Source organism: Pinus tabuliformis, chromosome J (assembly GCF_031772625.1).
Source record: "Pinus tabuliformis cultivar Carrire ecotype Pingquan chromosome J, CPIR1, whole genome shotgun sequence".
Lineage (NCBI taxonomy): Eukaryota > Viridiplantae > Streptophyta > Pinopsida > Pinales > Pinaceae > Pinus > Pinus tabuliformis.
The window spans coordinates 899969125-900113303 of NC_142295.1; the positions used below are offsets into that span (position 1 = coordinate 899969125).

Genomic DNA, 144179 nt, shown 5'->3' on the forward strand with positions numbered 1-144179 from the left:
CTCCTACCAAGCTTGCACCCTCTAAAGTGTTATCAACTACCAGCGATCAAGGAAAACCATATTGTGATGAGGGCAAACTAGATCACAAGGTTTATGGTGTTTTATCATCTCACACTAAAAGGAAGGAAAAACATGACTATAGATGAATTTCTCCATTAAGGGGGATACTTGGAATAATGGAGAAATGTAGAATTCTACAGATTATTTTATTATTATCTACTGGTTGTGATTAGGTAGATTAGATCCTATTTTGAGGAATTTGTGCAATTTCCTCAACATATTTCTAATCTTATTTATGTGCAAATTATTTAGTGAATGATATGAAGTTCTGTGCTGGCACTCTTCAGGATGAGCTCAGATCACCTGAGAGTTGCTCATTTCCTCCATATTTTGCCTCTCTCTTAAATTTATCTATGTGTTGTAAATATATTGAGAAATAAATTGTAATTGAAAAACAATATGAACTAAAGAAGAAGAGAAATTCATAACTCATGGAGAAAAAGACATGTCGTACATAGCACACAATTATGAATTGCATTCAAATATGAAATATATAGTTAAATTATTGCATTTTGAAAAAATTATTGATTTCATAAGAGTTTCGAAGGCTTATAATAACAAAGCATTCAGTGTGTTTTTCCTTCTTTCTCAATGTAAAGAGTACACAATCTTGAGTTTTTTCATAACATTTAAAAGAGAATAAAGGTGACATGCCTAAATCTGCTAAGGATTTGACACACTGATATCAGTGGTTGCCTTGAATAATGTTAAACCATGAAATTTACATGAATTTTGCAAGCATTTATTCAAATGATGTCATGACCATCCATTGATCCAACCACAAGAAATAATGATGGTCAACATTGGTCCACAATTCATCCTTCCACATCCCTTCTACAATGTTCTAAATGTAGGGCTACTATGTTACAAAGAATGTTGATGCTTGGGTCATTTCCTCTAATGAGGATGTTGATATGGCTCATATTTTAATTCTATAGACTCAAAGTTGGGTACAACATTACTTTCGCCATGAATGACATTAGTAGCCATGTCATCAACTTTCTTATCATAATTGCTAGGAGCATGTTCTTCCAATACCTTAGTCTGAATTCCTTTTGACAAAAAACAACACCTCTCTTGTCTCAAGGGAGCTAGATATAGGTAATGAAGGAACAACAAGATTAAATCCAAATCCTGCTCTTGATGTCCACACTATAGAGTTAATAGGAACAATGATGCCTTGTCCACTCTTTCAAAGTCCTCCTCCAGTATGTTTCATTTTGCTTAGCAATAGAGATCCAATACCAATGGTGTATTTTTCAAAGCTATGTGAAACAAAAGGCACCATTATCAACATTATAAAGTGACCATGATAAGTCAATAATAATATTCTCCTTCTCATCATTTTGAAGGAAACTGACTTCCAAGTCAAGGTGCTACTTGCACTCTTGCAAGTATTGATTGACCTCATCTTTTCCAATCAGTTATTGTGACAAGGCATCATAATCTTATTTATGAGTTTGAAATTTATCCAACAATCTATTGTTCTCTACTTAAAGAGGTCTTGCTTCTTCACAAAGAAATTGCATTGAGGACTCCATATTGCAAAATTGCTTCTTTAAATTGCATTTCCTTAGTCAAATGATGACTCAACCTCCTGCAAATCATTGAGGAGATCAATATTTTCCTTAAACTTGTTTGCGAGGAGTAACTCCATGAATTTAATTGTTTTTTTGCATTAAGATATATCATGGATATATACAAGGAATGAGAGACTATTTGGTTTCATCTCCTAATGTCTCTTCATCTTCCAACTTCTTTTATTTTTCTATTTACAACATTTACATAGGTTTTCCTAATCCCAAAGGTTAGGTGTCAACATCCACCCCCCCCCACCCCCAATCTGAAGGGATGTTGGTGAATCCAAGAACTCATTTTGAATCTTTTAAACTCTCCCATTCTAAGTGCTTTGATAAGATGTCTGCAATCTGCTCTTGTTGAACAATGTCGTAGGTGGATTATTTTGGCCTCAACGTGATCTTGAATCACATGGTATTTTGTATTCATGTGCTTCGTTTGATCATGGAATTTTGGGTTCTTGGCCAACTTTATTACATAAATCTTGTCAATCAAGAGAGGAGTTGAATGCACTTGTTTCTCCTAGAAATCTTCTAGAATTTTACTGAGCCACACAATTTCCTTCTTTACTTCAACTACTACCACAAATTCTGCCTCAGTTGTGGAATCTGCTGGAACTAATTGTTTGCATGACCTCCATGAGATAGCTTCCGATCCAATACTTATAATAAATTTGAAGTAGAAACTCCAATTTCATTATCTCCATCAAAATCTGAATCAGAGTATCCAATCAAGCTGAAGTCACCCACCTTTGTATACTTGAGTCCAAAGTCTTGAGTTCCCTTCAGCTACTTTAAAAATCTTTTTGCAGTAAACCAATGACCCTTACAAGGCTTTTTCATAAACCTAGAGAGGATTCTAATAGTAAATGAATGTCTAGCCTAGTAGTAGTTAGGTAGTTGAGATTTGTTTTCTATACTTTGTTGCATCCTCCAATTCTTTTCCTTCGATGGATGGTGGGCATTAAATTCTGTGCCATTGGAGTAGTCAAAGGATTACACTCATCCATGCCAAACCTATTCAACAAATCTCCAATTTAATTCTTCTGAGAGACGAATATAAACTTTGGATGTTGGGTTACTTCAATACCAAGATAGTAGTGAACATAGCCCAAATTTGTCATTTCAAATCCTTTCATCAGTTCTTTATTTGTGGATGCAATGTAGTTCTTATTGTTTTGTGTCATTAGAAGATCATCTACATACACCACAAGATATACAACTATTTTTCCAACTTCCTTGACAAACAAAGTTACATCATCAAGATCATAATGTTTGAAATTGAATTTCAGAAGATGCTCAGTTAACTTCTCATACCAGGCTCATGATGCTTACTTGAGGCCATACAAGGATTTTACAAGCCTACATACTTTGTGTTCTTGACCCTTCATAACAAATCCATCTAGTTGGGATATAAAAGAATTATCTTTCATATCTCCATTCAAGAAAGTAATTTTTACATCCATTTGATAGACTTTCCAACCGTTCTGAGCCGCTAAGGAAAAGAGTGTCCCAATGGTAAACCATTTTACTATGGGGGAATCAGTCTCCTCATAATCAACCCCTTCCTTCTGTGCAAAACCTTTTTCCATAACCCTGGCTTTGTGCTTGTCATGTGAGCCACCTACTTTATACTTATTCTCGAAAACCCACTTGCAGCGTATTGGTTTGGTATGAAATGGAGGATTAACCAAATTCTAGGTGCCACTCTTTATCAAAGCATCATATTCTTTTTGCATCTCTTATTTCCATTCATCATGAGAAGCGACTTCTTTGAAGGAAGTTGGTTCAAAATATGTAGACAAATTTAGTTCACAATCATATGAGGCATCCATTTCAATAGGTGAATCAAGATTATCTACATCACATCCATTTTTTCTAACAGATCTCCTTGTTCTTGTCCTTCCAACCTCATCAGGACAAACACTTTCAAGGTTTTTTGTCAGCCATTTTGGAGGACCTTTGTGAGATGACCTGGGCTACTCAATTGACTACGATGGGGATGAATCTAGATTTAGCCTCCCAATTATGTCAATCACATCACTGAAAGTGTCATCTTGATAAGTGGATGGAGCTTCATGTGGGGGAGAGAGTACTTTAGAAGGAGATTCCATAGATTGATCCAGTATAGGGATCCCTATTTCAAGATGTGGAATCTCATTATCAAACTATTGAAAAGATTTTTCATGTCTGAATTTATCTAAGTGATAAAACTATCGCTCAACAACATTGTTAGTCTTGGAATGTTCAAGAAAGATCACATCTCTAGATATTATAAACTTCTTATTAACTTCATTATAGAGACAATATGATTTGGAGGTATTTGAGTACCCCAAGAAGATACATTTTCGACTTCTTGCTCTGAGTTTGTTTCTTTGTTCCTTAGGTATCAAGACATAGCAGGTGGAACCAAAACCCCTAAGATGCCTCACCAAAGAAATGTTCCCATACCACATTTCATAGGGAGTCTTGTTGTTTATATCATGAGATGGGCACTTATTCTATATATAAACAACACATATAACCACACCATCCCAAAACATCAGCTTAACATTCTAGAAAAACATCATTGAATGTACCATATTTAAGACTGTCTTGTTCATTCTTTCAACTACTTCATTATGTTGGGGATTATAAGGCATAATTGTTTGATGTCTGATCCCATGCTGGAAAAGATAGTTTTCAAATTCATTTGAAGTATATTCTTTTCCATTATTAGTACAAATACAGACGATATGAGATTGTGCATCATTTTCAATACATATATGAATGTTCTTGTATGTTTCAAAAGCTTCAGATTTGTTCTTCAATAAATAAACCCAACACATTATTTTGTAGTCATCAATAAATGTCATCATATATTTACTACCATTTGCAGAAGAAATGGGAATTGGGCCTCCTAAATCAGAATGAATGAGTTCAAGATTTCTATGTGCTCTAGAATGAGAATCATGAAAAGAAGTTTGTTGTGCTTTGCTAAGATACAAGCATCACATTGCTTGAGTTTCCTAGGAATTGTAGGCAAACTAGTAACACCATTTTTCTTCAACAAACGAAGGTTGTCATAGTTCAAATGTCCAAATCAAGCATGCCACAAAAGACTTGATGGAAGTGTACCTTGATGATGATGAGAATTGTATGAAAAGTTTTGTGCATGAGCAGAGGTTCCTTGTAGCTTCAGTAGTATTTTTTCTTCTATCCCAGTCATGAAAAGTGAGTGATCTAATGTTTTTCTGACCTCAACCTTGCCATCAAATGATCCGATGCTAAAGAGATAAGATGTTCATCAGGCGAGAATACCAAGGAACACCAGATTGAAACAGAAGATCAAAGATCAAGATTGCATGAATGCTCCATCTGATTCACAACCCTTTGCAGGGCAGATATCAAGAAAAAATCATATCTCTCATGAAGATGAATTATTTTCACATCTTGTTGTAGCGGCTACAACCACCCTCCAAAATTTTTCCTTAGCTTCGTTTTGGAGCCTCCCTACTGACCATCCTCAGAAGCACGTCTTGCACTATTAAGCACATCAACTTCAGTTGTTTCATAGTCTTGTCAAATTGTGCATGCAATTTTGTTACACCTCCTTCACAGGCTGATTTTTAGATTTAGTGTCAGTTGCTGGTTGATCATGTCCCTCTAGAAATTGTATAATTCTGGAGGGGAATCAACCTTCCCTCCAAAAAATTGCCTAAACCTAGTGAAACACCCAGTTGGGCTCCAAAATTGCACAATTCTTCCTGACAATATTCCTCTAAAAAATTGCGCAATTCTTCCCAAGACAACTGCTTAGCCCAAAGATTGCGCAATTCTGGGTAGCACTCACCCACTGCTCCTAGAAATTGCACAATGAATCTGGTACAACCAGCCCAACAACTAGCAAAAATTGCACAAATCAACTAGGAAACTTGCTTGGTTCAAAAATTGTGCAATGTAGTCAGATAGGCTTCCTTGAGAAAATTGTGTAATCTGACCCAAGAAACTTTCTCAACCTAGAAATTACGCACTCCTGGGGGATGGTCACCTGTTCCTCTGAGAAATTGCGCAATCCCTTTCGGACAACCATCTTCTCTCAACCCAGAAACTCCACAAATCCCTCTCCTAGGATCGCAAACCGATGGATGTGCCTTTAGGTTGACCGGTTCCCTCTTGGACTGAGCAAAATTGATTTGCATGTACAGATTGATTTCCCCAACGTAGCATGCAAAGGCATCCCCAGATTTAGGGATTTATTTTAGCAACTGGAGGTTACATGCATGGATCAATTTAGAAAGCTCCCACCAATTGTTGCTTTTCCTAGATTTGTGGCATACACGTCATAACCTCGATTTGATCAAAACTCATTTCTTGGATATTGCAGAGCTCATTCCTCGAATCGATATCACAACTCTAACTTCCCACATCGCATTTAGGAGTCGTCGGCACATTCAACTCAATTGTTTCGCGGTAAGCCCGCTTCGCATATCTTACGTTGAGTTTCTATTGCTTTTTGTATTTCGGCTTGTGTGTGTGTTGTCTGCTTGATTTTTGTGAACGCTTGATGTCGTTTGCGTGCATGTTAGCTTATACAAGCCTCATTTCAGTTTTCATTCTCATATCACTGTTGTTGCATGCATGACATTGTTTTTTCACCAACGGTTGTCCTCGTGGTGACCCGCTTCACACACATGCATGCATCCCATTTTTTGAATCCTTCACTTACTGTTTGCATGAATAATAATTCACTCTTGTTTGCACTCATCTCATCATGCATTCAGATTTCTCATGTTTTCAGTCGCCTATCGGCTTGCCTGGGTTGCCTTGGCCCGAACCGTCCCTTGCTCGGCTAGCACTGCACATTTCCAGAAGTGAAGGCTCTACCTTCCCTCCATAGATTGCACAAGTATAGCGTAGCACTAACCTCCCGGCTTGCATTACGCGAGTCTTGGAGGCAGTGTCCTGCTGGCCCCAGAAATTTCATAATGCAGTTTGCTGGTTGCATGTCACTACTAACTGAAATTGCACATTGTGTAGTTTTAGTCCTTAGAAGACCAAGCTGAACAATCAATCACACAAGTATGTTGCATGTCAGTCCTCCAGTTTATTTTGGTTTTCAACTGACATATTTCTTGCCATGAGTGTTGCTATGCCTCCAAGTATCACATGTGTCATCCACCTCCTAGGAGCACAGGTACAATGGCTTCTAGGAGAGCAAAGTCAAAGACACCGCTAAGAGCACAACTAGTGATGCAGTCGATCAAGTGTCTATGGACTTGCCTATCCAGGAAGACATCAAGTTTTTCATGGACAAGGATATCAAGATGAATAGAAACATCATCAAAGCGAGCAACACCATCAGCAACAGTAGAAGGTAGCACACTTGCACATGACGAATGCAATAGGAAGGTTGTTGACAGCATAGAGGCGGAGAAATGCTACAAGTTCAAAGTAGATCCACTCATGATGAAAGAATCTTTTGAGATTGAAGCTATGAGGTGACAGCATGACACGTAGATCGCACGAAGGTAGAGAGAGAAATAAAGAAGGAGTTACATGTGCCGAAGCAACAACTCATGGAAGAACATGAGTTGCACAAACAAGAGAATTAGTTATAGCATGAACAGGTATACCAGGGGGTGCAACATGCACAAACGGATGAAACTGCACCCATACAAGTTATAGATCCATCCCAGTAGCTGGCACAGAGCAGACAATGTGAGAAATTTTGTTGATTGCATGCAAGGAAATTCAGCATCATGCATGTCATTATGCACATGCATGTGATCCCACCCATTTGGCACACTCACTGGGGTGAAGACAAGAAGCAAGTCTGACTGGAGCTGAATATGTACTTCGACAAGTTGATGTGCATGGTCACCAGCACACACTTGGAGATCAGCATAAACATTATGTATCAATATGTTTCTGGTCCAACCACACTCAAGACAATGATGCACATGCTATTAAACAAGTTGGACAGAGGGGCCATATCATTGTACCCAGATGAAATGGAGGCAACAGTTCGCTTTCAGCAGGATTTCACCATTGAGCGCACGAACACCATCATGAATGACCAAGCTTGGCATCAGTTCACCATCGTCGATCATCGCAAGGATGTCGAAGAGTTGGTATTACCACAATGGTCCGAGTGTTAGTGATGTCTTGCATGGCTTTCTCAAGCCTATTTTGTCTCACATGGGTACATGTGCAGATTTTATGTAACATCTTGTCAAGTGGAAGTTTAAGTGTCGATAACTGAATTTAACAAAAATAGAGTAGTTGAAGAGTCATGAGGGTAGGTGAACAATCACAAAGGGGAATGTCAAAGGCCACCCCACCCTTTGCTATATATAATCCCTCATAACTCATTTTATAGGCTTTTTGTTAGCAAAGCTTCCAATAGGAGTATCTTAGAGAAAGCTTGGATAGTAGTGTAACAATCCTTGGCTTCTCCATTGTGTAGAGCTAGTATATCTCTTTGGAAAAGCATGCAGTAGTGACTATAACACTCAGCAGTTGGAACTAGTGGTTGGTCATGGTTTTATTGTATGACTATAACTTTCACTTCTTATTATAACAAAGCCAACACATTTCATGAATATGTTGTTATTGTATTTCATCTAACTTGTCTACTATAATAATATATGTATCTATTTTCTTATGTATGCATGTATGGCTTTCCTGTATAAGTATGTATGAATCTTACTGAAATGTGTTGTTGGTTTAACCATCACTTTGGATTGCTAGCTCACTTTCTTTCCAATTTGTGATGCATCTTTGCTCGTGTGTTCCCTTCTTAACTATGTGCTTTCACAGGTTTCCAAGGGGCGCAATAACCTCATCCCCCCTGTGTTAGAACTGCTCATGCACCTTCCTTGACTAACTACATATGTCACACCCTTTCTACCAACAGGGAAATCTTACTTGCCTCTGCGCACCATCACAGTCAAGGCGATACCGTACGACCCACTGTTGGGAATCCTACACCAAACAGTTTGAGGTCTAGTCGGGAATTCTTACAAGGGAGATCCCCTGACATGTTGGTGGGTCCAACACCGTCAACTTTTTGGTGCTCGAAGGAGGGCCAGATGACAAGCTGAGTCCTCATAATCTGTTTTAGATCTCTGCATATCTATCATGACTAACTACATAGTTTCTCTTCTGGAGTGTATGTCTTATGGAAACGACTTCAAAATCTCAGAAGAGATCTTCGATAACTTGTCACATAAAACATATGATGGTGGAGGCTATGTAGCCTTGGTTGGGATGCGGTCAGCATTGTAGGCTCATGCGAAAGACATGGAATCTTTGAAGAATACATGACCTGCACATTGTTCGTCTACACGCTTCAAGGGAACCCATTTCACTTGTGTGCTACACTGCCTGAAAAATATATTCATTCTCTTGCTCATCTGGTCACAGAGATAGACCATGCTTTCAATCACTTTAATCGTAAATCACTCAACAAAGAAATTGTGGAATTACGAAAAGCACCCGTTGAATCCATTCAACAGTTTCACACACACTTTTGTAATATTTCATACTGATTTCCCGAAGATGAAATTGATTGGGAATTTCTCAATGGAATATTTGAGTATCTTCTTCACATATCCGAAAATCCACAATTATTGAAACCATCCAAACCCCACTCAGCACACTTCGGTGATGGAGCTGTGCAATCACAGGAAGACAAAATTCCTGTCATAAGTGGTTGTCTACCTTCACCTCATCAAACAGTTCCACCACTGCAGAGTGATGTGGGAGATTATACACACACATCTGTTGAACTATCACATCCTCCCATGCCACCTGCTCTTGATATCTGCATAGATTTGGATTGCAAACCTGTTTTTTATCACATGGATTCATTCCCTCAACCTCTGTCCATGCATTCTGTTGATCCTCCAAATTGTATTGTCTTGTGTTCTTCCATTCCGGACTCCTCACCTATTGTGAATGAGGATCAAGTTGTCGATGGAGTTGGTACTATGCAACCAACCCGCGCCATCATTCATGATGAATGTATGTGGGAATCTAAAGAAGAACATGCGGCGAAGGATGACTCCCTTCCAGCCACGCTTCATCTGCTTTATCCTAACATCCCTTGTGATTCTGCAACTACTAATTTCCCCTGTGAAAACTCATTTACGGATGTTTCTACTTTCGATCATTCATAGGACACATCGGATGTCAGTCTCTCATTACATTGCAGAGAGGACACATCTTCCTCTAAAAATCCTTCTAATCTATCATCTAACATTTCTTAAAGTACAAAGGGTGAACATCCTTGCTTCTCATCTACCCCTTTGCACGATTCATCAAATCATGAGGATGCTGACAAACATCATAGATTTTCTAATCTTGGTTGTCGTGATCTCTCTACTTCTTTATATGATCACGATGTTGATTCACTCATTGTTAATTCGTCTAAGCCACTGGTCTACAATGATCTATATGTCGATCAAGTCGAAACCCTGTAGAATGTTGAGGCGCTTCAACTCGAGCTGATGGTTATGTTAGGCCCTCACTGTCCTGAGGTTGGTTCCACTTCTGATTAGGAAGTTGATCAAACATGCAAGGATCCTCATCACTCATATGTATACATTGAAGATCAATCTAACAGTCAGATTTCACTTCCTCCACTCAAACTACACGATCCCATCGCCCATGCATTGGAGGAATCTTACACAGCAAGCACACTTGCACAATGTAAGTGGTCTACCCTTCTCACATTTGCTTGCATGTCACAGTTAAGAGAATGCATACACTCAACATCTGCACGTAGTGTAGCACAACACCATGGCAATTCCACTGGGTGCATGTCATGCGCTTTGAGTCATTTTTGTTTTGTGGACGCTTGTAAGCTCGGAGTGTGTCTCTCTTCATCGTTATATGTTTCATGATTATTGGTTTGCGCAACTGCGATGTTCATAAACCATGCCTTTACCAACATGGGTCGACCAATGTGCCGATGGCTACATTGGAAGTATCACTTCATGTGAGATGACCCATGCACTATTAGCTTAGAAGTAGGTGTAGTGTTTGCTTTTGAGTTGTTTGCTTGCATGCATGTTTACTTCTTTCTTTGTGTGTTTGCTTGCTTGCTTGTTTGTTTGCTTACTCTCTTTGCATACGAATTTGCTTCTTCTTCTTGCTTTTATTTTTGGTTTGTTTTCTTGTTTATGTCTCTATGTTAGTTTCGCATGGATCGTGTCTGACTCTTGAAACAAGCTGGGCGAAGTACAAGAGGACTTGTATAACTATCAATACTTGGTTATCCATTGTCCTACTTCTTATGTAAGAACTTGTTGTCTTCAGTCCATGATACATCATTGGAGCATACGTACTCGTTGAAGTGAAGTTTGGTGAAAACACAAAGCTTGCGTGTGAACTAGTATCACCTACTCTAGTCAGTTGTTTTTGGGTCAATCCTTGTCATCTCAGTCAAGTAGAGTAAGATGAGGGGAAAAACCTTAACAAGCACATTAGAGGTATATACAAACTACTTCTGTGAATGAACAACCTCTTCTGCTCTCAATAAGTCAAGATCCATCTTCCGCCTCTGAAATGAATAAGTGCTATGCATAGTTATGAAAAATGAAAATGAACAGGGCAAAAGAAGAGAAAGGGTTCCTGTGTAGAGAGGTGATGCAAGTAACTCCACCGGGGTACTGACCAGGCTCGCTAGCAAGGGAGCGATGCTTGTGTTCTTGCGTGACTCCGTCGGGGTATTGTCTAGGCCTGTTGGCAGTGGAGCAACACCAGAGATGAAACTAAAACTCTAATGATCATATGACTTGTGCACCAATATACCCCTCATCCCCAATTGAAACAACTGTGTTGGCTTGGCTTGGAATGTGTGTCGACTGACCAAGAGCCTCGTAGATGATACATCTCAAAATCAACCAAGTGTGGAAACCAAGACGAACAGAGAACTGAACAATACTTCTAAAGGTGTTAGACTTGACTTTCAAGAACAAGGTCCATTCAGAGAGCTGGAGTTCTACTAGTGGTTCGCTAAGTGTTGTAGCAGCTACAACCACCCTCCAACATTTTATCTTAGCTTTGATTTGGAGCCTTCCTACCAACCATCCTCAACAACATGTTTTGCACTGTCAAGCACATCAGCTTCAGCTATTTCATAGTCTTGTCAGCCTATGCATGGAAGTTTGTTCCACCTCCTTCACAAGCTAATTTCTGGGCTTAGTGTCAGTTGCTGGTTGAGCATCTCCCTCTGGGAATTATGCAATTCTTAAGGGGAAAGAGCCTTCCCTCCAAAAATTGTGCAAACCCAGCTGGACACTTAGCTGGGCTCCAAAATTGCGCAATTCTTCCTGACAGTCTTCCTCTCAAAAATTGTGCGATTCATCGCAGGGTAGTTGCTCAGCCCATATATTGTGAAATTATGGGCAGCAGTCACCTGCTGCTCCCTGAAATTGCGTAATCCATCTAGACAGCTAGCCCAGCAGCTAGCAGAAATTGTGCAAATCAGCTAGGTAGCCTGCTGGGTTCAAAAATTGCGCAATGCAGTGAGACAAACTTCCTTGATAAAATTGCGCAGTCTGACACAAGACAGCTGCTCAACCCATAAATTACATAATCCTACGAGAAAGTCACCTGTTCCTCCCAGAAATTGCACAATCCCTCTGGGACAACCATATCTGATCAACCTAGAAACTCCTCAAATCCTTCTCACAGGATCGCAGACTAATGCATGTGCCTTTAGGATGACAGGTTCACTCCAGGACTGAGAAAAATTGATTTCATGCATGGATTACTTTTCCCAAGGCAGCATGCAAGGGCATCCCTAGATTTAGGGATCTATTTTTAGCCGCTGGAGGTTACATGCATGGATCACTTTAGAAACCTCCCGCCAAGTGTCGCTTTTCCTAGATTTGTGGCATGCACGTCATAACCTCGATTTTATCAAAAATCATTTTCCAGATGTTGCAGAGCTCATTCCTCGCATCAATCTTGTAGCTCTAACATCCCACATCGCATCTAAGAGTCGTCAGCACATTCAACTCAGTTGTTTCAGGTTAAGCCTACTTCGCATATCTTGCGTTGCATTTTGTCACTTTTTTTGTTTAGGCTTGTGTGAGTGTTGTTTTCTTTATTTTTGTGAATACTTTCTATCATTTGCATGCATGTTAGCTTGTATAATCGTTGTTTCAGTTTTCGTTTGTATCTCACTATTGTCACATGCATGACATTTTTTTTTCATCGATGGCCGTTGTTGCGACGATTCGCTTCACGCACATGCATGAATCCCATTTTCTGAATCTTGCACTTACTATTTGCATGCATAATCCTTCACTCTTGTTTGCACTCATCTCATCATGCATTTAGACTTCTCATGTTTTTAGTCGCCTATCGGCCGGTCTGGGCTGCGTTGGCTCAGACCGTTCCTTGCTCGGCTAACACTGTGCATCTCCAGAAGCGAAGGCTCTATCTTCCCTCCATAATTTGGACAAGTCTAGCCCATCACTGACCTCTAGGCTTGCATTGTGTAAGCCTTGGAGGCAGTGTCCTGCTGGCCCCAAAAATTGTGCAATGCAGTTTGCTAGTTGCATGTCACTGCTAACTGAAATTGAGCATTGTACAGTTTCAGTCCTGAACAGGCTAGGTTGGACTATGCATTGCACAATTCCAGTAGTTATTCAACCTCTTGAAAGCCCAGACTGTGCCTTGCGTAGTTTTGGCAGTCAGTCTCCCGACCTCCTGCCAGAAATTGCACAACCTTCATGATCAATCACACAGGTATGTTGCATGCCAGTCCTCCAGTTTGTTTTTGTTTTCAACTAATAGATTGCTTTCCATGAGTGTTGCTATGCCTCTAGGTATCACATGTGTCATCCACCTCCCAGCAACATAGGTACAATGGCTTCCAAGAGAGTAGAGTCAAAGACACCGCTAAGAGTGAAATTTGGGATGTAGTCGATCAAGTTTCTATGGACTTTCCTATCCACGAAGACATCAAGTTGTTCATGGACAAGGATATCAAGATGAATGGCAAGGACATCATAGCGAGCAGCACCATCAACAGTAGCAGAAGGCAACACACCTGTACGCAACGAATGCAAGAGGAAGGTTTTTGATAGCATAGAGGTAGAACAAAGCTGCAAATTCAAGGCAGATCCACTCATGACTAAAGAAGCTTTGGAGATTGAGGTTATGAGGTGACAAGTTATAGATACATCCCAGCAGCTGGCATAGAGTAGTCGAAGAGTCATGAGGGTAGGTGAACAGTCACAAAAGGGAATGTCAAGGGTCACCCCACCCTTTGTTATATATAGTCCCTCATAACTCATTGTATAGGATTTTGGCAGCCAAGCTTCCAATAGGAGTATCTTAGAGAAAGCTTGGACAATATTGTAACAAGCCTTAGCTTCACCTCTGTGCAAAGCTAGTATATCTCTTTAGAGGAGCAGGTGACAATGACTGTAACATTCTGTTGTCAGAACTAGTGGTTGTTCATGGTTGTATTGTATGACTGGAACTTTCACTTCTTAATAACAGAGCCAACACGTTTCGTGCATATTTTGTTATTGTATTTTAGCTAGCTTGTATACGCTAATAATATATGTATATGTTTGCTTACGCATGCATGTATGGCTTTCCTATATAGGTATGTATGAATCTCACTAAAATGTGTTGTTGGTTTAACCATCACTTTGGGTTGCTAGCTCGCTTTCTTTCCAGTTTGTGATGCATCTTTGCTCCTGTGTTCCCTTCTTAACTCCGTGCTTTCACAGGTTTCCAAGGGGCACACTCACCTCACCCCCCATGTGTTAGAACTGCTCAAGCACCTTCCTTGACTTAATGCTTATGTCACACCCTTGCTACCAACAGGGACATCTTACTTGCCTCTACACACCATCATGGTCAAGGCGATACCGTATGACCCATTGTTGGCACTCCTACACCAAATGGTCTGAGGTCTAGTTGGGACTTCATACCAGGGAGATCCCCTGACATGTTGGCGGGTCCAACACCATCAACACATCTCTTATTGAAGACACAGTAGTAGTAAAGAGTTGTTTGACTTTTCCATGTCATCAGTGTCATGTCATGTCACGAATCATCATGTGCCACATCATTTCTGGATTATGTAAATTCTATATTGGAAAATGTAATGTAAAATGGAAGTCCAAAAGTCATCTATGTAATGTGAAAAGTCATGTGGGAGTTGAAAGGTCATAGAGAAGTCAAACAGTGATGAGGGTAGTCCAAGAGTTACATGGGAGGTGAATGATCACCCCATTCGTTATATATACACCCACATTGTACATGCAAAGGGATTTTCACCTTGGCTCCTCCTAACAAGCATTAAAGAGGAAGATATTTATTTTGGAGGAGAAAGTGACTTCTATAATGCTCCACTATTAGGGCTAGTGGTGTTCGTTGTTTCAACGTATCTCAGAAATTTTACTTAATTTAGAAACTCGTTGATATGACACACTTTCATGCATATGTCATGAATATTGTAAGATTGTTCTTTGAGTGTTTGTGATGGATGTTGTTTCTCATATATACTAAATAAATTGAACTATTTCGGTGGCTTTGGTACTTATCTTGTTTAAAATGTGTTGTATTTGCTTTAATAATCATTGCTTCCTTGCGAAATATTTTTCTAGTTCATCAATGATTCGTTCTTATGTATGTGCTTATGTGCCTTTTCTATATTTGTATTATTACTTGTCTTTAAAGGTCCCACTTTTCTCTCCCCTTTCGGTACAAGGACCTTGATACTTTCCACAGTTGAACTTCACAAGGCATACTCACTTGCTAAGATACTTGTGTATTGCTCTCTTGTGTTGAACTTTCTGGCCAAGGAAAATCTACAACATACATGGTAGTGAGGTCAATAATCCAAAAGGGGCTTCTACTCCATATAGTGTGAGGTCTAGTTGGGACTTCACATTAGCGAGACCCCCTTAGTTGATGGATTTCTAGCACTGACAATAGATTTTAATTAAAAAAAAATCAATGGAATTTCATCACAGGTCGCATGAAAAATATAACTTCAAGCTACTCTCATCACAAATAAACTTTATAAAGAATAAGCTACTCTCATCACATAATGTATTGACACTAATATATTAATTTTATTTGAAGATGGTGTGGTTCCATTCATAAAATTCCACGTTGGAAATGTAACAAACATGTTCATTGCAATGTTTGCAATTCACCATTGCAAGACCAACGTAGTCAAGTATTCTTTGTTCGGGTTTGTTCTGTCTAGCTTCTTATACTTGGCATAAATCTAAATAAAAAGGTTTTGACAATGCAGCTGATGTTTTTTAATTTTAATAAAATGCATTTCCAGAAATCATCTCGACTTCCTTGATACTCATCATGGGTGGTGTATTGCTATATAATTGTGCAGGCTATTTCTGGAATCAATTTGTATTTTTATGATAGTTGTCTCATCCTACCCTTATGTTTCAATGGTCTATGCCATAAAGTGAAGCAATTGTATCTATGTTACACCTCTCTAAAGTTAACAACTTCATCGTGATGGTAGTAACATATGGTGCATAAGAACACCCTGTAATATGGTCAAAGCCATGGACTTGATAATGTCACATACAATGCCCTTCTTGATGGGATTTGTAAAGATGGTAGAGTACAATTCAACATATATATAAGTTTTGGAATGGCATATGCCATAAACTAAAGTAGTTGCATGTACATTACAACTATCTAAAATTAACAACTTCATCATGATGGTAACTTATGGTTCAGAAGAACACAATAGAATATGGGAAAACCTGTGGATACTATCACACACAATACCCTTATTGATGGCCTTTGTAAATATGGTAGCGTAGATTTTAAGATGCATATAAGTATTGGAAAGGCAGGGTTTTGATCTTGTCTTTAATGTTATGACTCCCTATTTGAAATTCCTATTTCTACTATAGATTTTGAAATATTTTATAAATATGAATACTTCAAAAATATAATGAATAAAACAAAAATTATTATAGTTTATACCCATAAATGACTCACAAACAACCTCTAAATAAGATACCCATGGTGTGAGTGCAAATAAAGTCGTAATACCATCACCTAGGCTCTTTGTGATGCAAAGTTTGGACAAAGGTCAAAAGTATAATATCATCATCGAGGTTCTCTGTAATGTAAACATGTTTGGATGGAGGACATGAGAAATTATATTGCAAGTATTAAAGTTTTTAAACCATGGGAGATTGACTATTGTATTGCCAATATGGAAAGTTTTTTAATAATGCAAAATGGAGTTCATATCACATGTCTTTAAATTACATGTGATTGTTTTAATGTATTGCAAAGGTTTACATATGTATATAGTGTGGAAAGGCTTAAATCTCCTTGTAAAATATGTTATGGGAATTATCAGTAGGATAGTAGGATATAAAGTGTTAAAAAATGCAAAAATTTTGAGGCGGTAGAATAAAATAAGAATCAAGCAGAGACCTTCGCAATTAGTGCTTCACAAACCCCAACCCCATATAAAGCCCTAACCCTAAAGATTTGAAATTTAAAGAATTGAGTCGAATTTTAAAAATTAGGCAAGGTTAGCCATGTAAATTAGGCGAGGTTAGCTTTTTTCTTGCTTGAACACATTATTCTCAAATCAAATTAAACAATATTTAATAAATTACTTGTTCAACCTTAAAATCATAGCCATAACTCAGCACAGATAACCCTAAAATGAGAGCTATAACCCTAAAATGAGAGCTATAATAGGCATAACAAATCCATAACAATAATTTACCCTGCACAAAACCGAAACCAAAATTAAACCAAAATTAGAGCCATAAACCCTAAAATCAGAGCCATAACATCAATTTACTTCCACAAAACCAAAAAAACAAAGCCATAACACTTAGACTACAATTTCTAGCAAGAAAGATTATGTTAAAAAAAACAAAAATTGTGAGTCATGCCCACACACCATTGCAACAATGATGAAGACTCGAGCACCCGAACAAATTTTACTTACAACAAACTCCTGTAACTAAAAAAATACAGTGGTGTTACACTATAAGAAAACCCAAGAGAAATCCATGTAAAAACAATTGTAGAATTTGAAGGGTTACCTTCATGAAATAGGACTCAAGAATGAAACCTCCATATCAACCATTTGACCTATTGGAATTTGCAATAAGTTTGCGTCGGGACAAATTTACCACGATTTGATGCACCACACACAACTTACAACAACCCGCCAAGGGATAAATAGCGTGCAACATCCCCATAAATGGAAAATCCCCCACAATCTCATCGAAACAACCTCACACAAAGAAAATGACAATCTTAAGAGGCAAGGAAATGAAGGCTTCTATCATCGGATTCTAGGCAGCAGAACGCCCACACATCAGGCCTAAGCAACATAAGCGAGGGCATAATACCACCTCCTACGTTTGAGTAAGAACAAACCCTAAACAACCCCGAAAATGACTGTGAGCAATGCCAAAAGGTTGGCGACACCTCATAACTTCCATGTATGACACCTATTGTACAGTCCATGTGAATGAATGCATGCACTTTGATGACATGGAATTGAGGGCACGCAACAACTCGTGTCCCCTATGGCTCCTCACAATTTTTTAAGCCAAAAACACATGACTTCTCGCATAGTGATGGTTCCATCTCACCTTGGCTTTGGCCTGCTTCTTAATTCTCCTTGTTCTCTGTGTTTTCAAATGCTTTCAAGGAGTTTTATGCAACTTGGCATTGTGATACCACGATAAAGATTGCAAAGGTTGAAAACATGAAACTAGAAATGGAGTGAACTAGCTCTAGCTCTTTTCATCATTGAGTAACATCAAAATAAATTACATAAGAGAGAAGGGAACAATAACAATAATTCAATCAAATAAGACTCAACTAAAGCAAACTAAGACAAAAATGAGAGTGAGAGATTAATGCTGTCAACAATATAATTTAACTAAGTAAATTGACTTCAAACTGAGTATTACACGCGATAGACAAAAATGAGAGTGGGGATTAATCCGCGATAGACAAAAATGAGAGTGGGGATTAATCCTCTCAACAATATTTTGAATTGAAAGAAATTTTTTACGTAATTGTACAAATACATTGATCTATCTAACTTGTTACTTTGAATTGAAAGTCCATTCCATTTTTACGTTGTACATTAAAACCTTGCTGGCCAATACGTTTGGAAAATGAAATTTTCAAAAAGACATTGAAAAAACCTTTGCCTTATTAAATTATTCAACAACTTCATCGACTAGTACTATTAGATGTATCTATCTAATTGAAAGAAAAATTTACCAGTTTGTAAAAATTTCGAGGGTTCCTATCATCGCGTCCGTTTCTGAACAGCGCACCACTAATTTGAAAATTGTTCAGCAATTCTCGTTTCTTCCGTAGTCTATTGACAATTGAATGCAGGAAGTTTTATATTGACTTATCTGCATCCATCATATGCCAACGAAAACAAATTTCGGCCTCTCAAATCTTTGGAGTGTAGTGTTGTGGAGAGGAGATCTATTTTCAACGAGGCTAAGAAACTTCATGTAAGTAGACAAAATATTTGTAATATATTTTTTGAATGCAAATATATTTGTAATATTTCGATACTTAAATGAAGGAATACAAATATTTATGTTGTCAATTTTATAGTAAAATATAGTCATAGGTTTAAAGAGAAAGAAGTAGACTAAATTTTATATTACTAAATATTATTTTATATCAAATGAGTCATAATAAACAATAAAAAGATTTGAATTATATATATATATATATATATATATATATATATAATAATTGTTTAGTTTAATTAAATAGTTGAGTGATGAATCTATGTATGTATTTAAAATTGTAATTTAATAGCAAGAAATCACAATCTTAATTGAAATTATATTTTCAAATTACTAAAAAAATTATTTCATCAATTCATTATATTGCAACATTAATAATATTTATATATAATTTTCTTCTCAGATTTTATACTTCTGTGAGTCATGATATAATGTTTATATTTCCCGGAGAAATCACATAGACCCTTTATTCTCTATGTGATTTCTCCTGAAAATATAAACAAAATATTTTTCTTATTAAAAATCCACTCACTTTTTATACATTAATATTTATATACTAATATATTTTAAAAGTAATATGTATTTATATAATAAAATATAAATTTGTAATAATAATAAATATTACATTTAAATTATTTTAAATTAAATATAAAATATTATTAATACAAATTTAAAATTATATATATATATATATATATAATTTAAATTTGTATTACCTCAAAACATCAAAATATAACTACAGATTGTCCATGTTATTTCTTAGATTATTATAGGTGGTTTCAATTTCCCATAAAAGAAATAAGAGGAGAATGTCATACTAAGACAAAAACATTTACTATAAGGAAAATTGTCTATAATTATAAAACCATAAAGAGAAATGTCGTTGAGGTACATAGTAGAAAATCAAGTGTCCCAAGAAGTCACTAGAGAATGATCTTTACTATAAGGAAAAATGTTTATCAACTATGAAACTGTAAAGAGAAATGTCATTGAGGTACATAGTAGAAAATCAAGTGTCCCAGTAAGTCACTAGAGAAGGGTCTTTAGCACTGGAGCCTAGAGATGGAAGTTTTATCTCGCACAAGAGATGGGTCTCCAAGTCAATTATGAGCATTCAAAGTCTCTAAGCATGAGCGTTGGAATTGCTAGGGACAATTGATATCATTCAAGGTAGAAAATATGCCATACTCCTCCTCTTGGTTCTCCTTCATAACTACTAATGAAGAGTAATAGAGTTGAGTAACCTTGTTAGGCCCCTATACTACTAGTGTAACCCCTTATTGTTATTAGTACAACCCACTTATTATATTGATGTACCATGTAGTGCCCATATTGTTACTATTGTGCCCCATAGAAGCCCACTATTGTTATTATTGTACCCTTACATTATTATTGTTATGTCGGCTCTGATTATGTTATGACCCCTTAGACTCCTATATATAGAAAGGGGGTCTTTTCATTTGTATCATCCAAGAATTGTTCATTTATGTAATGTAAAGGAGGTTGCCCCCTCGAAGAGGCTGAATTCTAAGGCGTTGATCTATCTTTTCTATCTTTTCTTGAGCTGGTTCCATAACATTTGGTATCAGAGCTTTGGATTCTAGGGTTTCGTTGCTCCAAACAGGTCATCGTGGCATTTTCGCTATAACTTTTTTTTTCTGTGACGTTTTAGAAGTCGCAAAAAAAACCCATTTGAGAAGAAATAGCGCTGAACCTTGGGTCTGAATTTCAGATCTTTTCGCACGATATTTGCGGAGATATGATCTGAGGAAGTTGGTCATTTTTCAGACTCCTGAATTACATTCAAAACAGGTGACTTGGGGAAAATCGTCATAACTTCCTCTCTGGGGATCGGATTGAAATTTCGTAAGAAGGTATAGAAAGAGGACGGACTGTAGTTTCTTGTATGCATGTTTCAGATCCAAAGGTTGAAACAGTGACTCGTGGCACGTCGTACAAGTTCGCTCTACTGAATTAGTCTAGAAGCAAGTCACTGTGGGAGATTTCACATAACTCTTCCTTGGAGAATCCAATTTGGGTCAGACTTGTGGCATTGAAAAGAGGACATAGAAGGCTACTACAGGTTGCATTTTCAGAACTGGATGATCCAAAATTACAGAGATACATCAGATTCAATATTAGGCTTCTACAAAGTGAAAAAATGTGTGTAGTTTTATTTTTTATTTTTGTGTAAGCTTGGTTTAACGGAATTAAAAGGGCATAGTAAAGCATTATTATCGGTAACTGATGCCCCGAGGAAAGAAAATGCAAACACCTAGTAAGGAACCTGAAAGCTCTAGCATGACTCATGAAGAAGAGGAAGAAATGCTACATGATATATCAAAATTACAAGAACAAGTGCAACAGATGTCACGCTCACAAAAGCTAACAGAAGCTAAGATAAAGGGCATGGAAGCTAAGATAGATGATTCGAAGACAGATTTAAAGAGAGACATGGCAGATTTGAAGACAGATTTGACAAATTTTCTACAAGAAATAATTACTAATGGTGAAAAGGTTGTAAAGGAAACTCATGATGTGAACAAAAGTAATGTTAGTCATGATTCCATAGACTCTAATGTTGGATCGAAGACCCACCATATTCCAAAAATCGATATGAGTAAGTTTGATGGCAAGGATCCCGCCACATGGATATTACAGATGGAGCAGTTCTTCGATCTCAATAATGTGAAAAACGCACAAAAGGTACGTATGGCAGCTGTATATTTGGAACCAAATCAGTTTGTATGGTATCAATGGCTTTGCTCTCGTAAACAATTTATCACTTGGGCAATTTTTATGGAAGAATTGATAGCACATTATGAAGATACAAAAAGCAACACTTTTTTTAGCCAATTGATAAGTCTCAAACAAAAGGGTTCAATAATGGAGCACATTGAGGAGTTCCAAAAATTGAACATAAGGGTAAAAGATATTCCAGAGGAGCATAGGATCGATGTGTTCATAGGGTCTTTAAAGGATAATATCCAACATGATGTTCACCTCTGGGAACCTGACTCATTAGAGATATCCAACATGATGTTCGCCTCTGGGAACCTGACTCATTAGAGAAGGCATTCAAGTTAGCAAGAAAAATGGAAAGCAAAATTATGGCAACCAGGAAGCATACCACTCACAACTATAAAGACGGAAGTGTTGTTGCCCCTAGTCTTCCACAACCTATAAGGTTGACACCACAACAATTGGAAGAAAAAAGAGCAAAAGGGCTTTGTTACAGTTGTGATAGCAAATACAATAAAGTTCATAAGTGTCCTGAGAAGAAATTATTCTACATAGATTGTGAAGAGGAAGAAGAAAAGGAGCAAGAAAGGTCAAAAGAAGAAGATATACTCCAGGGACAAAGCCTAGATGAAGAACAAATAAATCCGACCATATCTTGTAATGCATTGGCGGGAATTACCACTCCTCAAACCATCAAGATAGAAGGACAAATCAAGAAGAAAAAGGTAATAGTGTTGATTGATTCAGGAAGCAGCCACAATTTTATTCATTGTAGGGTAGCAAAAGAATTGAATTGCTTCCTATATCCAACACCAGAGTGTCAAGTGATGATTGCAAATGGAGGAACAATAAATTGCTCTGGAAGGTGCCATAATATCAAGCTATCCATGGGAGAATATGTATTGACTAGCACAATGCTTTCCATTCCAATGGGAGGTGCTGATGTTGTACTAGGAGTCCAATGGCTACAATCCTTGGGTACAATAGCTTTTAATTTTCAAGAACTTTTCATCAAATTTTCTACGGAAGGAAAGGAAGTTGAATTAAGGGGTATTGGAGGGAAACCAGGAAAGATAAACAGCTCTAATGGTATGACAAAGCTTCTAAAAAAGGAGAAAAGAGGTGTAATTGCACAATTATGTTCGCTAGATGTATCCACATCGGAATCATCTATTTCTCCAGATCTCCAAAAAGCCTTGAACAATCATTACAAGGTATTTGAGACTCCCCAAGGTCTCCCACCTATGCGTGATCATGATCATGTTATTCATCTGATTCTAGGAAGTGTTCCTCCAAACATTAGGCCATACAGATATCCCTATGTCCAAAAAAGTGAAATTGAACGTATGGTTGCAGAAATGCTAGAGGCTGGTATAATTCAACCAAGTTAAAGTTCTTTCTCTACTCCAGTAGTATTGGTGCACAAGAAGGATGGATCATGGCGCATGTGTCCGGATTATAGGGAGCTCAACAAGCTCACTATTAAAGATAAGTTCCCCATTCCTGTCATTGATGAATTACTAGATGAATTGCATGGATCAATTTACTTCACCGAGTTGGATCTTCATTCGAGATATCATCAAATTAGAATGAAGATTGAAGACATTCCAAAAACGGCATTTAGAACTCATGAGGGTCATTATGAATTTTTGGTCATGCCGTTTGGCCTTACCAATGCACCTTCAACATTTCAAGGTTTGATGAATTCAATTTTCGAACCATTCCTTAGAAAATTTGTGTTAGTATTTTTTGATGATATACTAATCTACAACAAGTCTTGGAAGGATCATGTTGAACATGTTGACAGGGTGCTTCAACTATTGGAGGAGAAACAATTATATGCAAAAAGATCCAAATGTTTTTTTGGAGTCCAGGAGGTGGAATATTTGGGTCATATTGTATCTCATGAAGGAGTTAAGGTAGACCCTAGCAAAATTAAAGCCATTAAGGAATGGAAAATCCCCACATCCATAAAGCATCTGCGAGGATTTCATGGGTTGACAGGGTATTATCGCAAGTTTGTTAAGAATTATGGGAGAATAGCAGCACCTCTAACAACATTATTGAAGAAAGATGCATTTTCATGGACTCCAGAAGCAACAAAGTCCTTTGAAGATCTTAAAGAGGCAATGTGCCAAGCACCGGTCTTAGCTACATCGGACTTCACAAAAACCTTTATTGTGGAATGTGATGCTTCAGGAAATGGAATTGGTGCTGTTCTAATGCAAGATGAAAGGCCCATTGCTTTTGAATGTCGTCCAATCAAGGGAAAGTTTTTAAGCAAAGCTATTTATGAGAAGGAAATGTTGGCAATACTCCATGCACTTAAGAAATGGTGACCCTACCTAATGGGAAGACACTTCAAGGTAAAAACGGATCATGATAGCCTTAAATACTTTTTAGAACAAAGATTATCCTCTGAAGAGCAACAAAAGTGGGTCACAAAGATGTTGGGTTATGACTTTGAAATCATCTACAAAAAAGGGAAGCAAAATGTGGTGGCAGATGCACTCTCAAGAAAGGATGAGGATGTGGAAGCATTTTTGTGCTATTTCTATTATCCAACCGGATTGGGTAAACAAAGCAAGGGATGAATGGAAGAAGGACGAAGAGGTATGGCCACTTATTCAAAAGTTGCAAAAGATCCCAATTCAAACAATATTGCCAGAAATTGAAGAGGAAGGAAAAAATCATATTGGAACCTGGGGCAGTCACAGAAACAAGAACCCGACAACTATGAAATCAATCAGTTTCAGAGTATCTCATCAAGTGGAAGAACTTACCGACTAAAGATTCCACATGGGGAGGACAAGAATTTTATACAGAAGCATCAAGAACTACTCAAGCGGTTGAGGACAACGCTTTTTGAAGGAGAGGGGCATGTTAGGCCCCTATACTACTAGTGTAACCCCTTATTGTTATTAGTACAACCCACTTATTATATTGATGTACCCATATTGTTACTATTGTGCCCCATAGAAGCCCACTATTGTTATTATTGTGCCCTTACATTATTATTGTTATGTCGGCTCTGATTATGTTATGACCCCTTAGACTCCTATATATAGAAAGGAGGTCTTTTCATTTGTATCATCCAAGAATTGTTCATTTATGTAATGTAAAGGAGGTTACCCCCTCGAAGAGGCTGAATTCTAAGGCGTTGATCTATCTTTTCTATCTTTTCTTGAGCTGGTTTCATAACAAACCTTTTTGACCTTCCTCCAATGTCACCAGGGTGAGGAACTTGATGGGATACCTCCTCAAGGATGTTAGAGTTAGATAAATTTTGAAAATCATCAATAAAAATGGAATTAATATGAGGGATCTCACAGCAGACATCAGAGGGGACAAGATTGGTAGATGGTTGCATCCTCTTGAGCCTATTTATGGGCTTAATTTCTACCCCTTAGGTCCATGGCACCCCTCTGTCTCCCCACCATCCCTCCCCACCATCTCCTTGGTGGTTATGCATGTGCTTCCGAGGCATGCACCTTGAAAAAAAGGAATGCCATGTGAAAAGATTAGGGATCATAATTCCAAGAGAAGAGAAGCAAAGGTAGAGGATATCCAGCAAAATGCAATGGCAAGAATAGGAAGGAGGCTTGAATAGAAAGAGAAGGGAAAGAGGAAAGAGAGGAAAGGGAGCAGGAAGAGGACATCTAACATGACAATAAATTGAACCACATCCCACCATAATTCTCAAATCCAAAATCCAACAACTATAGAATACCACTTTGAGCTACAACCAACAAAGATATGGGCAAAGGAAAAATGGACAAAGCTAAGAGTCAAAGTGAGTATCCCAAATAGCACAACTCGCGATGACCCAACCTTCAAATGGTGGATGATGAAATATGGTGCAGAATCTACAACTAGAGGAAAACCTAGCTGCAAAGGAAGCCACAATGTTTTAAACAAAAATTCAACAACACAACCACTCGTGCCTAATAAATTACCATTACACTCTCTCCTTAATTGCTCAGTTGAGCAATGGTAATTTCCTAATGCAAATTGTAGATAGATCCAAACCACTACAGCTCAATTGTCTCGAGCATACATGTCCAATTCTAGAAAAAATACAAGGAAATTCTCAGAGAAGGAAAGTGAACTAGTGTATAAAAGCCCCTTGATGCCACAAGGTTGTAGAGGAAATCCCACCTGCACCAGGGTAGGGACTAATTTACAACATATAACTCACATTAGGAGTGTTATGTATTTGGAGCTAACTTCAAAATAAAGTCTTGATATATGCATAACTTGAATAAGAAGAGTTCACATCAATCTGTATGTGGGAGGATGGCCACTCCACCCCTCATAAATTTTATGTGAGATGGTTGAGTGGTGAGCTTGCCCCAACATTGTTCATCACCCTAATCAGGAAAAATATAAATGTATGTTAGTATCTTGTGCTAGAAGAGGAGAGAAAATGTATGTTTGTATCTTGTGCTAGAAGAGGAGAGAAAATGTATAACTCGTACTATATTTACCTTCTTACATGTCCAACAGATCTTATAAGGTCTCACAAAGCACATTGATTTTTAATTTTTGTCTTGTTTCACTATTGGCTTTGGACAGAAACGTTGTTTATAATGAGAAAGCAAGGTTGAATCAGATTGCTTGCAATGCCCTTATCTCGAATTTATGCCGTAAAATTTATGCCTTACGATGTTTCCTTTGCAACATCTAGTGCAATTGCTAGTTTATTTAATGCTAACATATTGTATATAGGTGGTGGATGGTTAATTCATATATTAATTCTTTTTATAATAATAAAAAAGGACACTATAGTGTAATTAATTTTGATGATTTTATTAAATCTTAGAAATGTGAAATATGTTATGAAATAAGTGTTTTGATATTTATAATTAATCATGATTGCTATAAGAAAGCATGTGTTTGAGGATATAAGTTATAGACATATACCAACCATTTAATTTATATGACTACAATAATAAAATAAGTAATTTAGCGGTTATGTTTACCAACTAAATTTCTAGTGGGTTTTTCTGGTCTAATTTCTTTAAAATTTGGCAGGAATTTATTGAAATCACAAGTTTGATGGGTAACAGATGCACAATAAAAGTGCCCTAGGGGTTTTTGAGGCTACTAAATCCATATATATAGTCACAAAGCTAATTTAAATAACACAAATCAAACTTTCACCTCACATTTTTCCTCTGGATTCCTAAATAGAAAATCCAAAAAATCACACTAATAACAACTATTCTTTTAAAATGAAAATTTCATTAACTTGGAACTTTTATGGTAAAGAAAGACTCATTAAAAAGAGAACCCTTAATCGTGAACATTAAAAGAGAACCCTTCATCGTCAACCTTAAAAGAAAACCACATGCACCTTGTTACTTTGACCTTCGTTACGTTGTCGTTTAGCAGAGGAATAAAAAAAATGACCGATGCACGTTTATAAAATCGCTTTTGTATAAAATGACTGCCAGAGGTTGTATGCGCTCTTTCCGCTGACGAGGTACGTCAGTTCCAATTTTTTCAACAAGGTTTTCACACTTTTTCCAAGTCATGGACTCGGCTTTTTTCACACCCTCAAAGTGACTCACTTTTTCTTTCCAAGATTTTAAGGATAAGTTGTTGTGACATTTTTTCTGTCAAGTTCTTTGGTCTCTCACTTCTGATGACACGTTGCTATCTTAGAGGAAGTATCAACTATAAATTTATTTAAATTTAAATGGATTATAACATAAAAAATTATAAATAATAAAATTAAATATAATGACAACTAACCTACAACACACAAGCAAGTGAAACTACTACACACATACAAGTGAAACTACTGCACATTAATTCCAAATACTTACTCAAGAGCACAAGGTAATTCAGTGACGTGAAGGTGTACTGGTTATGAATTATAAAGAACAAAAAAGAGAATCCAGTGAAAGCGGCGGGGCATCGGAAGTGGACAAAAAATTTGGAATCGTAGGGGGCAGTCGGGACCAATTTAAGCCGAGGATAATCGAGGCGTAGCATAGATTGATTGATAAGCATTCAAATTAGTAAGAGATTAGGGATAGTTTTTTTTAGAAAGAAAATCTTGATATTATATTGAGGAGATATACAGACAAAAGTTCAGGTGGACCTGAAACCTTATAGCTCAAAACAGCTTATAGTTCTAGTAAGCAGCATCTGGAAAAACCATGTGTCAGATAACCATCATATGACATGAACCTATTAACAGAATTTGAGAAGAATATCAAACCCCATGTTCAGCAGATCGGGGTGTACAGAGCAGAGACTGATTGCAGGACAAATTTAGCAGAAAGAGGAGAGTCTTCAAAAATTATCAGATTCCGCCACCTCCAGAGAGACCAGAGGGTGATGGGCAGAATGGGGCGAAGGGAATTTTGGCGCCCCCACCAGTCAAAAGCTGCATCCACAGAGATGAAGCTTAGATGTTGAAAAGAGAAGAAATTTGCAAGGTCATACCAGATTTGTTGGGCAGCCGAGCACTTGAAGAAGAGATGAAAATTTGTTTCCTCGTCCATCTTGCAGAGAGCACATCTGCTGGGGCCGTGCCATGACCGCCGCCTCAAGGAGTCCCAGGTTAAGTTCTTGTTGAAAAGCACCAACCAGGAGAACAAAATAATCTTAAGGGGGCAGCGAAGCTTCCACCAGAAGACTGGAAAGCGTCTATTTGCAGGTGCATTAACAGAGATGAGATCAGAGTATATATCCTTTACAATTGCATGAGGAGCAGAGAAAGGGAGAGACCAGGTCAGATGGTCTGCAACGGTGGAACGCAGAAGGGATAGTTGCCCTCTGAGGAAAGCATTGAATTGGGGATCATGGTGTTACGTATTCATGGCTGGTGGGCTTCGTCTGTTTCGTTCTGGCCATGATTCTGCTTCAGCTCTACAGAATAGTGGACAGTCGAGGCTACAATTTGCCTCCCGGTTCCAGAGGGTGGCCATTGATTGGAGAATCCTTGGGCTTCAAGCGAGCGATTAATTCGTGTTCACAACCACGCCGATTCATTCAAGATCGAGAGCTAAGGTACTGTGTTAAGTTTAACGTTAAACATCTAGAGCTAAGGTACTGTGCTAATTTTAACATTGGAGCGTATTTTATCAAATATCAAATACAAGATGTGAATTATATATGTCAAGGAGAATTACGCAGGTATGGCGAGATATTCAGATCAAATTTGTTCGGAAGATCTCGAATGATTGTGTCTGTGGATCCAATATTCAACAAACATATTCTGCAAAATGGAGGCAGGCTGTTTCAATCCAATTATCCGAGACCTTTTCGAAATCTCATCGGCAAATTCGCTTTGCTTTCGGTGCACGGAGATCTCCAGAAGAAGCTCCACGGAACGGCCGTAAATTTCCTGGGGTTCGAGAAGCTGCGTGTGCACTTCATGGACGACATACAGAACCTTATGCACACCACCTTCGCCCAGTGGCAAGCCAAGAGGGATATCCATCTTCACGAGGAGTGCCATCAGGTAAGCACCATCAGGAGTGCCATCAGGTAAGTACCATCAAGAAACCCATTGCAAAAATCTTTATATTACAGAAAAGCTATGCATTAATTAAAAATTCTTTAATGACCTATTTGAGTGACTCAAGGGAAAGGTTAATATCTTAATAACACAATTAATAGTAAAATTAAGGATTGGATCGCATCATCTTATATGTTAAAAACGTAGTTGAGTAGTTTCCAATGAAGAGTGAAAAGAAAGAATTGTTTTTTTTAATGATTAAGGAATTGTTGAAACTTAATGTTTTTTTAAGGAGTAAGGAGTTGTTGAAACTTAATGGCACTTTATCATGGAATTCCCTGCCTATAAAGATACAGGAAGTTGGGTAATTCCCAAGAAAGAATGGGAAGAAAGAATTTATGTTTTTTGTGAGAAAAATTGCAGGAAAAAAGAATTTATGTTTTTTTGGGAAAAAAGCAATTGAAACTTCATAGCATTTTATCACGGAGTGTCTTGCCTATAAAGGCATTTGTAGTGAGTTAGAAGACTTGAAAATAGATAGATAGTCTGTTACCTATTTGTGAAAAAAAAAAATTTACAAAACCAATCTTTTTAAACCATTATTCACACCCAAAAAAACTATTTTGGTGTCATTCGCCTCATTAACATTCTTCAATTCAATTCATTAAATTTTCGAGAAGCTATGCACTGTTTAAGCATTCTTTATGGATTTTATTAAGCGTTTATCGAAATCAAACAAAATTGAACTACGAAACCTGCCTTCTAATACTGGTATCATCATAATGGTGGTGAACTAACTGTTTTCCATTTAGATTGGTCGATTTGTCTGATCACATGTGATATCTGTTACAGCTTGTTCTGAATTTGATGGCAAAACAATTGCTGGATTTATCTCCGTTCAAGGAGACGGAAGAGATCGGTAAGGCATTCGCCGCTTTTTCTAAAGCTTTCCTTGCCGTTCCCATTAGAATCCCGGGTACCTCGTACGCCAGAGGAATTAAGGTGCGCAAGAGCCGCAATGCTTTGCTCCTTTATTTTACTGATTACTAATTTGATTGGTTCTTACGGGATGAGTAATGCCTAGCATCGCTGCAGGGCAGAGAGTTTCTGATAAAAAAGGTTAATGAGGGTATAAAGCACAGAAGGCAGCATCCAGATGAAACTGTCCACAATGATTTCTTAGGAGAACTCTTGAAAGAAGACTTGCATTCAGAAGAAGTTATAGCAGATTTAGTATTATTCCTGCTCTTCGCTGGTCACGAGACCTCATTCTCAGCGATGGTATTTTCTATCAAATTTCTCACGGACTGTCCCCGGGCACTTCACGATTTGAAGGTGTGTACTCAGTGTGTAGGTACATGCTGCAAATCTCTATTCTAAATAAAAGCTCACTTGGGATGACTACCGGTCAATGAAATTCACCGAATGTGTATGTAATTAATTAATTAATTACTGCTTTGTTGACCAACCAAACGATTTCTGTTTGGGGACGGGCAGGCATCCTTATCGGGCAATCAGATGGACATGGTTATGTAGGTCTGATGGCTGAATATTTGGTGAATAAGCAATCTAGATAAGCTCAAGATTTCTATTTGATCTAGTTGATTCGCCGAATATTAGGCAATGAGATTGACATGGTCCATGTCTGTCTGATTGCAGGCGAATCAGTATTTTAGATAAGCTCGGGTGATAGGCTAATAACATTATTTTATTTTTTTAATTACAAGTTTTGTAACATATGTTTATATACATAAATGAATTGTAGATCATTTAAAAATCTGTAGTAGCTTTTACCTATTTGTGTTGTTGGATGTAAACTAGCTTCATGATTTATCACATTAGATTTAGGCTTTGCTGTTTAGAATTTCGTTGTGTAGTTCATTCTCTTTCTTCAAAATGAACTAGCAAATTTTAAATTTGGAAATTCTAAGAAGTGGAAATCTTAAATCTAATATGATAGATGTTGAAGCTACTTTACATATCACAGAAGCTTAAACTTTGAAATTTATATTGTTTAAGGTGTATTTTTTGATCCCTTTAAACTGAAAAGAGTAAAGTAAAATGACGAGTAGTTACTCTAAACTTTGATAAAAAATAATTATATAGTGTCGAGATGATTGATCATGTATGTATTTGTTCAATTCTCAGGTCATATATGAAACACTTCGTCTCGCCAACGTAGCTTCAACGCTTTAACTTTTTACCTTCACCTTGCATCCTGTCCCTGTTGATATACAGCCAGACCTGGTCACCAACTTGGAAACTATGCTCCATCCAATGCTTGTCATGCATTGCCTTGTATTTGGCTTAGCTCTTTTCCAGCTGTTCCTATACTGCCTGGTGGATCTCCTGGATTTGTTCAATGAACTTGTTGCCTTGTCCACATCACAGTGTCCATCAACTGTAGTATCTTTACCAAAGACAAAATCCAAAGGAGACCTTGGTGTGAAACCAAAACAGGACTCAAAAGGAGATCTTTGTGTAGAAGAATGTTTTGCTCTGTTGTAAGCATGCTCCACATAACACAAATGTTCATTCCAAAGCTTACGATGTTTGCTGGAATATCCTCTGAGTAACTGGATCACGATCCTGTTAACTACTTATGTCTGGCCATCAGTTTGTGGATGTAAATCTATGCTCTTCTTTAGTTTGGTTTCCATCAGTTCCCACAGACTTGACCAAAACTTCCCCACAAATCGGGTGTCTCAATCAGATACAATGCAAGTGGGTAATCCAAAATGAACCCATACATGTTCAAAGAACAATTTTGCAGTTTTTCCAGCCATAATCTATTTATTACAAGGTATCAAAATACACATTTTGCTGAACCTATCCACAACAACATATAGATAATCATGACCTTTCCTAGATTTAGGCATTCCTCCAACGAAATCCATGGAAACACTTTCCCAAGGGTGACAAGGAATTGGTAATGGAGTGTACAAGCCTAGTTTCCTATTGCTGGGCTTGCTTTTAGCACACATAGTACACCCTCTTACATATCTAGAAACTGTCTCATTCATCTTTGGCCAATAACAAAATCTTTGCAGCTGTGCAACAGTTTTACTTACCCCAAAGTGACCTAATATCAAAGAAGTGTGTGCCTCTCTAATTATCTTTACTCTCTCAGTTTGTGGAATGCAGAGTTTCCCACAATGGTATAAGAGTCAGTCCTTTAATGATAATCCAATTCTTCTACTCTTTTGCCTTGACTTAAAGTTGCATATACATCTTTGAAATCTATATCTTGAGCATATTGTTCAATGTAGCTCTCATGTAGCACAGAATTATGCTTAAGTATAGTAGATGTATTTATAATGGGTCTATATAACATGTCTGCAAATTTATTATGTATCCCCTTTTTATATCTAATGACTAGATGAAACTATTGTAGAAAACCCATCCACCTATAGTGCCTTGATTGCTGCAACTTAGTTTGGGAGTGTATATATTGAAGTGGATGGTGATCAGTATGTATTACTATCTCTTTGCCCATTAAGTAATGTTTCCACTTTTTCACACTCTGAACTAATGCATACAATTCTTTATCATGAGTGTGATAGTTAACTACTGCAGGATTAAAAGTCTGAGAATGATAACATATGGGTGTACCGTGCTGTGTCAACACTGCTCCCATGGCATAGTCACTGGCATCTGTTTGGATCTCAAATGACCTTTGCAGATCAGGAAATGCTAGTACATGTGCCAGTTTACAATCACTGCCACTTTAGAGGGATCTATTTTCAATTCACCACCCCCTACTATATGACCCAAATATTTTAGAGATGTTTTGCCAAATTCACATTTTGAGAGTTTAACATGAAGTTTTTCTCTTTTCAAAACATCTAATGTCTTCTTAAAATGCTTTAAGTGTTCTTCCCACGTTTTACTAAAAATCAGAATGTCATCCAGATACACAATAACAAAATCATCAAGAAAAGGTCTGAGTACATCATTCATTAATCTCATGAAAGTAGCAGGAGCATTGGTCAGGCTAAAAGGCATAACTAGCTACTCATACAATCCCTGCTTTGTTTTGAAAGTAGGCTTCCATGCATCTTGCTCTGCAACTCTGACCTAATGGTATCCGCTGTGCAAATCCAGCTTGGTGAAATAAACAGCTTCCTTCAATTGATCTAAAAGATCGTCTATGCGAGGAAGGGGATAACAATTTTTTATTGTTATCTTATTCAGTGCTCAATAATCAATGCACATTCTCCACGAGCCATCTTTCTTCCTCACCAAAACAATTGGTGACCCACATGGTGATGTGCCAGGCCTGATGAACCCTTTCTCAAGCAACTCCTGCACCTGCTTCTTGATTTCAGCATTCTTTAATGAAGACAACCTATACATTCCAATGTTAGGCAATGGAGCATCTTGCTGCAAAATAATATCATGTACCATTTCCTTTTTGGGTGGCAAACCTTTAGGTTCTTGAAACAAGGTATCATACTCTAAAACAACCTTTTCTATATCAGCTTGTTGTTTAGCATTACAGCCCTCAAGTACATTGGTTTTATCAGGCTTCTTTTCCTTTACAACCATCAGTAAGAATTGTTTGCATGAATTTATCATTCTTTTCATCTGCCCTGAGTTTATGATAGTATAATTATTCTTGAGCTTATGAGCTCTTACAAAGTATTCGATTCCATCTTTAATAAGCAAATACTTGTTCTCAGCTCTATAGGAAATAACTTTTCTATTATACAAGTAAGGACTTTTTAAAACAATTCCACATATATCCAAAGGAATTATGTCTAACTCAACCTCATCTACAAATGCTGGCCCAAAAGAAAACTTAAGTTTGCACTGTCTAGTCATTTGTAGTTGTGCTTTATCATTCAACTATCCTAATGGGTATGGTTTCTTATGAGGTGTAGTTGCTAATCCCAATTTCTTTACAATTGCTTTAGAATTAAATTTACTTGTGAGCCACTATCAAACAAAGTATCAATCTTTTAATATTTGGAAACAACTCAAATATGGAAATGCTCATGCCCTTTTCTCACATTTTCTTCATCAGTAATAGATTGTGCAGAATTACTAGTAGATGCTTCAGAATTCTTACCTTTTATACTTGTGGCTGCAATGGTTGTTTCATCTCCCCAGTCTGACCCCAGATCTTTCTGAATAGCTGCAGCAGTTTTCTTCTTCTTGCCCTTGGACTTCTTAGGTCTCAGCTCTGGATGCAGAATCCAACAATGCTCATCATCATGCCCATCCTTTTTACAGTAAGTGCATGAAGCTTTGCTTTTCTATGCAATGTTAGCCTTCCTTTCTTTCCACTTCTGCTTTCTTTTCTCCTTACTCTTGCTTGCAGTGGGTTGGAATGGTCCCCCAACTTCTGGATTTCCATTCTTTCCTCTAGCTTCTAGATGAGTAGCTTGTATAGATACCTCATCTATACTAGTGGGATTAAACATGAGGATGGTATGCCTCATGTAGCTGTGTAGACCACCAATGTACTTCAAAAGAGTCTCTAGTGAGTCTAATGAGATTCCTAGAATCAATGCCCTCTTTCTAAATTCTTGAGTGTATCCTTGCACACTTTGACCTTTCAACTGCCGAAGATTTTGCCAACTCATCATGGCTTGTTGCATGTAGGCCAATGGATAGAACTGCTTTTTGATTGCAGAAACAAATTCACTCGAGACAGAGATAGTCTTACCATGTCTTTTCATGTCAGCTTGGGTTCTGCCTTCCCACAAAACCAAGGCAGTGCCTCCTAGGCATAGGCTTGCCATTTGAATCTTGCTCTTGTCTGAGTCGATATTCTACACTCTGCAATACACGTCAATTTGTCTAATCCAATTGTCCAACTTTTCTGCATTTAGCTCTCCATCATATATAGGCAAATCAAATTTAACATCTAGTTTGATCAAAGATGCTTTCTTTTTATTCACAGGGCTATTAGGAGGTGTGAGAAAGCTTTCCTCTTTCCCTTTTCCTTTGGAGTGGTCATGGAAGTGAGACTCATCTTCTTCTTTGTCTTGTTTAGAGCCTGATGAATCTTCACCCTTATGTTTTCTAAAGTCCCTATACATTTCTTCTACCATGGACTTTATGGCCATGAAACTTTCTATGAATTGAGGGTCTAGCCCCACAGAACCTTCCTCTATCATTGTATTACGAGGATAGACTCTCCCAATTTCAGGATTAGTTTCGACCAATTCTCCTTCTCCTAATTTGAGCTTTGATCTAGTGAGCATTCAACAACTAAACCAACACAAGCTTGTCTAACCTTAACAGCCTAAAGCTCTGATACCACTTGATCTGAAAATCACCTAATCTTAGTTAAATATTTATTGAATGAAGGTATTACCAACTCATGTGCTGGTGTGTTGTGTTTCTATGTTATTTCAGGCAACGGATCGATCAGATTGCAAAATACACAGACACTAGAAAATGGAAAAAAGTAGAGAAACACAGTAAGCAAATACAAGAACACAACAAATTAATAAGGAGTTCACCCTATCCTCTAGGGATACGTCTCCGGTCTAGATTTAAGTGGTGGCCTTCTTTTATTGTGTCTCAAAGTAGAGAGTTATAATGAAGGAGCTCAATATGAGTATCCTGAAATAGAATTTTCTTGGCAGGGTGGTTCTTGGATTCCCCAAGCCACTAGAGTGCACAGACTCATTTCCTTACCAACTCTGGAACATTCTAGTCTGTAATGGAAGGAGCCCAATATGGTACTCAACTCCCGACAGTTCCCCTCAGGGGTGGCTTAAACCTCTCAAGCTCTCTGGTGCTCGACGCAGTTGGTGGTTAGCTCGGCCCTCTGTCTTTCTACTTTTGCTTCATTGTCTTCTTCGCTTTTGCTCTCTTTGTCTTTGTTTTCTTCTTTTCTCTGTTCTTCCTCTCAATGTCTTCTGCTTTGTCTGTTCATGGCTTTAAAGCCATTCAATCTTATGGCTATTCAGTTTCCCATCCACCTTCATCGGATCACCTGCTGCAGCTTTGCTTGGAGTTCCCTATCTCAGCGTCGTCATCAGGCTCATAGGGAGTGGCCACTTGTCTTCCAACGAATTGCGCCACCTTGGCGATCAAATCAGATGTCAAAAATCTCTCTGTCGCAGCTTAATCCCCTGTCAATTCCAGCTGTCCCATCGAGCGCGATCTCAGCAGTTAGATTTGGAGCCCCCAGATCCGATGCCATTCGCTCATTTCGCACGGTTGACTTGCTCGACCATTAGCACGCGATGAGTGGCAGTTTTCTCTCTCCTCCGCTTGCCACCCGTCGGGCACTGAGTGGAATCGCTAGGTTTCGGCCAAATCTGCTTACCACCCAAGGGTGCCCCCGATCAATACCAATGGTTTTGGAGCGCGGGTCCCGCCTGTAGCCTTTAGCGCTTTTCCCCCACAGTTCTCCTGGCTTCCATGCGACCAAGCACTTCGGGGCTTTCCTTCTCGAGGAGTTTTGCCCACTGACACGCAATTAGCACTAAGCACTAATCGTGCATCAGAAACTGCCTCCTTTTCCCGATCCAGGCTTCCCAGGTGCTAGTTTCGCCTCCTGTGCGGTCTCCATGGGACTCGGTTAGCACGCTTTGATCGAGGTCCTCATCGTTCCACGCTGGCTGCCAACTGCCACTATTCAGAGGTTTTTTTGATCACTCTGTGCTCTTTGAATTCGAAGTTTTTCTCGATCTGATACAATCATGGTTCTTTTATCTTTCTTCATGGATCCAATTCGGATCAATCTTGGTGAAAACACAACGCTTGCACGTGAACTAGTATCACATACTCTAGTCAATTGTTTTTGGCTCAATCCTTGTCATCTCAGTCAAGTAGAGTAAGATGAGGGGAAAAACATTAACAAGCATATCAGAGGTATATACAAACTACTTTTGTGAAGGAACAACCTCTTCTGCTCTTAATAAGTCGGGATCCCTCTTCCGCCTCTGAAATGAATAAGTCTTATGCACAGTTATGAAAAATCAAAATATGAAAATTAAAACTAAAAATGAACAAGTCGATAGAAGAGAAAGGGCTCCTGCGCAGAGAGGTGATGTAGGTAACTCCACCAGGGTACTGATCAGGCTTGCTGGCAGTGGAGCGATGCTTGTGTTCTTGCGTGACTTTGTTGGGGTATTGTCAAGGCCGGCTGGTAGCAGAGCAACACCAGAGATGAAACTAAAAATCTCACGATCATATGACTTGTGAACCAATCTACCCCTCATCCCCAATCAAAACAACTATGTTGGCTTGACTTGGAATGTGTGTCGACTGACCAAGAGCCTGGCAGATAGTACATCTTACAATCAAGCAAGTGTGGAAACCAAGACGAACAAAGAACTGAACAATACTTCCGAAGGTGTTACACTTGCTTTTCACAAACAAGGTCCATTCAGAGAGCTCGAGTTCTACCAGTGTGTCACCAAGTGTTGTAGCGGCTACAACCACCATCCAACATTTTTCCTTAGCTCCATTTTGGAGCCTTCCTACCAACCATCCTCAACAACATGTTTTGCACTGTCAAGCACGTCAGCTTTAATTATTTCATAGTCTTGTTAACCTATGCATGCAAGCTTGTTCCACCCCCTTCACAGGCTGATTTTTGGACTTAGTGTTAGTTGCTGGTTGAGCATCTCCCTCTGGGAATTGTGAAATTCTGGAGGGGAACGATCCTTCCCTCCAGAAATTGCGCAAACCTAGCTAGACACCCAGCCGGGCTCCAAAATTGCACAATTCTTCCTGACAGTCTTCCTCTCAAAAATTGCGCAATTGATCCCAGGGCAGTTGCTCAACCTAGAGATTGCAAAATTCTGGGCAGAAGTCACCTGCTACTCCCAGAAATTGCACAATCCATTTGGGATAGCCAGCCCAACAGCTAGCAGAAATTGCACAAATCAGCTAGGTAGCTTTCTAGGTTTAGAAATTGTGCAATGCAATCAGATAGACTTCCTTGAGAAAATTGTGCAGTTTGATCCAAGATAGCTCCTCAGACCAGAAATTGCGTAAGCCTGGGAAACAGTCACCTATTCCTCCTAGAAATTACGCAATCCCTCTGGGAAAACTATCTCTGCTCAACCTATAAATTGCGCAAATCCCTCTCCCAGGCTTGCAGACCAATGCATGTTCCTTCAAGTTCACAGGTTCCCTCCGGGACCAAGAAAAACTTATTTTCATGCATGGGCTACTTTTCCCATGGCAGCATGTAAAGGCATCCGTATATTTAGGGATCTATTTTTAGTAGTTGGAGGTTACATGCATGGATCACTTTAGAAACCCCCCGCCAAGTGTCACTTTTCCTAGATTTGTGGCATGCACATCATAACCTCGATTTTATCAAAACTTATTTTCCAGACGCTGCAAATCTCATTCCTCGCATCAATGTTGCAGCTCTGACATCCCACATCGCATCTAGGAGTTGTCAGCACATTCAACTCAGCTGTTTTGGGTTAAGCCCGCTTCGCATATCATGTGCTGCATTTTGTCGCTTTTTGTGTTTCAGCTTATGTGAGTGTTGTTTGCTTGATTTCTGTGAACGTTTGGTGTCGTTTGCATGAATGTTAGCTTATGCTAAAGGCCGTCCTCACGACAACCCACTTCACACACATGTATGCGTCCCATTTTCTGAATGCTACACTTACTGTTTGCATGCATAATCATTCACTCTTGTTTGCACTCATCTCATCATGCATTTAGACTTCTCATGTTTTCAGTCGCCTATGGGCCGGTTTGGGCTACCTTGGCTTGGACCGTGCCTTGCCCGGCTAGCACTGCGCATCTCCAGAAGTGAAGACTCTGCCTTCCCTCTAGAAATTGTGCAAGTGTAGCCCAATACTAACCTCCAGGCTTGCATTGGGAAAGTCTTGGAGGCAGTGTCCTACTGGCCCCATAAACTGCACAATGTAGTTTGCTGGTTGCATGTCACAGCTGACTGAAATTGAGCATGGCACAGTTTCTGTCCTTAGCAGGCCAGGCTAGGCTGTGCATTGCATAGTTCTAGCTGTCATTCAACCTCCTGAGAACTCGAACTGTGCCTTGTGTAGTTTTGTCAGTCAGTCACTCGACCTCCCTTCGAAAATTGCACAACCATGATGATAAATCACACAGGTATGTTGCATGTCAGTCCTTTAGTTTGTTTTGGTTTTCAACTAACATATTTCTTACCATGGGTGTTGCTATGCCTTTAGGTATCACAGGTGTCATCCACCTCGCAGCAGCACAGGTACAATGGCTTCCAGGAGAGCAGAGTCAAAGACACCGCTAAGAGCACAACTGGGGATGCAGTCAATCAAGTGTCTATGGACTTGCCTATACATGAAGACATCAAGTTGTTCATGGACAATGATATCAAGATGAATGGAAACGACATCAAAATGAGTAACACCATCACCAGCAACAGAAGGCAGCAGACCTACACGTGACAAATGGAAGAGGAAGGTTGTTGACATCATAGACATGGAACAAAGCTGCAAGTTCAAAACAAATCCACTCATGATGAAAGAAGCTTTGGAGATTGAGGCTATGAGGTGATGGCGTGACACAAATATCGCGTGAATGCAGAGAGATAAACATAGAAGGAGCTGCATGTGCTGAAGTAACAACTCAAGGAAGAACAAGAGCTACACAAACGGTAGAATGAGTTACAGTAGGAACATGTATAGCAGGGGGCGCAACATGCACAAATGGATGAAACTGTGCCCGTACAAGTTATAGATCCATCCCAGTAGCTGGCGTGAAGTAGACAAGGTGAGCAGTGATGTTGATCACATGCAATGGAATTCAACAGCATTCATGTCATTATGTGCACTCATGCGATCCCACCCATATGGCACACTCAGTGAGGCGAAGACAAGAAGCAAATCCTACTAGAGCTGAACATGTACGTTGACAAGTTGATGCACATGGTCACCAGCACACACTATGCATCAGTATGTTGCTGGTCTAGCCACACTCAAGATGATGATGCGCATGTTATCAAATGAGTTGGATAGAGGTGCCATATCAATGTACCCAGATGCAATGGAGGCAAGAGTTCTCTTTCAGCAGGATGTCACCATTGAGCGCACAGACACCATCACGAACGACCAAGCTTGGCATAAGTTCTCCACTATCAATTATCGCAAGGGTTTCGAAGAGTTGGTCTTACCGCAATGGTCCAAGTGTTAATGATGTCTTGCATGGGTTGCTCAAGCCTGTTTTGTCTCACATTGGTACATGTGCAGATTGTATGTAACATCATGTCAAGTGGAAGTTCAAGTGTCGATAGTTGAGTGTAACAATCATAGAGTAGTTGAAGAGTCACGAGGATAGGTGAACAGTCACAAAGGGGAATGTCAAGGGCCACCCCACCCTTTGTTATATATAGTCCCTCATAACTCATTGTATAGGCTTTTGGTCAGCCAAGCTTCTAATAGGAGTATCTTAGAGAAAGATTAGACAATATTGTAAGGAGCCTTAGCTTCTCCACTATGCAGAGCTAGTATATCTCTTTGGAGGAGTAGGAAGCAATGGATGTAACATTCTGCTGTCGAAACTAGTGGTTAGTCATGGTTGTATTGCATGACTGGAACTTTCACTTCTTAATATAACAGAGCCAGTACGTTTCATGCATATTTTGTTACTGTATTTCAAATAAATTGTATACTCTAATAATATATGTATCTGTTTGCTTACGCACGGATGTATGGCTTTTCTATATAAGTATGTATGAATCTTACTGAAATGTGTTGTTGGTTTAACCATCACTTTGGATTGCTAGCTCACTTTCTTTCCTGTTTGTGATGCATCTTTTCTCGTGTGTTCCCTTCTTAACTCTATTCTTTCACAGGTTTCCAAGGGGCGTACTCACCTCACCGCCCATTTGTTAGAACTGCTCATGCACCTTCCTTGCCTTACTGCATATGTCACACCCTTGCTACCAACAGGGACATCTTACTTGCCTTTGCACACCATCTCGGTCAAGGCGATACTGTACGACCGACTGCTAGGACTCCTACACCAAATGGTTTTAGGTCTAGTTGGGACTTCTTACGGGGGAGATCCCGTGACATGTTGGTGGATTCAACACCGTCAACACATCTCTTATTGAAGACAAAGTAGTAATAAAGAGTGGTTTGACTTTTCCATGTCATCAGTGTCATGTTATGTCATGAATCATCATGTGTGACATCATTTGTGGATTATGTAAATTCTATATTGGAAAATGTAATGTAAAATGGAAGTCCAAAAGTCATCAATGTAATGTGAAAAGTCATGTGGGAGTTGAAAGGTCATAGATAAGTCAAACAGTCACGAGGGTAGTCCAAGAGTTTCATGGGAGGTGAATGATCACCCCATTTGTTATATATATAGCCACATTGTACATGCAAAGGGATTTTCACCTTGGCTCCTCCTACCATGCATTAAAGAGGAAGACAATTATTCTGGAGGAGAAAGTGACTTCTATAATGCTCCACTATTGGGTCCAGTGGTGTTCGTTATTTTGATGTATCTTGGAACTTTTACATAATTCAAAAGCTCGTTGAGATGACACACTTTCATGCATATGTCATGAATATTGTAAGATTGTTCTTTGAGTGTTTGCGATGGATGTTGTTTCTCATATGTATTAAGGAAATTTAAATATTTGGGTGGCTTTGGTACTTATCTTGTTAAAAGTATGTTGTATTTTCTTTAATAATATTTGCTTCCTTGTGAACTATTTTTCTAGTTGATCAATGATCCATTCTTATGTATGTGCTTGTGTTCCTTTTCTATATTTTTATTATTACGTGTCTTTAAAGGTCCCACTTTTCTCTCCCCTTTCAATAGAAGGACCTTGATACTTTCCGTAGTTGAACATTTCACAAGGCATACTCACTTGCTAAGATACCTATTTATTTCTCTCTTGTGCTTAAACTTTCTAGCCAAGGAAAATCTACAACATACATGGTAGTGAGTTCGATACTCCAGATGGGGATCCTACTCCATATAGTGTGAGGTATAATTGGGACTTCACATCAGGGACACCCCCTTAGTTTACAGATTTCCACCACTGACAACATATTGTAATTAAAAAAAATCCCTGGAATTTCATCATAAATCGCATGAAAAATATAACTTGAAGCTACTCTCATCACAAATAAACTTTATAAAGAATAAGCTACTCTCATCACATTATTTATTAACACTAACATATTAATTTTATTTGAAGATGGTGTGGTTCCATTCATAAACTTCCACATTTGGAAATGTAACAAACATGTTCATTGCAATGTTTTCAATTCACCATTGCAAGACCAATGTAGTCAAGTATTCCCTGTTCATGTCTATTCTGTCTAGCTTCTTATACTTGGCATAACTCTAAATAAAAAAGGTTTGACAATGCAACTGATGTTTTTTAATTTTAATAAAATGCATTTCCAAAAATCATCTCAACTTCCTTGATACTCACCATGGGTGGTGTATTGCTTTATAATTTTGCAGGTTGTTGTTGGAATCAATTTGTATTTTTATGATAGATGTCTCATCCTACCCCTATGTTTCAATGGTCTATTCCATAAGTGAAGCAATTGTATCTACGTAAACCTCTCTAAAGTTAACAACTTCGTCATGATGCTAGTAACATATGGTGCATAAGAACACCCTGGAATATGGTAAAAGCCATGGACTTGATAATGTCACACACAGTACCATTCTTCATGGGCTTTGTAAAGATGGTAGAGTACAATTCAAGATGTATATAAGTTTTGGAATGGCATATGCCATAAACTAAAGCAGTTGCATATACATTACAACTATCTAAAGTTAACAACTTCGTCATGATGGTAACTTATGGTTCATAAGAACACCATAGAATATGGGAAAACCTGTGGATACTATCACACACAATACCCTTATTGATGGCCTTTGTAAATATGGTAGCGTAGATTTTAAGATGCATATAAGTATTGGAAAGGGGTTTTGATATTGTTTTTAATGTTATGACTCCCTATTTGAAATTCCTATTTCTATTGTAGATTTTGAAATATTTTATAAATATGAATACTTAAAAAAATATAATGAAGATATTAAGTGGTGGTTTTTTTCCTAAACCTTGATCTGCGCGAGCCTGAGACTGCTGCGTGAGCCTGAAGCTGCCTGCGATCGCGCCTCAGCATGGATCCTCCGGATCCACCTCGTGGGGATCCGGATCTGCAACGGGCCTTTTCCAACCTGGTAAAATCTCTCCCCCCGCAGCGACCCCGACCAGCAGCAACAAAGTTTGTAAAGAAACTTGATATATTACAGGAAGTTCAACTGCCGCCTGCTATCCCACGCATGGCAGCCCTTTCCCTAGCAGAGAAAGGATTAATTGGGCAATTTACAGGACTTTGGCCATCGCCCAGAACAGTGCAAAGGTGGATCGAACGAAACTGGTCGGACAAGATTCAGGGTAAAATTTCTATCAGATTCTGTGGCAGAGGATATTTTACATTCCATTTCGAGACAAAGGAGGACAAAGATCTAATATTCAGGAACGGACCATATTTTATGGACTCCAGGGGCCTCTACCTCAACAAATGGACCCCGGATTTCGACCCAGAACTAGATATCCCGAATGCTGTTCCAGTTTGGGTACGGCTGCCACATCTCCCTCTTCACTGTTGGGGGGATGATTCAGTTAAAGCTATAGGAAATGCGGTGGGAAAATACATAGATCGCAGTGAACCCAAAGACAACATGCAGGCATGCGCAAGGATCTGTGTGGAAGTCGATCTAGGCCGAGGATTGTCGGAGGCGATCAAGCTGAAAGTGGATGACTGGAGCCATATCCAGCAATTGGACTACGAGCAGATACCCTTTAAATGCAAGGTATGCCACGAATACGGACACTTTGCAAATAGATGCACAAAAATTGTTAATGTAGATAATGATGAACAAGATGGCCACTAGGAATCTGTTAAAAAGAAAAAATCATCGCCTCCTCACAAATCTCCTATGGATTCTGATGTCCCTGGAACCTCCAATCAGCGCCCTTCTTCCCCTCCCCCTTTGAAACCTGATCCACCTCTCCCTCCTTCTTCCAATACCTTTTCGATCCTTTCTGAGGCTGAATCGGGACCTGACATCCCCTCCATTGATCCCCCTCCTCATCAATCTCCTCCCCCCTCCATGCAGCCCCCACCTGACCCTCCCTCTTCGAGAATTACCAGGAGCTCCTCAAAGGATCATGGAGCGCCCAGTGATGTTCCAAAAAAGCAAGGACCTGGAAGAAAATCAGCTAAACAACAAAGGGACGAAAGCGCACAAAAAGACATAGCATTGGGCACTTAAACACCAATAGAGACTTTTATTCTTGGGCATCTGGAAAAAGAAAACAACAATAAAGGCCATGAGAGGCGAGCACCTCTCCATATATCTAGTATCTCATGATGAAAATCCTATCTTGGAACAGCAGGGGATTAGGGCACCCCTCCAAGCTAGCAGCCCTCAAGGATCTAATCCACAACAAGAACCCCGAAATCATGCTTATACAAGAAACAAAGCAAGATCAAAGTGAAATGAATAGAGTAATTAGTCAGCAGAAACATTTCCGTGGAAGCATAAGTGAGGCAAGAGGAGCCTCAGGCGGCATAGTAACCTTATGGGATAGCAACAAATGGATGTGCAGCTCTACCAATGTTCAACAAAACTGGATCCGAACCACACTTGAAAGCAGAACCGGAGGCCAATCAGTAACGGTGTATAATGTGTATGCTCCAAATCAGTATAGAGAAAAAGAGATATGCTGGGACACTCTGAAAGCAAACATAGAAATGGATCAGAATACCAATCTCATTGTAGTAGGAGATTTTAATCTAGTGCTGCACGCTAATGAAAAAAGAGGAGGTAATTTCACTCCTGATCCTTCCAGAAGTCGCTTAGAGACCATAATACAGGATCATGATCTAGTTGATGTCAGGCCCAAAAACCGTAGGTATACCTGGAGTAACAGAAGAATTGGTGCCAGCAACATCATGGAACGGCTCGATAGATTCCTTATCAGCATAGCATACCTTTCCACTTTCTCAACAGGCTATTCGAATATCCTCAACATGTCGGCTTCTGATCACTATCCGATAACTCTAACTCTCCAAAGCCACTGCCCTCTAGGGCCCATACCCTTCAAATATAGCTCAATATGGAACCGGATACCAGCTGCAAAAGAAGTGGTGCAAACGACATGGATCCATCATGTAGAGGGGTCTCCAAGTTATATCTAGGAGACAAAACTTAAAAGAGTAAGGCAGGCTTTAAAGAACTGGGCAAGAAGCAATTATCAGGAGCCCGAATTGAATAAAAAGAAAATCAAGCAGGATCTAGAGGATGTGCAACAGAGAATCAAAAGGCAAGGGCTATCTCAGCAGAATAAAGAACAAGAAGGTAAATTATATTCACAGCTGAACCAAATCCTCAGGGATGAAGAAATAAAGTGGAGATTGAAATCAAGGCAACTTTGGTTGCAGGAAGGAGACAAAAACACAGCTTACTTTCATAAACAAGCCACTGTGCGAAAGCTCAGAAACACAGTGAGCACAATAATGGACAATGAAGGGAACCGATATAGTACCCAGGATTCTATAAAGGAAGCAGCCACCAGGCATTTTTGTAAACTTCTGACTGAAGACAAAGGCGCAGAAGATTACTCAAACATGCTCCAGTATCTGCCTAAAGGGGTCACACAAGAAATGAACAGCAATCTTAAGAAAGAAGTAGAAGAAGAGGAAATCAAAGCAGCTATTTGGAGTTTGCATCCTGACAAAGCACCAGGACCGGATGGATTCCCCATTAGCTTCTATCGGGAATACTGGTCAATGATAAAAAAAGATCTCTTAAAGATGATTCGTTGGGTGATGAAAAAAGGTAAAATGGGGGGATTCACCAATTCCACTTATCTTGCTTTGATACCAAAAGAAAATCGCCCTTCCTCCTTCTCGAGATTCCGGCCAATCTCATTATGCAACTCAGCCTACAAAATTATCTCAAAAATATTAGCAGCCAGGCTTAAACCTCTCCTTCCCTCCTTGATTTCTGAAAATCAAGGGGGATTTCTCCCCAACAGGCACATTACTGATTCCATTCTCCTTGTACAAGAGGCCATCCACTCGAGTTTAACCAGGAAGGAAAAAGGATTTGTTCTAAAGCTGGATCTTGCAAATGCTTTCGATAGAGTAAGGCACTCCTATCTGTATGCTGTCCTTCATAAAATTGGGTTTGATCCTTCCTTCCTCACTATGATAGCAACCTGTATAACTGGACCGTGGATCTCCCCCTTGATCAATGGGAGACCATGTGCAGCCTTCCAATCATCCCGTGGTCTCAGACAAGGTTGCCCCCTTTCTCCATATCTGTTCATCCTCATGGCTGAATCATTCAGTCAAGCCTTGGACTATAATCGGAGAGTAGGATTAATCACTGGCATCAAGATCGAACATGGAACAAAGAACATCAGTCATTCACAGTTCGCAGATGATACTCTGCTGATAGGAGGAGCATCCACTACAATAGCAAGGCGATTCAAGAAGCTCTTGGACCAATTCATGGATTACTCAGGAGGGAAAGTCAACCAGATAAAAAGTTGTATTTATGGATGGAATACAACAAATCATACCATTCACAGTATTGCAAGCATATTTGGAGTTTCCTGCAGTCTAATCTGGAACCACTTCTCCTACTTAGGAATGCCAGTAAGTTTGGGACCCTTGAAAGCTAATACCTGGAATGAGATCCTTGACAAAATAAAGAGGAAAGTGCAGCAATGGGGCACAATGTGGTTGAACCCAGCAGGAAGGCCAATTCTCCTAAAATCAGGTATTGCATCTCTCCCCATACACCGTTTTTCTTTACATCAAGCTCCAGTTGTTTTCCATCAAAAAATGGAAAGAGTACTCAGACACTTTCTTTGGCAAGGAGGGAAAACAGATAAAAACAAATTCAATCTACTAAGCTGGAAGAATATAATCCAATCTCAGGAAAAAGGAGGACTGGGCATCAGATCCCCAAAGCTTCTCAACTTGGCCCTTGGAGCAAAATTTGTATGGAGATTGATCACAGGGCCTACAGTGTGGTGGAAGAAGGTTTTGGAGGTAAAATACTTAAACTGTACAAGGCAGCAGCTTTTGGAGGCTAATATTCCTAACAGAGACTGCACAAAAATCTGGCAACTTTGCAAGAAGGCTATACCATTTATGTATCAAAATATCTCTAAGGTCCCAGGCGGGGGAAACAGTATCAATTTCTCTAAAGACAAAATCCTCGGGCAGCAACCTATGGGATCAAAAGCAGAGGCAATCCCTGTCATAAACTGGCTTAATGATAAAGGACTCTTCTACTTGTCCCAAATATCAAAATGGGACACCCACACTCATGCCTGGATAGGCTGGAAATTCCCGGATCCCCCCACTGTGTTAGAAACCAGCCTCAACGCCCTAAAGAAGCTCCTCCACAGCAAAGCTCCGGTTCAAGAAGGCACACTGGATGGGTACCGATGGGATCCAACTGGAACACAATACACAGTAAAAGCTGGACATCAATACCTCTGTGACAGCACCTATCAACTGGAATTCTGGAACCACTGGAAAATAATATGGAGAGCAGAGGCACCCCCCAAGGTTAAGTTCTTCATTTGGCTTCTTCTGAAAGGGAAAACATTAACAGCGGAAAATCTAAGAAAAAGAGGCATAATGGGCCCATCCAGGTGTCCAAACTGTTGCAGATCAGAGGAAACGATGCAGCATTTATTTATAGAATGTCCGGTGGCTGGTGAATGCTGGAAGAAAATGGCCTCAATGGGAGAAACACCCTGGGAGCCCCAGACCACCATCGCAGAAACGATTTATAAATGGAGGAAGAACTGTCCTTGGAAAGAGAAAAGAAGCAAACTGGCTCAAAGAGTATGGAACACCATACCACTCACACTTCTATGGCGCATCTGGTTAGCACGAAATGGCAAGGTTTTCCAGGAGAAAGGCTTCAGCACCAGGAAAATTTGCCACAAAGCTAAAATGTTGGCTCTAGAATCAATTACAAACCACACCAGCGGCAAAATTGACGCAACAAGTTACAGTATAGAGGAGAGAAATCTTCTCAGCTACTTTCTGGAGAACATATCCAGTGCTCAGGAAACCAGCAGGAGGGGGACAAAGGCAAAAGAAGCAAAAAGCGCATGGAAACTGAGGTTAAAAGAAGAGGAATTCTCCAACTGGCTGAGTAACTGCAATAGGTTCTGCTTATTCTTTGATGGCGCATCTAAGTCGAATCCGGGTCTGGCCGGTGCAGGGGGCCTTATCTGTAATGCAAACGGAGACTGCATCCTTCATTATGAGTGGGGACTAGGGGAGAACTCCAACAACAGAGCTGAAGGATTAGCCCTGTTCCAGGGTCTCACCCAATTAATCAAACTTGGGATAAAGAAGGCAGTGGTGTTCGGGGATTCCTCAATAATCATTCGGCTTATGGCACACCGACAGAGTACACCAAATATTCTCCTCCAACAGATAAATCAACGAAATCAAATCCTTCACGCGACAATGGAAGAGGTTAATTATTATCACATCCTCCGTAGTATGAACAAGGAAGCGGATAAACATGCCAGCAAAGCATGCGAAAGGCCCATTGGCAGTCTGAGCTGTAATTCCAGCGTGACATTCCAACCGCTACCATGATTCTTACATATCTAGTCAACAGCAGGCGATCTCCAGCTGACAGAATCAGTGAGATAGATCAAGTAATTCGTGCCGGTGACAGAATAGGTAATGTGGGTAGGATTTTGCTCAGATTTGCAATCAGGAACTCGCCTCAACGCATGGGAAGCCACAAGCCTTCAGGTGAGAATTGTCCTTTCAGAACGACCCTTCATGCTATGCGGGATTTGCATCTGACCACTCTGCGGATATGCAATAGTCCCATGATGCTCAGTTTGACATCTTCCCGCCCTCGAAGCGCGCAGTTTAACTCTATTTATACATCAGAGAATAGATCTCTTCAAAGTGTTAAGCAAAGATGTTTGTGTGAGCATCAGCACCTCAATGCTCCCATCCTTCTCATTTTAACCCGCTGTAATCGGTTTAGTGCTCAAAAGAATCGGCCATCCATTAAGCTTGCTCGAGTTACAGTAGCTGAGACTTCAACCTGCTGTAATCGACTTAGTGCTCAAAAGACTCGAGTTTCAGTAGCTGAGACTTCAAGCAGGAAATCGCCTGAGACAAATATGGACCGATCAGAAGACTGCCTTCACTGCGCAGACCTTCAAGCAGAATTTGAGGAGGTAAGGGCGCAGCAGCGCATCCTGGAGGACCAGGTCAAGAGTTTGGAGGCAAGAATGGAAGCACAGTATAGGATACTTAATGAGAAATACAGGGCAGAAATTGATCTTTTTTTGCACAGAGTGTCCTCTCTCCATGAGCAGTTCAGAAACTTGGCGAATCGTTGTAGTCATGCAGAAGAGTCGATTGCAATCCTAAAGTACATGATGGACAAAAAGATTAAGGATGCCCCCAGCTCTTCCAGTGCAAAGCAGATGGATCCAGACCCAAATCCGGAAGAGTCCACGGCTAGGCAGATCAGTCATATTGAAATAGATTAAATATGTTGTGTAGCTGTAAATTTTGGTCTTTGCAATATGTTAGGATTTACAGTAGTTTAGGAAGTTTCAGAGGCAGAACTACTAGAACAAGGATCAAGGAAGGGACCCATTTTGTAATTCCTCTGATCCATGATATCCAGAAAGTATTGTATGTATGGGGATCTGACTCCTTTTTTCAGCTCATAATATAGCAACCGAATTTTGTCTTAAAAAAAATAAATTATAATGAATAAAACAAAAATTATGATAGTTTATACCCATAAATGACCGACCAACAACCTCTAAATAAGATACCCATGGTGTGAGTGCAAATGAAGTCGTAATACCATCACCCAGGCTCTTTGCGATGCAAAGTTTGGACAAAGGTCAAAAGTATAATATCATTATCTAGGGTCTCTGTAATGTAAACAAGTTTGGATGGAGGACATGAGAAATTATATTGCAAGTATTAAAGTTTTTAAACCATGGGAGATGGACTATTGTATTGCCAATATGAAAAGTTTTTTAATAATGCAAAATGGAGTTCATATCACATCTTTAAATTTTAAAGTTCCACAAGCAATGACCAACTTCTTATAACATGTGATTGTTTTAATTTACTGTAAAGGTTTAAATCTTTATATAGTGCGCAAAGGTTTAAATTTCCTTATAAAATATGTAATGTGAATTATGAGTAGGATAGTAGGATAGAAAGTATTAAAAAACACAAAAATTGTGAGGTGGTAGAATAAAATAAGAATCACGCAGAGACCTTCCTAATTAGTGCTTCACAAACCTCAACCCCATATAAAACCCTAACCCTAAAGATTTGAAATTCAAAGAATTGAGACGAATTTTAAAAATTAACCCCAACCCCATATAAAACCCTAACCCTAAAGATTTGAAATTCACAGAATTGAGACGAATTTAAAAAATTAAGCAAGGTTAGCCATGTAAATTAGGCAAGGTTAGCTTTTTTCCTGCTTGAACACATTACTCTCAAGTCAAATTAAGCAATATTTAATAAATTACTTATTCAACCTTGAAATCAGAGCCATAACTCATCACAAATAACCCTAAAATGAGAGCTATAACCCTAAAATCAGAGCCAAAATATCCATAACAATAATTTATCCTCCACAAAACCGAAACCAAAATTAGAGCCATAAACCCTAAAATCAGAGACATAACATCAATTTACCTCCACAAAACAAAAAAAACAGAACCATAACACCGAGACTACAATTTCTAGCAAGAAAGAATGTGTTAAAAAACATAGAAATTGTGAGCCATGCCCACACACCGTTGCAACAGTGATGAAGAACACCCGAACAAATCTTACTTACAACAAACTCCTATAGCTAAAAAAGGAGTGGTGTTACACTCTAAGAAAACCCAAGAGAAATCCATGTAAAAACAATTGCAGAATTTGAAGGGTTACCTTCATTAAATAGGACTCAAGATTGAAACCTTCATATCAACCATTCGACCTAATGAAATTTGCAATGAGTCTATGCAAGGACAAATTTACCACGATTTGGTGCACCACAGGCAACTTACAACAATTCGTCGAGGGATAAATGGTGTGCAACAACCCGGTAAATGGCAAAGCCCCCACAATCTCATCGAAACAACCTCACACGAAGAAAATGACAACCGTAAGAGGAAAGGAAATGAAGGCTTCTATCATGGGATTCGAGGCCACACATCATGCCTAAGCAACATAAGCGAGGGCATAATACCACCTCCTACGTTTGAGCAAGAAAAAACCCTAAACAACCTCGAAAATCACTGTGAGCAATGCCAAAAGGATGGCAACACCTCACCTTCCATGTATGACACCTATTGTATGGTCCATGTGAATGAATGCATGCACTTTGATGACGTGGAAGGGAGGGCACACAAAAAGTTGTGTCCCCTATGGCTCCTCACAATTTTTTAAGCCAAAAACACATCACTTCTCACAAGGTGATGGTTCAACCTCACCATGGCTTTGGCCTACTTCTTAGTTCTCCTTGTTCTCTATGTTATGAAATGTTTTCAACGAGTTTTATGCAACTTGGCGCTCTAATACTATGATAAAGATTGCAAAATTTGAAAACATGAAATTAGAAATGGAGTGAACTAGCTCTAGCTCAATCATTGAGTAACATCTAAATAAATTACATAAGAGAAGGGAACAATAGCAATAAATCAACGAAATAAAACTCAACTAAGGCAAACTAGGTATAACACCCAATAAACAAAAATGAGAGTGAGAAATTAATGCTGTCAACAATATAACTCAACTAAGTAAATTGACCTGAAAGTGAGTATGACACCCCATAGACAAAAATGAGAGTGGGGATTAATCCTCTCAACAATATTTTGAATTGAAAGTCAATTAACTGCATCTAGCCAACGAGAATGAGAGTTAGAGATTAATGTTCTCACCAATATTTTGAATTGAAAGAAATTTTTTACTTAATTGTACGAATACGTTGATCTATCGAACTTGTGACTTTGAATTGAAAGTCCATTCCATTTTTACGTTGTACATTAAAACCTTGCTATCCAATACGTTTTGAAAATGAAATTTTCAAAAAGACATTGAGAAAACCTTTGCCTTATTAAATGATTCAACAACTTCATCGATTAGTACTATTAGAGCTATCTATCTAACTTATACTTTGAATTGAAAGAAAAATTTACCAGTTTGTAAAAATTTTGAGGGCTCCTATCATCGCGTCCGTATTCTGAACAGCGCACCACTAATTTGAAAATTGTTCAGCAATTCTCGTATCTTCCATAGTCTATTCACGGTAAATTCGAGGCCACCGTAGCTTTCAAATTGAATGCAGGAACATTCATATTGAATTATCTGCACCCATCATATGCCAACGAAAATTTATGGACAATAGACCAATTTCGGCATCTCATATCTTTGGAGTGTAGTGTTGTGGAGAGGAGATCTATTTTCAACGCGGCTACGAAACTTTGGTTTTGGTCACAGAAGTTCTCCTGGACAACTGAACATTCCACATAATTAAGCTCCTTCTCTACCTCTGGTAATCCAGTGGTGCATTTGGCAAAATGGCCATGCTCTTGTCATTGTCGTCCCATATTCTCGTTACTGCGACACTGGGTGGACCTCATCATCTAACTCTCGATGCCCATGTGAATACACGATGCATTAACAGAAGCTCTGCCAGAAAGCACAGAAGCATCTACCTACGATCAGGTACGCTTATCTCGTGTTAGTTTCGATTCGATTATTGCAAGATCATTGCTTGTGTTGGCGAAGACTCAACTTCCCTTTCCAATCACTCCGATAAAAAGAAAACTGGTACGTTTATTTTCATGCCGTCGTCCCTAGGCGCTTGTAATTTATTTGAACGGTTGCTAATTATGTGCAGGCGGAGAGAGGTCGAGGAGAGGTGGCTTCTGCCATACAGTGTTACGAGAAGGAAGAAGCTCTCGAACATATTATATTCTCATGGAAAACGCCCTCGCAGATTTGAAGTGTGAATTCCTGAACACAAAAGAGGTGCCGGACAATTGCAGGACAATGGTTGTCCGGCACGTCTTTTGTGTTCAGGAATTCACACGTCTTAATTTGTGCCAGATCAGTGCAGCTGTTTTACGTGGAAAAGGACGGAATTAAAGAACATGTCAAAAAGATCCTCTTCGAACCAGTTGCGTAGAATAAATTATTCAAATAAAGGTGCGTTGTGTTCCGTTCACGGTGTAGTAACGCATGCGCTTGCTGATCAGCATCTGTAGTAACCAATTTCTTTTTCTTTTTTTCTCTCTCATGCCGGCGATTAAATTCTTGGCTTCGAACGTGTTTTTACTTTTCCCCATTCGTTAAAGCATATTAAATTCCATTTTATGTTAAAGAAAAATGGTTTATCAATCATAGCCGAAGATCATCATGAGAATCGTCATGGAAAAAAGTTTCGTAAATAATTAGGTGACCAGCCATTTTTATGATTGCAGTTTAGAGTTGACAATTGATTTAGCGTGTCGATGAGGTACACAGATTTTAAAACCAAAAATTAATACAAGGAACCAGATTCATAAGGAGTTGTCTATAATGCGATTATAATGCGATTTTTTGGAGATTCTGGTGACAGAATCCGGCGGAAGAAATTGAGGTTAAATCTTGATTTTTTGTAGTTAAAATGGTTTTTTAACTGCATATTTGGATTCAGCACCCTGAAAAACCCCTGGGACGCTTTGATTGTGCAGAGACTAGCCATCAAATTTGCGATTCCAATAAATTGTTGTCGGATTTTGACGGGAAAAACCCACCAGAAAAACTTCTAAAAAATCGCATTATAGACAACTGAGATTCATAAAGTTTATTGGTGGTATATATTATGGATGTAGCGAGGGGTTAAATTTGACGCCCGTATGCCCGTATTTCTCTTTTTTACCCGTAAAATACGTTTGAGTTTTAAATTTCCACGTCATGGGCAACTTGCCATTAATTTCCAAAACCGTCATATTGACTGGCAGGTTTAAAAATTAAAAGTTTACATTTTTTTTTTTTATAAATTTCTTTTATATATATATATATATATATATATATATATATATATATATATTTAACCTTATGTCATACCCCTGGTCGTTGTTATTCCCCACACGAATCGTGAACCCGCGGTCCCGCGTCCTCGTTCAGCGATTTGAATTTGGAATCTGAATTGGTTTCCCGCGCGAGTTTCATTTTCAGCTGCAGCTATTATCCCGTGATTGAATCGATTTTGAGTTGTCATCTCCTTACATCGATTGTTCACAGTTCTCCGATGGATACGCAAAGATCCTTTTGAGTAATGGGTAATGGGCTTTGCTTGCAGGTGGAGGAAACATCATCGTATCGAGTGTTAATTATGCTGGAGTTGCATGTTTGTTTTTGTGGGTATTGTTCTGTGATTGATGTATTCAATATGTGATTTGTCTCATTTCTATGTACATGAACCCTGTCTCTGTGAACCCTGAGAGAGACAAAGAAACACTAACGGTGGAGGCAGGGCACGATGGTATGATTATTTTCACATTTTTTTTAGTGTTTTTATCCCTGTTCTAACAATTTGATATAAGTTGCAAATGTCATTGAATTCTAAAATTAAATTATGGAACACAGGAGGCCGTTATTGTGTTGGTTGGTTATGGCTTATCTGCCAGGCTGCAGAAGAAAAAGGAGCTGTGAAGAATTTGCAGAGAATAAAAATGGATCGTCTCATTTTACAGGTATGTATACATTTTTTTCTCAGACATCTTTTTCCACTTTAATTCGGATAATAATGATAAGAAGGGAATAAATGAATCTGACTGTGTATAAATTTTGTATACTAGATTTGATTGGATGTAAATTTGTAGTGTATTCTCAGTGAATTTAGTATTATCGGTAGAAAAATCAATCTCAGACAACACCCAGATGAATCTGTAAATTCTGTATACTAGTTTACATTGCATGTAAAATAATCATAGTGTATTTTTTCGTAAATTAATGATTATAAGCAGAAAAATCAATCTAAGACAGAACTCTATAAATCTAAAACAAAACCCACATCAGCCCAGAGCAACAAATTTCGTAGAAATGAAAATAAATGACCATTCCCGCTTCTTGTGGCCCTCATTTCTCATCCTTTAGTTTCACTTTAAATTAGGGTAATCCTCTGAACTATCCTCCCAACAATTTTGAAATTAAGCCTTCCGCGCCTCACAAGTTGGAAACAGGGCAGAAAAATCCACAATTAAAAAAATTCCTCCCAACGATTCCGGTGTTAACCCTTTCCTCAATTTTAACATCAATATATCTGGCCTTGGTTTATGACTAGTAAGAGTGTTGGGGATTTTCAATGGCATCAAATTTGGTTTCAGGGTTCCAACCAGATATTACCATCTCTGTAACTTGGGGTGGATCGGCAGGGAACCCGTTGACTCTGTAATAGTTCCCAAGGCTCCACGGCTTTGAAAACTTGGTGAAATGCAATAATATTTAAGAAGTAGATTCAATTCGCCAGTCGACCATGCATGCTCGGGTTTGAACTTTTGAAGATCATCACCCAGGCTGCTGGGTGTGGGGTGAGACGAGGAGCAAAGTGTAGCACCTGACGTCCGGTCTAGGGTTCGACTCTTTCAGAGATCATTAATAATTATTGTTCTTTAGTGAAGTCTTTAAATGCAGTTTCTTCGGTGTCTTGCCAACCTGGAATATACTTATCGATACGCCATTTCTAAGATGTTTTCTGGAAACGTAAGCCGCATCATGCCCGCAGCCCGACATGTGTATGTCAAAGAAGGCCAGCAATGCATAATAATTCTATTTTTTATTTTGGTAAGTTACGCAAATGGGCAAGGGCTAACCAGCCTGTCATAGGCATTAAATGTCCAGGTATATGCATACTCTATAACAAAATAACAAAAAATGAAAAATTTGAACAATTATGAGTACAATTTGAAATTAGATGAAACTTGTACAAATAAATTTTAAAAGTCATATGACGGGCAGTTTAAAAATAAAAACGTCATAAAAAAATTCCTTGACGGGTAGGGTCACCCGTCAAATTTAACCCCTGGATGTAGCAATCTAGAGTTGACCATTGATATGCCGTGTCGCTGAGGTACGAATTATGTACACAGATTTTAAAACCAAAAATTAATAGAGCGAACATATTCATTTTACACAATCCATATCAAAAAGTTAATTGGTGGTATATATTATGGATGTAGCCGTCTATGATAGGTAAATGGAAAAGTAATCAGGGTAAAATTCAAAAAGTTTATTGGGTATATATTAGCATAATTAGATTTACTAATGTGGTTAATATAAGATGTATATGAAGTATGTATACAATTACATTTTTCAATATAATTGATATAAGTTTATAAACATATATTCCTTACATTAATAATTATTATGTATATTTTTTTTAAAACCAACTATTTATAATAGTTAATAACTATATAAATAATAGCAACCATATTTTTATATATTTATGATTATTATAATAATAATATTAACTCATAATAATATTACTTAATAATAATAATAATAATTATTATTATTATTATTATTATATTATTATAGTAATAATATTATATTATTCCTCAAATGCGGGTGGTTAAAGACGCGTTAATGCGGATTAGACAGTGGGACGGCAGGTGGCTTAGCCACATGGCCACCCGCATTCCCACCTGAGATGATTTATGGTGAGCCACCGTCAACTTGCAGGCGCCATTACTTTGATGCACAGGTCGAGGACTCCTCTGCAAGTTTAAGTCCATGGCTTCGGCAAGCCTGCATACCTCTGCCCCACCCCCTCTGAATTGCTCCTTCCTCCTTGATGTTGCGGAGCCGAGCTCTCGCATGACAACAGGGAGGCTTTGTCGACTCCTGAGCTGTATAGATTTGGGGGATGGAATCCATTTTTCCCATAATGTTCTCTGCACTCTGCAAACTGAAGCCTCGGTTCTCGTCTCTATGTCTTGCCTAAATCGCCCTCTGAATTCCCACACTGAGTCTACCTCTTCCTCTGTGCACAATGTTATCATCTTCGTCATTTCGGCCCACACCAGTCAGCTCCACCCCACCCACAGGACCATGCCCCGACTCCACCACCGAATGCGTTGCAGGCGGGGCAGCAGCTGAGCAACTCCATTCACCCCCCCTCTCTGTCCCCCTCTGAGCCGACGACCCCTTCGTCCTCCCCTTCCTCCATCCTGTCCATAGCCCCATTCTCCAGCAGATATCCCGCCACCCGCAATGGAAGAGGTTGGGTCCAACCCATTGGAGCTCGGCATGTCAATGCTGCAACACAGATGCTCAACCTCTCTGTGTCCCCTCACCAGCCGCATCAAACAGCCCAATTCCGCTTCCACTGTACCATGAAAGACCCTGCCATCATCACCACCATCTCTGTGGCGTTCAGAGAGGAGACTCGCCCACAAAATGAACAGACTCACACCACTACAAAACATCATGTCACTGTGCAACCCGCCACTATTTAGGAGAAGTCGGACACCAAAAAACAGAAGGCGGCTAAGGAGAAGCCAACCACCAACAAACAGAAGGCCTCGGACGGTAGCTCTGGTTCTCACAAACGCAAAGGTGCCCGGATAACGCCAAGCATGGTGGAGGCATTCCTGGTAGCACACGGGCAGTTGAGGATGATTGGGATGAATACAGGTGTCTAGTCGGGGAAGAGCCTCCTCCACCAACGACACGTAGAGGGTCAACGCAACCCGACTCCTATTCTTAGGGGCTTTTTTCTAATGTTTTTTCAAATTATGTTGTCAATTTTGGTAATTTACCATAATTGTTTCTCTTGGATTTTGAGTTGTAACCCCCGTGCGGGCAGCATTTTCCATCGGTTTTTCGGACTAGTTTCCCCTTAGTGGGCAATCTTGAATCAGTCTTTTGGATGTCTAAACTTGTTATAACTCTGTTCTAGCACCGCAGAGGCGAGAGCCTCACTGTAAATTTATTGTTTCATTAATAGAATTAGTGTGACATAGAAAAAAAAAAAAATTATTGTATTATTATTATAAAAATAATACTAATTGATAATATTAAAAATATTAACAATAATATTTTTAATAACAATCATTATAGAAATGAGTCTTTCTTCTTCCTTTGTTCAAGAATAGAGAGATATCAAATTGGAACCAGGGGATTTACTAGTTATACACCAAAATCCACATCCAAGAAGCCATTGATATCATAAATCGCATCACTAACAAAGACACTACCAAGTTGGTTGGCCTCTGCCTCACCTCAACTTTCTTCAGTTTCCAAGGTGAGTTTTATGAGCAAACTTGCGGTGTGGTGATGGGCTCCCCTCTTTCCCCTATCGTCGCTAACTTGTTCATGGAAGATTTTGAGACCAGGGCCTTAGCCACTGCTCAATTTCGTCCTAAAAAGTGGAAGAGGTTTGTTGATGATACCTGTGTCATCTGGCCTCATGGTCGGGAGAAACTAGACCTGTTTCTCAACCACCTTAATTATTTATCTAACTCCATCAAGTTCACGATGGAAGTTGAGGTGGATGGGCACCTTCCCTTTCTCAACATTCACCTTTCAAGGATGGATGATGGTTCCATTTGTCACCAAGTGTTTCGAAAAAAGACTCACACGGAATAGTATCTCCATGCTAGTTCTCATCATTTCCCGTCTCAAAAATTCAGGGTTCTCAATGCTCTTGCTACCCGTGCTCTAAGAGTCTTTGATGATAGCCACCTCGAATAGGAGAAATCCCATCATGTTGAAGTTTTTAGAAATAATAGGTATAGCAGATCTCAAAGCCTTAAGGCCTTTCACAAGGCATGTAAAGCACCTAGAGTTAAATCTGCTTGTGATGACCCTATCTCTAAGGTTCATCTTCCATATATCCAAGGAACCAATGATAGGATTGTCCATATCCTAAGAAGATTAATGTATCTTCTTCATTCAAGCCTATCAATACCGTTAGAAATTCTCTTAGATTTGTTAAAGACCCTATTAACCCTAAGGCCTCAAAAGAGGTCTACCTTGTTCCTTGCTCCTGTGGTATCCCCTACATTGGAGAAACAGTTAGATCTGTTAAATATAGGATCAATGAGCATGCAACAAACATCAAACACAATTGCTCCTGCTCATTAGCCTTAGATGAGCATGCAGAAAAATCGAAGCACCATGTTTGCATTGAAGAATCCAAAGTTATCGCTAAGATAGATCATTTACACCACAAGAAGCTTAGGGAGGCGAATGAGATCAAAAGGCACGCCATAAATCTTAATAGGGATGATGGTTGGAAATTGAGTAAGAGTTGGATTCCAACTCTCTCATTATAACTCGTCATTCTTTATTATCCTTTCTCCTCTTCTTTTCTTTCTGGTTTATTTTCTTCTGTTTTTGCATGGTTCCTCTATTTTTATTTTTATCAAATTTTTTTATTTTTTATTTTATTTTTTATTTTTTTTGTCTTGATCCCCTATTTTTATTTTTATTGTCAAAAATTTTCTATTTTTTTATTATTTTATTTTCTATCTTTTTATTTATTTGTCTATATTTTTTTTATTCCCTATTTTATTTTTATTATTATTAAATTTTTTCTATTTTTCTATTCTTTTATTTTCTATCTATCTATTTATTTATTTGTATTGATTCCCTATTTTATTTTTATTATTATCAACATTTTTCTATGTTTATATTGTTTTATTTTCCATCTATTTATTTATTTATTTTTTTTCACATTATAAAATTTTTAGTTTTCCTTTGACTCTGATTTGTTGTAATTTATTTTGGATTCCTTTTTGAGGGATTTAAGTGCCCTTTATCTTCCGAAGTTACGGGGCTATTTTGCCAAGTTCCTTAGAGAGAGTTGTCTCGCGCCCTTAGGTATTCTCTACCTACCTACCTGTGTCGGTTTCGGGTACAGGTACGATAATTTAAACATGATATTATTATTAAATAATTCGAAACTAATGTTGTTAATAATTATTAATGAATTATTTTGGATTAAATATATCTTCCTAACAACTAGTTTTCTAATATGAAAAATCAACCCATAACAAACAAGATGTTTTCTACATCAATCGATAATATTGAATTTCTATTTTTATTTAGCAACTATTTTTATCTAAATATAGAATATTTTTCCTTACCTCTAATTCCAGAATAATTAATTTTTTTACCTACTAACTAATCCACCAACAACTAATTTTTAATAGCTAACTCTGGGCAAAGCTGCATCCTTACTGTTTATTCCTTCTGATCAATGGATTTCTCACTTTGTTCTGAGGATGAACCACATTAGTTGGTTCAAAATGTCGACCAAATCGTAACAATGTATTAATTTGAAAGACTTATTTCTACATTATGGATCACAAAAGTCTTAGATCTAACAACAATAATTATTTTAGTATATGTAGTTGATATACCTATAAGGCTTTATTTCTATCTATGACAAACAATTGATAAATAATAATAATAATAATAACAATAACAACACTAATAATTACTCATTTTTTATAAAATGTAAATAAATATTTACTATATATATATATATATATATATATATATATATATATATATTGGTAGGTAAGCACCCACAGGGGATTTAAACCAATGACCTATCACAAGGAGTGCCTTAATAGTAGACCCATTCACCATCAATCCAAAACCCCGTGGGCATATATATATATATATATATATATATATATATATATATATATATATATATATATATATTTTACTATTGTTTTAAGAAAAAATATAAATATTTTTTTATTTTATTTTATTTGATAATAATAATAATAATAATAGTTAAATAATTAATTATTGTTAAATAATAATAATAATATTTTTTTAATTAAATATTGGTAAATAATAATAATATGAATATAAATTAATTAAATAAAAATAATAATAATTAATTCTTTGTCACAATGTGACGTTGGACCATGGTTGACATATTGAGACAATCTTTGTCACAAAGAGAAATTTGAGCATGGTTTACCATGGTTGACTACGATTCACCATGTTTCACCCAAAGAAATAACAAACCATTGGGTTTAATACAAAAAACTGAAGATTGACCATGTTTGATTCTATAAAACATGGTTGATCATGGTTGGTTAAGGTTGACCATGATTGATATTATAAAACCAAGTTAATAATAAACCCAATGGATTGATATTATGAACCCAAGGGAAAAATAAACCCAAGGGATTAATACTAAAACCCCATGATTGACCATGGTTGACAATGGTTAACCATGATTGATATTATAAACTTAAGGGAATAATAAACCCAAGGTTTTGATATTAAAACCCAAAGGAATAATAAACCCAAGGGATTAATACTAAAAACCCAACAGATTATGAACCCAATGGAATAATATTAACCGAAGGGACTAATATTATAAACCCATGGTATAAAAACCCTAAGATAAATATTAAAAATACTAAAATAAACATGGTTGAGCGTGGTTGATTTTCATATTGAGACAATCCTTGTCACAATGCGACATTGGACAATGGTTGACTATGGTTTATTATGGTAACTGTTATTGAATAATATTAAACCCTAGGAATATGAACCCTTAGATTAATAAACCCAAGGGAATAATAAACCTGAGGGATAACAATTATAAACCCAAGGTATATAAACCCTAACATCAATATTATAAACCCTAAAATAAACATGGTTGATTTCCATATCAAGTCTTGTTTGACCATGGTTGACCATGGTTGACCATGATTGACCATGATTAAAAAGAATTAATATTATAAACCCAATGGATGGATTTTATAAACCCAAGGGATTAATACTAAAACCCCAAGGGATTATGAACCCAAGGGATAAATACTAAAGCCCTAAGGGATTATGAACCCAAGGGATAAATACAAAAGCCCCAAGGGATTATGAACCCAAGGGAATAATATTAAACCCAAGGAACTATTATTATAAACCCAACATATATAAACCCTAAGATAAATATTATAAACACTAAAATAAACATGATTGACCATCGCTGATTTTGAACATATTGAGACAATCCTTATCACAATTTGATGTTGGACCATGGTGGACCATGGTTGACATCATAATAAACCATGGTTGACCAGGGAATAATAAACCCAAGTGATTGATATTATAAACCCAAATGAGCAATAAACCCAAGGGATTAATACTAAAACCCGAAGGGATTATGAACCTAAGGGAATAATATTAAACCCAAGCAACCAATTTTATAAACCCAAGGTATAAAAACCCTAAGATAAATATTAAAAATATTGGAATAAACATGGTTGAGCATGAATGCTTTTCATATTGAGACAATCCCTGTCACAATGTCACATTGGACCATGGCTGAACATGGATGATTATGGTTGACAATTGTTGAATAATATTAAACCCTAGGAATATGAACGCTTACATCAATAAACCAAAGGAATTGATATTATAAACCCAAGGGAATAATAAACCTAAGAGATAAAAATTATAAACCCAAGGTATATAAACCCTAACATGAATATTATAAACCCTAAAAAAAACATGGTTAACATGATTGATTTCCATATAGAGACAATCCTTGTCACAATCCAACGTTGGACCATGGTTAACCATGGTTGACCATGATTGATTTTCATATCAAGATAATCTTTGTCAGAACATAACATTGGACCATGGTTGACCGTGGTTGATTCCCATATCCATATGGTTTGACCATGGTTGAACATGGTTGGATATGATTGACCATGGTTTACCATTATTAATATTATAAACCTAATGGATTGATATTATAAACCCAAGGTATTAATACTAAAACCCCAAGGGATTATGAATGCAAGGGAATAAGATTAAACTCAAGGGACTAATATTATAAACCCAATGTATATAGAACCTAATATAAATATTATAAACACTAAAATAAACATGATTGACCATGGTTTATTTTCATATTGAGACAATCCTTATCACAATGCCATGTTGGACCGTGGTTGATGATGGTTAATTTTCATATCCATACAATCTTTGTCACAATGCAATCTTAGATGATGGTTGATCATCATTGATTTTCATATTGAGACAACCTTATCACAATTCCATGTTGGAGCATGGTTGACTATGGTTAATTTTCATATCCAGGCAATCTTTGTCACAATGCGACATTGGACCATGGTTGATCATGGTTGATTTTCATATTACGTTTTAACATGTTTGACCACGATTAACCATGGTTGACCATGTTTGATTCTATAATACATGGTTGACCATGCTTGACCACGATTGTCCATGCTTTTTATATATAGACAATTTTTGTCATAATGCGAGACCTGACCATGATTGACTACAGTTGACCATGGTTACTTATGGTTGACCATGGCTGACCATGATTGATATTATATACCTAAGTTAATAATAAACCCAAGGGATTGATATTATGAACCCAAAGGATTAATACCAACCCCAAGGGATTATGAACTGAAGGGAATAATATTAAACCCAAGGGACTAATATTATAAACCAAACATTGGTAAACCCTAATATAAATATTATAAACACTAAAATAAACATGGTTTATTTTCATGGTGAGACAATCATTGTCACAATGCGACATTCAACCATGGTTGATCATGGTTGGCTATGATTGACAATGGTTAACCATGATTGATATTATGAACCTAAGGGAATAATAAACCCAAGGGATTGATATTATAAAACCAAAGGAATAATAAACCCAAGGGAGTAATATTATAAACCCAAGGTATAAAAACCCTTAGATAAATATTAAAAATACTAAAACAAACATGGTTGAACATGGTTGATTTTCATATTGAGACAATCCTTGTCACAATGCAACGTTGGACCATGGTTGAACATGGTTGTTTATTGTAACGTTCCCAATTTTTGTGAGTGCAAAGTTCACTAAGGAGTTTTCCCAATTTTTGGTGATATTAAATAAAAAGGAGAAAACATTATTTTGTGGGAGAAAAGTGGAAATTATTATTTTAATGAATAATGGTAGAAAAGTAACTAGCAATTATAAATAGAGCTTAGAGGCCTCCATTTGGTATCTTTGACATTTGCAAACAACAACTCATATGTTCACTCTGTTGTTTAGTGAGTCTACCGACTACTTAGCCATGAGTCTCTCAAGGAGGAGATTCAACCTCTACTTTGGGGGACCATACGTGCCTGCCCTAGGGAGGCTATCGCACAAGAGTTTTCAGGAGTTCCAGAGTAGTGACATACACCAGTAGACAGCGGAGAGCAAAGAGTGTGTATTTATGGGCAGCCAGGAAACATGCACAGGGAGCTTGAGGCAAGCAGAGATCTGATTGCTTGTCCAGTAGTTGGGGAGTTGAGGTAGCAACATTAAACCAACATTCTTGCTGGGTTTTACAACCAACCGTGCCAACATTCCAGCAAGTCAAACTGATGGGCTGAGGGACAACGCAGAGGCCACTCAACATATTTTCATGGTGGTTGGGAGCAGCTAATTTGGGACAAGAGATCATCCAGGAAGTTAGGGATTGGATAGCAGTGGTGAACTCAGCATTTTGGAGGAGTTTTTTAGGTGGATTTATAGGTAGTTTCCAGCAGGCCAAGTTTTGCAACTACAACCGAGGGGAGGCTCCAGGGGGTCGAAAATCAGAAGTCAAAACCAGCTAAAATCCCTTTTGGGTTTTTCTGGGTCTTGTCCGAGGAGTCCAGGGTTAAAAGCATATAAATTTCTGGGAAACTTTAGTTCACTTTCAATCCATTCAAACCTCAGTAGAGAAGTAGTTTTCTCGACAGTGCAGTGCAGATTGGTGTAGCAGCTAGGAAGCCTTCAGCTTAGCCATTTCCTACCTAGGTTTGGTCTTGATTGTCCATTGTGGCAAGCCCATGTGCACCATTCCATCATCTGTTGTATTTGGCTTGAAAAAATTAAACAAAATGGCTCAGAAGTTCTCCATTTGCAACTTGTATATGGGTGTTTGCTGAATATTTCATTTTTGTAATTTGTTGCATATATTATTTGCTTGTTATAAACCCGAGGGAATACTAAACCTAAGGGAGTAGCCAAGAAGATCATGAGAGATTTGGGCATGTATGCACTGTGATGGGTGAACTATAGACAAACCCATGGCTCAAGGGGGAGTGAGTATCATTGAGGGAAAAATGACCCTCACCCACTTTGATGGTTTAGCTTTTTGTCAGAAAATGGATACAAGAATTGGACACATATTTCCAGCTAAACCCCATGAGGTAGGCAAACGCTATCAGACATGCCACTTTGCACTTGGATGGAGTTGATATGGAATGGTGGTACTGAGGGCTGATCCCTTTCGTTCATATATGTATCACATCGTACAAAGAGTTCACACAGAGGCTCCTGGAGAGATTTGACCGAAAGAACACTAGACCCCCTCATAAGGGAGTGGATAGGACGAGGAAAGCTAGAGGATGAGACCAGGAGACATTTCTACTGGGGGAGGCCGGGCTTTAGATGTCAGAAGTTCAAGGAGGAGGTTGAGCAGGAGGACACACAGGATGGTGAGGGGCACATCGATATTCCTGGTGTGGCGTAGGAGTCACCATTGTTGGAGGACTATTTGATAGCTCCAGATGACACCTCAGTTGAGGGAGTAGAGCATACACTTGGAGGGCCATCTATTGATGAGACGCTAATGTTTGATGAGGTACCCAGTGCTATGACCCAGTTTCTAGATGATGACCACCCACAACAGGTTGATGAGGTGCCTGGAGGCATACTTGTCTTCGAGGAGGTACCAAAAGAGATGGAGGGGTCTAAAGCAGTGACTGAGTTTACAGAGGATAACAACCCTCCATAGTTTCATCAGTTCCTGGCTAGCCTTCTAGCATTGAGAAAGAAGGTCACGATAGTGCGAGAAGCCACTCTACAACAAAATGAGGATTTGGAGGGCATGAGAGCAGTTCGTGTTGAGTCAGTGGCCAAACTGACTCGCGTTGGGGAATGGTTGGGTTCCCTAATGGTTCAGCTGGATTGCACATTGGAGCGATGGGGCAACCCTACTTAGACATTATAGGCTAGTAACACTAGCAAGTTACCACTACACATTAGAGATGGAGAGGCAGAGTCACCTCGACATATTTTATGTGTTGACTAGGATGGTGAGATGAGGCAACATGAGTTGCATCGGGGGCATCCTTGGAAGGATGGAGGGTTAGTTCCATGTATGGGAGTTTATGCTCTCGATCCTTCCCTTGGGGTTAGATGGCAAGAGATATTTATTTGTTATCTGGTGGAGTTGGCTAGGAAGTTAGATGCATCCATGGCCACAACTCAACGGAGGTTGTGGATTACCTGAGGGGCTCGAGGGCCAGACTGTTGTTTGGATCCAGGTGGGATTCTCCATCACATCATGAAGTCGTTAGGTCATGGTAGCCTCTACGTGATGGACTTTGTGGTTGGGTTCACACACCTTTTCATATCCCCTTCAGATTTCCTAACAACACTAGTGACAGGATGGATTGGCAGAGGAACAGGCATATTTCATGAGTTGTCATGGCATATTGATTGTACATGGAGTCATAGGTTGATTAGCCTACTCTAGTAGGATCTGGTAGGAGGAGGTGGCATCAACAGACCACTGGACAGGGCATTACATGGAGATGGTGCTCTCTCATTGGTATAGTGGACACTAGAGATACTGAGGATAGACACAATAGTGGCATTCCCATTGGCATGTGAGGAGTCAGAACGCTAAGGTCTTTCAGGGAAGATGGGGAGATGTAGCCCACATCATGGAGGGATTACTAGCAAAGTGGTGGATGCGTTGGCACATGCAGGATGTCATATGATACATGATGGTACGACAGTAGGCAATGGTACCCAGGGGTGCACAAGGATAGGCCACAAAGTTTAGTCTTATGCAGAGGGATGTGACCAGATTCATACAGACCTAATTTTAGAACCGAGCATCCAGTGTGATATAGAGGTATGCAGTGATGGGTAGTGGCTTGCATAAGAACATGGAGATGCGTGGTTGCTTGATGTAGCATGTTGGTTTTCATTGAGCGACTCACATCAAATCGAGTATACATGGGGAGAGCCAGATACCGTGACATAGGTAGGATACGAGACGGTACAGGATGGTACAACAGTAGCACGGGATATCCAGTGGTTTACAATGATAAGATGTAGGGTACAGTGTCAGGTTGAACAGGGATACTCTGTGGGATTCAAGGGCATATGGTGTTGTACAACAAGGTCTTGGAGGGTTGCCTCCAAGGAGATTTATGGATGGAGACACTGGGCATACCTTTGGGTGTACTTCACCCCGAATCAATAGGGACACAAATGAGCGATATTGGATGGTATCCATGGGGAATCACATGTATGTACCTCTTATACATCACTTACAGGGGCAAACAATTTGGCTTTTTTCCTTTAACACTCTGGGTGCGAGTAGCTAGGGACAGGGAGCTCACCCGAGATATTGGGATGACACTCAATGCACTAGGGGAGATACTTCTCAGTGGCGGCATTAGGTTGGTGCATGAGTTGACAACCACAGGTTAGGGGATGAGGGGATCAACTGCAGGGGTGGCATATCATTTATCAGTGAGCCTACGCTTGGGGAGCAGGTCATGAGGGAGACATGTGTCACTCTTTCCATAGGGCATGTGAGGACCATGCATGAGGAGAGGATACCGTGTATGATTGAGGCAACTTTCTAGTATGTGTCTGACCTGTAGACGTTGTATTGGCACATTATCGAGAGGGTGGATGGCAGACTCAATGGTGATGGTTGGAAGGAGCGGGATGGGTCTGCATACACTGAGCCGATTGCGAGTATTAGATACCCATCTATTGGATGCCTTCATGGGGTAGTTACTTGGCACATGTGGCTTCCAATAGTCATCGATACTATGCAGTGGCAGGAACATGTAAATTTAGCATGCATTAGATTAGTTCATGATATATTAGGCCTATATTTCGGTTTCATGTAGCGAGTAGGGACAAGGAACAGACATATTCAACAAGTTTTTAGAGCTATGCCACAACAGGTCTCGCTATAGGATCTAGGGATTGAGTTGATTGATAGGACACTCCATTCTATAATGAGTAGGTTCATGGGAAAGAGTGATCTAGTTCACCTTAGGTCTGACACATGGGAGATTTTTGAAACCTCCATTGTATGGTGAGGTAGATTTATCCTGTTGTTGCTCAGGATTGAGATTGACAGTGGATGGGTACACATTGACATCATGGATATACCTAGGCAGAATAAGCTTCGCTTTCATGGACATCCCACTATCAGGTTTTGGGAGGGGAGGATACAGTCTGAGCATGATGGGAAGCTTGTCATAGTCAGAGTGGAACAATGTCAGCATGGTTGAACCCTTCATAAACTAGCATGAGATCCGGGTACAACATGATTTGGCGGTTCATCTACCCTGAGGGGTGAGCTTCTTTCTATATGGGGAGATCATTCAGATATTCCATTGGAATCTGGTGATTCATTGTTGACATGGGGATCGTCACTACAGAATAGTGGACAGTCGAGGCTACAATTTGCTTGCTTCCCGGTTCCAGAGGGTGGCCATTGATTGGAGAATCCTTGGGCTTCATGTGAGCGATTAATTCGGGATCACGACCACGCCAATTCATTCAAGATCGAGAGCTAAGGTACTGCATTAATTTTAACGTTCAACATCTAGAGCTGAGGTACTGTGTTAATTTTAACATTGGCGCGTATTTTATCAAATATCAAATACAAGATGTGAATTATATCAAATATCAAATACAAGATGTGAATTTTATCAAATATCAAATACAAGATGTGAAGGCGAATTACGTAGGAATGGCGAGATATTCAGATCAAATTTGTTCGGAAGATCTCGAATGATTGTGTCTGTGGATCCAGAATTCAACAAACATGTTGAGCAAAATGAAGGCAAGGCTGTTTCAATCCAATTATCCGAGACCTTTTCGAAATCTCATCGGCAAACTCGCTTTGCTTTCGGTGCACGGAGATCTCCAGCAGAAGCTCCATGGAATGGCTGTAAATTTCCTGGGGTTCGAGTACTTCATGGAGGAGATACAGAACCTTATGTACACCACCTTCGTACAGTGGCAAGCCAAGAGGGATACCCATTCCAAAAATCTTTATATTTCAGAAAAGCTATGCATTAATTAAAAATTCTTTAAAGATCTAGTTGAGTGACTCGAGGGATAGGTTAATATCTTAATAGCACAATTAATAGTAAAATTAAGGATGGGATCTCATTATCTTATATGTTAAATGGGTAGTCGGGTAGTTTTCAATGAAGAATGGAAGGAAAGAATTTGTGTTTTTTGGGTAAGGAAGGAGTTGTTGAAATTTAGTGGCATTTTATTATGGAGTGTCCTCCTTATACTTATAAGGACACAAGAAGTTGAGTAGTTCCCAAAGAAGAGTGGGAAGAAAGAATTTGTGGTTTTTTTAGGAATAAGAAGTTGAAACCTAATGACACTTTATCACTGAGTATCTTGCCTATAAAGACATTTGTAGTGAGTTGGAAGACCTGAAAGTAGACAATTTGTTAGTTATTTGTGGAAAGAAAACTTTACAAAATTAAATTCTTTAAGCATAATTCACACCCCAAAAAGAAACTATCATGAAAAGAAACTTAATTGTATGATGTATTATGGAAAGAAACTTAATTGTATGATGTTTTGTTAGTTAGACGAAAGGACCCCTTACACTATTTTAGTGTCATGCACTTCATTAAAATTATTCAATTCAATTCATTAACTTTTAGCATTATTTAAACATTCCTTGTGGATTTTATTAAACATTTATCGAAATCAAACAAAATTGAACTACGAAACCTGACTTTTAATACTGGTATCATCAGAATGGTGGTGAACTAATTGTTTTCCATTTAGATTGGTCAATTTGTCTGATCACATGTGATATGTATGGTGGTGAACTAAGTGTTTTCCGTTTAGGTTGGTGGATTTGTCTGATCACATGTGGTATCTGTTACAGCTTGTTCTGAATTTGATGGCAAAACAATTGCTGGACTTATCTCTGTCCAAGGAGACAGAAGAGATCGGTAAGGCATTCATCGTTTTTTCTAAAGCTTTCCTTGCCGTTCCCATTAGAATCCCGGGTACCTCGTACGCCAGAAGAATTAAGGTGCGCAAGAGCCGCAATGCTTTTCTCCTTTATTTTACTGATTACTAATTTGATTGGTTCTTACAGGATGAGTAATGACTAGCATCGCTGCAGGGCAGAGAGTTTCTGATAAAAAAGATTAATGAGGGTATAAAGCACAGAAGGCAGCATCCAGATGAAGCTGTCCACAATGATTTCTTAGGATTACTCTTGAAAGAAGACTTGCATTCAGAAGAAGTTATAGCAGATTTAGTACTATTCCTCAGCCTCAGCGATGGTATTTTCTATCAAATTTCTCACGGACTGTCCTCAGGCACTTCACGAACTGAAGGTGTGTACTCAGTGTGTAGGTACATGCTGCAAATCTCTATTCTAAATAAAAGCATTTCATATCTTGGTATTGCTACATTAACACTGGACTACACTGATGATGGAATATGCACCACACAGGAGGAGCACGACGCTCTGTTAAAGAGAAAGGGGAATCCAAGAAACCAAAAGCTCACTTGGGATGACTACCAGTCAATGAAATTCACTGAATGTGTATGTAATTAATTAATTAATTACTGCTTTGTTGACTAACCAAACGATTTCTGTTTGGTGACCGGCGGGCATCCTTATCGGGCTGATTCGCGGATTTGCTGAATATTAGGCAATCAGCCTGACAATCTCAAACATATTTATGTATTTCCTGTATTGAAGCTTGACAATTTGGGTTTCACTTTGATTCTCATCAGGTTAATGTATTAATTAGCTATTATTGCATATCCTTGTTTAAACAACAAGATAACAAGTTTCCCAGTGATAAAAAAAAGTGGTTCGCATAATTTTATGGTTTACTAGAAAAGTATTAAACAGTAGAGATAAATATAGTTGTACAAATTAAATGTGTGTTTTTTTGGGTCAAATTCTTGTAACATCTTTATATGGTAGTGGTAGTGAAATAAGCAAGTTTTTAAAATTAATAGAATATATTATAAAATGTGACTTGGAATAATGGAGAATTTTCCAGATTATATTATTATTAGTTATTGGTTGGGATTAGTTAGATTAGATCATATTTTTGAGGAATTTGTTTAATTTCCTCAATGAATTTCTAATCTTATTTATGTACAAATTATTTGATGAATGATATGAAGTCATGTACATTTTTAGTTGATCAATTCCTCCATATTTTGTGTCTCTCATAAATTTATCTTGGTATCACAGCTTGGTGTTGGAGCGTAGTTAGACCTCCAAAGTGCCTTGTTTGTTGTATATTTTGTTATGTCGCAGAGGTAAAGTGATGCACAGACGATATGTCTATATTTTTAGACCTTCTTGACTATGACCCTTTTGATGATCATTTTTCATGATGCCATTTGGAAACAGTTTTTATTCCGGTGGCATTTTTAGTTGGAAGAATTCTATGGTAAACAAAACAATTTTATTGATGGCCATAAGTATCATGAGTTCCAATATACTCCACATGATGTTACGATTGAAGAGCTACTAGTTAATCATGAGGAAATGTCTAAGGAACCTATTATTGAAAATACAGATGATGACCAAGGCAATACAAGAATCAAAACAAAACAGAAGCATAAACGAAACCAAGATGTGTGCAAGGAAGCTAACAATTCTTATTTAAGACAATCATCATCTCAAAGCTCCAAAGTAACCTATGGAGGACAAAGCAGTTCATATTACACATCCTCAATAATCACGGGAATGAGCCCTCATGAGGTGACTCACAAGAAGCAAATGGAAGCAAATAAAATTATCTATGGGCACAAAGAATTTGGTGCTCAAATGTTGGACAGTGAAAGCAGGAAAAATGCTCCTACCAAGCTTGCACCCTCTAAAGTGTTATCAACTACCAACAATCAAGGCAAACCATATTGTGGTGAGGACAAACTAGATCACAAGGTTTATGGTGTTTTATCATCTCACACTAAAAGGAAGGAAAAACATGACTATGGGTGAATTTCTCCATTAAGGGGGATACTTGGAATAATGGAGAAATGTAGAATTCTATAGATTAATTTATTATTAGGTATTGGTTGTGATTAGGTAGATTAGATCCTATTTTGAGGATTTTTTTCAATTTCCTCAACATATTTCTAATCTTATTTATGTACAAATTATTTGGTGAATGATATGAAGTTCTATGAAGGCACTCTTCAGGTTGAGGTCGGCGCACTTGAGAGTTGCTCATTTCCTCCATATTTTGCCTCTCTCTTAAATTCATCTATGTGTTGTAAATATATTGAGAAATAAATTGTAATTGAAAAAAATATGTTTACATCTGCTGCTACTGTTGGTGGTTCTCTCCTAGATGCTGCTTCGCTTACCATTCCATAGTGATGTTGACCGGTTCATTGGGCCTAGAGAAGCTGTAACAATATCTCCATGGGTCTTCCTCCACCCAATTACATGCCCCGTGGATCAACCGAAACTGTACTCTCGCACAATGATCTTTCACAATACAATGTGGGTCATACGGATTAAAGATTCGGACATCGAAAGGATATTTCTTGATCTCCTCTTTTTCAACATCTGCATGCTTGAGGTTCTGTATCTCGTACAACCTGATCTACAATGAAAGAGTGGGCCAAGGTGCCTTCTTCTTCTGGTGCAGCCTAGTTGACAGTCCTGTCGAGATGTGGTATGATATTTCTTGCATGACGAGCTTGTCCAAGGCAAATTTCAGCAAAACATGTGGAGTCTTCTCTATGTTGTACATCCGTATGAAGGCGTCGGATGGTGAGGCATACCAATATGCTATGTCGATCAGTGCCTCCATTGTTTTCCTTTGACATGCAAGGTGGATCATGATCAAATATCATCTTGTACACTAGGGTCACAAAATGATCTGATAGTTGTGTGATAACTCCTCTAAAGTTGCATTTAGAAAACAGTTTACAATAAGTATTGACAGAGGTTTCCGCTGATGTCCATGCCCACTTCAAGCCCGGAAACTCCTAACGGGCACAGATTGCATCCAAGATGTAAGCGTACATGTAGATTTCTAGTTTCCGACCTTTGAATGGCTATCAAGCTCCTGTTACCTATTCCTTTAGCCTGTCAGCCAACATGTCGAACCAGTTGCATGCTTTGCCTTCACTGGCCAGTTAGTCCAACACGATTACCCAACTGTGCGAGAAGGTGTCTGTGCTCTCTTAGCCATACAAGCGACATGCAAAGATGACCAAGTATTGGCATGCCTTATGTAGTATCTTCATCTTGTAAATATATTTAAGTGTCATCCTAAATTTTCCTAGCTCCTTCACCCATTTCTTCAAGATATCCCTGGAGTTGGCATTCCTGCTGGGTATGCAGAAGGGTGTCTCCATGGTGATCACTGGCTTCGAAAAATTGTACATATTCTAATAATTCTGTGCCCTGAAGGTCACAATCTTTGTCTTGTTGAAACTACTCAATGTCATCATCTCGGGATTAGTGTGCGAGACAGTCCAATGTATCATGTCCATGCATTGGAATGTGGGATACTTGCATGCAATTCGGTACAAGATAGACTTGTGAATGTTCACATAGACTTGGCGGTCTTTGAGGTATTCCCCAAATGTTCCTGAGAATGCATCATTGAACTCTTGCCACTTTAGCTTGATGTCCTTGTCTACGATCAGCTTGGTGTCTTCATAGATCAGAAAACTCAAATACACTCGCTCAACTGCTACTCGAGTTGCGCTTCTGTCAGTGTCATTTGATCATGCTCTCTTGGAGGCCATTGATCTTGAATTGCTAAGAGATGGATGAACCCCTGCTATATATGGAGACATGGCAACATGCATGGTAAGAAATCTATTAGCTAAAACCAAAGCATACTTGAAGAATGACATGCAACATACCTGGGGATTGACCAGCAAGGATTACACAATTTTCACTAGGAGGTTGGGAGAGTAACTATTGAGCTGTGCAAAAGGCATTCCAGACTATTGGGAGGCTAGTTGACTATTGGAATTGTGCAATGCGCAATCCAAACTGGCCTGTTCAGTGCTGGGATTGCGTAATGTGCAATTTCAACTGGAAAATGATGCAGGCCCAGGGACTACATTGCGCAATTTTCTCAGCAAGTAGTCATTGCCTCTCAGAATTGCGCAAGGCAAGATTGGAGGACAGTCACTGGCCATAAATGTGCATTTTTTGGGAGGAAGGCAAAGCCTTCCCTCTCAGAATTGCACAATGTTGTCTTGGTGAGGCAGAGTCCAAGCCAAGGTTGCCCAGACCCGCCGACGGGAAACTGAAAGCAAATGAAGATGTGAATGCATGGTGATACTAAGTGTAAGCAAGAGTGAATGATCATGCATGCAAACAGTGAATGAAAGATTCAGAAAATGGAACAACATGCATGTGTGTGAAATGAGTCACCGAATCGGCGACCGTTCATGCAAAATAGTGTCATGCATGCGACAACAGTGAGATGCTAACGAAAACTAAAACGGTGCTTATACAAGCTAATATGCATGCAAAAGATAGCAAGCATTCACAGAAATCAAGCAAATAACACTCACATAAGCCAAAACACAAAAAGCGACAAAAATGTGGCAAAAGAGAAGTAAAGCGAATTTACACAGAAATAGTTGAGCTGGATGTGTCGACGACTCCTGGATGTGTTGTGGGATATCAAAGCTCCAAGATCAATGTGAAGAATGAGCTCTGAAGTGTCGAATAAATAAGTTTGAGGCTCATGACGCGCATACCACAAATCTAGGAAAAGGCGACACTTGGAGGAAAGCTTTTAAAACGATCTTTGCATGTAACCTCCCACTGCTAAAAATAGCTCCCTACAATCTAGGGATTCTTTTTTCATGTTTCTTTTTTCTATTTCAGGAAAAAGAAGCCTATGCATGCAATTCAAGTTTTCTCAGTCTCGGGGGGAACCAGTCAACCTAAGGGCACATGCAATAGCCTGCTTACTGAGGGGAATTTTTGCACAATTTCCTGGGAGGAAGTTGGGCTGCCTATCTAGAGAGATTGCACAATTTCTAGGAGGAGAAACTAACTGCTACCCAAAATTACATGATTTTTGGACTAAGCTATCTTGTTGGGCCAGATTGTGCAATTTTCACTAGGAAGGTTTCTGACAGGATTGCGCAGTTTCTAAGCCCAGCAGGCTGCCAGTCAGATTTGCACAATTTCTGGAGGGAAGAATGGTTCCCCTCCAGAATTGCGCAATTTCCTGAGGGAGCTACAGCAGCTGGACCAAGTTTGGAGTAGCAGCCTATGAGGGGAGTGAAGCAAACTATCATGCACAGGTTGGCAAGCTGTTAGGAAATCAATGAAGCTCATGTACCTGATAGTGCAATACATGCTGCTAAGGATGGTTGGTAGGGAGGCTCCAAAACGAAGCTAAGGAAAAATTTTGGAGGGTGGTTATAGCCACTACAACAAGTACTCACACCACTTTCCCCTATCGTTCTTCAGCTTCGCGGTCTTATTCTTTGCTTGCAGCTTTGGCAGGCTGTCTTGGGCCACCCCGCCTTGGCTTTGTCCTTTTTTCTGTGGTTTGGGGGCACCTCTCCCTTGCTTCGGATTTGTAGATCCAAATTCTCGCTTTTTCTGCTTAAGCTTCTGCTCAATCTTGACAACATATCAGTACGTCGTAGCAAGGAGATGACTAGGAACTCCATCTCATCATGAATGTAACTGTGTAGGTAGTCGTGGTACTTGAGTACCAAATGTTTCTCAGAATCCTTGATACCCAACTTTGTGCGAAGGGTATGGAAAAAATTGGCAAACTCTGGCACGTCTTGGTCCCTTCCCTACCGCAGCGTGGTCCACTTTATGTATTTATCCTCATAGCTCCTGACAGAGTAGTACTGCTCCTTGATGGAATCCCGGAATGAATTCCAAGTGGGTACAGCTGAAAATAGTGAGGGCTTACCTTCATCCTTCTGCTCAGAGTAGGTTTCCCACGAGTCCTTTACGTGGGGGGTAGCTTTGAGAAGAGAAAAAGTAATATTTTGTCAGCTGGAAAAATCATGAAGAGAAAAATATCCTTCTAGCAGATTTAACCATTTATCTATGATGTCTACGTCTATTTGGCCCTAAAATATGGGAATATCAAAGTTTTCTTGTACCTTAAAAGGGGTGGTGCCTCAAGAGTGGCTGTTGGATGTGGATGCACCACCGATGGGTAAATGTTGAAGGATTTGGGCAAAGTTATCCATCATCATGTTTCTTTGTTTCTTGAGGGCCTCCTCAAGCAATATTTTGATAGGATCTCATGCTCCCTCATCTTTCTTTTCTTCCCCCATGGGCGGTCATCGAGGTTTGCGAGGCTGATCTTGTAAAGGTTCAACCAGATCGAGCCCTAACTCCCTATACCCCGACTTCAATGGGGACATGCAAAGAAGGATCGAGAAAGAGCAGACTGCTTTGATACCACTCATCCAAATTTAAACCGGAACACAAAAAATTACAGATATAGCCATAAACAGAGAGAGGTAGTAGAAATAAAACTTAATTTCATTAATATCATAGAACTGAAATATGCTTACATACATAATGGAAATAAGCTAGCTTAGTCGATGGTAGCTTATATCTGAGAAGAGATGTGGTATCTACATGCCTCTAAACTATGTTACAATGAGGCTTGATGGCCTATTTATTATTCAGAAATAATGGAAAACCCAAAAAAATACAAAAACCTAACCCTAGGAGATGAAACACCAAAATATGGGCCCCGTTGGGGTAAATGGGTACATCAACTTCCCGAAGTTGTAACTTTGGCATATGATCTCCATTTGATGCACACGATACCTCGTTAGAAATATCTATCCGAAGAATATAACTGCTGATAGCAAATATCAAGTTAAAAGCCCATATTCTCCATTTATGATTTTCCAAAAAAATGTCGTTTAGGGCCTCAAAACAACTTCGAAAGTTTAGGACCCAAAAAACTGTCGAAAATAGTAAACTATGCTACAATTAAGGAAACTTAAAAAATGAAAGAAATAATGATGGGGGTCCAAATGGAATAGGTGGGTGGCCACTAATATCCACCTGAATCAATCTTCCTCCAATTATTCTTCTATTTCATGTGTCATTTGTTCTTCTTCGAGCCTCTATGTTGCTTCCTCCTCATGTGACTACCTTTGTCGTCCTTCTTCATGTTTCTTTCTACGAAATTCATCTTGCTTCCTATTTTCCTCTTCTTCCTGTTGCATATTTGACTTTAATTCTCTCTTTTCCTGTTTAGCTTCAATATCTCCCTTATTCAATGGATCAACTTTCCATTTCCTGCTACTTTCTGTCATTGGATCATGCTTGATCCTTTTCCAGGGAGATACACTCCTTACTTGAGCATTTACCTGTGGTGCCTCCTATACCTGTACATCTTGAGCTAGTGGAACTTGGGGGAAACCAATTTCAATTCCTAGATGTCTTTCTTAGTGCATTTTACTAGTTCTTCACCTTTTCATCTTCTCCAGTAGTTATTGATGTATACCCCCAAGAAAAACCAATACCATCACAATGTTGTGTGCACACTCTGCAGGAGTCACACCCATGAAATTCCTTCACTGCAAAGTGCAAGAGGACTAGCTCTTGTATTTATGCATTTGTTGCCTTGTGGGTTTTCAACTCATACATTATGATCCTCAAAGGGTAAGTGGGCCAAGGGGCCTTCTTCCTTCTATGAATAAGTCTTGATAACCCTTTATTCAACTGATAAGCAACTTCTTGTAAGACCACCTTGTTAGTTACATATTGCATCATAATATGAGGAGAAATATGACATCCAAAGCATCTTATATATGTACCTTATGGCGTTACAGCAAACCAATCCATGACATCATGTATTGACTCCTTCACCTAGTTGGTCATGCAAGGAGGATCAATCTCATACCTCATCTGAAATATGTCTATGAAGAAATGCTTTGGTAATCTGTCATATGCCCCTCTTAAACTCAAATATGACAACACCTTGCAATGGAAGTAAACTAGAAACTGATCCTGTGGGGTCTAGTTCCAACACATCCATGGGAATGGATATCGTGCATAGATCCCATCTAATAGAAATGATGAAATAGAAAACTCTCATGCTTGGTTTGACCTTAGAGATGCTTTAGTATTCCAACATGACACTACAACTCAAAAGAAAGTATATCTTCCCAATTGAATATTTTTCCACTGGTAACATCCATGTTAAGCATAAATATCCAATTCTCTTCAAATACTTCAACGTTATTCTACCCATGAAACCTACAACACATGGAAACAAGGTACTAGTACATCTCCCTAAGAATCCTAGTCGGGTAAACTAAACTCAGGTGGTGTCAGAATTTGGCAAGCTCTCGACACCAAGACTTGATGATGTCACTTGTATCAAGATTGACCCATCTAGTGTAGAAGTTGTTGTTGGCATACTCTGTGGGCTTCAACATCTTGTAATAAGTTTTCATGTCCTCTCCATAGTAGGTGGCAAGTTGACCACCACTTTCACTATGAAGCACCAGATATGAATCATGGATGTGTAATATAATCCATTCAATTACCTCTACACAAGGTATGACTGGGAACTTGCATGCAATCATGTGTATCCTAGACCATTTAATGTTGATGTATACTTCCTTATCTTCCAAATCTTTAGGGAACTGCTTTTGCATGAATGTGTCTTTAATATCTTTCCACGTGACCTCGATAGATTTGTCTAAGAAACATGGTGTATTTGTAAGAATAGGAATGGTGGGCTTTGTAAATTCCATTGCTTCTTTAGTGCATGCTTCTGAAGATTCTTTTGAGGCCAATCGATGGGTAGCGTGAGGCATCATTCCAACAGATGATGAGAGAGTAATGAGACTAGTAGGTGGAATACTTATTTGTGGAAGCACACTCATGGCAACAAAGATTAGCTTTACAAAATCTTTTATATATCACATGAAATAACTTAGAAGATCATATTCAAAAGATAGCAAATGTATCTGAGAGTATAAGCCTATTAAAGACGGGACATTGTTACTTTTATAAGCAATTAATATGCATCAAAAAATGGAGGGTGAATTTTCAGAGCATGAAGGGAGATCAAGGCTAACAAGACGCCTTCAAGGTGTGCTCATGCGTTCAAATAAGAGAGAAAGATCATCAAGGGGACAAAGTAAACTGTTGAAGCAAAAAGGAAGTTATCAGGATGTGCACATGTGCTCAAGGAGGCTGAGAGGGCATAAGGGTGCATATTGAAGGGATGAAGGGGTCAGGCTTCATGCCTTCCCAGTGTGCCCATGTGCTCAAGAAGAACAAAGAGGGCGCAGGGTGCAAAATCGAAGCATGAGGGAGAAAACTTTCATGGGTTTAGGGTGTGCACATGCACTCAAGGAGGTTGCATTTCTTCATATTGAAGGACTGTGCTTAAGGGGAAAATTTGACTTTCTAGTTGTAGTTTTTTGAGACAGTCAGTCCTTTGCTTCTAGAAGTGTGCTCTAGCTTGGAATGGATCAAGAATAGGTTCGACAACAAGATAAAATGATTAAAATGATGGCACGAAGGATCTACAAATTATTATAGATTATGTCACAATCATGACTATAATATGAAGAGTTACAGAATGTGAAAAGTCACAACCTACGAAAATAAATTGACACTTGCAGTAGAAATAGTGAACAAGAATTGCAACAAAGAAATTGAAAAGAAGTGAAACACCAACAAGCAAGGGAATATTGAAAAAAAATATTAAAGGAAAGCAAAAGAATGGAAATGAAAAACTTACTTGGAATGAAAGTCGACAAAGAGCTCTTTGATCCAAAGAAGTGTGCTCATCCCAGAAGAGAGTGATTATGTGAAAGAATGATTAGCAAGATTTATTATAAAGAGATTACATGCAAATCCATTCCATGCATGCTCGCCACTTGTCAACGAGTAAATGAGTTAGTTAAGTAAAGTGAAGTGGGCTCCTATTTTCTAAGAGTGTGCCCACATACAACAAGAAAAGCACATGCATGAGTTGAAGAGGGCGCAAGTTTTCGGGTTGAAGGAGTGCACTCAAGTGGAGGGTGAACTCACTGAGCATGAAGGGGTGTTCTCTACTAGGGCACAATTGTTTAGCCTAAATGAGTGAACACAAGAATGGTGCAACTTTTTGTCATCTTGGAGTGTGATTTTAGCCAAGAAGAGTGTTTTTCTCTTGCTTTTGTGTGTGTGTGTTGCATGGCAAACAAAGTTAGTTACAAAGTCAAGAAAATCTATGTCTTCACCTATATTTGGATAAGATAACACAAACACTCTTAAGGATATGGTGATGACACTTAGAAAACATTGACTTAGGAGTAAACGACACTTAGAGAAAACATTGGGATATTCAATCAAACAACGTGACGACACTAGATTGATCTAGACTTATGCAAGAATGAAATAAAATAAAGATATAAACATAAACACAGAGATACAACAGAAATACATCTTCATTTCATTAATATAAAAGAACTGAAAGATGCTTACATACAGAATGGAAATAAACTAGCTCTAATGATGGTAGCTTATCTCTCAGAAGAGATGTGCTACTATATGCCTCTGAACTGTGTTACAATGAGGCTCAAAGTACTTTTTATTATTGAAAAACAAAGGGAAACCCTAAACAACTAAAACAATAACCTTAGGAGATGGAACACCAAGAGTTTGTGGGCCCTGTTGGGGTTAATGGACAACCAACTTCTTGGGATCGTAACTTGGTCATGTGATTTTTGTTCGACATGTATGATACCTTGTTAGAAAGGTATCTATGACTACTACAATATTAATATTTGCAATGGGCTTGCAGTTGTGGACAATCCTGTTGTGGATTTAAAAAAAAAAAAAAAAAAAAAAAAACACCATTTAGGGGGTCAAAACACCTCAAAAAGTTCACGACGTGAAGAACTGCTAAAAATAGTAAATTTTCTATAATCAAGGAAACTAATGAAGCCAAATAGAGGTTCAAGTGGAATAGGTAGGTGGCCACCAATATCCACCTGGATCAGTCCTCCCCCCTTAGGAAGTCATGGTCCCCATTGCATATAGAGCCTCCATGAGGTGAGTAAATTTCTATTGAACCTAGTCCCTGGTGAACCACTTGCCCAAGTACTTGTCTTGATTTGAAAAATCGATATAGATAGATCCTCTATTAGCGAGTGTCTTTTATTTTTGTGTCCATGATCCTATCAGTTGTGTTCTATTCGATATAATTTGGGTTGAGATCTGTTGGTGTTAGCTATTCACCAATGTCAGATGTGTCCAGTAATGGGGGAAAGTATGGTTGCAACAAGTCCACATTGAATACTAGGTGCATGAGAAGGAATGATGGAATGTTGAGCTCAAAAGCATTGTCTCCTACAACCTTAGTGATGGTGTAAGGCCCATATCAGAGTGCGTGAAGCCTGCGGTTGGCCCCAGTGAGGCACTCCTTCTGCAAATGTAACCTAACATTGTCACCCACCTAGAACTTGTGTGGCACCCGATGTTGATCATGACATTGTTTGTACTTAGCATTTGATATTTCAAATATGTCATGCACCTGCTGGTGGATGTGTTGGATGTGTTGAATGTGTTCAGTGAATTTGGTAGATTTGTTAGCTTCGAGCTAGACATGAGCCAAATCTGCATGAGTAGTTAAGTCCTAATCTCAGTAGAAGCAAGGAAAGTGATGTATAAAATGACACTATGCTAAAATTGATTTTTTTCCTAAATCTTTCGAAAGGATAGAAAGGTGAGTCTTTGAAACCTCCTCCAATTCCACTCGTGAGCTACATGTATTTATGTCAACATCCTTTATGTCTCAAATGGAGTTTGTAACTCTCCTAAAGTTTGCAAATTTATGGAAAAAATTGGTGTTTCCACCTCCTTCCTTAACACAGATAGCTCTGATTTTCAATTGCCACTCCTCCTTGATATCTTTAAGTAACGAGGTGTTCCTATCTTCTAGAATACATCTATACAATTTCACTTCATTAGGAAAATTTGAGGAGGTATAGGTTTGAAAGGTGGTCATGTAATCTAATTCAATAGAGCCCAACTCCCTCTATCATTCAATTTTTTTATTCTTAGCATAAATTTTGACCTTTTTTTTAAGTTCCTTCATTTTGGAAAACCAAGATTCCATAGAAAAATGTGAGTGCCCATATGAAAAATCCTTCCAATAAGAATTAACCAAATAGATGAAGCAATCATCTTTTATCTAGGAGCGGTCGAACATGAAAGGAAACCTGATGGGGGAAGCATTAAAAACTAGTTGTACGAAGACAGGAAAATGATTATATATGCCCTTCGAATCGATCTAGGACCAAAAATTTCCCATCCTAGCAGTCGAGGGTTAAACTATTAGAAAATGGTCCAACATTTAAGCAATCCCATGACCCTTCGGCTTCCCATTCATCTAGGTAGGGGCTACAAGTATTGGAATAACATAAATAAGGTTAGAATCCTGAATTAGTTGAAAGAAAATTGGGGAAAGAGGTTCAGTCTGAGCATTAACACCCAAAACTTCACTAGCAGACATGATGAAGTTCAGGTACCTAGATAAAATGAGTGATTTTTCATACATTAAACCACTTTCCTTAATCTATATCCAAAACACCTCTATATACTCATACGACCCATAACAATTGACAAGCAAGACAAGTCTCTCCAATCCTCTAAGATGACCATCCAAAATTATAGTAGTCTTGGAAAAGAAGGGTCTAAGAACAATATCAGATGTGTTCCACATGTCCAGTGGACCCACAGAGTGTCCCACATAATCAACGAAGAATATATACCACCCAGGACAAATCTTATGAAAGTCCTCCCTAGCTTTATAGCCTCACACCATAGTTTCTTGAATAAATATCACAAAGGGTTTGTGGAGACCAACTAGACTATGAAGACCATGTTTATTGGAAGGGCACCCAACTCCCTCGATGTTATAGGAAATCATTATCATTATGAACACTCATTAGAGGGATTCTCCACTCTAAGTGCCCTATGGTTAACATAAGTATTTGTGACCTCCTTAAAGATCCCTCTTTAGATTGCAACCTCTTGGGGTCAAGGGGTTAAAGGAGTATGAACCAGATATAGAAGAGACCCCCTCCTCAAGGTAAAAAGAATGTTGAGGATTCAGGGGAGGAAGAGGTTGTACAGAGGGAAGAGGGTGTTCATGACACCTTTCTGAGGGGCTAAAAAATGTTAGAATGATTGAAAATACCAGAGGTAAACAAAGAAGTATAAGGGGTGCCAAAAGTTCTTAAAAGAGGGTTTTGAGAAATAACATAGTCACAAGGGTGAAACTGTTTAAAAGGAAGAGAGGGATTCCTACTCAGAGTAGGAAATTTTTCATGTTACTGTGGCAGAAGGGGCCACCAAAGAAGCATGCCCAGTAAATGGATGAGAACCATCAAAAGAGAGGTCACTAGAATTAGAAAGTTCACCCCACATACTAACAATAGGATCCTCTTTAAGTCTGTAGACCCAACAACACTAGATGATTGAGGGAGTCCTCCCTCCACAAAACTAGGGCAAGAGGATACAATGGCCAGAGACACAAACACCTCATCCACAACATGTATAGTACCTCAAGCCTTGTTAACCAATATCTTCTCAGTAAAATTTCCCTTAGAGAGCATATTAAGGGTACCCACATCATCTACGAACATATTAGAAGCCACTACAAGTGAATGACTAACCCCCCCATTGCAGTAGACCTATTGGTCCTAAAAACTAATAGACTAAACTACTCCACACTGAGGAAAAATAGATATCCTCTCCCCAAGACTAGGGATTTTAAGCCCCATCTCATGAGAACTAGTCAAATATTCTAAACCACTTAGAGAAACATGGCATAGTCCAAGTTTAAGAGCAACTCAGTACTTGGAGCACTTACTAATCTTGGAATGACATGTCACTTTAAGGTGACCCAGTTGATGGCGTCATAGGAAAATAAACAAAACATTCCAGTAGTCTAACCATTGACTGAAAAACATTTCCCCTAGAATAATCTCCAACTCTACTGAAAGTCCATAGGAAACATCCAATTCCAATAAGAAACATAGGACCCTTTTGTCAAAAGAAACCAAAGCCACGTCATCAAAAGACACAAAGCTTTTGAATTTGTTGTCTTGCTTAATAATGATCTGACGGGTCTAGATATCCAAGGAAAACAAAGCATCTTAACCCAAAGGTTTTGAGACTTGGGTTTCTCCAAAAATGGATTGAAACCCTCATGCCATCTTTGTAGCCAATGGCAACCATGACCAATAACACAATGCTTCTTGTAAATCACATCTAGGTCTCCTTTGTCCTAAAAATGAAATGGAGTCAGTTATTCAGCAAGGAGACTGACACTAGGGGTATAGTTTATCAAAGGTTTCTAGTGTTGTGTTACTAAATTTTAGATTTGTGCCTTGCTATGAGCCATGTAAAAGAATTTAGCCACCAACACTCTAGACATCAGATTGGTAACCCTTCTCATGTCAACATCTCCTTCCACTGTGAGTGTGTGCTTCACTTCACGGGTTTTTATAGCTTTACGAAACCTTTTGTTCCTCAACAATATCCCTCGTGTCTTTGAAAGGAACACCTGCCTATTTTGGTTGCGACTCCCAGATACCTGCCCCTAACTAGCCCAAACCCCATATTCGAGGTTATCAGAAACCCCAAGCCCCATCTGCACTATTGTGCTAAGGTTTGTCAGAGACCCTAGGCTTAGGAAGTGGGAAATATGATTTAGAAATTTTCCTCCTATACAACATCTCTCATATAAAAGAGGAACTTATGCTTGCTAAGGTATCAACACCCTTTAGTACCAACCCTGTAGCCATGTTTCTGGAAGTGAAACCCTAATTATGCAAAAGATATAATGATAATGATAAAGATAATGTAGATACAACAATAAAACCCGACTCTTATCTTAAACTCACAACACCTACCATATGCTTTAGATTTCGTTACCCAAAATATAGTGAACCCGAAAAATTAAAAGTTCTTAAGCCCTAAAACTGTAGAAAAGCAGGGAAGATATATCATGACGATAATCAAACACTAATTATGAGCTTGCTTGATCTTCTTGCCTCACACCCATTTCATCTATGCTTCATTTGTAATTGCACTTGTTTTCGTGCATCAAACAAGAACACATGTTGATCTCCATTCACCTATCACTGCGAATCCTAAGTTGTTTGCAACCAACCACCCTATATCCTTCTTAAAATCAATAGTCCCAATTCCTCCCTTTTCATATTTTATAATTCTACCTAATATATAATTTGTTTCCAACCAACCACCCTATATTCTTCTTAAACTAAACAGTCCTCAAGTCCTCCTCTTTTCAAATTTTATAACTCTACCCATTGTACCTAGTATCTCCATTTGGTGTCATCATCAAAGGGTGTCAATGGATGATGATTTGACACAATTCCAAATCACCATTAATCTTAGCAACGAAAACTAATATTTTTGGAGCTATAACTCCAATAATGCACTGGGGCATTATATGCCAACCCTTAGATTTTGTACTTTCCTAAATCTAAGGGTTGGCATATACTACCCCAATGCATTCATGGAGCTATAGCTCCAAAAATATTTATAGCCCTTAGCAACACGGACTGTGTCCACTATTATTGACATAACTGATAATGTGATGGGTTGATGAACCAAAACATTGAATTCTTCAATGTTATCACCTTTTAATAATGTTGTAGGTTATTATACCACAGCATAGGTAGGCTATATTGTAATCAATTTTAGTCAAAATGCTTGATTTTCAATTAGTTTTGAAAATTTAAAACAAAGTTGATAATGTTTATTAAAGTTTTTGAAAAAAAAACAAATATTAAACTGAATATTTTGCAAATTAAAAAAAAAAGATGAAAATTTGAAAATTTAAATTTCTATTTTTCCATTACTTCATATAGACAAAAAGAAACTAGTTTTATGGGGTTATAAACAGAATTTGTAAAAACTAAAATTTATTTAAAAAATAAAAAATAAAAACTATATATCACCAAATGTCATAGTAGTACACACATCATGTCATGTCTCAATATTTATGAAATTTTAATACATTCATCAAATCAACCTTATAAAATAAGGTAAATAGTTGATAAACAAAGTTAATAACTTTTCAATATTATTTTAATGACATGAAAAAAAAAATTCCTGATATTTGAATAATACCTTTATAGTTAAATCAACCTTATAAAATAAGGTAAATAAATGATAAACAAAGTTAATAACTTTTCAATATTATTTTAATGGCATGAAAAAAATCTCTGATATTTGAATAATACCTTGATAGTTAAATATATGGATAAGAATGAGATTTGGAAATAGTATTGGTTGTTGTTTTTATTTTTATAAAATTAAGTGCTTTTCAATAACAGGTTAATGATTTGACTTTGATGATTAGGGTGTTCTACCAATATAAACTTTCCAGTAACATTCATGGCATACTTTATTGGAAAAGTAACATTCACGGCATCAACTTTATTGGCAAGTTGGAAAGGTGACATGTATAACCGATTTATAAATCAAATAAGCATTTAACTCTCATTTTTCTAAGGTCTCATGTCTCCTAAACATCTTATCAAAGTGTGTGAATGGAGAAACAAATTGGAATTCAAAGTCAAAAAATAAGTGTGTGAATGGAGAAACAAGTTGGAATTTAAACTCAATAAAAAATAATTAAACAATGAAGGTAATTCTCCTAATCATGTCAAAATATCAAGTTTGTAAGTCACCATTCATTACTGTTTATTGAATTTTTTTTTTTTTTTTAAACGAGACGCTGACAACAATGCAAAGGCTAAAGGTTCATGAGTTTTCTTTTATTTGATAAACCTGACTCTACATTCTAGCTTTAGAATTTAGATTTTTGTAATGTTTCCATTGTAATTTTAACCGTAAAATGTAATAATATATTAGGTTTTTATATAATTTACATATTAAATTGTAAAAACAAAAAATAGAATCTTATTTTATATAAAAAATTTAGTAATATCATTGTAATTTTGAGAGTTTTTTTTAAATTATCTAAACAAATGTTCCTTCCAAAAATATATATTAGTTTGAAAAATCCAAGTAAGACAAAATCAACTTTATTTTTAGTGAAAGTGGGAGAATCATTATATAAACTTACCATTTTTATTGAATTAATTTTCTTCCCAAAAGAAATACACTATTTTGAAAAGTCCAAATAAGACAAAATCAACTTTATTTATAGTGGAAGTGGGAGAGTGAGTATATGAACTTTCTATTTTCATTGAATTAATTTTCTTTATGTTCCGTCTGGTTAGAAACTCACGTAATTAGGGCATTAGCTTAGGGTAACTTTTTAATTTTATTTAATTTAATATATATATATATATATATATATATATATATATATATAATATTCATTTCTATTAAGTAAGTTATAAATTTTAAGTAATTATTATTAATTTTTATTATTCATTGTTATCATTAAAAAAAATAAATGAAGAATAATTTTACTTAATTATATTTGTTTAATTTAATTATTAATTTTTTTCTATAAAACACAGTGATTAAGATACTTTGTGTATAAGAAGCAGTTATTAAACAACAATACTGCATATTACACATGTTTAATAATGTTACAAGAGGCAGCTACTAAACAACAATGGTGCATATTATACATGTTTATTAATGTCTTAATTGTAACATTGACAATTTTAGAGCTAACGTTTGAAACAACAAAATTAATTTTTTTTAATATTTAACCATGAATATAAATATTTGGAAACGGTTAACAATGAAATGTGAAAATAATTTGAACTTGTAAATTTAATCTCCAAATATATGGATTTCTTGTGAAAATAGTTTAAAAACAAAAGTGCCAAGCCCATTGATATGGGGTAAGATAGGTGAAAACATTTTGAACTTGTAAATTTAATGTCCAAATATATGGATTGCTTGTGAAAATAGTTTAGAAGCAAAAATGCCATGACCATTGATATTGGGTAAGAAAGTGAGAACATTGTTTGAAATTGGTAATGTTTTCAAATATATATATATAATTTATATGGAGATAAATAATTGATGATTATTATTTTAAAATTTGAAAAATTGTAAAATTTATTTCAAAATTTATATCATAATATTTAATGGGAAATTCAAATTGATTTAGTTTTGAATGAGTTGTTACATTAATAAATAACAAATAAATATTATGATCTTTATTACTGATTTGACAATTAAATTATAAAATTTGAAAATTATTATAAATTTTCTTACCTCCAAAAAAAGGTAAAAACTTCGGGTAGAGACTTTCCCGATGGCAACGAAAAGTTAATGAACTGTGATCAGATTGAAGGTCAACGAAATCCGATGACATCGAATCTTGTGAGGGACAAAACACAGATACAAATATTCAATCCTTCCCGACGACAGGTCGATGAAATATGATAGACATCGAATCTTCTATCAATAAATGTATAGTTGCAGATATTAAGTTAACGTCAACGTCCAGGAAATTGTGATGTAACCGTTATGTTTCGACTCTTCGAGTGAAAAAGTCAAGGTAGTTTAAAGCGGTGATACGGAGAATTGAGAAGCCTGTCGATATATTAATTTATGAGATTAAGAGTAGGAGTAGTCTACCTAGGCGGTAGAATGGCCCGTTTTTCGTTACCGGCTAGAAAATCGTCCAGCTCCGGCCACCGGCAATCCCTTTGCCCTCCGCCACCCTCCCCTAGCTCCGCCACCGTCCTTTTCCACACCCTCCCCTGACAATCCTGCCATTCCCTGACAAAAAATCCGATTGCAGCTGGAGTTCCTGACATCCCCTGACAGATCGGGGACGAGCTCGAATTGCAGAGGTGGAGTGTTATTGCCGGTTCCAATTCGAATTGAAGAAATGGTCAGTGCTCGCTACTCACTCACCTTCCTCTTCAACTCGGCGCTTCCCGCTCTGCAATTCCGGCCGTCAAGAAATGCCTGTTGTCTGCAGGCCGTCCAGGGCATTCTTTTGTTTCTTTAATGTGCCGGAGCTTGTCAACAGATGCAGCGAAATACAGCCCTGAGGGCGATTCGTCGATTGAGGATGACAGAGAAAGCCGCCGGGTTTCGGAAATCCGCCGCGGGGGTTTCCGAACACGTACTGTGCATTCAATAATGCAAACCAGATCATTTACGCCGCGATGTCCCGTATGTTGTCACGTTCTCAGAAGCCTCTCTGTAGGTCACTCCGCTCCTCTGCTTTATAAACCCACAGCGCCCTGATCAGTTGTGCATCAAGGGTTCAATACTCTTCCAAGCAAAATGATGAGGAATTCTAATGTTTGTGTGTATGTGTGCCTTCTGCTGCTTCTGATCTCAGCCCTAGAATGGCAGGTCAGTATTGCAAATGTTATTAGGGTTGTTGTTTTCATGTATGGAAGTACTATTCTCCTCCTCTATATTATTATCCTCCTCTATATTATCCTGAAGACTTGTATTCTTGTTTTGTTTTGTAGGTTGTTCTTAGCGCAGATCAGGGGATCATTGGAAGTGGAGGTACTCTGGTTCATCCAAACTCACCTGCACCTTCGCCTGCACCTCTGATAGGTATAAAGCCAGGCAAACATAAACTTTCTCTTCTTCTAAACTCCTTTTTTCTGGTAGTGGTTTTGATATTGTATGTAACTTTTGTGTGTATGTTTTGGGGAGGAGCAGATTGCAAGAGTGAGTGCAATCGGAGATGTTCGGTGGCCCCGAGACAAAAGGCATGTCTCAAATTCTGTGGTATCTGTTGCACTGCATGCAAGTGCGTTCCATCCGGCACTAGAGGGAACAAAGACGAATGCCCATGTTATCGGGACAAGAGGAGCTCTCAGGGCAAACCCAAGTGCCCTTGATTCAAGAGATCAGCATTAACCCATTATTGCATTTTATTGGGTGGATCGCATTGTTATAAATATTGTCTGAGAGTGAAATAAACAGCCATGTAGGCTGAGTGGAGATTTCTAGCCTGAAGCCTCAATTTAATGGATTTTTTATCATAATGTGTAAATATTCAATGTTTATGGAGACAGGCATAAATGGTAGAATGCTCTTTGTTTTTTTGCCCAAAAGCTGTGGATGGTAGCTTATTACCCAAAAGATCCAACGAAATTCATTCAGGCAACCTGTAGATCGCATTACATGATAAAATTTATCCCTTGATGATAGATTAGCTAATTATAGCTACTTCAAAAATAACTGAAGTAGTTTGGTAAATTGGAAGGTTGACTACTGGATCAAACCACATGAATAAATTGGATTTGCATCACAAAGCTGTGACCTGCAAAGTAATTAGAGTGCGCAATATTATGTTTCTATCACTTTAGCGAACTTTAATGACAATTTTATACATTTATAAAATATTTAACTGAATATATATAAATCATAAATCCGTTTAGATTCAGTTTAAAATTATATTTACAAAGGATCGATTAATATATTTAGAAAATATTTAACTAAATATATATAAATCATAAATCAGTTTAAATTTTATATTTACAAAGGATCAATTAATGCGTTTAGAAAATATTTAACTGAATATATATAAATCATCAATCAATTTAGATTCTGTTTATATTTATATTTACAAAGAAGGAAGAGGGATGAAGAGAAGTTAAAGATAGATTTAAGTGGGTATTAATATCTTAACTAAATTATTCCACTCCGTACTATTGTTGACCATTAAATCCATTGGCAGACCATTAAACAATGGTATGCCATCAGATTAAAAAAAAATAACCTTAAAAATAAAACATTATTAAAAAACACAAAAAAAATTAAATATTATTTAATAAAACATTATTAAAAAACACAAAAAAAAATTAAATATTATTTAATAAATAATAGAAGGACCATCGAAGTGTAAGGCAGAGCTCCTCTTGCATGTGAATATCACCCTGAATATCATTTTTGTTGAAGTCCCCAGGAGGAACAGTGATTAAGAAGTACATGGCTGTAAAAGGATCTACCCTCTGTAAATATGATGAATATATAACAAGATATTGTTATGGTTATGAACATTTTTAACACAGTTAGGGTTTGATGCAAGTTGCGACCAGATGGTGAATCAATATTGGAGTTGTTGCGATCAGATGGTGAATTATATTGGAGATTTTTTACCGTAAATATTCAATGTGAATCAATATTGGAGTTGTTGCGATCAGATGGTGAATTATATTGGAGATATTTTACCGTAAATATTCAATGCACCAGCATATTAATTCTTACATGATAAATTCATATAACGCGATAGAATAAAGGTATTAGATTATTTTTTAATTGAAAAATAATAATTATATTATAATCTAATTAACATAATTTTTATTTTTTATTTTTGAGTTTATTTTTTTATTTTTATTTTTGAGTTGTGATTAAGAAGTACATGACTGTAAAAGGATCTACCCTCTGCAAATATGATGAATATATGACAAGATATTGTTATGGTTAGGAACATTTTTAACACTGTTAGGGTTTGATGCAAGTTGCGACCAGATGGTGAATCAATATTTGAGTTGTTGCGACCAGATGGTGAATTCTATTGGAGATTTTTTACTGTAAATATTCAATGCACGAGCAATCAATATTTGAGTTGTTGCGACCAGATGGTGAATTCTATTGGAGATTTTTTACTGTAAATATTCAATGCACGAGCATCTTAATTTTTACGATAAATTTCATATAACGCGATAGAATAAAGGTCTTAGATTATTTTTTAATTGAAAAATAATAATTTTATACTTGAGCTAACCCATAAGATTTGAAATACCCGTCAACTTTATACTTGAGCTACCGGAGAGGATTCGAACCCAAAATCTCATACCCCAGAAGATTTGACTTCATACTCGAGCTACCCCAAAAGATTCAAACCCAAAATCTCCCCAAAATCTCCCTAAAATCTTTGATTCTTGGAGACTTCATACTAAAGTAAATTTTATATTCGAACACAAAGTCATACTAAAGTAAATTTTATATTGGAACAAATCTCCCCAAAATCTGTGATTATGTGAGACTTCATACTAAAGTAAACTTCATACTAAAGTAAATTTTATATTCTAAACCAAAATCATACTCAAGTAAATCTTCATACTAAAGTAAATTTTATATTGGAACCCAAAATTAAATCTTAATACTAAAGTAAATTTTATACTTGAGCTACCCTAGAAGATTTGACTTCATACTTGAGCTACCCCTTCATGCTAAGTAAATTTTATACTTGAGCTACCCCTCGAACGAGTAAATTTTATAAATTTTATACTTGAGCTACCCCAAAAGATTTGACTTCATACTTGAGCTACAATAAGTAAATAAATTTTGTACTTGAGCTACCCAGAAGATTCGAACAAGTAAATTTTATAAATTTTATACTTGAACTACCCAAGAAGATTTGACTTCATACTTGAGCCACCCTATAAAATTTTTAGAAATTTTATACTTGAGCTACTCCAAAATTTTTTTATAAATTTTATACTTGAGCTACCGTGTTAAAAATGTTCATAACCATAACAATATCTTGTTATATATTCATCATATTTACAGAGGGTAGATCCTTTTACAGCCATGTACTTCTTAATCACTGTTCTTGGAGACTTCAAGAAAAATGATATTCAGGGTGATATTCACATGCAAGAGGAGCTCTGCCTTACACTTCAACGGTCCTTCTATTATTTATTAAATAATATTTAATATTTTTTTTGTGTTTTTTAATAATGTTTTATTTTTAAGGTTATTTTTTTTAATCTGATGGCATACCATTGTTTAATGGTCTGCCAATGGATCTAATGGTCAACAATAGTACAGAGTGGAATAATTTAGTTAAGATATTAATACCCACTTAAATCTATCTTTAACTTCTCTTCATCCCTCTTCCTTCTTTGTAAATATAAATTTAAACAGAATCTAAATTGATTTATGATTTATATATATTCAGTTAAATATTTTCTAAACGCATTAATTGATCCTGTTTAAATATAAAATTTAAACTGATTTATGATTTATATATATTCAGTTAAATATTTTCTAAATATATTAATCGATCCTTTGTAAATATAATTTTAAACTAAATTTAAACCGATTTATGATTTATATATATTCAGTTAAATATTTTATAAATGTATAAAATTGTCATTAAAGTTCGCTAAAGTGATAGAAACATAATATTGCGCACTCTAATTACTTTGCAGGTCACAGCTTTGTGATGCAAATCCAATTTATTCATGTGGTTTGCTCCAGTAGTCATCCTTCCAATTTACCAAACTACTTCAGTTATTTTTGAAGTAGCTATAATTAGCTAATCTATCATCAAGGGATAAATTTTATCATGTAACGCGATCTACACGTTGCCTGAATGAATTTCGTTGGATCTTTTGGGTAATAAGCTACCATCCACAGCTTTTGGGCAAAAAAACAAAGAGCATTCTACCATATATGCCTGTCTCCATAAGCATCGAATATTTACACACTATGATAAAAAATCCATTAAATTGGGGCTTCAGGCTACAAATCTCCACTCAACCTACATGGCTATTTATTTCACTCTCAGACAATATTTATAACAATGCGATCCACCCAATAAAATGCAATAATGGGTTAATGTTGATCCCCTGAATCAAGGGCACTTGGGTTTGCTCTGAGAGCTCCTCTTGTCCCGATAACAGGGGCATTCGTCTTTGTTCCCTCTAGTGCCAGATGGAACGCACTTGCAGGCATTGCAACAGATACCACAGGATTTGCGACATGCCTTTTGTCTCGGGGCCACCGAACATCTCCGATTGCACTCGCTCTTGCAATCTGCTCCTCCCCAAAACATACACACAAAAGTTACATACAATATCAAAACCACTACCAGAAAAAATGAGTTTATAAGAAGAGAAAGTTTATGTTTGCCTAGCTTTATACCTATCAGAGGTGCAGGCGAAGGTGCAGGTGAGTTTGGATGAACCAGAGTACCTCCACTTCCAGTGATCCCCTGATCTGCGCTACGAACAACCTACAAAACAAAACAAGAATACAGGTCTTCAGGATAATATAGAGGAGGAGAATAGTACTTCCATATATGAAAACAACAACCCTAATAACATTTGCAATACTGGCCTGCCATTCTAGGGCTGAGATCAGAAGCAGCAGAAGGCACACATACACACAAACATTAGAATTCCTCATCATTTTGCTTGGAAGAGTATTGAACCCTTGATGCACAACCGATCAGGGCGCTGTGGGTTTATAAAGCAGAGGAGCGGAGTGACCTACAGAGAGGCTTCTGAGAACTTGACAAGATACGGGACATCGCGGCGTAAATGATCTGGTTTGCATTATTGAATGCACAGTACGTGTTCGGAAACCCCCGCGGCGGATTTTCGAAACCCGGCGGCTTTCTCTGTCATCCTCAATCGACGAATCGCCCTCAGGGCTGTATTTCGCTGCATCTGTTGACAAGCTCCGGCACATTAAAGAAACAAAAGAATCCCCTGGACAGCCTGCAGACAACAGGCATTTCTTGACGGCCGGAATTGCAGAGCGGGAAGAGCCGAGTTGAAGAAGAAGGTGAGTGAGCAGCGAGCAGTGACCATTTCCTCAATTCGAATTGGAACCGGCAATAATACTCCATCTCTGCAATTCCATCTCATCCCCAATCTGTCAGGGGATGTCAGGGCCTCCAGCTGCGATCGGATTTTTTGTCAGGGAATGGCAGGGAATGTCAGGATTGTCAGGGGAGAGTGGGGGAGAAAGAGGGTGGCGGAGCTAGGGGAGGGTGGCGGAGGGCAAAGGGATCGCTGGTGGCCGGAGTCGGACGATTTTCCAGCCGGTGACGGAAAACGGGCCATTCTACCGCCTAGGTAGACTACTCCTTAAGAGTATATTTAGAGGTATGGGCGATGGGGAAACGACTCCCTCTGCTTATGACACTACTTGGGTAGCAAAGATTCCAGCACTTAATGGCTCTGACCACCCTCACTTTCCTCAAACACTCTAATGGATTCTTCAGAATCGGAAAAACACTCCAATTGTTTTTCCGAGCTTTCTACGTTATAAATTTTATCCATGTTTTCTAGAATGGAAAACGTATTGGTATCTGGGGTCTTCTAGGGTTGACCTTGAGATGCGTTCGGTCTAGACATTGCCGTAGGAGTTTGAGCCGACTTATTACTCTATCTGGTTTTTTTTGCAGTTGTCTATAATGAGACTTTTTGGAAGCTTTTCCGGTGGGTTCTTCCGGTCAAAATCCGGCAGAAATTTATTGGAATCGCAAGTTTGATAGCTACTTTCTGCACAATCCAGGCGTTCCAATGGTTTTTCAGCGTGCTGAATCCAACTATGCAGTTAAAAAACCATTTTAACTACAACAAATAAAGATTTAACCTCAATTTCTCCCACCGGATTCCGTCACCAGAATCTCCAAAAAGTCGCATTATAGACAACTCCGTTTTTTTTGGCTATTCTACCCCTTCTCGGGTCGATTGATTGAAAGTATTCTTCTTCTTTCTTCTCTTTTATCTTTTTCGCTTACGCTACTATGAATGGACAATCTCTGAAGAAATGGACATGTTCATGGCATCAACGAAATTTGAACAATACATGTTCATAATCCAAAGGCTAGGTCCAAATTGTGTAATTATATTTCAAGTCAATTGATTTTAGCAAGGGTTGTGAAACGTTCACACGGGCACAAATCCGGTGTAGCATGCATGTCTCCTTTTCTTTGAAATATTCAAGATATTCAAAAATTTTCTTATAAAATTACCAATTTCTTTTAAAATATGGAGTTTCTAGAAGTCTTTTGGAAATGAGAAGAAACACACTCATACTGGGCCCTGCTTGTTCTCCGAATTATAACATACTTCTCATAAAAAAATGAATATTGTTCATGAAATAGGGCCTGTTATCAAATACCCTTTTCCAATCTGTTAGATCTATGAAAAGCACTATAAGAAAACCTTATTCTCTTAACCTAAGCTTGATTGGCCCATTGGGGTTCCATTTTGTTTGGATCGATTGAATAATTTCTTGTTCTTTGGGTCAGATTCCCGTGATTTTACAAATGAGGACATGAAATTTCATGAATTGTCAGGTATTTTCCAAACAGTTGTTTGGAATCACAATTTTTTTATTTTGGGTGGTTTTTGGCAAGAAACACACTCAGTTTCTTGCTTGCCACAAAGCCTTATCATAGATGACTCTTCATTTTCCTTTCCTCCAGTGGTTGAGCTAGAAGCTCTTTATAGTAAAATATATTCATATGTTTAAAGAGAAAGAAGTAGGCTGAATTTTATATTATTATATTTTATATTTATATATATATATATATATATATATATATATATATATATAACTGTTTAGTTTAATTAAATAATTGAGCGATGAATCTATTTATGTATTTAAAATTGTAATTTAATAGCAAGAAATCACAATCTTGCTTGAAATTATATTTTCAAATTCCTGAAAAAAATATTTCATCAGGTGTAACATTAATAATATTTATATATAATTTTCTTCTCAGATTTTATGCTTCTGTGAGTCATGATATAATGTTTATATTTTCCGAAGAAATCACATAGACTCTTTGTTCTCTATGTGATTTCTCCCGACAATATAAACAATATATTTTTCTTATTAAAAATCCACTCACTTTTTATACATTAATATTTATATATTAATATATTTTAAAAGCAATATGTATTTATATAAAATGACCTAAAATATATTCATAAAATATAAATTTGTAATAATAATAAATATTACAAATAAATTATTTTAAATTAAATATAAAATATTATTAATAGAAATTTAAAATTATATGAAAGCAGCGGGGCATCGGAAGTGCACAAAAAATTTGGAATCGTAGGCAGTCGGGACCAATTTAAGCTGAGGATAATCGAGGCGTAGCATAGATTGATTGATAAGCATTCAAATTAGTAAGAGATTAGCGATAGTTGCCCTTTGAGGAAAGCATTGAATTGGGGATCATGGCGCAGACTAGTGTTACGTATTCATGGCTGGTGGGCTTCGTCTGTTTCGTTCTGGCGATGATTCTGCTTCAGCTCTACAGCATAGTGGACAGTCGAGGCTACAATTTGCCTCCCGGTTCCAGAGGGTGGCCATTGATTGGAGAATCCTTGGGCTTCAAGCGAGCGATTAATTCGGGTTCACAACCACGCCGATTCATTCAAGATCGAGAGCTAAGGTACTGTGTTAAGTTTAACGTTAAACATCTAGAGCTAAGGTACTGTGCTAATTTTAACATTGGAGCGTATTTTATCAAATATCAAATACAAGATGTTAATTATATAAACATATATGTACATATGTTTATATACATAAATGAATTGTAGATCATTTAAAATTCTATAATAGCTTTTACCTATTTGTGTGGTTGGATGTAAACTATCACATTAGATTTAGGATTTGCCCTTTAGAATTTGGTGGTGCAGTGAACGGTAATAGCAAGTTTTAAATTTGGAAATTCTAAAAAATGGAAATCTTAAATCTAATATCATAAATATTGAAGCTACTTTACATATCACAGATTCTGAAATTTAGGTGTTTTTTTGGGCACTTTAAACTGAAAAGAGTAAAATGATGAGTAGTTACTCTAAACTTCGATAAAAAAAAAATTATATAGTGTCCAGATGATTGATCGTGTATGTATTTGTTCAATTCCCAGGTCATATTTGAAACACTTCGTCTGGCCAACGTCGCTTCAGCGATTTTCAGAGGAGCAAAAGAAGACATTAAAATTAAAGGCATTTAATAATATGTTTTTACTCTTCTTGTTTGAGATTTATGCTTCTATTCAAAGTTACAATTATATACATATTTAGTAAGGCTTACAATTTTATTTATGCTTCTATTCAAAGTTACAATTATATACATATTTAGTAAGGCTTACAATTTTATATATATAATTTTTCTGTAAGGTTTGAAATGTATAAAATCTCAACTGATACTTCCAATTCCAGCATTTCTTTTAATTTTTACAATACTGCCACGCGATTTACATCGGCATTCGGATTATCACAAACTTGTGTTCTCAGGAGGCTTTGTGATTCCAAGAGGGTGGACAGTGATGGTACTTCTGAACAGCATGCATCTGGACGAAAAGTACCATTCTTCTGCGCTCACATTTGACCCACGGCGTTTGCAATGGCAGCTCGAAAATAATGAAATTAATTAGCACAAAATCGCTCACTTCATGTTTTGTGGAAATCCAAATCTCTTACTAATCTTTCTCTGTCTAATTCTGTTAGTAATCTTTGGGACCTTATATCGCAGGAGCTCTCAAAGAACCCCTCTTTTATACCTTTTGGAGGGGGTGCCAGGCTCTGTCCAGGAATGCATCTGGCAAAACTTGAGCTGGCCCTCTTTCTTCATAACTTCGTCACCAAATTCAGGTAAAAGAAATTAGACATCAATTTTACTTGAAGCATCGGTCCTAATTAATATCATCCTCCAGGAGAAAAGAAAAGAAAACAATACAAATTAGTGTGGCAACATGGTTTATGAACTTATTTACGCTCTGCATGTACACAGTGTCATATTCGTTGACTGCGCTAAAATCGTGTTTTACGTGTACCTAATGTTTGCAGATGGGAGGCACTGGAGGATGATAAGATCTCCTACTTTCCTGTTTCTCACTTGACTAGAGGCTTTCCAATCCGTCTACATCATCTTCAAGAACGAATGGATGATTAATCGCATTATAGTGGATTTGATTCATGCAGAATGGACTATTAAAAACAGCCAAATAAGTTTGAAGGAACGGATGATTAATCGCATTATAATAGGATTTGATTCATGCAGTATGGAGTGTTAAAAACAGTAAGCAAGTTTGAAGCATAAAACAATAATAGCCGCTCTGTGGACATATAACTATCATATTTCAAACATATTTATGTATTTCCTGTATTGAAGCCTGACAATTTGGGTTTCACTTTGATTCTCATCGGGTTAATGTATTAATCAGCTATTATTGTATATACTTGTTTAAACAACAAGATAACAAGGTTCCAAGTGATAAAAAAAGTGCTCTGCATCATAGTATTTTTTCTTGATGCCATTTGGCAACTTTTTTTATTCTGGTGGCATTTTTTAGCCAGAAGAATTATATGGTAAACAAAACAATTTTATCGATGGCCATAAGTATCATGAGTTGCAGTCTCCTCGAGAGGATGTTGCGGTTGAAGACCAGTTAATCATGAGGAAAGGTCTAAGGAACCTACTATTGAAAACATAGATGATGACCGAGGCAATACAAGAATCAAAACATAGCAAAAACAGAAATGAAACCAAGATGTGTTCAAGTAAGCTAACAATTCTTATTTAAGGCAATCATCATCTCAAAGCTCCAAAGTAACCTATGGAGGAAAAAGCAGTTCATATCGCACATCCTCAACAATCACAGGAATGAGCCCTCGTGAGGTGACTCACAAGGAGCAAATGGATGCAAATAAAATTATCTATGGGCACAAAGAATTTGGTGCTCAAATGTTGGACACTAAAAGGAGGAAAGATGCTCCTACCAAGCTTGCAGCGTCTAAAGTGTTATCAACTACCAGCAATCATGGTAAACCATATTGTGATGAGGACAAACTAGATCACAAGGTTTATGGTGTTTTATCATCTCACACTAAAAGGAAGGAAAAACATGACTATGGGTGAATTTCTCCATTAAGGGGGATACTTGGAATAATGGAGAAATGTAGAATTCTACAGATTATTTTATTATTAGCTATTGGTTGTGATTAGGTAGATTAGATCCTATTTTGAGGAATTTGTTCAATTTCCTCAACATATTTCTAATCTTATTTATGTACAAATTATTTGGTGAATGATATGAAGTTCTGTGCAGGCACTTTTTAGGTTGAGCTCGGCTCACTTGAGAGTTGCTCATTTCCTCCATATTTTGCCTCTCTCATTTCCTCCATATTTTGCCTCTCTCTTAAATTTATCTGTGTTGTAAATATATTGAGAAATAAATTGTAATTGAAAAACAATATGAACTAAAGAAGAAGAGAAATTCATAACTCATGGAGACAAAGACATGTCCTACATAGCACATAATTATGAAATGCATTCAAATATGAAATATATAGATAAATTATTGCATTTTGGGAAATTTATTGATTTCAAAAGAGTTTCAAAGGGTTATATTAACAAAGAATTCAATGTGTTTTTCTTTCTTTCTCAATGTAAAGAGTACACGATCTTGAGTTTTTCATAACATTTAAAACAGAATAAAGGTGGCATGCCTAAATCTGCTAATGATTTGGCACGCTAATATCAGTGGTTGCCTTGAATAATGTCAAGCCATGAAATTTACATGAATTTTGCAAACATTTATTCAAATGATGTCATGACCATCCATTGATCCAACCAAAAGAAATAATGATGGTCGACATTGGTCCACAATTCATCCTTCACATCCCTTCTACAATGTTCTAAATGTAGGGCTACTATGTTACAAAGAATGTTGATGCTTGGGTCATTTCCTCTAATGAGGATGTTGATATAGCTCATATTGTAATTCTACACACTCAAAGTTGGGTACAGCATTACTTTCACCAAGAATGACATTAGTATCCATGTCATCAATTTTCTTATCATAATTGCTAGGAGCATGTTCTTCCAATACCTTAGTCTGAATTCCTTTTGACAACAAACAACACCTCTCTTCTCTCAAGAGAGCTAGATATAGGTAATGAGGAAACAACAAGATTAAATCCAAGTCCCGCTCTTATTGTCCACACTATAGAGTTAATAGGAAAAATGATGCCTTGTCCACTCTTTCCAAGTCCTCCTCCAGTATGTTTCATTTTTCTTAGCAACAGAGATCCAATACCAATGGTGTATTATTCAAAGCTATGTGAAACAAAAGGCACCATTATCAACATTAGCAAGTGACCATGATAAGTTAATAATAATATTCTCCTTCTCATCATTTTGAAGCAAACTGACTTCCAAATCAAGGTGCTACTTGCACTCTTGCAAGTATTGATTGACCTCATCTTTTCCAATCAGTTATTGCGACAAGGCATCATAATCTTGTTTAGGAATTTGATATTTATCCAACAATCTACTGTTCTCTACTTAAAGAGGTCTTTCTTCTTCACAAAGAAATTGCATTGAGGACTCCATATTGCAAAATTGCTTCTTTAAATTGCATTCCCTTAGTCAAATGGTGACTCAACCTCCTGCAAATCATTGAGGAGATCAATATTTTCCTTAAACTTGTCTGCGAGGAGTAACTCTATGAATTTAATTGCTTTTTTGCATTAAGATATATCATGGATATATACAAGGAATGGGAGACTATTTGGTTTCATCTCCTAATGTCTCTTCATCTTCCAACCTCCTTTATTTTTCTATTTACAATATTTACATAGGTTTTCCAAATCCCAAAGATTAGGTGTCAACATTCCCCCCCCTTAATCTTAAGGGATGTTGGTGAGTCTAAGCACTCATTCTGTATCTTTCAGATTTTCCCATTCTAAGCACTTTGATGAAGATGTCTGCAATCTTCTCATTTGTTGAAAAATGTCATAGGTGGATTGTTTTGGCCTCAACATGATCTTGAATCACATGGTATTTTGTATTGATGTGCTTTGTTTGATCATGGAATTTTGCGTTCTTCACCAAGTTTACTGCAGAAATTTTGTCAATCAAGAATGGAGTTTAATGCACCTGTTTCTCCAACAAATCTTCCATAATTTTACTGAGCCACACAATTTCCTTCTTTGCTTCAACTTCTACCACATATTCTGCCTAAGTTGTGGAATCTGCTAGAACTGATTGTTTGCATGACCTCCATGAAACTGCTCTTGATCCAATACTCATAACAAAATCTGAAGTAGAAACTGCAGTTTCGTTATCTCATTCAAAATGTGAATTAGACTATATAATCAAGCTGAAGTCACCAACGTGTGTATACTTGAGTCAAAGTCTTGAGTTCCCTTCAACTACTTTAGAACTCTTTTTACAGTAAACCAATGACCCTCACAAGGCTTTTGCATAAACCTAGAGAGGATTCCAACAGTAAATGAAATGTCTAGCCTAGTAGCAGTTAGTTAGTTCAGACTTCCTCTAAGTTGTCTATACTTTGTTGCATCCTCAAATTATTTTCCTTCGATGGATGTGAGCTTTAAATTCTGTTCCATTGGAGTAGTCAAAGGATTTCACTCAGCCATGCCAAACCTATTCAACAAATCTCCAATGTACTTCTTTTGAGAGAGGAATATAAACCTTGGATGTTGGGTTACTTCAATACCAAGATAGTAGTGAACATAGCCCAAATTTGTCATTTCAAATCCTTTCCTTAGTTCTTTCTTTATGGATGCAATGTAGTCCTCATTGTTTTGTGTCATCAGAAGCTGCTCAGTTAACTTCTCATACCAGGCTCACGATGCTTACATGAGGTCATACAAGGATTTTATAAGCTTGCATAATTTGTGTTCCTGGCCCTTCACAACAAATCCTTCTAGTTGGGATATAAAAACATTATCTTTCATATCTCCATTCAAGAAATTAGTTTTTACATCCATTTGATGGACTTTCCAATTGTTCTAAGCTGTTAAGGAAAAGAGTGTCCCAAGGGTAAACCATTTTACTATGGGGGGGAAATTATCCTCATAATCGACCCATTCCTTCCATGAAAAACCTTTTTCCATAAGCCTCACTTTGTGCTTGTCAAGTGAGCCACCTACTTTATAATTATTCTCGAAAACCCACTTGCAACCTATTGGTTTGGTTCCTAATGGAGGATTAACCAAATTCTAGGTTCCATTCTTTATCAAAGCATCATATTCTTTTTGCATCTCTTATTTACATTCGTCATGATAAGTGACTTCTTTGAAGGATGTTGGTTCAAAATATGTAGACAAATTTAGTTCACAATCATACGAGACATCCATATCAATAGGTGAATCAGGATTGTCTACATCACATCCATTTTTTCTAACATAGCTCCTTGTTCCTATCCTTCCAACCTCATCAGGATGAACACTTTCAAGTGTTTTTGTCAGCCATTTTGGAGAACCTTTCTGAGATGACCTGTGCTACTCAGTTGACTGAGATGGGGATGAATCCAGATTTGACCTCCTAATTATGTCAATCACATCACTCAAAGTGTCATCTTGATAAGTGGATGGAGCTTCATGTGGGTGAGAGGGTACTTCAGAAGGAGATTCCATAGATTGATCCAGTATAGGGATGCCTGCTTCAAGATGTGGAATCTCATTATCAAACTATTAAAAATATTTTTCATGTTCGAATTTATCGAAGTGATCAAATTGTTGCTCAACAACATTGTCGGTCTTGGAAGATTCAAGAAAGATCACATCTCTTGATATTATAAACTCCGTATTAACTTCGTTATAGAGACAATACACTTCGAAGGTATTTGAGTACCCCAAGAAGATACATTTTCGAATTTTTTCTCTGAGTTTGTTTCTTTGTTCCTTAGGCATCAAGGCATAACAGGTGGAACCAAAAACCCTAAGATGCCTCACCGAAGAAATGCGCCCATACCACATTTCATAGGGAGTCTTGTTTTTTATATCATGAGATGGACACTTATTCTTTATATACACAAAACATATAACCACATCATCCCAAAACATCAGCTTAACATTCTTGAAAAACACCATCGAACGTACCATATTGAAGACTATCTTGTTCATTCTTTCAACTACTGCATTATGTTGGGGATTATAAGGCATAGTTGTTAGATGTTTGATCCCATGCTGGCAAAGATAGTTTTCAAATTCATTTGAAGTATATTCTTTTCCATTATTAGTACAAATACAAATAATATGAGATTGTGCATCATTTTCAATCCATATATGAATGTTCTTGTATGTTTCAAAAGCTCTAGATTTGTTCTTCAATAAATAAACCCAACGCATTCTGTCGTAGTCATCAATAAATGTCATCATATGTTTACTACCATTTGTAGAAGGAACAGGCATTGGGCCTCATAAAATAGAATGAATGAGTTCAAGATTTCTATGTGCTCTAGAATGAGAATCATGAAAAGACTATTTTTTGTGCTTTGCTAAGATACAAGCATCATATTGCTTAAGTTTCCTAGGAATTGTAGGCAAACTAGTAACACCATTTTTCTTCAACAAATGAAGGTTGTCATAGTTCAAATGTCCAAATCAGGCATGCCATAAAAGACTTGATGAAAGTGTACCTTCATCACAGCGAGAATTGTACAAAAAGTTTTTTGCATGAGCAGAGGTTCCTTGTAGCTTCAATATTCTTTCTTCTTCTATCCCAGTCATGAAAAGTGAGTGATTTGAAGCTTTTGTGACCTCAACCTTGCGATAAAATGATCTGATGCTAAATATATAAGATGATCATCAGGCGAGAAGACCAAGGAACACCAAATTGTAATAGAAGATCAAAGATCAAGACTGCATGAAGGCTCCATCTGATTCACAACCCTTTGGAGGGAAAATATGAAGAACAAAGCATATATTTCATGAAGATGAATTATTGCACATCTCTTATTGAAGACAAAGCAGTAGTGAAGAGTGGCTTGACATTGCCATGTCATCAGTGTCATGTCATGTCAAGAGTCATCATGTGCCACATCATTTGTGCATTATGTAAATACTATATTGGAAAATGTAATGTAAAATGGAAATCCAAGAGTCATCTATGTAATGTGAAAAGTCATGTGGGAGTTGAAAGGTCATAGAGATATCAAACAGTCATGAGGGTAGTCCAAGAGTTACATGGGAGGTGAATGATCAACCCATTTTTTTATATATACACCCACATTGTACATGCAAAGGGATTTTCACCTTGGCTCCTCCTACCAGGCATTAAAGAGGAAGATAGTTATTTTGGAGGAGCAAGTGACTTCTATAATGCTCCATTATTGGGGCTAGCGGCGTTCATTGTTTCGATGTATCTTGGAACTTTTACTTAATTCAGAAGCTCGTTGAGAGTATGCACTTTCATGGATATGTTATGAATATTGTAAGATTGTTCTTTGAATGTTTACGATGGATGTTGTTTCTCATATGTACTAAGGAAATTTAACTATTTCAGTTGCTTTGGTACTTATCTTGTTAAAAGTGTGTTATATTTGCTTTAATAATTGTTTCTTCCTCGTGAAACATTTTGTTGGTTGATCAACAATTCATTCCTGTGTATGTGCTTCTATTCCTTTTCTATATTTGTATTATTACTTGTCTTTGAAGGTCCCACCTTTCTCTCCCATTTCAGTAGAAGTACCTTGATACTTTCCGCAGTTGAACATTTCACAAGACATACTCACTTGTTAAGATACATGTATATTACTCTCTTGTGCTAAACTTTCTAGCCAAGTAATATACAACATACATGGTAATTGGGTTGATACCCCGGATGGGGCTCCTACTCAGTATAGTGTGAGGTCTAAATGTGACTTCACATCAGGGAGACCCCCTTAGTTGACAGATTTCCAGCATTGACAATGGATTATAATTAAAAAAACAAAAACCTTGCAATTTGATCATGGATTGCATGAAAAATATATCTTAAAGATACTTTCTTCACAGATAAACTTTATAAAGAAAAAAACTACTCTCATCACAGATAAACTTTATAAAGAATAATATACTCTCATCACATAATTTATTGACACTAATATATTAATTTTATTTGAAGATGGTGTGGTTCCATTCATAAACTTCCATGTTTGGAAATGTAGCAGACATGTTCATTGCAATGTTTGCAATTCACCATTGTAAGACCAACGTAGTCAAGTATTCTTTGTTCGGATCTGTTCTATCTAGCTTCTTATACTTGGCATAACTCTAAATAAAAAAGGTCTGACAATACAGCTAATGTTTTTTAATTTTAATAAAATGCATTTCCAAAAATCATCTCGACTTCCTTGATACTCACCATGGGTGGTGTATTGCTATATAATGTGCACATTGTTTCTGGAATCAATTTGTCTTTTTATGATAGATGTCTCATGCTACCCTTATGTTTCAATGGTCTATGCCATAAAGTGAAGCATTTTTATCTTCATTACACCTATCTAAAGTTAATAACTTCGTCGTGATGGTAGTAACATATTGTGCATAAGCACACCCTAGAATATGGTAAAAGTCGTGGACTTGATAATGTCACACACAGTACCCTTCTTGATGGGCTTTATAAAGATGGTAGAGTACAATTCAAGATGTATATAAGTTTTGGAATGGCATTTGCCATAAACTAAAGCAGTTGCATCTACATTACAATTATCTAAAGTTAACAACTTCGTCATGATGGTAACTTATGGTTCATAAGAACACCATAGAATATGGGAAAACCTGTGGATACTATCACACACAATATCCTTCTTAATGGCTTTTGTAAAGATGGTAGCGTAGATTTTAAGATGCATATAAGTATTGGAAAGGCAGGGTTTTTATCTTGTCTTTAATGTTATGACTCCCTATTTGAAATTCCTATTTCTATTGTATATTTTGAAATAATATATAAATATGAATACTTAAAAAATATAATGAATAAAAGCAAATTATTATAGTTTATACCCATAAATGACTGACCAGCAACTTCTAAATAAGATACCCATGGTGTGAGTGCAAATGAAGTTGTACTACCATCACCCAGGCTCTTTGCGATGCAAAGTTTGGACAAAGGTCAAAAGTGTAATATAATCATCCAGGCTCTCTATAATGTAAACAAGTTTGGATGGAGGACATGAGCAATTATATTGCAAGTATTAAAGTTTTTGAACCATGGGAGATGGACCATTGTATTGCCAATATGAAAAGTTTTTTAATAATTTGAAATGGAGTTCATATCACATGTCTTTAAATTTTAAATTTCCCCAAGCAATGACCAAATTCTTATAACATGTGATTGTTTTAATGTATTGCAAAGGTTTAAATCTGTATATAGTGCACAAAGGTTTAAATCTCCTTGTGAAATATGTGATGTGAATTCCTAGTAGGATAGTAGGATAGAAAGTGTTAAAAAACACAAAAATTATGAGGTGGTAGAATAAAATAACAATCACACAGAGACCTTCCCAATTAGTGCTTCAAAAACCCCAACCCCATATAAAACCCTAACCCTAAAGACTTGAAATTCACATAATTGAGTCGAATTTTAAAATTAGGCAAGGTTAACCATGTAAATTAGGCAAGGTTAGCTTTTTTCCTACTTGAACACATTACTTTCAAGTCAAATTAAGCAATATTTAATAAATTACTTGTTCAACCTTAAAATCAAAGCCATAACTCACCACATATAACCCTAAAATGAGAGCTATAACCCTAAAATCATAGCTATGCACTACTAAATAAAGGGGGGTTTTAAGACAATATTTGAGACAATTTTTGGTTAAATTGTCTTAATTTGAGACAAGAAAAAACTTGTGTATTGTCTTAAATATTTTCTTTAAGCAGGTGTCTCAAAAATTATTGTCTTAAAAAATTGTCTCTATAAAGACAATATATAACACAAACATTATTGTCTCTTAGGCGACAATTTCATTTTTGTGTCTCTAGAGACAACACTCGGATTAGAGACAATATGTCTTTAATACTAGATATTATCTCTCTAAACTGACACTAAAATTTTCATTTAAAGATCCATTTTGTCTCTCTAGAGACAATATAAAACAATGAATCTAGAAAGATCTCACCATTGAAGTAAATCAATATAAAAAACATTTAATTAAAAATAAACTACAAAAATAGTTGATTAATTCATGTTAGTGCATTGTGGAATTGAACCACCAACCTCCTGCTTGTAAGGCAGGCACTCTTCCATTGAGCTAGCACACTTTAAATAATTAAATGAAGAGTTATGACAAAATTTTATTATAACTCTACCTGGACAATGGAAATGTCGACAAAGACCGGCCAAATCTTTATATGTCAAGGAGCATTGCTACTTGATACTCACCGACCAGGTCTCACCCAAAATGTCATCTCTTCAGTATGTAGTCAGGAGGCTTGTAAGGTCCCTTAAAACAACAAATATGCCAAAAATAAATGCTAGAGTTTCTTTTATTTGCAAAAAAAAGAGGACATTTACTACTCGTCCAACAAGCCATCCCAAATGTCAAATCTTTTCAGTATCGGTAGTGAGCAGGCTTGTAAGGTCCCTCAACAGGCACATTGATATACTCGGCCTGGTTAGGAGAAAGCTTTGTTAGCTTGGCACCAAACTTGGGCAAGTGCAGAGCAACCACCTTCTCATCTAGATGCTTAGGCAGCACATAGACCTTATTCTCATACTTCCCTGAATTCTTCTCGTTCTAGAGCTCTAACTGCGCAATGACTTGCAGCAAAATGTAGAGATTATGCAACATCAATGGAACATCCACCTATGTAGCAATGATCATACACAACAGTATAATCAAGGGATTGGTATGTCTAAGAAATCTAGTATGTACAAGCAATGGTTGTAGGGCATTAGAAATATTTCCCTGGTTTGTAAAGGAGAAAGACATGAAAAGACTTGGGTGGCCAGTTGCACAACCCAAGTTCATCAGACATCCCTCTACAAGAACAACGATGCCACTATTGGTGTCAAGGAACATCCACCTATCAGTCTGAGGCTTGATGGTAATCAACACCCACCTATAAGTCTAAGGCTTGATGGTAATCTTCTTAACACCTGGGAAAGTTTCAAGGCCTTGCATATCAATCTCGTTGTCAAAGTGACTGATGTTACAAACAATGGCATTGCTCATTTTCCTCATGTGATCTACCATGATGATTCCCTTGTTGCCACTAGTTGTCACAAAGATATCAGCAGTGCTAACTACATCCTCAAGGGTGAGAATAGAATGGCCTTCTAGAAGTGCTTGCAAGGCACATATAGGATCAATTTGTAAGAATGACCCTAGCTCCAGTGACTTTCAAGGGTGCAACACAACCCTTGCCAACATCTCCAAACCCACAAACAACAACAACCTTACCTTACCAACAATCATGAAAACGGGGCTAGTTAAAAAAAAATGTCGTTAAGGAATAGAAAATGGGACTAGTAAAAGAAAGAATAGAAAGAGAGACTAATTTTCACATAGAGGATAAGAGACTAATTTAATTGAAAAATAAAAAACATACAATGTTGTGAGAGGCAACACACATGTTTTTTCAGGAAGAGAAAAAGATATGCACATGTTTTTTTAGGAAGAGAATAAGAGACTAATTTTCAAGTAGAGAATAAGAGACTAATTTAATTGAAAAAAAAAAGAAAAAAAAATTATTTGGTTGAAGTTAAATGCATGACCTCCCTCTTTCTCTGGTGGAATGGCAGTAAGCAAGGAAGGATATCTAATTGACCTCCCTCTTTCTCTGGGGGAATGGTAGTAAGCAAGGAAGGAGATCTACATGTGCAACAATTCTCGGATCATTCCATATCTTCTTATTATGGAAGGAAATTGGAAGAATCTTTTCAACACAAACCACCATAAAAAGGTGAAAAATTAAAAAGTGAAAAAATAGAAATTAAAAACAGGAAAAATGAAAAATTAAGGAAAAATAAAAAGAGAAAATATTTGGTTAAAGTTAAATCCCAACCATAAAAAGGTATTTGGTTAATTTAACATTTTTTATATATAATTTAATCTCCATTTTTTTTATAATTTAAACATACATATATATATATATATAGATATAGATATATATCTGTGTGTGTGTGCTTAAAAATAAATAGATGAAGAAGCACACATGCTCCAAGGAAAAGCATAAGAAACTAATATTATTTAATTGAAAAAGCACAAAAAAAAACCAAATAGAATATTTGGCTAAAGTTAAATCCCAACCATAAAAAAAGTGGTTAAGGTTAAATCCCCAACAATAAAAAAAGAGAGAGTGGATAAGGTTAAATCCCAACCATAAACGGTCAAAAATGACATAATATCAGTAGAAATTCATGACCGTTAAATATCTTGCAGGGCGGTTTAATGGATTTGGTTGAGTCTACGAAGAGTATTGGGGATCAAACAGTATGGATATTATGTGATGACTTTATGGTCAGTTCCCTGCTAGGTCTAGGTCTTCTGCGCATTTCACATATATGCGGAGTAGATGACTGCAACTTAGTGGTGAAAATTTGGACAACCGCCTCTAAAAAATTACTCAGCCAGGCAAAATCAACAAAATGCTCTAAACCGCAAAATCAATTAAATGTCTCTGAGTTTTGGTGTTTGAAATCGATTTAATAGTCTCAAAATCAACAAAATGCTTCTGGAAATGCCCTAAACCCCCGAAATCAACAAAATGCTTGTTTTGGATTTGCAAGTAGTCCCACCCATGTTGTAAACCCCATATTATGTCAATAGAGAGGAAATGACTTTCTAGATATGGCCAACTCGTAGATTATGTCGACAGAGAGGAAGGGGCTTTCTATATATAGCCAACTTACAAACCCATAGATTATGTCAACAGACAAGAAGTGGGTTTCTGGATATGGCCAACCCGCATATTATGTCAACAGACAGGAAGGGTGTTTCTAGAGATAGCCAACTTACAAACCCGCAAATTATGTCAACAGACAGGAAGGGGGTTTCTAGATATAGCAAACTTACAAAGCGATGGGTGACATCAATGAAATATGAAACATGTAATGGGAGTATATGACCACATGCCATGCTGGTATATTACAGTCCTACAATTTTGAAATGACAATTACATTATTTTTTTTTCTTTTTTTGGTAAATACAATTTTAGAACTTTAAAGATGTTGATGCAGGGAGCTTAAATTTTTCTATAAAGCATAACACACCATAACTATTCACAAAATGGTTGATTAATAAATGCCATGCTACTATATGACAGTGCTACAATTTTGAAATGACAATTACATTACTTTTTTCTCTTTGGTGTAAATTCCATTTCACAACTCTGAAGATGCATATGCAGAGAATTTAAAATTTTCTATAGAGCATAACACACCATTACTATTCACAACATAAGTATTGACAGAATGGTTGATTTAAACTACTTTTACATGGTTTGTAAAATTAAGCATCTCCTATAGAGCTTTTCTAAAAACGTGTTATTTTGACAAGGTAGCTCCACTGCAAACATTAAAATTATAAAAAGATTATGACTAAAATTATGAAAAAATTATGACGAAAATTCATTGGCGTCATTTCTAAAACAAGTTGTAGTAAACTTGAATATTTAAGATCTAAATGTAATAAGTTGTACTAAACTTGAATATTTAACATCTAAATGTAAAAATAATTAAACAGGCACACATACCATATCTTTCTTTCCAATTCTACCCATTCCATATAGAAGGCTCTTCACTACATCAATATAAGTAGCATTATAATCTGTGCATTCGCAAGGAAACAATATTGCAACCCTTTTATTGTGTTGATAATCGCTACTCTAGCATTGAATAGTAACAAGAGCACATAAATAGGAATACAAACTAGAAAATTATATACTCGAAAAGTCTCTATAATCATACATTTCCTGCACAACAAATTGAATAGAATTTAGACCCATTTAGAAAGATGAACTAGCTGTGAAACTGGCATAGGAATTGCATATTTAATTAACAAATTCGAATTTGTATAGTGATACAGGGAAGCTGAGTTAGTTCCCTGGGCTAGCTAATGAATGCCCTGAACAGATTTATAGGCATAGAAACAAACACATAATCACATTGCCAAAGCTTATATGCATGTTAAGAACACATATTTGCCTTAAGGTAATATATTTGAGAGAGTCACTACTAACCAAAAAACACAGGTTCTGCTTGTTGTCAGAGCTGGATGCCATGTTCCAAGCAAAGAAAAAAAAAACAAAGAGAATACACCGGAAATGGTACTTGGAAATTATTTTTGATACATAGAGATGTTCTGCTGTTTTCAAAGATGGATGCCATGTTCTAAGAAAAAGTAAAAAAGAATTGAATACATCGGAAATGCTACTTGTAAATTATTTTTAATACATACCTTCTCAAATATGAAAACAATAAAGCCTCTTGGTAATGAAACTGCAACAAAATAATTAATTGTTGCTAATAGAGATTATCAAAAGAAAAATACTTGGAAATTATTTTTGATACATACATATGTTCTGCCGTTGTCAGAGATGGATGTCATGTTCTAAGGAAAAGAAAAAAAGAAAACAGAATACACCGGAAATGGTACTTGTAAAATATTTTTAATACATACCTTCTCAAACAGGAAATTAATAAAGCCTCTTGGTAATGAAACCACAAGAAAATAATTAAATGCTACTAATAGAGATGATCAAAAGAAAAATATATTTAGAGCAAAAGAAAGTCATTTTGATGTTCTTAACATGAAGAATACTTCAGAAAATACATATTAGTTGAATAGTTTCTAACTTCCAATAAATAAAATTTTATTTCTTTTAGAATGTGACATCATTTAATCATATCTAGAAAAAATGTACAATTCTCGATTTCCTGAATTTTTTACCAAATTTCCAATATATATATATATATATATATATATATATATATATATATATATATATATATATATTCTAAAATTACCTTGATTCCTCAATTCAGGATTGGGCTGCCACACCCACAAGTCATGTAACCTTGCACAAAAATTAACTTTTCTTGATGGGATTAAGAAAAAACGGAAATGACAAGCTGAAGTCAGCTAATTTTTTTAGCTCAACTCACTAAAGAAGCCCTGAACCGCTACCCTTGTACATGTTAAATTCTTTTGTCCATCGTAGTTAAGAGTTACGTTAATTTACCTGAAGTTTAAATACCCTACGAATAGTCTCGAGTTCATCCTGTAAAGACAGAGTCTAGCCATAGATAACCCAGGAATTTCATGGGTAGTTTCTTTAATAAAAAGAACAGTCAAGAGAACTAAAAGAAAACACTAGAAACATAACCATTGACATAGAAGAAAGGAATTTTCATTTCATTAGTATTAGAGTATCATCATCAAAACCTACAGAAATCAACACAAATCATGTACTTCATTAAATCATTGTTTGAATCCATCATTGTACAAGATACACCCCATAAGTTGAAAATTCCAGTATAAAGACAATAAGTTAAGCCATTATCACAATCGACAACTGAAATGCTCAAATTTGAAGCCTTTAATAGTAAAATAAAGGAGGAGGGTTAAAACCACACTCAGCATCAATAAACACAACGATGGAAAAAAAAATAGCTTCAAACCATAACTGAACACATATCCTCCTATAGCGAGATAAGTAAATATTTTTTTTGCTCATAAACTATACAAAACTTCGAAGGATTCAACTTGGAGGAGAAACCCTCAACTTGCACCAATACCTCCTCCTCGTTCTAATAAAGGTTTAGCATTACCCTTGTCGAGTATAATTTCTTAATAGAACTAAAACTTCGAAACTAGAGCTAGCGCATTCAAAGGAACCTCGGTGAAATGGCTCCCATGAAGGGTTGAAATGCACAATGGGTCCCTGCAGCATGAGAGAGAAATGGGTAATAAACAAAAATAGGGAATTAGCAATGATGCAAGCAAGAGAACAAAAATCATGACAGTTACCTTGAAATACGAAGAGAAACATTACAAGCCATGCCATTGACTGATTGCTGAAAGGGGAAAATGGGTACCTTGAGTCTGAGGGTTTTCCGTTGACAGAGACCTCCACAATGGAATTACCTTGCATATGTACAAAAGATAAGTTAATAAAATATGTGCAGCAATTAAAATAAGCCTAAAGGCTGTAATGCTAACTAACAATTCTGAGAACAAGGTTGTACCGAGGCATTTTTGGAGGGAGAGTGTGAATCTGGGCATTGCCTAGCATGTTGTGGACGTCAGAAGGTAACAATGATACACTCTACCCAGTAAACTAGTAGATAAAACCACAAACTAACCACAGTTGCAGAGCTGGTTGGAGCAAGATGCGAATTTGTAGAATGAGGTTTTGATTCGCACAGCCGCTGAGGGTAATTACTCTCTACCGACCCACAAACCTCCTCAGAGTTGTAGAGTGGGGTGGAGAAAGATGTGAATTGGTAGAATGAGGGCTTGGTTCACACAAACGTTGAGGGTAATTACTCTCTACCAACCTACGAACCTCCTCAGCCAATGATGGAGACCCAAAACACCGTAGTGATACACTCTACCCAGCAAACCAGCAAACAAAACCACAAACTAACCAGAGTTGCAGAGTGGGGTGGAGCAAGATGCGAATTCATAGAATGAGGGTTTGGTTCACACAGCCGCCGAGGGTAATTACTCTCTACCGACCCAAAAACCTCCTCAAAGTTGCAGAGCGTGGTGGAGCAAGATGCGAATTGGTAGAATGAGGGTTTGGTTCACGCAACCACCGAGGGTGATTACTCTCTACCGACCTACAAACCTCCTCAACCAATGATGGAGACCCAAAACACTGTAGTCATCGATTGAAGGGCAATCCCAAGGTGATCGGATGGCATAGGTTTGCTGTTGATCCTTTGGAGGAGAGCAAGCCAGGTGGCCAACACTCAAGGGAGCCTAGAACGTTCACGAAGCCTGGATTATAGAAACCCAAGGTTGCATAGTGAGGGTTAGATCATAAGGAAACAATATTATGAACTTCATCGTGATGCAAATAATATTTTGAACCATGACTTTAGAACAAAATATTATGTGATATTTGTATATTTGTGTTAAATGGTAAGTGATATATGTATATTTATGTGAAATGGTAAGTGACAACGCTATGAGTTATCGTAATACTTATAATATCAGTAAATTATTTTCAAAATGTTCTTTTTATGGGGATATGTTACATGTGGCTCCCATCAAACCATGCCCAATTGCACGCATCTTCATGCTCAACTCACTCAAGTGGCTGGTCACCACTCTATTGATGCAACCTCCCTTTATTTGTTCAGCCCCTAAACAAATGTGAGTTCTATTTAAATTTTAGAAATTTCTTTATTCTTGAGCTAACATTATTTTTTCCCTAAAATTATTATTTATTCCTAATAACAAACCTCATATTGATAGGCGGGTGTTCCTTGACATCAACAGTGGCATCATTGTTCTTGCAGAGGGACATCTAATGAACTTGGGTTGTGCAACTAGACAACCAATTTTTTTCATGTCTTTCTCCTTTACAAACCAGGTAAATATCTCTAATGCTCTGCAACCATTGCTTGTACATACTAGATTTCTCAGGCATACCAATCCCTTGATTATATTGTTGTGTATGATGCATTGTTATTTACGAGAAATCCCCACTCCATGTACCTAGCCTCATTACATTAAAACTCATGCAACATATGGTGGAGTGGGCCATGTCATAGTAGTGTCTAATTTCACCAATTAATGTCATAGCCATGCTCTCTGTGCCTTTTCATAAACATTATGTTGTTTTTTAATAGATGATTTCAGGTGTTTGTGGTGGGGATGTTGAGATCTCATCTAGAGTTTTTGAAATGGAATCTTGCTTATATGTTGTGATTTGGATTTGGATTCTTGCCTCATTTCTTTGTCGCTTGTTGTTTTTTAATAGATGTTTTTAGGTAGATGCGTGATTTTTGAGATCTGGTCAGGGTGCTTTGAAGCAGGACTTTATCTAGGTGTTGTGGTTTGGATTTGAAATTTGTTCTCATTTCTTTTGAACTCACACTTTTCTGGTGGTTTTGTTGTTGTTTAGATCTTGTCAGGGTCTTTGATATGTGGAATCTTGATTAGCCGTTGTGTTTTCGGTTCTAGTAATGAGTTTTGTGGTTGTTTTAAAGCAGTTAGGATCTCATCATCAAACTGTTATACATAATTTATAGTATTATATGGTAAATTTCAAACCGCTATTTATCAGTTTCGAAAATATGATCTTATATATGTTTAGAGAATTAAGAATTATATTAATCTTAATGCTAATCTTAATCATGTGATACCAGCGTCCTGATGTTGGATCTGATATGGCCTTGGGGGCATTTTGGTCTCATTCATGATGTTATGAGTTGCACTACTCTTGTTAGTTGCCTTGATTCTTTGGTGTCATTGAGATCACATCATGATGCTTTTCGTATAGTTAGCTTGCATTGCATTACATTTTAGGATTCACTAGTTTCCACTACGTTAAAAAAAATCAATTTTCAGGGTGCTGAATCAATGTGAGTTCATGGTGGATGTAGAAGCATATTCATATCTAAAATCAAGGACCTTTACATATATTCAATTATCTGGTTATGATGGTTTAATATTAGCTAAGGTTTTCAAAGTTGATTGGACTTGTATTGAAGTCTCGAATTATTGTGAATTATAGATCTAGGGCCAGATTTCTCAGATCTTTTGTTTTCAAAATTTTTCTATTTGAGATGTAGTTTGTGTTGATCCTGATTCTCTTTCTTCTTTTGCAGTTTGACAACTTGTATGGATGTAGGCACTCTCTCTGAGATGGTCTTATGATATCCACAGATGCCATGATTGCTGGTAAGGTTGTTGTTGTTTGTGGGTTTGGAGATGTTGGCAAGGGTTGTGATGTAGCCTTGAAAGTCATTGGAGTGATGGTCATTGTTACAGAGATTGATCCTATCTATGCCCTGAAAGTGCTTATGGAAGGTCTTCCTGTTCTCACCCTTGAGGATGTAGTTAGCATTTTTGATATCTTTGTGACAACCACTGGAAACAAGGACATCATCATGGTGGATCACATGAGGAAAATTAAGAATGATGACATTTTTTGTAACATTGGTCACTTCAACAACGAGATTGATATTCAAGGCCTTGAAACTTTCCCTGGTGTTAAGAAGATTACCATCAAACCTCATATTGATAGGTGGGTGTTCCCTGACACCAACAATGGCATCATTGTTCTTGCAGAGGGACGTCCAATGATCTTGGGTTGTGCAACTAGCCACCCAAGTTTTTTCATGTCTTTCTCCTTTATAAACCAAGTAAATATTTCTAATTCCCTACAACCATTTCTTGTACATACTAGATTTCTCTGGCATACCAATCCCTTGATTATATTGTTGTGTATAATCCATTGCTATTTGCCAGAAGTCCCCATTCCCTGTACCTAGCCCTGTTACATTAAAACTCATGCAACATATGGTGGAGTGGGTCATGCATGTCATAGCAATGTCCAATTTCAACAATCAATGTCATAGCCATGCTCTCTATGCTTTTTCATAAACATTATGTTGTTTTTTAATAGATGTTTTCAGGTGAGCGTGGTGGGGATGTTGAGATCTCGTCTAGAGTTTTTGAAATGGGATCTTGCTTATATGTTGTGATTTGGATTTGGATTCTTGCCTCATTTATTTGTCTCTTGCTATTTTTTAATAGATGTTTTTCAGGTAGATGCGTGATTTTTGAGATTTGGTCAGGGTGCTTTGAAGTAGGATCTTGTCTAGGTGTTGTGGTTTGGATTTGAAATTTGTTCTCATTTCTTTTGAACTGGCACTTTTATGGTGGGTTTGTTGTTGTTTAGATCTTGTCAGGGTGTTTGAGATGTGGAATATTGATTAGCTATTGTTGTGGAATCAAATTTTATCCATTCAATTATTGAAAAATAAAAATTCCTCACCGCCTTATAAAACACACCTATGGCTTAATAATAATATCTATAATATCTAGTGTCCATACAACATTGGAGTGCCATGGTATCTCCTAAAACAAGTCAATATAGCTTATGACAAAAGCGAGATGGAATCCTTTCCCTTCATACGAGGATCATTATGTGCTTGCAAAGCTGCAAATAGGTCTAACTAATTGTGAACACAATTAATATGACCACATTCTCTGATGGTTGTCTTAAGTGACAAATATAGATTGCAAATGTAGTCTGTTCTCAGCAGACAGTAGTATACTTTATCTTTAGAATATGGAGTTTCATGCCATCTATTTGGGTAAAATGAAAGGTTATGTTCATATTAAGATGTAGGTCATTCCCACTGCCTGACAGAGAAACGTTGGAGTTGCCTATGTCACTAGAGATTAAAAAAAAAAAAAACTAAATGACAAATGGGAACTGAAACGAACTGGAAATATGGCTCAAGAGTCTTGGGGATTGGAGAGGTGATATGGCCCAGAGTTTTTAAAATGGGATCTTGATTATATGTTGTGATTTAGATTTGGATTCTTGCCTCATTTGTTTGTTGCTTGCTATTTTTTAATAGATGTTTTCAAGTAGATGCATGATTTTTGAGATTTGGTCCAGCTGCTTTGAAGTAGGATCTTGTCTAGGTGTTGTGGTTTGGATTTGAAATTTGTTCTCATTTCTTTTGAACTCACACTTTTCTGGTGGGTTTGTTGTTGTTTAGATCTTGTCAGGGTGTTTGAGATGTGGAATATTGATTAGTTGTTGTTGTGGAATCAAATTTTATCCATTCAATTATTAAAAAATAAAAATTCCTCACCACCCTATAAAACACACCTATGGCTTAACAATAATATCTATAATATCGAGTGTCCATACAACATGGGAGTGCCATGACATCTCCTTAAAAACAAGTCCATATAGCTTATGGTAAAAGCGAGATGGACTCCTTTCCCTTCATATGAGGATCATTCTGTGCTTGCAAAGCTGCAAATAGATGTAACCAATTTTGAACACAATTAATATGACCACGTTCTCGGATGGTTGTCTTAAGCGACAAATATAGACTGCAAATGTAGTATGTTCTCAGCAGATCGTAGTATACTTTGTCTTCAGAATATGGAGTTTCATGCCATCTATTTGGGTAAAATGAAAGGTTATGTTCATATTAATATGTAGGTCATTCCCACTACTTGACAGAGAAATGTTGGAGCTGCCTATGTTACTAGAGATAAAAAAAAATTGAACGAAAAATGGGAACCGAAACGAATTGGAAATATGGCTCAAGAATCTTGGGGATTGGAGAGGTGATATGACCCTCAAAAAAGGTTTTGACCTGAGTTAATTTTCCTTCTAAAACCCTAACTAGCTGAGAAGGAGCGAAATTTAAGGAAATTACATTACAGACCAAAAATTATTAACCAAGTCTAATATATGTGTCAATGGAGACCAAAAACTGGAATAACCTCTCAGGCTCAAGTGACCATTATGACCATTTACACTTTTAAGGAAACAAGACAAGCAAACCCTCACTGTTCATGTCACCATAAGTCTATGAAATACTTGGAAAATGTAGACTAATATAATATTGAGCATGACTGCTGGAAATTCGTCGACCATAAGAGAAATGAGATGTGGAACACATGCGTAGACACAAAAGCATTTAAAAAATGAGGGTTTTTACTGTAGGTAACATATCATAACCATTCCATCAATTTCATAGATAATACCAAAGCCATAACGGAGTCTTGGGTAACCCAGTGAGGGTTAGCAGTGAATACCTGATTTCGACCTCTTTTTGCTGGTCCCATCGCCCACGTGAATTGGAACCAAGCCACTTTGTCTGGTTGCATATCAGTATCAGAACCCAAAGTAAAAAAATGAAAGCTGGAAACTTAGCACATAAATAGTATTAGGTTCATTAGAAAACCTTACATCATCATTATGGAAACCAGTTGTAAAATTTTGTAGGGAAGGGTGCAGAGGTTACCTTGCCAAACCTATGGAACCTGTGAGGGATAAGATGTTTGGAAATACTTCAGAAAACAATGTGAATGAACCTCGGCCAGCATGGATCAAGCAGGTAGTTACCATGACCAAGCTCAAGAAAACCTTCACCGTCGGATGGGCATCTGCATCCTGGACCGTTGATGAGATCCAACTCCCGAGATAAAGACAGGTGTAAGGATTATAAAAGGTCTCCATAATTTTCCAGTGCATGAATTCACTGTGGGGTAATGTCTCTAAGAATATGATAAAATATAATTTTACTTCATTGAATCCAAAACCATCAAGGTAAGGTAAGTTAACTATGGTAATCATTTTATGGAAAGATAAACTCTTGTTCATTTTCCTCTTCAAGGGCAACCTCCCAATTAACTAATGCTCAAATACAATCATTATACTTAAAAAATCCAATAAGGAGGACTCAAATATTATTCATTTATAAAACCTAAATTTTAACCACTATTGGTGACTATGCTAATGAATAGGCCATATTACATTTATCGCATAAACTACCTAGTATGAATTATTTAATAATAACTAACATAACATATTTTGTATACATTACATTAAATGACCACCATACTTATAATATTATTATCCATTATGGACCCTATTACATCACTAGGGGGATCCCACCATTTCATCCCCTTTGAAACACATTGCTCTCAAATTTTATATCTATGATGTATCTCCATAAGCTAACTTCCTGTGTATGGGCATTGCCCCCAACCCTAAGAGTGAAGTAGTCCAAGAAGTGTGTCCATAAAGGGATCATCCATAAACCAAGGCCCCATGTACAAGTACTACACTTCACACTAAGAATGAAGTCATCCAAGCAATGCATCCAAAAATCCAACTATCAAGTATAAATGTTTCCTTCAATGTTGACAATGAAGCCATCCAAGAAAGGATTACATAATCTTATATCCTAGGTATAATGTGCATGTTGGGTGTTGACTAATCACAAATGAAATTGATGAATAAACATGAGGATTTTGTTGAATATTATCACCATGGTCATATGGATCCAAACATCTTTCCACCAAGATATTATGTCATCCATAACCAAAATATCATCCACATAGATAGAAAAGTTTAGTTATTGATACAGAGTTATGTACTCTATGGTATGTACCATTATTATTACACTAGAATGTCATGAATAATCATCAGCAGACTTATTTTACCAATATCCCTTAAGATTGTGGTAAAAACTTAGCGGGAAGAATTAAAGTGGAACTTCAAAGTTTAATTTGTTTTACTGTGACTAGGTTAGGTGTGACTAGGTTAGGTAGGAGGCACCATTTGAGATCCTGACAGCAATATCAATAGATTTTACCGAAAAACTATCTCTTTCACTAGGTTTCTCTATTGATGCCCTAAATTTTGTCAAGGCCTACTCACATTGCTTAGAAGAACATAATATGCCATCCTCAAAATCCTCCACCTACTCAAGTTAAAAAATAATATTAGGGGAAGGAAAAATTACTTTCAATCCTAACACACCTATAGGATTTTTTCTACTTGTTTTAATCAAGAAATATAATTCTATTAATGAAACAACATGACTATGTAATCAACAAATGTTAACGCTCAAAATAGTTTTGTGAAAAATTTCCATCACCTAAGGAGAACATATAGATGAAGGAGATACTAAAGATGAGGCTCTCATAACAGGTACAACTTAACCTCCACCCATCAATATCCCATTCTAGTAGTTTGAGTTAATTTGATTGTCCCTCTTTAATGCATCCATCACTACAACACATGAACTCTTGAAGCCTAACATTTTCATATATTGAAAAGGCTTGGTTTATCCAATCCCTCTACTCCAGTACTTCTCACATGGATAAGTTGTCAATATATTGTGTGTAAACTTAAGATAATTTGTGATCCCATTTTTAGTATAATGAATTAAATATTCCCATCCATTCTCTACTTTATTTTGTATAAACATGAGAAGGAGACATGAAAACTTGACTTACTAGTGATGTAACTTCTAAATAGTCCACAACATCATAAGATGATCCATAGAAACATCACTAAAAGTCAACTCATATTAAATAGTTATCAATTTAATAATTAATTATATAGTTTAATATATGTTATTTTCTAAATAACCCATGGTTGATAATAATTTTGTTAACAATAACAAAAAATCTTATATAATAGAATATGTTTGTGTGTTTTTTCGTTAGCAAAAACAAAGTTGATCATATTTCTATTCGATTTGAAAAAAATAGACATAGTAGATACTTATAGCATTCACAAGGAATTGAGGTCATTATATTCTCGTTACAAATTTCTATCTCAATGTTTAAAATTTGAGCAAAAAAATTAAGAAGCCTCGAACACTTTATAAAATTGATTGTAAACATCTAGTATTTTAAATATTTATAACTAAATTATACCATGATAAAAGTTTAATTACCTCCAATAAGGAAATAATGTACTCTATCGTCATGTAGAATAGAGTACTCTTGCAAAGGTCTATGTAGATATGACATTCTATTCACTCAAGATTGATTATTGCAAAAAATATTTGGAGTTCTACTCTTCACCTAACCATAGAACTTATTGCTTCAGATATTTCAAAAACAAGTCACGCATGAGCCATCAATCCATTACTATGTTGTCTCTTCTTAGCCTTGTCCTCAATTACACAAGCAAAAGTGATGACATCTTCTCCTTCTTCTCCCTCCTTATATAGAATACATTTATGGTAAGGAACCCAACCCCTATGGTCCACCTATCATTATATAACTATTCATTTGTCTTAACATTTTCCATTCACATAAACCTACATTATATATTATTCTTCCTTTGTCTTCAATTTTCTAATAATCAATATAATAATTAATTAGTAAAATTTATACTTTTTACAAATTTTAAATTTATGAATGAAATGTCAAGAAAAGGTATCATGTAGATATTGAACATTGCATGTCTTAAATCAATATAGAATTTGCATATCTTTAAAAATTTCACCACTAAAAGTTGCACGAATGCTCGTTTTGCACATACCAAACAAGATTTTAGAAAGAGACAAAAATGCGAGATGAACACCACCAGCGTAGAACTTTAATTTGAAAATCCCAAAAACACAACTTTCCCATTCAATAAGAAAATGATAGATAGGAAATGTAGGTGAAAATGTTGAAAAACATAACCACTTGGTTCTTTCTCATATAACTTTTCTTGATGAATGAAAATAGTGTATTCCTTTGTAGAAAAGTATGAGCTCTGAAATGTTCCATGATAATTTCATTTTCTCGACGCTTTGTTTTCAAGGCAAAGTCCAACGTTCACTCTAAACTAACTATGATCATCAGTAACCACTTGGTGAATACTAGTAGTCAACCAGTAAACCAACCACACAAGAATTTGAATCCAAATAGGTCAAAATGAAAATTAAGTATGTTAACATAAGAGTTCAATAAGAACTTGAATTTGGTTACTCTTGCCTACTAGGGAGATATTTCCATTAAAGGAAATCATAACGAAAGCAATAATACAACAAAGTATAAGTGATCTGAATGATGGCGTTACTAAAGATGTAAGTGAAGGAATGGGAAATTTATGGTGATCATGGGAATGATAGATCTCAAAGACAGCATGATGATGTTGTTGGAGAGGGACATATCATTGTGGAGGGATGGATTAAGTTTCTAAAAGGGTCTTAACTCAATCTACCTAGTTCTATGGGTTGTTTATCTTAGATACAGTGAGATTGGTTAAAATTAGCTTATCAGGTTCATGAGGGTAGGAGAGGGAGGCGAAATAGGGATGGTAAGTTTACCAGTCCTCCAAAAGGAAAAAATATGCTTGCATGTAAAGGAAAAGGGAATGTTAGGGAGGTAATTTGATGCAAAGAAAGGGTGAAGCTGCAAGAAGACTAGAGTGTAAGCACAAGAGAGAAGCTAAACATGTTGTGGGTTGAGAAGAGGGCCAAGAAGGCCCTTTCTAGTTCTTCCTCTTTTATATTGGAGACACAAGATTTAAGAGTGTTTATAAGGTAGTAGTAAAGATGAGATGGATTGTCAAGCATATGTTGGCAAGGGTGTTGTTGGACTGTCACAGTGGAAAAAATGATCTAATGGATAAAATGAATGCCTGCTTCCAAAGAAAATTTCAATGTTGAGGAGCAACTTGGGAGGGGTAGTTGATGGTTCCCTAAGCTAGGTCAAGTGCTTGCAATGGATTAAAGATCAAATTTTGCTGCAAAGTCTCATGAGGAATATGATTATGCAATAAATGCACATGAAAAATTGGAAGTCAAAGTCTAGGACTCATTACAAAGAAGCGGTTCAAACAATCACCACTAAGTTTTGAATGGGATCTAAAATTTGACTTTCTCAAAATTGAATGAAGTTGGAACCACTCTGAAACAACCCGAAACAATTAATGTTAATAAGTAAAATTTGACATTATCCTTATCTTTCCTCTTCAAAAAGGAAAGATAAGGAGAATGTCAACTTTTACTTTAACTTTAAAAATTAAATATTACCATTAATCACTAGGGTTAGGTTTTGTAGGGCCCTAGGGTTAAGATGTTTTTTTTTCCTTTTACGTATTTTTTATTAAAAAATTAATATTTTGTGGCCATTAGCTATGTTGCACTACATTCTTCAGAATTGGTCGGTTTAGTAAAGAACTAGTCACTTTGGTGTTTTAAGGTCGGTTCAATACAAGACCAACCTTAGCCAATTTGAACCACCAAACTAGACAAGTACAACTCTAAAACCATTGGGACCAACCAATTCCACTAGTTCTAGGCTAGTTCCAATAAGAGTGTGCCCTTCTCATCTTCCTCCAAGTCATTTTGTTGGGTCCTTTCAGGAATGGTGATTTGGAGAGTGCCATAAACTGTCGAACTGTTGTGAGAACCTAAGATCATAGGCAGTTAAGCCTTGACAAATAGAAATTTGCAAGGAACTAGTACAAACATCCCAAAACATATTTAGTGGGGACGTGCATGCAAGGAACTATTATAGACCTCCCAAGATACTTGGTGAGGACATGCATGATGAAAAAGCATCAAAAATATTTATCCACCCTCAAAAAACCCAAAACATTGAATTGTGCTGCAAAACAAATTTTTGGTAAGATATTAATGCTACCAGAAATCATTCCCCCTCCAATTTCACAAGAAGCTCCTACTCAGGCTACCTCGTCCACTATGGTTATAGTAAGTTCTTGCAACTATGTGAGCTACAAGAAATAAAAACTTCCTTGGAATCTCCACCAATCTTAGGGAACTTAACTTCTCTACACAACCCATCTATTTTTGGATGATTGATTAGTTAACTGGATGATCATTGAGATTGATTGAAGTCCAACTACTTAAATGACCTTCCACTAGTTCCTCCAAAAGTTAGAACTAGTTTAACTGACAACAACCTGAGATAATTGACCTTTATTGCTACAAATTCAATCGCATATGCAGAACTGAACTCTAACTCCTCCAACTCGAATTTACTAAGTAAACTAGGTGACATAAGCCATTTCACACAAGTTAACATCACCCAAGTTGTCTATTAATGTGGAAATTCATTTTTTTTCAATTTAATCAAGGAAAAATCAAATTGAGAATTTTTTGCTGCATTTTTCAACACACAGTTCACTGGAATGTATTACCTTCACTATGAACTTGGCATAGTTCACATGTTAAGTTCATAAGGTTTTGGGCTGATGTGGTTATATGTGTTGTATATATTAAGAATAGGTGTCCATATCTTGCTATTATAAACAAGACTCCCTATAAAATGTGGTATGGCCACATTCCTTCAGTGAGGCATCTCAGGGTTTTTAGATCCTCTTGTTAAGCCTTCATACCTAAGGAACAGATAAAAAAACTCAGTGCAAGGAGTCACAAATGTATCTTCTTTGGGTACTCATACCACCAAAGAATACCATCTCTACGATGAAGTGAATAAGAATTTTAAAATATATAGAGATGTGATCTTTATTGAGTCTTCCAAGATTGAAAATGTTGTTGAGTGGTAGCTTAATCATTTGGATATATTCGAACATGCAAAGTATTTTCAAGAGTTTGATAATGAGATTCCACATCTCCTTCTCTTAGCTATATAAATTCTATGAAGAGCCTTGAAGAAATCAGGTTGAAGGAAATTCCTTCCCCTGCTTTGTCCGGAAAGAGCTAAGAGACTACTAGCAACAGGTAGTCAAATCTAACAAGCAGTGAGGGTACATGCAAGATACAAAGCAAGGATTAATGAAAAGGAGTGTATTGACTATATACATATCATCAAACATCTTTCATCCCACTTAGGATGCATTGCATTGTGCCTGGTTAGTCATAAGATCATGTTGGTCACAACCTCCGTAGCTTAAATAAATAAGTGGTAATACTCTTCATCTTCTAAGTTATGCAATAAACAAGAGAAAGGGAGAAAGACAGGTAGAGGAAACACATGGAATGACTTTCAGTTCTTTCAACCATGCATGTAATTAAAGACAGAATGATACGACAACGATAAGAAAACTTTTAAGCTATATTAAGAGGTGTATTTCAAAAGATGTTCTTTGTTTTCCATACCTATACTCCAAAGAGTTTTGTATCAGATGGAGTCTTCATGCAGTCCCGATATTCTATCATACCTTGGGTTCCTTGGTCTACTTATTTTTCTCCTCAGCTCCTTGAGAGTCATCTGTCATGTCATCTTTCTTCATGGCCCCTGAGAGACATAATTATGTAGTTTCAGCGGGGAGTGACTGTTGTGGAATGAGGCCATGGGAGGACACATTTACACAGTTTTAGGATGCAAGGCACTGCTTGGATGAGGCCTTAGGAGGACACGTCTACGCAATTTCAGGATGCAAGGCAAACTGAGTAGTCAAGGGACAAAACTACACAGTTTCTGGAGACAATGCATTTCGGCTAAGGGAAGGACATTGGAGGAAACCACTGCACATTTTTGAATGCTAAGGGAGGTTGGGATTTCTGCGCATTGCACAGTTCCAATAGGCAAGGGAAAATCTTGAGGGTTACATATGTGAAGTGCACAGTTTAGGAAAGTTGGATGAGGCTAGGTTGCTAAGGAAACTCTGAAATTTGGCTAAGTATGGGATCAGTGGAACTGATGTGAACAGTGATAAAACTTGACTATGATCACACACTTGAAAACTTAGCAATACAACATAGACCATCCATAACATACAACACATACTTCACTTAATGCAACAACATTTGTGGCAGCGTACGGCAAGTGGGGCTTCGATGATAGACTTTGGGAGGATAAAGGCGACATTTGTGTAAGAGTGTGTGAAATGAGTGTGAAACATGTCTACATGGTGAGGACAACCCATTCTCATAAATATTTCCCCTTGAAGCAAAACAAACCTCCCTTTTCATGACAATGGATAACCACTAAGCCCAAAGATGACACATTCTATGTAAAGATAAAAGCATGAACGACTCTTCAGATTGAAAAGGGGAGCTTGAGATCATCAACTTACCAATAAGTGACTAAGGAACGATCGCTCACAATATCCATAGTAGGCTCTGAAATTTAAGTGTAGGCCAAAATTTTGGAGGGTGTTGCAGCCACTACAACAGAGCCTTCACCTTCTTGCTAACTTCTTTTTCAACCAGTGCCTTGAATTCTATGAACTTGGAGAATGTCTCATCTTTCTTCCAGATGAAGAAGATCCAACACTTCGGTGAATAGTCATCAATAAAACTAACAAAATATTTGTGTTTGACAGTGTAGGTTATCTAGAAATGTTCATAAACATCATAGTGGATCCTTTCTAAGACTGCATGTGCTTTGTTGTCCTGATCATGGAAATTTGTGGATTTTATGTACTTCCGCAATGTACATCCTTTCCATACATCCTACTGCTGAAGTGCTCCTTTAGGGAGCCTAGTGGTTATTTGTTGTATAATATTCGAGGTACTTTGGTGCAAATGACCAAGTATTTTGTGCCAAAGTTCATCGACATCGCGACCTACACTTTCTCTGCCTTAGTGCTTAATGCAACATAGTCTCCCACATCTAGCTTATACAGGTTCTTCACATGAACCCTGATCTGCTTCACTTGTCCCATGGTTATGTGTCTCAGTAATGCTTTTCCTTTGTCGAATATCATCTTCACAACCATGGAAAACCAACCACTTTGTGAATGCTGGTAGAAGGACCCTTAATCCTTTACCTTTACCTTTTTTACTAGTGCCTTGTATTGAAAATTTGAAGACAAAATATTTATTTTCTCTTAAAAAATTGTCTTAAAATCCCCCTTCGTGTAGCAATGCCAAATGCAACGATAGACAAGTTGTCTCTAATCGTATCAGCAGATATGAAAGGGACAACAGGGGAATTGATGTCCGATAAATCTTGTCATTAAAATTTGTCACATTCTTCTTAGTCGACTACCCCCACAAAACAAAGAGCCCAAAAACTTGTTGTCTTTATATAAGATAATGTAAATGGTAAGTGAAATAACAAGCTCGATATAGGCGCAATACATTAGTTTCCTACAAGCTGGCGGACTTAGGGTGCACTCTCAGAGTCAATTTCGTAGTTGTTAGATAATATTGTCTTAAATTGATATGTTTGTGTATTAATTGTTAATTGTATTAAATAGGTTTCATATAAAGTGGCCATTGCCTTAAATATAAAGGTTTGTCTTGAAATATTTTTGTCTCAAACTATTTTTGTCTTAAATATAAAGTTTTGTCTTAAAACAATTTTGCCTTAAAATATTTGTCTTAAATTGATTTTGTCTTAAATATAAAGTTTTGTCTTTAAATGTTTGTCTCAAACTACTTTTGTCTTAAATATAAATTTTTGTCTCAAAATATTTTCGTCTTAAATTATTTTTGTCTTAAATATAAAGTATTGTTTTAAAATATTTTTTGTCTCAAACTGCTTTTGTCTTAAAATATTTTTGTCTTAATCTATTTTTGTCTTAAATATAGAGTTTTGTCTTAAAATATGTTTTTGTCTTAAAGTTTATATTTAAGACAATTCAATTGATATTAGATTTTAATGTAAAATAACTAAAATAAATAGTGATTTTTTGAGACAAAAGATTTCTTTTGTCTTAAAAAAATGTCTTAAAAGTGCCCTTGGTGTAGTAGTGATAATAGCCATAACAATAATTTACCCTCCACAAAACTGAAACCAAAATCAAAGCCATAACATCAATTTACCTCCACAAAACCAAAAAAAAACAGAGCCATAACACTTGACTACAATTTCTAGCAAGAATGTGTTAAAAAAAAAATTGTGAGCCATGCCCACACACCATTGCAACAATGATGAAGACTCGAACAACCAAACAAATTTTACTTATAACAAACTCCTATAACTAAAAGACAATGGTGTTACACTTTAAGAAAACCCAAGAGAAATCCATGTAAAAACAATTGCAGAATTTGAAGGGTTACCTTCATGAGATAAGACTCAAGCATGAAACCTCCATATCAACCATTCGAGCTAATGAAATTTGCAATAAGTTTGTGTAGGGACAAATTTACCATGATCTCGTGCACCATGGGCAACTTACAACAACCCGCCAAGGGATAAATGGCGTTCAACAACCACGTAAATGGCAAAGCCCCCACAATCTCATCGAAACAACCTCACACGAAGAAAATGACAACCATCAGAGGCCAGGAAATGAAGGTTTCTATCATCGGATTCAAGGCAGCATAACACCCACTCATCACGCATGAGCAACATAAGCAAGGGCATAATACCACCTACATTTGAGCAAGAACAAACCCTAAACAACCTCGAAAATGACTGTGAGCAATGCCGAAAGGTTGGTGACACCTCACCTTCCATGTATGACACCTATTGTACGGTCCATGTGAACAAATGCATGCACTTTGATGACATGGAAGGGAGGGCACACAACAACTGGTATCCCCTATGGCTCCTCGCAATTTTTTAAGCCAAAAACACATGACTTTTCGCATAGTGATGGTTCCATCTCACCTGGGCTTTGCCTTGCTTCTTGGTTCTCCTTGTTCTCTATGTTTTCAAATGCTCTCAAGGAATTTTATGTAACTTGGAACTTTGATACCATGATAAAGATTGCAAAGTTGAAAACATGAACCTAGAAATAGAGTGAACTAGCTCTAACTCTTTTCATCATTGAGTAACATCTAAATAAATTACATGACAGAGAAAGGAACAATAGCAATAAATCAATGGACTAAGACTCAACTACAACTCAACTAACTAGCAATAAATCAACCGAATAAGTCTCAACTACAACTCAACTAGCTGAATTGAAAACAAAGTAAGTATGACGGCCCATAGACAAAAATGAGAATAAGAGATTAATGCTATCAACAATATAACTCAATTAAGGAAATTGAACTCAAACCGAGCATGACATCCCATAGACAAAAATGAGAGCGGGGATTAATGCTCTCAAAAATATTTTGAATTGAAAGTCAATTCACTCAAACTAGATATGGCATCTAGCCGACAAGAATGAGTTAGAGATTAATGCTCTCACCAATAGTTTGAATTGAAATAAATTTTTGACCTGTTTGTACGAATACATTGATCTATCGAACTTGTTACTTTGAATTGAAAGTCCATTAGGTTTTTACATTGTACATTAAAACCTTGCTGTCCAATACGTTTTGAAAATGAAATTATGAAAAAGACATTGAAAAAACCTTTGCCTTATTAAATTATTCAACAACTTCATCGATTAGTACTAATAGATCCATCATATGCCAATGAAAATTTATGGACAATAGACAAATTTCGGCATCTCTAGTGTTGTGGAGAGAAGATCTATTTTCAACGCGGCTACGAAACTTTGGTTTTGGTCACAGAAGTTCTCCTTGACCTTGGTTATTGATAGTGATCTCCTCCAATTTGACATCACATATAATTAAGCTCCTTCTCTACCTCTGGTAATCCAGTGGTGCATTTGGCAAAATGGCAATGCTCTTGTCTTCATTGTCATCCCATATTCTCGTTACTGCGACACTGGGTGGGCCTCATCATCTCACTCTTGACGCCCATGTGAATACACAATGCATTCCAGGTCTCTTCAGCACGTTTAATAACAGAAGCCCTGCCAAAAAGCACAGAAGCATCTACCTACGATCGGGTACGCACAGAAGCATCTACCTAAGTTTCTTTATATATTTATCTCGTGTTTATTTGTATAGGGGAGAGATTCCTAATGTTGTGCAGGGACCAGTAATTGATATAGCACTAGTCCCACCAAACGACCAGTAATTGAGACTTTTGAAACCAAAATTTAAACAGAAATAAATAACATTATGTATAAATAAGTATTAAATTATGTCCAAAAATCACCCATACATTGACTGGGTCCGCAACTGTCCATAAATAGTATTTTACTACTTAATACTGCAAAACATATTGACCCAAGTAGAAAACAGCTAGAGCCATAAAGGCTTCCAAACTGGTCTATTCCAGAAGTACAAAACAGCAGGACCACTTCAACCCCCACTCATTAGAACTGCAACTTTGCATCCCAAATAAATATGCCTACCTACACATAACAAAAGGAATGTATGTCAGCCATAACTGTTGTGTTGTTCAACAACTAAACACCCTATGTTCAATAAATGACACCCAACCCAATAACATTTAAACCCACTTTGTTCAATAAATGACACCCAGACCCAATAACTGCAATAAATGACACCCAACTCACTCTATTTCTCATTAAAACAGATCAAAGCACATGGATCAACAAATAAACAATTCCCAACCATTAGATCACATCAAATTAAATCCATACCACACATTCAAAATGAAGCCATTGCAATCCATGTGCATCAATGTCCACCAATTAAAATCAAGTCCCCAAAACTATAAAAGAAGTCCACCCACTGTTGAAGTTGCATATTATGCTTTCAAACTATTCAGCAAACTTGAAGACAACATCACAAAACAGTGGCCAATATATTCAAGTTAGTTATATTAATTACAACTCATTCTTCTTACAGTTCTATTTTCATTGTTTTCATTTATCAGATTTCTTACATGGTCTGTCTGGCCATAACTGCTAGAAGGATACCTGGATGGTTTTACAAACAGCCATTGAAAGTCGTTGTTCTTACATTACAGTTTTGTCCATAGGGTTACAGTTAACCTATACAGTTACAGTTAACCTTTTTTATACAGAGTTTATGTATGTGTTCTAGCTTATTATATCATCAGCTTCATAGTGATTACAACTTACATATCACAGAGGTTACGTATGTCGTGTTAGTACTGTAGTCACAGCTTGTTTAGCTTACAGGAATTGAAGCTTAGCTTACAGGAATTGAACCTTAGCTTACAGGAATTATTCGATCATCAGCTTCATAGTGATTACAACTTACATATCACAGAGGTTACGTATGTCGTGTTAGTATTGTAGTCATAGCTTGTTTAGCTTACAAGAATTGAACCTTAGCTTACAGGAATTGAGCGATTATTATGGCTTGGGTTCTATGCAGAATGAGTTAAAACATAGAACAAAAACGAATTGTAACTTTAATGACTCTGATAAACTTAGTAATTTTTCACCTATTTTCAGACCTTGACAATCATCATTGAGACATCACATTTGAAACATAATCGAAAGACATGTATTTTCATAAGCATGAAGCTATTGAGAAAGCAAAAATTTTGATATTGAGTCGAAAGAATGCAAATAAGTGAATTTCTACTACTGATGAATGGACCATATAACTGAGGAATGGTTTCTTAGAATGGAAGCCCGAGCAGATGACCATTTCTCTTTATTGTTTTAGATGACTGTAAGATTTTAGATAATGAGAAAACACAATTAAAAGTAACATAGCAGATGACAGTCTTATTGGCCTTCATATCTTTTCACCTCGTTGAGCTCGAGACCTTAGCGTATGGAGAGCTCGAGCCATACGGAGTTGTAAAAGTTGGACCAAAGGAATGGGGATTTACATAATTCAGCATTGTAAATTAAGTCATAGAAAATGGAGAGAAATCTTGGAGCAGAGATTGTTCTTCTCAATATTCAAAATAGCTAAATAAATTATATGGAAAATATAAAAAATAAATGACTGCAATGAAACTCAATTAAACTAAAGTAAAACCAATTGTCTATGACACCTAGGAGACCATAGAATCAAATGTGATAGTGATTATAGCTTACATATCACAGAGGTTACATATGTCGTGTTAGTACTGTAGTCATAGCTTGTTTAGCTTACAGGAATTGAACCTTAGCTTACAGGAATTGAACCTATTGAATATAGTCGTATCCATCTAATCAACGTCACAGCTTGTTTAGCTTACAAGAATTGAACCTTAGCTTACAGGAATTATTCGATCATCAGCTTCATAGTGATTGCAGCTTACATATCACAGAGGTTACATATGTTGTGTTAGTACTGTAGTCACAGCTTGTTTAGCTTACAGGAATTGAACCTTAGCTTACAGGAATTGAACCTATTGAATACATCTCATTCATCTTATCACTAGTACGCTCTATACACTAAAAAGCTCGTATTAGTATCTGAGCATGGTTTCAGTTCACCCTTATCTATGAGTGAGCTAGAACAAAGCTCTGTATAATTACATATGTTATATGTATATTAAAGCTGAATCCAGTCTATTAGGGAGATAACCAACCTGTGATACAGGTACTTTATCATATCTATACATGTATTTCTTAGGTTATTACTGATAGGTCAACCTTTAGATGATGTTACTTATAAAATATCTGTGCTATTACTTATGCCGAGTGTTATGATAATGAGACAAGCAAGTGATAAGGTACAAAGGTGACAAGCTAATCAAGATAATTCCATAGCTTGTCATAAGCTTAGATAAGGTACAAAGGTGACAAGCTAATCAATATACAACATGATATCCAGGGGTTCCCACTCTTAGTCATTCCTATTATATAAATACCTTTTTTCTTATTGGTATATAGAGTACGTTCTCTCCATAATCAATACATATGGATAGACTGTAATCACTGTATATGCATATCCTAATGTAATACATAATCAATACATATGGATAGACTGTAATCACTATATACGCATATCCTAATGTAATACATAATCAATACATATGGATAGACTGTAATCACTGTATACGCATATCCTAATGTAACAAGCTCTATTTCCTCATTACTTTGATTTCCATGGTTCTACTTATGGCACTGATTCAACCATTAGTAATGATTACACTCTACTCTATAGGGTAAGTACATATTGAATAGACCTGCTTATTACCTGTATTCCCTAATCTTTAACAGATATAAGGAGAATGACGTAATTCATACATGTTTACATACCTCATTGGTTTAGCTATATAAAGTTGTTGAAAGTAAATGGAAAATGATATTTGAAACAACTATCATAGAATCTACTTGAATCCACATAAAAGTTGCTAAATTGATGAACTATGGATTTACTTGGAATGGCATTTGCAAAATTTTGACACTGCCCTATGAAAGTGAAACATTTACTCTCATTATGAAAGCAGTGACATACATGTTGATAATTTCCTGTAATAGAGGAAAAGTATTTTTACAGAAGTAATAAAGCATAATTTGACATATATTCTAATGTCTAAATGCAACATACATGTTGATAATTTCCTGTAATAGAGGAAAAGTAATTTTTGCAGAAGTAATAAAGCATAATTTGACATATATTCTAATGTCTAAATGCATGCAATAATTTTACAGGTTGTTGCATCTATGGCAAAAGGAAGTTACTCTGCTCGTACAAGGAGAAGTGGCAGGAAGTGACAAGGGATGCGCAGCTGCGATGCACATCGTCTAATGATGACAGGCCAGCAGATGTCAATGCCAACAATGCACCAGGGAACATTGTTGAGGATGACCATGTGACAGCAGCTGATGTTAACACACCATCAGCCACAAAACCACCACCAACAATAGTCCAAGGGGCAAGCTCAACTAAAAAGATCAATGCTATAAGAGGATGGACAAAAGAACAAATGTTAGTTGCAATTGACGACATAGAGTTTCATGGATACTCAGTTCGGGCATCTGCAAAAAAACATGGTATTCCTCCCTCATCAATACATTATTGGATCAATGGACTGACTCATACAAAACGTAGAGGGCCTCTTACAGTTATGACTGAGGAGGAGGAGGCCGAGGAGGTTGAGTGGTGTAAAGAGATGGCCCAACTGGGACATGGGCTAGAGTTGATACAACTCAAATCAACAGTTGCTCAAATCTGTCAAGGGAGGCCAAACCCATTCAAAGATGGGTTTCCTGGTAAATCATGGTGGTTTGGGTTTAAAAAAAGGCATCCAGAACTTGTATTGCATACTGCTGAGGGCCTTGACAGAGACAGAGCATTAAATTTTCACCCTGTAGTTGTGCAAAAGTTCTATGACACACTTTCTAGTGCTTACAATAAACATTCTTATGGAGCAGACCATATATGGAACTGTGATGAAACAGGTTTACAGGCAGGGAGGAATTGTGACATGCGGGTAATTGCCAAGAGAGGGAGCCGAAATGTGCCAAAGATTTTTCCCAAGTGCAGGGAGTGGATAACTATTTTTTGTTGTGTCAATGCAATTGGTACTTCAATCCCAGGATTTTATCTATTCAAAGGTAAAAATCAACTGAAAAACTATATATAGAACTATGAACCAGGTGCATGCATGGCTGCACATCCCCATGCATGGATGACTAAAGAAATGTTTCTAAGTTGGCTTTTTCACTTTGTTGCATCGGTACCAGGTGGCGTCTCGCCTAATAACAGACACCTTTTGATATTAGATGGCCATGGGAGCCACATGGCTGTACAAAAAATTGAGGAAGCAAACAATTTAGGCATCGACCTGTTGACATTGCCAGCTCATACCACTCATAGACTGCAACCCCTTGATGTTAGTGTGTTTGGCCCTTTCAAGAACTATTTCAGGTCGGAGCATGTTGCATGGATGGCAAAGAATCCAGGGGTTGAGGTGAAAATGTTTGAGCTAGCAGAGCTTGCAAGTAAAGCTTTTAAAAGGGCTTTGACACCATCAAATATCAAGGCTGGCTTTAGGAGGACAGGAATCTGGCCACTGAACTATGATGCTCTTATGCATGATACTGGTTGTAGCCAAGTGTTTCATGTGGATGGTCAGGAAGAAGGGAATGCCCAAACAGGTGTTGAAGTGCAAGAAGTAGATGACCAAGATGATGTTGTTGCAGTTGGTAATATGATTTCCTTGTCTCAAGGACACTTATATGCTGAAGATGATGAAACTGTATGTGAAACACAATATAACAATGAACAAATTCGCAGTAACATGGAGATCGTTCCACCAACTCAAGAACATGAAATTCCTGTTGTTGATATTGTTAATGTTATTGCTGAACATGCAGTTGACAATGACCAATTGACATTGCCAAGCCAAGTAACCCCACCTTCATGGCTAGCAAAAGCAATGATCAATATGAATGCACATAGTGTCTCTGTAACCAATGAAGAAAGCATGAATATGCCCTCACAACCAGCAGAATTGAACAGTGAAATTGTTCATTTTTTTGTGGACAATAGATCAATGGAAGAAGATGAAGGACATAATGAGGCATCAAATGAAGATAATGATATAGTTCAATCAGTTCCAACAGAAACTGAAAGGGAAGTACCAAGCAATGACATGCAGGTGGGAGGGGTGGAGAAGGCACTTGGACGGTTCCTAAAGCTACCAGTACAGAGAGTATCAATGAAAAAAAAACAAGGTGCACCGGGTAGTCATTGTCTGGGCCGAAGCTCACAGTTACTCACCTCAGAGGACTATATAAACCTGTTAGTTGAGTCTGAAAAAAAGAAATTTGAAATGAAAGAATTAAAACAGAAAAAGAAGGATCTAGTCAAGGAGAAGAAGGCAGCAAGGATTGTTGCAGCATAACGTCGAGCAGATGAAAGGATTGAAAGAGATAAAGAAAGGCAAATTAAGGACCAACAAAAGCAAATGGCAAGACAGGAAAAGGAAAAACGAAAGGCACCACAAATGCTTGAAAAGGAACAAGGGATGATCAATATGGTTGAAAATGATACAAGAATAGCTAATGAAACCAGGATTATTTCAAACTCATTGGACTCCATTGCAGATAATACACCATTATTCCAAGATCTCATAAACATTCAAATGCCTCACTATCAAACTGAGGGTTTACCCACTTGCCTTATTCCTACTAGAGTTGGTGCCAATTCTATGTATGCTCATTACACACCTCCACTTAATGCAGGGGTCAGTAGTGCAAATGTGAGGTATGGGTACTCAATACCTCCATGGTTGGAAGCTGCAAATTAGAGTCAATCATATGGCAGCAATCAACCATTTCCTAATCAACCCTTGATAGGTAGGCCAACCTACCTGGCTCAAGAAGGTAACTCGGGGAGTTTTGGCACTCAAGATTCTCAAGGCCATAAAGAATAGGGGTGTCATATGTTTTTGTTTGTAACCACATTATGATGTGATTTTGGATGGATTGTGTCTTTTTCTTGTCACAGAAACATTCTGGCTTACAACCTAGGTTGTTTTATTGCTTTGAAACGCTAACAACATTATGGTGCTATGCATTCACTACATTGAAAAACCAACAGCAGCTTGGTTGGTTGTAAAGCAGTTTTATTTGCGAGTTAAGCACAAATGATATCAGTCCACAAAAGACGCTACAATGATAACTTAGACACTTATTCCCCTTTTGAAATTGTTATGTCAATTCATATTATGTCTTGGGGCATCTTTTTCCACTGCAGAGATGAACAATATTTCACAAAATAAATCACTTAATACTTCACCATTAGCTTCAAAATGATGCTACCAAGACTGATAAGTGATTTCTTATGGATATTAAACCTTAGCAAATTGATTTCTTCTTACTGAAACAAGTACACCAGATCTCGAAAAGCATATTTCAGATATCAGAAAACATATACCAGACCTTAGAAAAACACTTGGAAAGTCACCAACAGAAAAACGTATGACTTTATTAGCCTCTTATGGTCAATGTGCAATGGTCTTGGGCTTATTATTATTGTCTTATGGTATTTATTAAGTCACCGTAGCAATATGCTTTAGATCTAATTATTCATTGCAGTCAACAAGTATCATAGAAAGCAGGCCACTGTAAGCAGTTTTTCAACTTTGAAAGAATAACCTAGATCTAAGTAAGCTTACCTACAAGCACATACTTCTATAAAATATCTTAACTCTGAAACACATCCATCTTCTATTGAATACAGAAAGAAGTTAATACACAACAATAGCTCAAAACCAAAACTGAACTAAACTTAAAGCCTACACAACATATGTACTCCTCAAAGATCATAAAGAGTTACAATTGGAACTAGTGGACTCTTTGAAGTCATTTTCTTCATTTTTGAAGTAATTATTATTTAAATTTGCTCAATAAAACCTGAAACACTGAGATAATAAGACACAGAGCTGCAAATAAATTCTCAACCATAAATAAGTAAATAAATCCAACAAATATGATTTTAATATAATCAAATATGTAGTCATATATAGTTCTAAAATAATTGAGCTAAGAATTGTTCCAAGGAAACGAACAAAATGCATGTGATAGACAAAATTGAATGGCATAGGCAGACATGGGAGATAGTCTTTAGGAACCTAACCCAAACTACTGCAAGCACTAATAAATTATATGGAATGGTACAGAAGCTCGAAAGGCAGTTGAAACAATAAAAGATAAGTCAATAGGGCCATATTTGTCAAATTACATGAGTTCGAACATAAAATAATCTCTTTGGGCACATCTAAACTCAAAATCCGAAGCACTTAAATTGAAGGATGTGAACACCAAGATTTTCATGTCATTCAATCGCTTATTCAAATCCAATATTACCATCCTCTTGCCTATCCCATGTTTTGGAAACTCTTTGATGATGATAAAGAGTGTAAGGTTGTTACTATTACAAACCTATCATGGAGGAATTTGGTTACACAAGAAAATTCCCATAAATGCAAAGGATATCCAAGGAGGAATAGGATGTCATTAAAACATTCTCTGTTCATGCTCCAATATTGAAAGGCAACCTATAATATGGCAGGGACCTGAAGCCTCACAATCTCCTGGTGGATAAGCGAAGAGGTGTAGTAAAAATAGCAGATCTTCGCCTCGGAAGAGCATTTACAATTCCTATTAAGAAATATACACATGAGGTGAGTGCTTTAACTACATTTTCCACATTTGCTACTGGTTTTTGTAGAAATTTTGTCCTCACTGATTTTAGAGACGGTTTGGTTCTGGTTTCTTGGTGAATAATATCTAATTTTTAGCACTAAGGTTAGAGGTTTCGGGTGTTCAACTTCTTGTTGGACGATTTGGCCTTTCAGGATCAACCCTTTGCAGAGCATGTCAGCCAATAAATTATACCTTCAACAAAACCAGAGGGCTACTACTCAAAGCTGCCAATAAATTATATCTTCGACAAAACCAAAGGGCTGCTACGAAGTAACATTTAGCACCATTATATCAGAAAAAAGCACAAGACCTTAACACCAAAAAGATACAACATCATTTTTGTATGTTCCGAGTCTCACACTAGCTGCAAGCTTTGGAGATGGCAACCAAAACCAAGCTGCCATTAGAATCCAATTTTCTTAATTTTAAACTACTTGTCACACCAAAGCCAAGGCTCTCAGCTAGCATTAAATGGTGTCCATACACCATAATATGTAGCTCAAAAAAGTTAAAAAGGAAAGAAACATCAGCAATAATTGAGTTATTTCTGTTATAAAAACCCCAAGGGTAGCTTCCAAAAACAAAATGCCGGAAAGGTTACAACATAATGGCAGAAAGGTTACAACATAACTGCTCTGAAGAGTGGTACTCAAAGCAGCCAATAAATTATACCTTCAACAAAACCAAAGGGCTACTACTCAAAGCTGCTAATAAATTATATCTTCGACAAAACCAAAGCGTTGCTACGAAGTAACATTTAGCACCATTATATTAGAAAAAAGCACAAGACCTTAACACCGAAAAGCTACAACATCATTTCCGTATGTTCCGAGTCTCACACTAGCTGCAAGCTTTGGAGATGGCAACCAAAACCAAGCTGCCATTAGAATCCAATTTTCTTAATTTTAAACTTCTTGTCACACCAAAGCCAAGGCTCTCAGCTAGCATTAAATGGTGTCCATACACCATAATATGTAGCTCAAAAAAGTTAAAAAGGAAAGAAACATCAGCAATAATTGAGTTATTTTTGTTATAAAAAACCCCAAGGGTAACTTCCAAAAACAAAATGCCGGAAAGGTTACAACATAATGGCAGGAAGGTTACAACATAACTGCTCTGAAGAGTGGTACTCAAAGCAGCCAATAAATTATACCTTCAACAAAACCAAAGGGCTACTACTCAAAGCTGCCAATAAATTATATCTTCGACAAAACCAAAGTGCTGCTACGAAGTAACAAACCTTCTTTTAGAAATGTTTGTGAAGCCTTTCCAAGAGAATACAATAGAGATGGGAATAGAGACTTATAAAGCACTTAAATTCAATACACAAGGTAAAACCTGTCTCCAAATTTAACAAAAATTCCAATAAACGAGGTGAGGTGTTGAGAAACACACGGTGAGAGGTGTTGAAAAACACTTCAGAAAATGGCTGGTAGGATAAAAATCCTACCGGATAGAAGCCATCAGTCCAGAGCTCGCCGAAGCCATAAGTCCAGAGCTCGCCACACATTCGGCGGACCTTCTCCAGCGCTCGCCGGACCTGCCACAGCTGCAACAATTGGAAAAAATTAGCAAATGAGCAAATGGAGAAAAAAAAACCGAAAAAACCACACAAATACCACCAAAATCTGCAATTACCTGTAAATTGGTACTGGCTCCTCCCCAAACAGCAAATAGCGCGAATTAAACAACCACCCAGGAAACCCTAAACCACCGGCAGTCCAGATTAAACAACAATTGGCGGGGAAATAGCACGAATTAAACAACCACCCAGGAAACCCTAAACCACCGGCTGTCCAGACTGAACAGCAATTGGCAGACATGAGCTCAACCATGGGCAGGTAATGGAGCCCTCCCGCGCCATCGTCGGCAGAGGGCTTTGAACAAACACCGGACCTGAACAAAAAACCCACAGGCAAACCACACATCGCAGCGTAAAGGCGAAAATGAGCGGGTGGGTGGTCGGCAGGTGAAGTTTTAACCCTTGACACGCTGCAGAACAAGTGGCTCTCCAAGCTGGACGGTGTCGTACATCAGAGCGTGTCGTCCACGTGCTTGTCGGCCAGGTGGAGGGGAGGGCGCACAGGTAATGGCGTCCCTCCCGTATTTATCTCGTATTATTGAATATTTGTGTTGGCGAAGACTCAACTTCCCTTTCCAATCACTCCGATAAAAAGAATACTGGTACCCTTATTTTCATGCCCTGGGCCGAAAATAATTTAAATGTTCACAACATCCTGCCAAGTGATTAATTGCACTATTATTTTTTTCATTTTTATGGGATACCTTCAGATTCGCTTTCTGCTCAGACACTAGCGACACCACAATTCCCTCCGGCAGTTTGGAAGGATGATATTATTGATTCTATACTGTCATCGAAGAAGGTTAGCATTCTCAGCCGCTGTTCGTTAAATTTCTTGTTTGTCGTTAAATTTCTTCTTTGTAAAATGTTATGGTTCACGTCGCAAGAGTGTCAGCCGAGATTTTCTAAAACATTATGGTTGACCTATTAATTTCAGGTAGCAGTAGCTGACGAGACATTAGTATCTGATATTAAGAGTATATTCAGAGGTATGGGCGATGGGAAAACGAATCCCTCTGCGTATTGTCTTTTCTGCACTGCTAAATGAAGCGAAAAGCTTATGCTTGGATTTCATCAAACAAATCATTCAAAAGCGTGAGGCTAACCTCAAAATGTTCGTTAAACTCTGCTCTTCTATCCTTGATAAAATTGCCATTTCTCATTGTCATTGTCAATTGCCCTTACCGTCGTGGTGGTGTTTGGATCAGGATTCCTACTGATTTTCTCTATACGGTTCCAACAATATTCTTGTATTATCTGGAAGGCCTCCAAGAAATAGTAGAATGGCACAAAATCATCAAACTTTAATGCAAGGATGGTTCATTCCTCTGCTCACCGGCATCGGCATCAAACTTCAATTCAATGTTTCATCAATCTCCTCTTCTATGTTTGAACCAGAGCTAGCTTCGTGCAGAGCCGCTTTTACCAAATCTACCGCCTGCGCTATCATTTTAGACGACCTATATGACGCTCATGGATCTATAGAGGACATCAGGCTGTTCACAAAAGCAGTTAAAAGGTGGAGATTTAAATCTCTTTTGATCTAAAAATAGATGAAAGTTTCTGCAATTATTGTGGCTGCTAAACTATGTATTCATGCCTATTCTTCGTCTTTGTTATAGATGGGATAACTCTCTGTTAGACCGAATGCCAGAACACATTAAAATATGCTTCCTGGGTCTGTACAATCTGGTAAATGAAATAGCGGAAGAAGGCTGCAAGAGACAGGGGCATGACGTGCTAGGCTACATTAGGCACTTAGTACGTACTTATTATGTTACACTAATTTTTATTTTCTACAAAGATACAATTAAATACTGATTATGGATTTATGGGTCATATAATATATGGCAGTGGGAGATCCTGCTTGAAGCATACACGACACAAGCAGAATGGTCTGAAGCTGAATATGTGCCGTCCTTCGATGAATACATAGAGACCGCTAATGTGTCATTAGCACTGGCAACTGTCATTGTCATTCTGTTTGGTGTTCTTTTAGTTTTCAGTGGAGAGGTTCTTACAGACCACATACTGTCCCAAGTTGGTTACCGATCCAAATTGGTATATCTCATGTGCTTGACACGGCGTTTGGTAAACGATACCAAAAGTTACCAGGCAGGCTACTCAATCTCTTCTAATCCAATGTAGGGTCTCTGTCCCTAGGCGCTTTAATTTATTTGAACGGTTGCTAATTATGTGCAGGCGGAGAGAGGTCGAGGAGAGGTGGCTTCTGACATAAGTGTTACATGAAAGACCATCCCGAATTGTCAGAGGAAGAAGCTCTCGAACATATTTATAGTCTCATGGAAAACGCCCTCGCAGATTTGAAATGTGAATTCCTGAACACAAAAGACGTGCCGGACAATTGCAGGAGAATGGTTTTTGACAGTGCCAGATCAATGCAGCTATTTTACGTGGAAGGGGAGGGTTTAACACTTTCACAAAATACGGAAATTAATTAATTTATCCTGTTAGAACCAGTTGCGTAGGATAAATTATTCGAATCAAGGTGCGTGGTGTTCTGTTCACGGTGTAATAACGCATGCGCTTGCTGATCAGCGGCTGTTATAACAAATTTGTTTTCTTTTTTTCTCTTCTCAAGCCGGCTATGAAATTCATGGTTGCCAACGTGTTTTATGGATGTAGCATTCTATTTGCTTCATTTTTATGGTTGCGATAGAGTTGACCATTGATTTATCGTTACAGATTTCAAAATCCCTATATGATGGATGTAGCGTTCTATTTGCTTTACGTTTAATGTTATAGGTAAATGGAAATGTTTAATGTTGTTTTTTGTTATGGATGTAGCAATATATTTGCTTCATTTCTATCTATTACAGAATAATTGATAAATATACAATAAAAATAATAATAATAATAATAGTTTATTACTTATTTTTTTATAAAATGTAAATAAATAATTATTTATTTTATTAAAAAAAAAATTACTATTGTTTTTGAAAAAATATAAATATTTGCATTTTATTTTATTTCATAATAAGAATAATAATAATTAATAAATAATAGTTAAATAGTTAATTATTGTTAAATAATAATAATAATATTTTTTAATAATAAACCCAAGGGATTGATATTATGAACCCAAGGGAAAAATAAACCCAATGGATTAATACTAAAACCCCATGATTGACCATGGTTGATCATTATTGAATAATATCAAACCCTAGGAATATGAACCCTTAGATCAATAAACCCAAGGGATTTATATTATAAACCCAATGGAATAATAAACCTAAGGGATAACAATTATAAAACCAATGTATATCAACCCTACCATCAATATTATAAACCCTAAAATAAACATGGTTGATTTCCATATAGAGACAATCCTGGTCACAATGTAACATTGGACCATGGTTAACCATGGTTGGCCATGATTCATTTTCATATTAAAACAATATTTG

At 37.2% G+C, this 144179-nt stretch overlaps 3 protein-coding genes and 2 pseudogenes across 4 annotated transcripts; all 5 read left to right on the plus strand.

Annotated features, from left to right (window-relative positions):
- The first annotated feature begins 27944 nt into the window (after positions 1 to 27944).
- LOC149229597 (cytochrome P450 720B2-like) lies at positions 27945 to 71280 on the plus strand. Of its 2 annotated transcripts, XM_089378680.1 has the most exons (7): positions 27945 to 28945; positions 29072 to 29399; positions 30249 to 30398; positions 30492 to 30731; positions 55046 to 55152; positions 70399 to 70465; positions 70615 to 70677. In XM_089378680.1, the coding sequence occupies exons 1-5, from the start codon at positions 28788 to 28790 to the stop codon at positions 55109 to 55111; spliced, it is 942 nt and encodes a 313-aa protein (XP_089234806.1). In that variant the 5' UTR covers positions 27945 to 28787; the 3' UTR covers positions 55112 to 55152; positions 70399 to 70465; positions 70615 to 70677. The 2 variants fall into 2 exon arrangements, with proteins under 2 accessions (XP_089234806.1, XP_089234807.1); XM_089378681.1 differs by lacking the exons at positions 30492 to 30731; positions 55046 to 55152; positions 70399 to 70465 and adding an exon at positions 70978 to 71280 and having other exon boundaries at positions 70642 to 70858.
- An 18435-nt stretch (positions 71281 to 89715) lies between these two features.
- On the plus strand, positions 89716 to 90444 carry LOC149229598 (peamaclein-like). Its single transcript, XM_089375875.1, has 3 exons — positions 89716 to 89823; positions 89946 to 90036; positions 90145 to 90444. Exons 1-3 carry the CDS (start codon positions 89752 to 89754, stop codon positions 90324 to 90326), a joined length of 345 nt encoding a protein of 114 aa, XP_089232001.1. The 5' UTR covers positions 89716 to 89751; the 3' UTR covers positions 90327 to 90444.
- An 8004-nt stretch (positions 90445 to 98448) lies between these two features.
- Positions 98449 to 99410, plus strand: LOC149229599 (cytochrome P450 720B2-like). The gene is made up of 2 exons (XM_089378682.1): positions 98449 to 98855; positions 99051 to 99410. The coding sequence occupies exons 1-2, from the start codon at positions 98797 to 98799 to the stop codon at positions 99154 to 99156; spliced, it is 165 nt and encodes a 54-aa protein (XP_089234808.1). The 5' UTR covers positions 98449 to 98796; the 3' UTR covers positions 99157 to 99410.
- Positions 99411 to 116847: 17437 nt separating this feature from the next.
- Positions 116848 to 117663, plus strand: LOC149229600 (adenosylhomocysteinase 2 pseudogene; annotated as a pseudogene).
- A 24374-nt stretch (positions 117664 to 142037) lies between these two features.
- LOC149229601 (monofunctional isopimaradiene synthase, chloroplastic-like) lies at positions 142038 to 143216 on the plus strand (annotated as a pseudogene).
- The last annotated feature ends 963 nt before the right edge of the window (positions 143217 to 144179 follow it).

Coding starts and splice junctions, on each gene's coding strand:
- LOC149229597 (XM_089378680.1), top strand. CDS start 28,788: ATGATTCTGCTTCAGCTCTACAGAATAGTGGACAGTCGAGGCTACAAT. Junction 28,946..29,071: donor ATTCAAGATCGAGAGCTAAG/GTACTGTGTTAA, acceptor AGAATTACGCAG/GTATGGCGAGATATTCAGAT. Junction 30,732..55,045: donor GGGCACTTCACGATTTGAAG/GTGTGTACTCAG, acceptor TATGGAACACAG/GAGGCCGTTATTGTGTTGGT.
- LOC149229598 (XM_089375875.1), top strand. CDS start 89,752: ATGATGAGGAATTCTAATGTTTGTGTGTATGTGTGCCTTCTGCTGCTT. Junction 89,824..89,945: donor TCTCAGCCCTAGAATGGCAG/GTCAGTATTGCA, acceptor TTTGTTTTGTAG/GTTGTTCTTAGCGCAGATCA. Junction 90,037..90,144: donor TTCGCCTGCACCTCTGATAG/GTATAAAGCCAG, acceptor GGGGAGGAGCAG/ATTGCAAGAGTGAGTGCAAT.
- LOC149229599 (XM_089378682.1), top strand. CDS start 98,797: ATGCATCTGGCAAAACTTGAGCTGGCCCTCTTTCTTCATAACTTCGTC. Junction 98,856..99,050: donor AACTTCGTCACCAAATTCAG/GTAAAAGAAATT, acceptor TAATGTTTGCAG/ATGGGAGGCACTGGAGGATG.